Raw genomic sequence first — 105,551 nt, 5'->3', positions numbered from 1 at the left:
AAAGCTGACTTAAATCCAACATGTTCCTCCAGATATTTCGTTGTCCTCCTGCACAACTAGCATGTTGGTCATTGAGAAACTTTAATCTCAGAATTAAAGTCAGAATTTAATCTCAGAATTTTTCTCAGAATTCTGAGATTAAAGTCAGAACTATTTTATTTTTTTTGCAGTGGCCCTAATCCTCTTCCGTAGATAATCACATTTTAGCTAAAGCATGATTGTTTTTCTGAACATTCAAAACAGGAATAAACTGGTAAAAAATTAAAATAAAAAATGTTTTAAAAAAATTCATCCACCCCATAATAAAGAAATACAAACACAGCACAGAAAGGAGTTATGCGCTACTACTTTATGATAGAATAAAGTACTGGAGATAATTTTTATGAATTTCTTTATCAAAAAAAAAAATCCATCTATCATTTAAGACGGCTTATCTTTACAGGGTCACAAAGGGGTCATTGGGCATTGGGTGAGAGGCGGGGTAGATTCAGGACAGGTCGTCAGTCTTCACTGAAACTGTCAAATATAATGTACATTTCAAAACATTTTAAGGTGTTAAATATAAAGGATAGTGTTTTCATATCCTTAAGTCATCTCTTCCAATTTCTCATTTTTCATAGGATCTATGTCTTTTTATACGTGATGGGTTATATCAGAATGTGCCTTTCTGAGAGTACTGGAAATATGATTGATGCAAAACAAGAAGTTAACAAAAAAAAATTGTCAGGACGATATCCTGTTTGTGATTCATTGTGCAATAGATTTCACCCATATACAGAAAAACAACTAGCTGCTCTGTTATATTATTAATTTTAGGAACAAAAAAAGAGGAAAGGAATGTCAACTTTAGACATTCAGTTGCTAATATTGCGAAACCTGGGGCAACATTGACAAAAGCGAATTATGGGTTCAAAGTTTCAACATATACAATAATAACGCTACACAATCAGTTCATATATTGTTAACCAGTTGCAAAACAAACATTGATATTCTTCATCCAATAAACAAATATATAAAAACGTAATCAAATAGTCAGTTGCATTATTTACATAACCTAATTACAAGGGGTAATTGAATATGTGCTCTCCCTTAATTGAAAACCAGCGCGGTAAAAATGAGGCTGGCCCTTTAAGAGATGTTTTGCTGCCGCACGTGCTTGCCTTATAAGGGAGCGGCAACAAACTGTGACCGTTAGTTACCTTTTGCTGCGCTCCGCATCTGGCTGCGTATAAAAGCCTGCCTGGGGAGAAAAAACAGTTTTCCTAGACACTGACAAAGAGCAAGGAGGACCGCGGCGTCAGAGGGACGCAGTTGTTAACCTCGTTTTTCGCTTCTGTTTGAGAAAAGGACTTTCAGTTGATGAGAGGCAGAAGAGCGAGTAAACACATTAAGATCAAGGTTGGTGACTTCACGCGCACTTCTGTGAGTTTTACGCAAAGATTTGGAATTTCTTTGTGAAGACGAAAATGCCGCACCACATATTTCATCGCTTTTTGTCTTGTTGTTAGGCTAATTGTGTAAATCTGGAACTGAGAAGAAAAAAAACAGTTTTTTATGTCGTAAGGAAAATATGGTACTTTAATTGAACTAATGCAATTATCCGCAACTTTCCGTCATTTTTACGTCTGTAGCTTAAACCAAGGGTGCAGTTTACTTAAAATTAGGACGTTTTGCTACTATGATGATAAATGTCACGTTTTTCTTTTTCCTGTAGTCTCTAATTTTCTATTTCGACAGCGTCTGAGACGGACTCGACTCTAGACTGGAGTCTGTTAGAAAGTATAAGCAAGTAGCATCCGGTGAGGGATTACAAAAGTAAAAGAGTTTCTGTTGCAAAGTCTTAATTTAATGCTTAATAACAACCTCATAAATGACCATAACTTGAAAAACAATGGCTGTTGCTGCTTTTTCTATTTACACATTTAGAACAACACGGTCTAATAAGAGACAGACAGGAATAAATCGCTCATAGGACATAGTTTATGTCTGGTTTAGCTTTATTTTGTAGGTTCATTCGTCTTTTTTGCCGCTTTATTTTGTCTGACTTGAAGCTGTTGGTCAGCGCCGCTAAACTGGATGACCGACAGTAACCCCAGTTCAACGGAACAATGAGATGAAGCACAAAAGTCAGTCTGGAAGACGATTATTTTTTTATAATCTCATATCCTATTAAATACACCTACCGAAAACATTTCGTCAAATTCGTTTGGCTCATGTCTGCTTTTATTGATCTTACATTTAAGTAATTTACACTCGATAAACAAAACTCATACAGAGAATGTCTCTTTGTAGTTTTTTTTAAAGATACTTGTTTAAATTTTTTTCTTTTACCCCCCGCCTTGATATTTTTGTTTGACATGCATGCCTTATGCGATGCTGCCACGTCGTTGAAATATTGTGTTTTCAGATGTGCTACTTTGAGCCAAGAAAGTCGTTTTACATACAACATCGATGACTATACCCTCTCTTTTTTTATACAAGAAAACGAAAAAAACTATGTCGATCAGTTATCATTTTGAGACGCTTTCCGAGAACTAAAAAGACAATGGCGTTGAAGAACGGGGAAAAAACATTCTGTCTTATGTGATGTAACACGTGAACGAGGAGCGATGGTAAACAAGCATAAATGTGATTTTTTTTGTTGCCATGTTTTATACCACTAGAGGCGCCCTCGCTCTGCACCAGTCACTGAGCTAAATCACCTCCATCTTTATTCTCTGCATACGACGTGTAGATTTCGACCCAGTGTTTGTCTCGTTCAGATGCGTAATTTTGTCGCTGCGTCAAATAAAAATGAGTCTTATGCTACAGTGGAAATTAGTAGAATGATGGCAATACATTCATCTTTGTTCTAAGGGTTTTAGTTTAAAACGGCTCGGCTCATACATTGAGAAGAAAAAAAAACAAATTCCGCATTTTATCAAGACACGACGAGGGATTGTTAAATAAAAAAAGACACGGTGCCTGATATGACTTGCTTTGTTATTCATGCCACATGACGCAGTAGCCTAAAATATGGCCAGATTACTCATTTACAGAGATTTATGGAGCAGCTTTGCTGTGATTAATTAAATATAATTTTGCTTGACTTGCTTGCTTAGTAGTTGTTGAGACCAAATCAAGTGACTCACTGAGGGGTGAAACAGATGTACCCGAGCAACAGATAATGTGGCTGGATCGCTGTGTTTGTTCATGGATCCCAAAGTTCCTGTTAGTTTTTATTATGAAATGTTAAGCATTTCAGTGGATTTTGTTATACTTTGCACATTTTGTGCAACGTCCATCTATATATATATCTATATATGTCCTAAAATCAATTCCTACTTTGCACATTTTGTGCAAAGTAGGAATTGATTTTAGGACATATATAGATGGACATTGTTGATCTATTAGTCTTTTTTGTTGGTTGGGGGAATTTTCACATCTGTTTCCCTTCAGCATATTTGTATCCAAAGTAATAAGTTGAAAATGATTTAGTGCTAAAAGCAATCCTTGCATATTTTCTTTCCCTCAGTGAGTATTTATCCCACCCTGATAGTGGTAAAAAAAAAATAAAAATGACCAAAGTTATTTGATTTGGTCAAACAGCTTTGACCAAAAGTCATTTGGTCAAAGTTATTTGCTTTAAGACTATTTGTAAAATATTTTTTAAAGTAATAGAATGTTAGATTTTATAGCAGATCAACTAATCAGTATGACACGTTATGTTTGAACATCACTGTCCTTGACTTCGCTGTGCTATGGGCCCACTGTCCACTGCAGCCAATCAGCTTTAATCTGTATAAAGGACATTATGCATGGAAAATAGGACGGCCTTGATTTTTCCGCCAATGAAACGTGAAGTTTCACCACCTAACTCCAAAAAATTTGGAACGTACTGAATGAAATACAGTCTGAATTTGTACAGAGAGAGCGTTCGGGTTTGCTTTCTAATTTTAAATAAATTTGATCTGTGAGACGCATTATTTCTCTGGTCTAAGTGAAAGGTCAACATAATGTCAGTGCCACGTACAAAGAGTTCTTATTAGAAGAGTTTACGTTTCTAGATTGATGAACAACAAAATACAAATCGTTTTCAAAGAAATGAGACCAAATTTCACTTTGTAAATATGAAAACTATAACAAAGGAAAAAATAGTAAAGCTGTTTAATTATTCATTGTGTAAAGAATAAACAAGGAGAAAATAATGAGCTGAAGTCATTCCTAAATTTTGAATTCACATCAAATGGAACATCGTGTTTGATTCTGAGGTGTTATCTGGCTGGAGCCAGTGAAGATAACAGAATCTACTGAAAACTTTTCATGGGCTCAATCCTCCCCCCCCTGCATGCTCCCCCATCGTCTCCCCACCCACTCATCCTCCCAGATCAAGTGCTTGAACTTTGGACAGAAGAGTTTACATTAAGTGGAGCTGAATTTGCAGGAGTCGGCAGCCGTCTTCCAGTCGGTTGGCTGAATTTTGCTGAGCCTTGCTGTTATTTTGGCAGCTCTGTGTTTCAGGTCAGAGGAGTTTTGTTCCAACAGGTGAATGTTCTGGCATTTTACTGTAGTTTGCCTCTAATGGTTTAATTTTAGGATTATTTACTCTTTCAAGAAATGCTTGTCATCCAATTTCAGCCTTCCTCTTGCTGTTTTTTTCCCCCCCTCTTATCGTTGCGTGTCTTTGGTCGTCTTCTATTGATGTTATCACTTTCTGTTCTGTTTTCAAATCCATTTTTCTGCGTGAGAGCGTCCTCTTTAATTGACCACTGTTTTATTTCGCAAGAACACAGCTAAATTAAAGAGGCTTAACATGCGTCTGTTATGGCTGCATAACCATTTCTCCACAACAAGAATAGTGTAAATTAATGGTTTTGATATTTGTTTTTGAGTCATCTCTGTGTTTTATGCTTGTTGTGTTTGACCCTGTGTTTTTCTTTTTTGCGTGTGTGTGTGTGGTTTTTTGGTGTTTTCTCAGTGAGGAGCTGGCGTTGGCTTGTTGAGGTTAGGAAGACGGCAACATGGCAGTCTCCACTCAGCTGGGTCTACTGCTATGGAAGAACTTCACCTACAGACGAAGACAAACCGTAAGTAGTCTGTTAATCACTGATTTGAAAGAATCATAAACTCAGCTGTAAGTTATGACTGATTATTACATCTGTTAATTTTCTAAATACTTCTCTTTCTGTGAAATTGTAAATTTTTTAGCACACATTTCTAAGTATATCTAATTATGTAACCAAGCTCATATTTAGAGATGCAATGGGGGCAATAAATGTGGAGACAAATTTTGCTCTGATTTACCTGTGGACAGCTCAGTCAATATGAAAAATTTAAATATATTCATTTGAACACATTAAACTAAAAACTCTCCGTTGACAGTTTCTAAACTGATCATTTTTAACAGTTTCTTACAAATCTAATTGAAGTTAGGGACATGCTTGATGTTTCTTTCTTGCATTTTAAATAAATCTTTGATAAACAAGATGTAAAACCTGGATTGGGCAAATCAGACTTTAAGAAATTACAAAATATGCATGGGGAAAGAAAAGTTGATTAATCTCTACTAATATTATTGTTATTTAAATATTTATACAAAATGTTGGAATAATTTCCCAACACTGTTTGAACTCATTCACGTTTCCAACTGGTTGACTTTAAACCCCAAATTTTTTTCTTGTGTGCTTACTCACATGTATTGTTCCCGTAAGTGGGTAGAGAGGGAGTGACGTTATTGTCTTCTGAGACGTTTGGATTGACAAGTGTTACAATGTGGAGACTGACTGAGATGGATGTGAGGATGACACAATCATCGGTTAGATCTATTTATCTGGCTCCTATCATGTGCCGGTTGATGCCCACACGCTCAAAGTTATGCAAATTAAATTCAGTCTGACAAGTTGACATAAGTGCTCCTTTATACAGAGGGGGGTGAGTTAGTCTGCATACAATTAGGTCACTTCTCAGCTCCTCGAAGTGGCAGCTGTGGCCGCGTGACTTCCTGAACAGTCTGCTCTGACAAAAGGGATACAGTGCATATTGTTGAGACAGCGGCTCTGTTCTTCAACCGTCACACTGCATGTCTGACCCGCTGCTTCAAGCGGGCAGCTGAAGCTCAAAGGCCATATGGTGTAGATGGAAAATCCCATACAGATCTCCCTGTCTCTGTCTCGCTCTCTAGCAGCTTATTAACCAATTTACTTTACACAGATTCATGGTGAGATTCAGTGTTTGTAAAGTAAAACAGTCAAATGTACTCGAAATGTAGCTTTGCTTGAATCAAATACTGGAAATGAAGCAAAGGAATCTGCAACGACTGAAGAACAAATGAAAAGAATCAGTCAGGAGCTGATTAACTCATCAGTTGTAAGTGATTTGTGTCTAGGAATGTTTAACGCCTTCCCATCATCCTTTGTCCCTTAGATCCAGTTGCTGATTGAAATCATTTGGCCCTTATTTATCTTCTTCATCCTGATATCAGTCCGGATGTATTATCCTCCCTATGAACAACATGAATGTAAGTAAAAAGGAAAGTTTATATGGAAACTTTACTCAGAAGCTGTAAACCTTTTCAGGGAAATGCAATGTTTTGCTATCCATACAAAAGTAAAATTTTAAGCCTTTGATTCTTTGAAAATTTGAGGACCTACTGTAGAACCTTGTAGTACACCGCAGGTAACCTTCAGTGAATTAGATTAAACTTTATTCACTACCAATATTGTACTAACAAAACACATATTGAAGAATGTTATTTTTAAATGATAAAGATGATGCTGTATCACTAAATTGTTCCATTATGTTATTTTTAGGCAAAACATTTGATTCTCAGAAAGATCAACATGGTAGTCAACTGAGGTCCTTGTTTTTGACGCACAAGAAGCTCTCCGCTTTGTCAATATTTGTTTGCACTATGTGAATCTGTGACTAAACCATCAGCTGCAGGAAAAGTGCAGCTGCTTTCTCAACCTTCTGCCACGTAACAGTTCGGCGAAAGAAAGCATCTAAAAGTTATTAAAATGTTTATTACATAGTACCTCAAAAAGGCTCCAACCTGTAAAATTAAACCGAGCCAACAAAGTGAAGAAGTGTCCTTTCTACTATTTTAGAAAGTAGTCATATTTTAGAAAGTGTCATATTTTATTTGTACATTTGAAACAACTGCTACTAAGAAATCAAAGAAACTAAACATTGAGGTTATTTGCGAGGAATACCATGTATCTCATTATTATTTACAGTTTGCTTATGTTTTACCTATTCTGGAATTTAACTTATCATGAAAAATCTTTGCTTTTTTCCCCCAGGTCACTTTCCTAACAAGGCCATGCCCTCAGCAGGTACCCTGCCCTGGGTACAAGGCATTATCTGTAATGCCAACAATCCCTGCTTTCGTAATCCGACCCCTGGAGAAACTCCAGGCATAGTTGGAAATTTTAATGACTCCATGTAAGTAAAGTGGCTAAGAATTTTTTTTCTTTATACTGTTTTGTATTAACACTATTAACATTTGATCAGAACTGTAGAATTTGTTTGTTTTTACTATTTAGAAGACATCTTTGTGTCTTTTTGAAGCTTATAAGAGCGTTGTGTAATTGTATTTTTCCTCTTGCTGTCGTCACCAGAATTTCCCGTCTGTTTAACGATGCCAAGAAGATTCTTATGTACACCCAGAACGATAAGAGCTACGAAGGCTACCGGGGAATGCTGGGAGCCCTCAGAAAGCTTCAGAAGAACCCTGCTCGTAAGGACATGCCTTTAATTATCCTCTTGTTGCGCCTTCCAGTTGAAAAGTGTCCTACTTTCAGTCCTACTGGGGACTTTTTATCGTTTTCTCACCATTCGTCAGCTGCAGCACCTGTGTACTCAAACTTATTGGAGCCCAAGGTTATGAGTCTAATCTAGCATTCACTGTAGGTACAAATTAATTGCAATGAATAGTGTCATATAAAAGATAGACTAAGTTTGTGGTTTGGCAGCCAGTGTTGCAAGTAATCATGGCCACACTCCATCAACATTGGTGTGCTGGTAGGGAGGGACAGTCTGCTCGTACAGAACAGGCACAGAACAGGAAATATATTAAATTTTAGACTCCACCCTGGCAGACAAAATGTAATCAAAGCATAGATTGGGTAGTTTGTTTTCTCTACAATGTCCCTGCTTCCTGTCCCAGTTTAGTTACAGACAGTCTGCTGTAGATACTGTAAACACTTTCTTCTAAGCCATTCAGGATTTTACTGGAATAATTAGGATTTATGATGAAAGTAAAATTAAACACATTCAATCTTTTTTTTTGTCTATGATTTAAACTGTTTTAGTTATTTTAAATTAATTTAATCAACAACAATGAAAAGAAGAAAAAAAGAACTGAGGATTTGGGTTTTTGTGTGTATTTTGGTGTTAATTGAGTCTCTGTGTTGTCCTGTCTACCCCTTGATTTCCAGCCGTCCCTTGTTTCCCCCGATTATCTTCTGTATATTTAACCCCACTTAGTGTCGCCTGCTCCCTGTCGTGTGTCTAAGGTTCTGTATTCCCAGTGCTACCAGTGTCTGTGTTTCCTTGCCTCATCATTCACCTGTGTTGCCTGGATTTCTGTTCTCCTTCGTGTTTGGCTTTAAAATCATCATTTCTCCCAACTACCGGGCTCCACTGCATCCTATCCTCACCATCTACAACTCCAATTCATGACAAGAACAATATGTAAAATGGTCTTGTAGAAATAACATGACATAATAAAAGAAGATAAGATAATTTAAAGTGTAAGACTATTAAACAACAAGGATGGAAAAGCTAATTGTTGCTTAAAACTATATTTATACCACATTCTTATGCCCATCAGTATACTTCCTCTATATAAATGAGAGGACATTAACATTATGTCTCATAAGACCCCAATTTAATTTTATACTGAGCAGATTAAATCTTCCTCTAGAAATTATGCAACAAAATTTTTTTGGTAGTTGTTTTGGCTGCATCTTAGTTAGCCTGGAGGTAAAGCTAATTGTATAATCACGTCTTGGAAGCTTTTCTAAGTTTTAATCAAGAGAGATATCTCTTCAAAGCAAAAGGCCAAAATGGAATTTTTCAGTCATATAGTTAATGCATAAAAAAAGTTTCGCAAAAGAAGATGTTAGTTTCCTGTTTCAAACATCGTCAGATCCTAGTTATTGATTATCTCCCACGTTTGAAATGTGTTTCGTTGTAAGATGTGAAACAAATTGAGCAGAATGCATCTGAAATATTTTCATTGGCTCAGAAAGCTTCTGTGCACTTGATCACAAATGATTTCTAAAGTTAAACCATATTTCTTTCTGCGTTTGTCTTGAATCCGTGAGGGAGATTGCACTTATGTAGAGACATCTCTAACACGATGCATCGCTAGGCAGCTAAAATGGGAAGTTATCTCGGAAATAGCAGCCTAGATCAAAGGGATTTCTGCATAATCTCACTCACTTCTGTTGCTGATAACAGCATTGGGTCACTTTCAAGATGCAAAAAAAGAAACAAAAAAAACACATCACTTGTCAACATATACAGCACATTTCACACTTAGTAGCAGCCCTTAAAGAGCTGCTCTTACAGAGATTAATGAATCTTTCATTACAGAAGCATAATCTCACACAATTTATATGTAAAATAAAGACGTTAAACTGAAAACATTAGTCTGCAAAAAAAAATTCCCTATGACTCCCCTAGTGATTTTTATGAAATACAAGTAGGTGAAATGTTTTTATATATGTTTTTATATTTTTACCAGGGTTTAACTATAACATTCTACTATTCAAAATGGGAAAGACAAGAGAACATGCAATTTAATTAATGTTATTAGCTTCAAGAAAGAAGCTACTCACCAAGACTTGTTCACTTTTACCTTGGAAGCAAAAACTGAACATTTTTAAAATAGCCAAATCTGAGGCAAGACTTAGAAGACTCGGGTTAATTTAGTGACTGAGCATTATGTGAAGGACGGTACAACTTGTCCACAGCTAACAGCACTGTCTTCAGTGTTAGATTGTGCTTCAGCAGTGAACTTCAGTGTTTTAAAAAAAATTATTTCACACATATTTACAGAGTCACCAGTAGTATGGAAATAAAGTAAAAAATATATATATATTTCATCAGAATTATGCTGACATGATCTCCTGAGTAATCGTGTAGTTCACTGGGAGTTGCAGCTTCCCAGTGGGACGCTGATTAGGCTCCATTAAAGCTCCCTGACCGTTAACCACTGAGGGTTTAAGTCATTAATACTCACACAGAGCTGGCAGAGGCACACAGGGACACATGAACAGCTATATTTGGAGAAGAAATCTGATGCCAAAGTATTGACGATGCTTAATCTTAAATCAGAAATTTCAAAGGACCCACACATCTCAGGACCATCTCAGGACAATATTTTTTTCAGTCACATGTCTCTTGAAAAACACTCTGTTCTCTTTCATTTCCTCCCTTGGGTGTTTTAGTTAAAGCCAAGTGTTTCCTGTGGCTGTTGGTTTAGATGTCATTTGATCTGTATACACAAAGGAACGACATGGAAAACCATAAGCAGTGGGATTGGGAGACACATATGATTTAAAGAAAAAGCATGCTTTAAAGCTAAAATATAAAATTTTATTTCGTACAGTACTACAGAACATCAGAAAAGGAAGTGTAAGAGTAGCAACATCTTCTCCTTTTGCGAAACTGTTGTTTATGAAAAATGGCTGTTAAAAAATCTGTTCCTCTTTTTTGTGTATAATTCTCCAAACTGTCCTCATAAGTCCACAAAAAGAAAAGAAAAATCACTGGAGGGAAAGGAAATTAAAATGGCTTCCTCAAGAAACGCTGCATGTAAGAAAAGTTAGTGAAGAAGCCAGTTTGAGACAGAAGGAATAAAGTATTTGGAGGAAAGTTGGACGCCCCGCAGTAACCTCTGCAGACTATTAAATTCATCGCTCCGTGGAAGCGGGAACAGTCTGTATTTTTGTGTGCATCTGTGTGAGTTTCTGGTACCGCTCAGCTGACTCGGGCCGGTTTCAGGAAGGGTTCGGCTTCTTCGGAATGCAGCAAAGCACAAAGAGCTTTCAGACTGCGAGGAAGATGAATTGTGTGTGCATTTGGAGACTCATCAGTATTCAAATGCTCGAAGTGGATCGTAATCATAAGATAAAGTCTGGGATTCATTTCACATGTTGGCTCATTGTTGATGTTACTCCCCATTTCATTTTGCAACTTTGAATCCCCTCCCCCAAACATTTGGACAAACATTCTGTCTAGTTGAATCTGGCAACTCCCTTTTATGAAATACCAATAATATCAAAATAAAAACATTTGCAACTTCCTCATGTTCTCTCTTCTATTGTTTCCAAGACGATTTGAACTCAATCACCTTTGCAATTTTGTTTGCCCTCCTCCCCAGGATTCAAGCTGAAAGACTTCTTGAGAGACGACGAAACGCTTTCTCACTTCCTGCACCACAACGCATCGCTCTCTCATCACACGTTGAAGCAAATTTTGGAGGCTGACGTCAATTTGGAGAAGGTAAAATATTAGGATTGTTGCAGATATTCACAGCGGTTGTGCATAAATCTAATGACCTTGGCTTTGCGGTATCTGTTGGACCAAAGGATTCAGCCAGAGCACAGCTAAGCCCTTAATACCCTGGGGGGTGGACGTACATTGAGTCGGGGGATGGATGTACAAGCTACTGAGCAGTAGTCCCTCTCCCATTTGTTTTTCTTCCTGTATGTTTATCATGGTTTTTGATATGATTTCTCCCCCCCCCCCCTCCTCCCCCCCACACATCTAATTTTCTGTTGTTCCCTTAGCTGAAAGGATAAATTGTTTTTTCTTCAGTGTCCATTTTTTCTTGTTGTGTGTTAAAAGGAGATTCTCTAAACCTATCCTCTTCCATCCATATGAGCTATATCTGAATAACTCGAACCGCATTCACTGACCGATTCTCCGGCCCTTTCTTCGCCTCTGCTCTGCGGCTGCAGTCACATGATTGCTTTCATCCCTCCCCCCTCCCAGTTCCTCTCACGTGCAGAGACAGAGGCTTTAAATCAAAAACACGTTACACCATCTGATTCTACACAAACCACCCCCTCCTCCCCTTCTGCCCCGTCTACCAGGCGCTCATTGATCACAGAAGGGAACGTCTCATAGATCACGTAGCTCGCCAGGATCATCGCTCCGTCGTAGGAATGACAATTATGAGACTGTTCACATTGCTGCACCAGTTTCTGTTGACATATAATGTAATATAATAATATAATACTTTATTCTGCAGCGAAAGACAAGAGAACATGCAATTTAATTAATGTTAATTAATGTTTTTAATGTTTTTTTTTTCTCCAGAGCAGGGGGGAAATAAACAGTAACAAAGGTGAATACACACACAGACCGATGTTACGTTTCTCAAAGGAAAACATGTTTTGAATTCTGTCAGTCAATTTGTATGATTCCCAAACCTCCCAACTGGCTTTAAGCCCTGATGTTTTCTCCAGTGAACAGATTAACAGCTGTGTTATGCGTGTGTTTGTGCAGGGGTGCGTGTGCGTGTGTGTGTTATGTTGTCTAATAGATGGGATAGCACAGAGCGGTCAAGGACATTTGGAGGCAGGCAAAGAACACACACATCTTGACTCTGTCGCCAAAGAAAAAAAAGAGAGCCTCTGTTCCCTGTAGGCTCTTACGTTCCAGAAAAGGACATTTTGTTACTTCACCTCTCTGCAATTTCTCCTACTAAAACATAACACTTTTTTTTTCTCCAGAGCAGGGGGGAAATAAACAGTAACAAAACATATTATGATGAAATTGGTTTCTTGGAAGTCTGAGTACAATGTTTGTCCCATTATTTATATTACCAATTCTTACTTTTTGCTGTTTTCTGCTAGTTTTCTTCAGTCTGTCCAGTCTAAGGACGTTTTTTTCCTATTAGCTAAAGACAATTTCCAAGTAAGCTACCTATTGACGCAAACATTTTGATACAATATTGCTTTCTAAAACATGTGACAAAATGTTATATTAACTGCTTAATATTTGTGTCTCTGAAATGTAATTGAAATAGTAGCTGACTGTAGGCCTAGTTTAAAGCTACAAGTAAAATTTTCTGTAAAATCAACCTGACTCACATTAGACAGTCTGTCATGTTTTGTAGTCAGTTTTTCTTTCTGTTTTGCTATTTAGTTGTAAAACCTTAACTTTGGTTTTAAAATAAAAAATTACACTCTTTAAAACAAGCTTCCAGGCCCAAGTGTCCCTGGTGACATCACCTAAGGCATTAGTCAGCTGATCAGTTTGTTGAGTGCCTCCATTTGTATTTTTTATCATGTGTTTCATATTTTTTAATGTTTTAATAACAATTCTTAATAAAATGTGTTTATTTGCATAAATATAAATATTTGGAACATTGTCCAAGTCATTTTTGATAAATTGTCTTGAATATTTGGGAAATTTCTCAACAAAAAAACGTACAGAGAGGATTTGAAGATTATTTTGGCAGACTGGAATGGAATTTAAAACTTCCATCTGTATCTTAAAATGTCCAAAATGCACTGCATGTTGTGGAATCCAGCAGTTTTATTATTACTAGGTGAAAAAACACAAGTTTGTATTACATAAAATGCATAAATAAAGGCTATTATTTATGCATTTTAAGAGGAATACATTGGACTATTTTTGACCTTTTGAATTTAAATAGTTTTGTTTCTTTCATTTCAGGTGCTCACAAAAGGTTTTGGATTCCATCTCAGAGATCTTTGCAACGTAACACCGCTGGAGGAGTTTGTCCACATTGCAGACCGTAACGTGTCCCACTTGACTCAAGAGATCATCTGCAAATCATCCAGTAACTGGCTGAACAAGGCTCAGAACCACTTCCTCTCCAATTTGGACTTTCTGAAACCGATTCGAGTGAGTTCGATGAATTTTTTGAGTTAATTTCAATTTGATTTTTGACATCCTGATTAAAAACTGTTTTTTTTCCTGTTGATAATTACGAGTATTTATTCTAACAGCCAATGGGTTAATAATTTTGTGTGGTGCAGTAAAATGCTGTTTTTTGGGTGGGGGGATGTACTTTAGAGTCTTATCATTAAAAAGGATTGGCCCAGATATATATATAAAAAAACTCCTGACATCTAGATGTTTTTCTTGTGTAAGCAAGGTTTTCTTTAAAAGAATTTCCTCCCTTTCCTGTTTGGTGTCGACTTTCCTCTGTTCACAAACAGTCTCCCCCTTCCCATAAACTTTTGAACTGTATACAAATCCTTATGAGGAAGGGTGGCAAAGGGTGAACAAAACAGTTTGCTGTTCAGAACTTAAAAGCAACAGCGAAAAGTCAAGAATTTCTTCAAAAGCCAACATAAAACATAGTGATGCTCATTATGCTTTGTTCTTTCAGGTTTCTTATTATTTCAGCATAAAGAAATAAATATGCCTTGTTGATGACATGCGAACAAGCACTGACTAATATAGGATATTATTCCCAGAAAACAAACTTTGTCCTCAAAACTGAGTCCAAACTTTGCGAAACCCTTTTTTATGCAATCGTGGGCAATCTTTTCAACATTGGCAAAAAAATGTTGCATGAGACCAAGAACTCTTGCAACACTCCCAAATTTTCTCCCATCACTTTCCTGATTGTGAGAATTTGTAACGGGGAGGAGAAGAGAAATAATAGGTTAGAAGTAAGACAAAAGTGAGCAAGGTGGGGGAAAGAAAGTTGAGAGTTCACTGGAGTATTGTTGGTTTTTCCCTAGAAGGCTGTTCTCTTTTCATTGACACCTGTGCTTTATCAAATGTCTGACATTCCAGCACCCTGCTGCCTATAGTGATACATGAGAGCTCTCAATCACATGTTCAAACACCGGCGTTCCCAGATAGCACAGAAAAAAAGAAGAGCTCAAATCCCCTTAAACTTTTTTTTTCCTTGCCTTCCTGTCTTTATGATTTTCATTATCACAACCTTCATTTTACCTCACTTCTTACAATTTCATGACAGTTATCTCGTCTAATCGAAAAAACCATGAAAACTCTTCCTCCAGAGAACTTTGTAGTAAAAGAAAGAAAGAAGTCATTATTTAAGAAAGATGAACTGAGAATTATCCATTTTCTTTGGCAGAAGGATGTGAGTTCAGACCCCAAAGCTGTCCAAGACGTCTCAGCTGCAACCAACAATCTCCTGGAGAGCCTCGGCACACTTGGCGTTGAGGTAAATGAACCGCTGACATGTACAGAGAGCACCACCCACACAGTACCACATGCAAACACGATATCCAAATTATTTGTATCCAAAGTTCAGTTGTCATGTTTGTGACTGAAATCAATTCCTAACCACACAGATAAACTGTCAGAATTCAACCAAAGGTTATGGTGTAGCAATTTGTATGCACTGTATTTGGGTAGATTTAGCCAATATTTCTGAGTAGAAACGATGTAAAGGCCAAAAGGCACGTAAGTTCATTAATCCAACCAACTGCCGCGCCCCAGCCCAAACCATTTTTATGATCATTTTGATATTCTGGTTTGTAATTTATATAACTGAAATAGTGAAAAACTCGTTAAATATATTCCAACAAAGTCAAATGTTAACCTTTTGCCTCACAACCACAGCTAAGATGTCCCCTTCATATGCAACGGCTGCCTCAAATATTGGCTTTACAATTAGCCTTTTCGCTAAGCTACCCGACCTCCAACACAGAAACTCAACCACATGACTTCCAGAAGATACTAGCTATACCATGTTGACATATTTATTGTCAAAACAACCAGCAAAACCTTATACCTCACCGCATAATAGAAGAAATGAGACATCCAGAAGCAATATCTTACATTTTTCACACTGCTCGAGTAAAAATTAAACCCGTTTAATGGCTAATATTTAATACCCTCTTAAATCAAGAGTTAACCTGACAGAGAACCATCTACAACTGGAAATGCCGCAATATGTTTTTTGTTTTTCAAAAGTAACCGGAGTACATGACAGACTTGACTCAGTGAAACATCAAGTGTACCTTCATTGATGTTACACGTAGCAGAAAACCACAAAGAGCCGCATGTCTGTCCCTGGCTAGCGTAACTGAGTCTGCAGTGTTGGAGTGCAATGAGAAATCAGAGATGCAGGAATTGGTTGAGCATGCTCACCAAACGCAACACAACCCCCTTTTCTCTCAGGCTCAGGCTCTGCTGATCTGGCAAAACATAAAGACCCAGCTGTCTGTCTGCGTGTGTGTGTATGTGGGGGGGTGCATGCGTGTGTGTATGTTGAGGCTTCCTGTCTAAGCAGCTGACGGATCCCTAAAGAACCACTCTTTTTTTCTTTTAACTGTGAAAATGTTGCAACTTTGAGTCATAATTTCCTTTTCCCTCGTTGCACAATATTTAATTCCTCTTTTTGATTGGAACAGTGTTAAAGTTGAAGCTTTTGGCATAATTGTTAGAATAATTTGAAAATTAAAAGGTCTATGTTTTCCACAAATAAATAGCTGTTCTGTGGACATGGTGCGGCATCTTTGGTTAAAATGAATGAGCAGCCATGATCAGCTGGCATACAAGCAATGGCATGTTGTTGCTAAGAAAATGCAGGAGACCAATCTAATTTGTGGTGTGTGCTTTGGTCCAAGGTTTTTTAATTAGTTGTAAAGCAAACTACAGCCTTAGTGTTGTTTTTTTGTTGTTGTTGTTTTTTTCAGAACTTTGGACATGAGCGAAAGAGAATGTTGTCTAGAAATATAAAACTATGGCATTATTTTATTTTCATATTTTATTAAAGCTGTCAGAATAAACAGGAATATCTTCCTTATAGGAATAACAAAGATGTCATGCCACACATTCAGTTCAGTATTTCTTTAAGGTACATAACACGATTAAAATCATAGGAAGCATCCTTCATAATTCTGGCACATTTAAATTTGCAGTCATAATATCAAAAATAATGTTCTTAGCTGATTTATATGTGACTTTTCACAATTCTAAAAAAACAATGTTATTGAAAACAATTAAAAAATGTTTGATTAAATACTTTTTGAGTCCTTTTTTAAGATTGTCATTCTTGAAATTTACGACTTGCATAAATTACCAAAAAAAATAATAGTGAGAGAATCACTTATGAATTGTATTTTTATTTATGTAACTGTGTCAACTTAGATTGGAGGGTTTAATCCATGTGAATCTTGTACTTTTACATCTTAATTATCTAACTGCAAACAGTTCCTCATAGTTTGCAGTAATGCTGCGTAGTGGTCACTAACTTTAGCTATTTTTTTTATTTTCAAATTGCACCATTTCAAGAAAAACTTTGTTAAAAAATATGAAGCAATAAATAAACAAGCCTACAAGTTTAAGATGCAACTAAAGTCATATTCAACATATTCGAATATGCATTCATTTGAAGATTATTTATGAAACTAAAAGTAACATTTAAAAATAATAATAATGTATTGAACAGTTCATTAAGCCCATTCTGCATAATTAAATTGTTTATTGGTCTGATAAAATATGCTAATCGTAAATATTTTTATTAGCTATAATCAAAAATCATCCTTATTCATAGAAAAAAGCTTGAAAATAGAAGTCTTTGCATAATTAATCAACAATGTGTTTCAATGTGAATTGAGTTACTGAAAAATTTACTTTTTCAATCATTTAAAAAACGTTTGGACAGAATGCTAGACATTTCAGGGCTAACCAAAGAGATTATTATAAATCTTTTTAACACCTTGATGAAGCCCTGATGTATAAAAAAAATACTCAACACAACATAGATCAATTCCAGGGTCAAACTGGTTGTTTTCTTGCGATCACGCATGTGTTGGAACTTCATTCAAGTCATCAGGTGGACATTTTCCAGCCAGCCACCCCCTTATACAGCAGTAGAAAGGGAATCAGTGTTCAGTTTTTCTGCTGACCATTATTTTGCTTTCCTCACTGCTCTTCTTATCAAAACAACCTCAGATAGCCTCATTTGACATTCCCGGTGGGAAAAAAAAAAAAAAAAATCCCCCACATCGCATCCTTTGCAGTTTTATTGCATTTCTAGCAAAAATCAAGCCAAAAAAGTCTTGCATTCTCCAAAACACATCAAAAGTTAACTTAATATACTCTGATTTCTTGGAAAAATGTGTTCAGTATCTGATATACTTGTTAAATTTTTATTGTGTGATCAGCCTTTGAGCTGCTCTTGTCTACATAGCTGTGTGCTGGAGTGGAAACTGGAACTTTAATAACCTCAGAGAGGCTGTGTGCTGAAGTTACTCTGGGACAATTCTGTTCTTCTGCCTGCCTGCCTATCTGCATCCCAGTTTTATTTTCCATGTGCGTGCGAGTGCAGCACATCTACATTCTTGTATATAGCAGATATTACTCATCGTGCCACCTCGCCAAGTTAGCGTGGGTGTTCGTCATGAAGGGAATGACACAAAATCGTTTTCATCCCAAAAAAAATGCTCATTCACACAGACCTACAGACCTACAAACACAGGTTTGGTATCCAAAGTCACCTACATGCACATGGTGATACAGAGATGCGTCACTCAGAAGGTTGCACTTTGTTTGTTTGAGAGAGGTTGTGGCGAAGAGGATGTTGGCACCCTTAAGTGGAACGACAAATGTAAGCATCTGTCACAACAAACAGAAAACCTCATGAGCAGCGAGTGTAAAATAGCATGCGGCATTTGTACACACACACGCACACTCATGCCATGCACTATTTCAGATGAAACTGCAGGAAACAATGTTACCCTGATGTAGCTGCAGACTCAGCTGCAAGGTGAACCAGGTTTAAACAGTGAAAGTGAGACTTGCTCTCACTTTCTCAAGTTTTGAATATCTGTTTTACGAGCTATGGGCAAAAATAGACCCATAAATATATGAATACATAAACAACACTGTTTTCTGTTATGCAACAACCAGGATACGGTGGATGTTTGCATATCATCTTGCCCATATGTGCCTGTTCTTGCATGTGTTTCTTTGTCTGCAGTGAGGAGTTGTGAATAAATGTCAGGATAATAGCGCTCTACTTGCGGAGCCAGCAGAGGTTTGCCTGTTAGAAGAAATGACCGAGAGTAACCTCTCTTTGTTCTCAAACCTCCCTCTGTTTTCACCTCCTGTTTCTAACACAGCCACTTTCTTTCTCTCTTTCCTCTCTCTGCCTCTCTTTCCATTTTCTTTTTTGTCTTCACTTTTTCTCCTTCCTCTGTCTTTCTTTTCTTTCTCTCTTTCCTCTTTCACTCTCTATTTCTTTCATATCGGGTATAGTTTTTACCCCTCCATTCCTCCATCAATACTTGCTAAATGGGTGAGGTCTCCCTGTTATTCATCCTTCTTTCATTCCTTTCTTGTCACGAGTTGAATCCCTGATTGCATGTCTAGTTGAACCGCTAGGAAACACAGTTAAACCTGTGCTGACTTGTCACTTGACCTATGGTAACCTTGCCGTGCGGCGAACCCGGTGATGTCAGAACGCATATGACTGCTGAGTGCTGACGGTATAAAACACCGCTTCCCATTTTTCACACTGAAGAAAACCAAAATGTGACAAAAACTCAAATTGCTTTCTGTTGGAAACAAACACAGCTACAGAGTTTATGCCAATTCCAGACAAAGGTTGCAATTCAAACAGAAGTTCTTTTCACGCATTATCAAGAAATCCCTGAACAAAGAGGAGGGCTGTGTGCTGTTTTGTTCCAAACATCAGGATTCTTTCCAGTTTTTAACAGGCATACTTCTGCCACTGCGTTGGCCTGCATGTATCAGTTTGTGAGTTGTTGATTTGCTGCAGAGCAACAATGTTGCTGCTCTGGCATAAACACTCGGCATGATGGCTGTTTCTGATGAAAGACACTGTGCTGACTCGCATTACGCGTTATCTAAGCTCTTCCCTTAAAAGCAGCGCAGACCCTCTCTCACACACGCATGCTTGGAGGACTGGGAACAGCAGTTAAATTTATCTTAGTCGGGCAGACGGTCAAGTGTTAAGTGTCTCCACCCCTCAGAGCAGCACTTCTCTACATGTATCGAATGTACACTCACTGTGCACATGACGACTGTTTTAAATCGAGCTGTGGCAAACGATAACCTGCCAGATGTGGGTTTTTTATGTCTCGCATCTTGTCTACCAACTCAGTACAGGAGAAACTGAGACTTTTGAGGTTTCCTGAAGGTGTGAAAAAAGGTGTGAAAAATTTAGCACAGAAAAAAACAGCAACAGTCTATTTTTATGCCCAAGAGGGACTAATTTTGGGCATAAATTTAGACTAAAATCATCTATTTTTCCCCAAATATCTGTAAAAAAGCAAAGTGCAACTGAACAACAAAACCAACTGCCTGTGGCCATGTATCTTTCTTTTTGTAAAAAAGTAGGAATCTGAATTTTGTGTTAGATTTTAGCCAATCTGCCACAAAAATGTTATTTTTAAAAACATGGGGAAAAAAGCTCTTAAAATACTTTTTTAACCGTCCTGCTTTAAGGGATAATTAATTATTTTTATGTGGTGCAGAGTCCACTTCACACTGTAAATGTAAGACCACACTTGCTGTTAAATAGCACTTTTCTAATAATTTACACTAAGAATAATTACAAAGTTGATGTTTTAGATGATCTTTAGCGTCTTTAGCAGGGGCATCATGCAGTGCTAACTTTACTAAAACAGCAGTCGGTGGATATTGGATTTAGACAGTTACCTTTATTCAGATCTCTAAACTGCTGCCAACATTTGAAATGTTCCAATTTTCCTAAATAGATTTAAAGCTCCAAAGGATTAAACAGCATCCCAATTCAGCCTTCTGATTATCTGCTGACATCCTGCTCTAATTTTAAATAACTTGGACTATTTAATTAAAAATAATTCACAGATATTGAAAAAAGCAAACTTTGGGTTTTCTATCAGTTGTCCATATAACTCTATGGGGTGCAAAAACTGATCAGAAAAATATCTGATCTTTGAATTTCCAATCGGTCGGTCAAAAATAAGTTCCAATTGTGCTGAAAATGACCAACTTATAATCACAAGTGAAAAATAGCTACTAAGTGAATCCATCTGGTTTAATATTTGGAATTAGCTTTACTCTCTCCCTGAGCTTAATGTTTGTGTCTCTCTCTCGACAGCTTGCCAGCATGAAGAGCTGGAAAGACATGAGAAAGGAGATCCTGTATCTGACTGCAAACTCAACAGGATCTCCGAAGCAGATGTACCAGGCAGTGTCGCGTATTGTTTGCGGACATCCAGAGGGAGGCGGCCTGAAGATCAAATCCCTCAACTGGTATGAAGACAACAATTACAAGGCTCTGTTTGGACACCACGGCAACGACAGTGACAGTGAGCCCATGTCCACCTATGACAACTCTTCAAGTAAGCATCCTTATATTTTTTTTTAAATATAAAAGAGTTGTTTGCTCCCAATTTTTATCTGTTCAATACTCAAACTGCAGTTTGTGTTTTTCTTTTAGCTCCTTACTGTAACAACCTAATGAAGAACCTGGAGTCCAGCCCCATTTCCAGGATGATTTGGAGAGCCCTCAAACCTCTTCTAATGGGGAAGATCCTGTATACCCCAGACACTCCAGCAACACAGAGGATCATTCACGAGGTACAACAGATTCCTCACAGAAAAGCCCATTATCAGAATGCCTCTAGTGAGTTAACCTAAAAGCTTGAATTTTGCAGGTTAACAAGACCTTCCAGGAGCTGGGGGTGCTGAGAGATCTGGGCGGCATGTGGGAAGAAATGAAACCTAAATTTTGGAGCTTCATGGAGAACAGCGAAGAGATGGACTTAGTCAGGGTGAGTATGTACACTGACATCATTTCTGTAGACAAAATATGGCTGTGTTCCCAGTGTTCCTTCATGTTTGTAATTATTTATTCTGAGTGACCCGCACAGAGAGTTTGTTTTCTTTTTGGGTCACTTTCAAGTTCTAGGGCAGCAAAGAAAGATAGACAGTAATAAAAAATAAAACCAATCCTAAAAAAAGACATGTTCCAAGTACAAAATCAAACCCTAAATTCTCTGAACACATTAATATCAGAGAGTCAACCACACAAAGCTATTGCACTACTTCCTCAGTTTAGATGAGCAGCTTTTAGTGGGCATAGAGCTCATAATGTGGTTGTTTTATTGATGGGAACTTTAACCCAATTTTCACCACCTTCTTTCCTTAATAAACTGCTTAAACACCACCTCCACCTAGTGGTGTATGCTTGTAAATTACCTTGTACATTTTTCTAGGAATTAATGATAACAAACTTCTATTATTTTGTTTTTGTCCATAATGTATTTACTGTAGAAGCCCATACCCCTGGGGCACTTTATTTAACAGTCAAACAAAGATGTTTTCTCAATTAAAAAAAAAAAAAGAACTTGTGAAAAATACTTTTTATTATATTTATGAGAACAACATGGCATTCACTTGCAATTGGTAGAAAATGCAGGTCAAAAACAGCACAAAACAAATGCACTCTGAAACCAAAAGGCTAAAGGATACAGTAGCTATTCATAAGTTTTCCTTTTTTACACTGCTGCTTGACATAAATCATCTTTCAATCATTCTGTTTTTCTTCCAGTCCTTGCTCCAAAGCAACACCAGCGCTGTTTTCCTGGACGCTCAGCTCAGTGAGACCGAGTGGAGTGTGTCCGACGTGGCGGACTTCCTCACAAAAGCCTCAGAGGACCGCAGACCTTCGGGATCAGCTTACACATGGAGGGACGCGTTCAATGAAACCGATCGTGCCATAAAGACTATTTCACAGTTTATGGAGGTTAGTGAGTTACAAATGCTGTGGCTGTTTTAATTTTTATTTTATTTTTCCATTGCAAGGCAACAAAACAAAAGAAATCTAGAACATTACATTACATTTTTACGTAATCTTTTTTTTTACCTCTAGGGTTTAAATGGCAAAAAAAATATTACTGTTAGTTTAAGATCCTGTCAGTTAATCTGAGATTCATGGCTCTTGATTTGTTTTATAAAATCGTTTTCTGTCTTTGGATAAAACCAATAAGAAAAACAACGACTGGGAGAAAGGGCGTTAAATGCTGATTATTTTTTTAGGTCATCTCCCTGTAAAATTGTTATTAATATTTCCAATGAGTTTGTGTGCTTGACCTCAAATACCAGCACAGCTATTAATAAAAACCTTGAAATTAAATGTTCTTTTGCTTCACATGCTTCATCAAACTAACTCAAAGCCATGTGATCTGTATCACTTAAATAAAACAAGGTCAGCCATAAATCCTCCCTCTGTTAGTCAGCGCTGATTCTCTGTACTTGTTTTGTTCTCAGTAAAGTTCTTTAAATATCCGCTTCCACCTTCATAATGATCTGATTTCTATTATGCCGTCTGTTCTTAAAGTGATAGGCTTCTCATGTCATATTTGATCACGTATATTATAAGTTATTGTAAGTCTTCCATTTCCTTCTAACACTATAGATTAAAAACAAATATAATCAGTTACGTATCCATTTCACAACTTTTACAACCTCTCTGACTAATGTTTCACTCCAAACAACCCAGTGACCGACTGACTTTCTTTAAGGAGATCCTATAATCTATATGCACAGTTGTTTGTTGCAGTAAAATCAATGTTACAGCTCCAAATAACCATAAAAGTTCACCCTTCAGTGGTTTCTACGCTGTATTTGATTGGAATTTGCTTTTCTGAATCTTTAATGTTTATCAAAGTTGGGATGAAGGAATGAGGTAAAATTCAGCTCATGTTAGATAAACAAGTGAAAGGTTGATCTGTGGGAGGGCTGAACACATCGGGTAAAAAATTCTGTGGTTATTCAGTTTGAACTTAGTGAACTGTAAAAAGTTCATAAACTGTTTTTCATTAACAAGATAACAAGGATAACTCAATAAAATAGGTTAAATGGTAATAAAAGTCAATCACCTAACAGTTAATTGAACCTCTTATAGTTTTATTGGTACAACAATATAACAATAAAAATTCTGAATCACTGTGGCAACATTTTCTCATTAAATCCTTTCCCTACTTGCCTGATTTCTCTGGCTCTTTTTCTAACTTCCTCTTCTTTTAGTGTGTGAACTTGGACAAACTGGAGTCAGTCCCCAATGAGGAACGCTTGGTCAACAAGTCCATGGGTCTTCTGGATAACCAGAAGTTCTGGGCGGGAATCGTGTTTCCCAACATCGCTCCCAATAGCACCGACCTGCCTCCCAACATCAACTACAAAATCCGCATGGACATCGATAATGTGGAGAGGACGAACAAGATCAAAGACGGGTGAGTGGCGACGGGAAAGACGATTTTATCTTGGGTTGTTTGCTTGACAGTTTTTACATTTTCTTTTTTGTTACTTTGCAGATACTGGGATCCTGGTCCCAGAGCGGACCCCTTTGAGGACCTGCGGTACGTCTGGGGCGGATTTTCTTACCTGCAGGATGTCATTGAGCAAGGAATCATCCGAGCCATCACTGGTACTGAGGAGAAGACGGGCATTTACATCCAGCAGATGCCCTACCCTTGCTATGTTGATGATATGTAAGTGATTGCATTATAAAAACAAAACTTTTCCTGTACAAAGATCTGGTAGGATTGTACGTTAACCATTTCGCTCCTTTTTTATTTCAGATTCCTGCGAGTTATGAGCCGGTCGATGCCTCTCTTCATGACTTTGGCTTGGATGTACTCTGTGGCCATCATCATCAAAGGCGTGGTGTATGAGAAGGAGGCGCGACTGAAGGAGACCATGAGGATCATGGGACTAAACAACGGCACCCTGTGGCTGAGCTGGTTCATCAGCAGTTTAATCCCACTGCTGATCAGCGCCGGCTTACTGGTGATGTTGCTGAAGGTGTGTGTTGTTGAAGACTAGCACATGCATCATTTCTATCATTTAAAATAGTAGAAAACGTGAGATTATCATTATTATAATCTTTTTTCCACTCTTCTCTCAGATGGGAAACCTATTGCCGTACAGCGACTCAGGCGTTGTGTTTCTTTTCCTGGGATCCTTCGGTGTTGTAACCATCATGCAGTGTTTTCTGATCAGCACTCTGTTTTCACGTGCCAACCTGGCGGCGGCCTGCGGAGGAATAATATACTTCACCCTCTACCTGCCCTACGTTCTGTGTGTTGCTTGGCAAGATTACGTGGGATTTGGAGCAAAACTTGTAGTGGTGAGTGAGATAGATTTTATTACACCTGAATAAATGCAGTGCCCTGCATTTTCATTGATACCACTGGTAAGGATATGTAAAAAGCCTCAAGGTAAATTCATATTTTACAGATGTAGCACAGTGTCTCTCAGTAATTTTTAACAAAATCACGGCTCATGATGATAAAGGGAAATTTTAGAGAGAAACACACAGCATCTCAGACCATATTTAACACTGGGCATGAGGTGTTTTTCCACATATTCATTCCTTGTTTTATCTTCAAACAAACAATGAATAAAGAGAAATTTATTTGGTGTGTTTAGTGCCAAAAACTTCAACCTCAGATTCACATCCATATCTTACACCTAGCGTGATACACAGGGATCCCAAGAATTCCTGCTATGTAAACTGTGGATATTGTGTTTCTCTCTCAGAGTCTTCTGTCCCCTGTGGCTTTTGGCTTCGGCTGTGAGTACTTTGCCCTGTTTGAGGAACAAGGTGTGGGAATCCAGTGGTCTAACCTTCTAGCAAGCCCCCTGGAGGAGGACAGCTACAACCTGACCACCTCTATATGCCTCATGCTGTTCGATGCAGTGCTGTACGGAATAATGACTTGGTACATTGAAGCCGTTTTTCCTGGTAAGACACAAAAAAATTAGCTTTTTCTTAAAAATCTGATGTAATCTGTGCAATATAAGTCATTTTAAAAACACATAATTATGTTACAGGTCAGTACGGGATCCCCAGGCCTTGGTATTTCCCTTTCACAAGAACATATTGGTGCGGAGAGAAGGAGAATCAAAACATTAATACTCCTCTGTCAAAGAAGAGCAACGCTGACGGTACAGCAAATACAATCCTAAGTAATACCAAACTGCAAGAGAAGCCCTTGCTTATTGCTAATATGATGTTCTTGATTTCATCACATCTACAGCTGTGTGCTTCGAGGAGGACCCAAGCCACATCGACCCGGGTGTTTACATTGAAAACCTGGTGAAGATCTACAGCCATGGAAACAAGCTGGCTGTGGACGGATTGACCCTTAAATTCTATGAAGGCCAGATCACCTCCTTCCTCGGCCACAACGGAGCTGGCAAGACTACAACCATGTAAGTTCATATGGTCAGTGAACTTACTCTAGTTACCAACTAGAGAAAATGTAAACAACTCATTTCAAAACCTTAAGTGGTGACCACGTTCTGTTTGTGATAGGTCAATCCTGACTGGACTGTTCCCACCCACCTCTGGCACCGCCTACATCCTCGGCAAGGACATCCGCTCCGAGCTCAGCACCATCCGACAGAACCTGGGGGTCTGCCCCCAGCACAATGTGCTTTTCAGCATGTATGTATGCACTTTAACTGGAAAACACTTTAGCACACTTGGGCCCCCTTTCTCGTATTTCAAGCATTTGTGCTATTTGTTGGTTTGCCGTGAATCAGGTTGACCGTCGAGGAGCACATCTGGTTCTACGCTCGCCTGAAGGGCCTGCCTGAAGAGAAAGTGAAGGCTGAAATGGAACAGATCGTCAACGATGTCGGACTGCCACACAAGCGAAAGTCTCGCACCAGCACGCTGTCAGGTCGGTTTCTAGTTTCAGGTTTCTCTTAATTATTTTCAGCACTTAAATTGTTTGTTTTACATACTTGATTAAATTTGGAGTGCATGTTTCTGACTTTATCTTTTTGTGCAGGTGGAATGCAGAGGAAGTTGTCTGTAGCGCTGGCGTTTGTCGGAGGTTCTAAGGTTGTCATTCTGGACGAGCCTACTGCTGGTGTTGATCCGTACGCACGCAGGGGAATCTGGGATCTGCTCCTTAAATACAGACAAGGTAAATGAAACAAATGTTATTTTTGTGTCATATATGTAAAAGTTGGCCAAAGGGCTTTAGTATGGCAGCGTTGTAGTGAATGACCTTACGTTTTTATTCACTTTCTAGCCCGCACCATCATCCTTTCCACCCACCACATGGATGAGGCTGACATCCTGGGCGACCGTATTGCTATCATTTCCCATGGCAAGCTGTGCTGCGTGGGCTCCTCTCTCTTCCTGAAGACTCACCTCGGAACCGGCTACTACCTGACGCTGGTCAAGAGAGACTACGACCTGTCTCTACAGTCCTGCAGGAATTCTGCCAGCACCGTCTCCTACATGAAAAAGACAGAGAAGGTAACCGAAAAGACATTTTTATGCTTAATAGTCTGCATTAAAAAAAAAACATAAAGATGAATTTATTAAGGTTTTTTTACCCCCACTTTTTTCAGGAGGACAGCGTATCAGAGAGCAGTTCAGATGCTGGTCTTGGCAGCGAACCTGAAAGTGAGACTACCACTATTGGTAAGAACTGGAAGCTTAATGTTTCTAGATAAAGAGTTCAAAAATGATATTCACCCACCTTTCTGTCTTTTTTTTCTGCTCATCTTTCCCATTAGACATCTCCCTCATCTCCAGTGTGATTTTCAAACACGTCTCAGAGGCTCGTCTGGTGGAAGATCTCGGGCATGAGATCACCTACGTCTTGCCATACCAGTCGGCTAAAGACGGCGCCTTTGTTGAGCTTTTCCATGAGCTTGATGATCGACTTACTGACTTAGGAATTTCAAGTTACGGAATTTCTGACACCACCTTGGAAGAGGTAGGGGCTGCTTATTTAACATAGCCTTTTAATCCATTTTTAGCTAAGATTCTTTGAATCTCAAGGGAACCCTTAAATTGACCTTGTTTCTTTTGATGCGGCAGATTTTCCTGAAAGTGGCAGAAGATAGCGGTGTTGATTCTGTTGAGCTTTCAGGTGAGATTTACAATGTTTTAAATACGGCAAATGCAAATGAAAACAAAAATAAAAATCAAATACAAGCACTGAGAAAATTGTTGAGTAAAGATAAACAAGTGTACTTTGGTGTTTTTGTAGATGGAGTCGTACCAACCAGAACCCGACGGCGACATGCTTTTGGAGACCACCAGAGCTGCCTGAAGCCTTTCACCGAGGATGATTTTGACTTCAATGACTCTGAAGGTGACCCAGGTAGAATTTAATTGCCCGCCACGCAGCGCAATGACGAATCTTTTAGTTTTAATACTGAGGGGCATTGTGCATTTGAAAAATATGCAAAAATCAGAAACATTGCACAGAAACTTAGCCAACCTGAGGCTCATGTGCTGCTGTTACAAAACTGGAACAGTTGCATGCTTTTAGCAAAAACTACAAGTTTCATTGCTGTTGCAAAACCAGAGAACACATTTATCTTGTTTGTACGTTTGCTGACAATGTGTCTTTTCTGTGCAGAATCTCGTGAGACTGACTGGCTCGGTGGAACAGATGGCAAAGGTTCATATCAGGTCAAAGGCTGGAGTCTGAAGAGACAGCAGTTTGTTGCGCTCCTGTGGAAACGGTTCCTCTACGCTCGCCGCTCTAGGAAAGGCTTTTTCGCTCAGGTGTGCTGTGGTTAATGTTACATCCAAGAACTCGATGTAAAGTTGTGATGCTCTTATCATTAACACAACTTAGTAAATTCATTATTTTACACCATAATAGAACCACGCCCATTTTATTGCACTGAAGTTTAAATGCATTCTTCTGGTTCGTGTTTTTCAGATTGTTCTGCCAGCAGTGTTTGTGTGCATTGCACTGGTCTTCAGCCTCATTGTTCCTCCGTTCGGGAAATACCCGAGTCTGGCTCTGCATCCCAGCATGTATGGAGAGCAGTTTAGCTTCATCAGGTGGGGCGTCATTCCCATGTTATTAACCTCTGTCCTAATATCTGGCAATCTTTAGGAAAAATGTAAACCTTCTTTGCGTAATTCTAGATAGCATTTTGTCACAGCGGTGTTTACGCTTTCGTTTCTGAGAACAAAAAAGAAACAGTATAAATGAGTGAATAGTGTTTTTTCATTAAGAGGTGTACATACTGTAGATGTAAAAGATTGCATAAGGGCAGTAAGGATTATTATTTAAACAAGTGCTGCTAAAAGACCTAGGTGATGAAGGAAATAACTGCTTTTTTTTAAAGATTTTATTGTGAGTTAATACACAACTCACAAAAAAGTTTATATAATTTCTTGTATATTAAGTGTAAGAAATGCCATTATTTAAAGCAGTGGTTCCCAAAGTGTGGGGCGTGCCCCCTAAGGGGGTCACAGTGCCATTGCAGGGAGGGTGCCGGAAGCGGTATGAATGAATAAAAAATCATTTAAAAAAACAGTTACACAAAGTGTTTCACTGTAAACATGGTTTGTAGTTTTGCTGCAACCTAAAGTGTGAAATAAACTTCAGTGGAGTTTGAAAACAAAATATGTGTATAGGTTTATGTCTGGTTGAACGATGTGTGTGCTCAGTTGATTTTTCTTTTCTTTTTTGGGGGGGATTTTATTGTAATCCATAGGTGGGGGCAGAAGAAAATCTTTGGGAACCACTGATTTAAAGTGTTTTGTCTGTGCCTTTGCAGTAACGACATACCCGAAGAACCCCACAACAACAAACTGCTGGGAGCTTTGATGGACAAACCAGGATTTGGAACTCGATGCATGGAAGGAGAGCCCATACCGTAAGTAGAAAATAGTAACTTTATTCATGGAGATTATTTATCCAGAAAACGTTAACTTCAGTAAAACAAAAATCAAAATGATGTAGTAATTAGAAATAGAAAAGTTGAGCTGAAAACTAAAATGTTCTCTCTGCGTCCTCCAGGGACACTCCCTGTGTGGAGGTGAAGGATGATTGGATGCTCCCTCAGGTTCCTCAAAGTGTCAGTGATATATTTGACAAAGGCAACTGGACTATGGAAAACCCGTCTCCACTGTGTGAGTGCAGCTGTGAAGGCCGTAAGAGGATGCTGCCCGAGTGTCCCGCTGGGGCCGGTGGACTTCCACCGCCACAGGTCAGTAGGACCAACAAAAATCTGAAACAGACTCAGTTATGGCAATAAAGTGGTACACACATAAACTCAACTTGGCACACAGTAATGAAGTATCATGGTTTGTCTTTGTATCCAGATGATGATCAGTGACAAAGACACACTGCAGAATTTGACTGGTAGAAACGTGTCGGACTACCTGGTCAAAACCTACGCTCAGATCATCGGCAAGAGGTAAAGACTCTTACCATCCTTTCCTCTGAAGCCATATTTCTTACTTATAAGTTCTAGCCTTTCATTATATGGTTTCTCCTTTTACAGCTTGAATAACAAGATCTGGGTCAATGAGTTCAGGTACATTCTAAGACATTATGCATCTTAAAAAAAGAGCCTGAGTGCTTCTCTGCTGTGAGCTGCAGTGATGTAAAAATGTGTGCTCTCCATAACAGATACGGTGGATTCTCTCTGGGCGCCCGAGGTTCCCATGTTTTGTCCCACACAGGTGATATTGATGAAGCTATTGTGCAACTCAGGCAACTCTTCCAACTTGAACAGGTAAGAATTAGATTAGAATAATGATATAATTCTTATTATACAGAACCAGTTTGGTTTTACTAAAGGAAATTTCTATTTTGGTCTTTGTTACTGAGGGTAACACAAAATCTGCATGGACCCTAGATAACTTTGGTTTATGATTATAGAGTTATAGTAAATATTAAAATTTAAGCAAACATATTACATATTTGCTAAAGACGACTCTCTGTCTCTCTCCTTTCCTTTCTGCCTCATCCATCCTTTAGGGAACGACAGCCCATCGTTTTTTCAGCAGTCTCTCTGGTTTTATCCAAGGATTGGACACAAAGAATAACGTTAAGGTTAGCAACTCTATATGTTTTTGAATTTCACACTTCAATATATTTTGATCGGTGCTCTGTTTAAATAATTACTGGTTATAAACAGTTAATATCTTACCTGCAGTGCACAATTCTTTTGTGTTTTTATTTAGTATAAATCCATGTTAGTTGGTTTCAGAGGCTAAGCTAATGGCTAGTCTGAGAGGGACCAAAGACATTTATTCTCTTATAATATTGTCATAGAAGTTTATTTATTTAAACTTTTTTCATGTTTGCATTAAGTGAATGTTTACAACAAATCTGATGAATTTTACACAAGAAATGGCGGTTGAAGATGGTCATCCATCAATGATCTTCCTCTGTGAAATACTCATGTAAAGCATTTTCAGTCCCAGCAATAAATAAAAAGTAAAGAAATGTAAAGAGCAAAAACATTTTACTAATTCAGGTCAATACTGCTATTGATTCTTGCATCATGTTACAACATGATAAATGAAATAATTTGCCATTACAGGATTTCTTCCTGAAGTAGCTCTTCAGAGAAACTGTAATTTTTTTGTCACAGCGCCATATAGAGTCCTGGCATGACAACTACAGCTGACTCAAGGTGTCTTGGCAGTGCTGTCGAAACGTGGAACTTTTGCTCAATCATCATATGAAAATACTGGCAACTTCCGGATGATGTTCTCATGTAAACGTAGACTGAGAAACTTAAGATATCTTGGAATGTAATTTTAGAGCTACTTAAAAAATTCACCCAGTTCATCTCTAAGGCAATGGTTTAAATCCAAGTTTAAAAACTCCCCCCCACCCTTCCTTTAGATTTGGTTTAACAACAAGGGCTGGCACAGCATTGGCTCCTTCCTCAACGTGATGAACAACGCCATTCTGCGGTCGAGTCTCAAACCTGGTCAAGACCCGACGAAGTTTGGCATCACCGCTTACAACCATCCACTAAACCTCACCAAGGAGCAGCTCTCACAAGTTGCATTGTGAGCATCACAATCAATCTGACATATGAACGCAAGCGGAAAGTTTCCCAATTTACAATTCTTACTTTTTGGGTTTTAGGATGACGACATCTGTGGACGTGTTGGTGTCCATTTGTGTCATCTTCGCCATGTCCTTTGTCCCTGCCAGTTTTGTGGTCTTCCTCATCCAGGAGAGAGTAACAAAGGCCAAACATATGCAGTTCATCAGTGGTGTGCAGCCCTTGCTTTACTGGCTGGCCAACTTTATTTGGGATATGGTGAGACATTACCAAGTCAACACCACTCGAGTAGCAAAGTATTCTAAGTGGAAATATTAAAAGACCCTCCTCTTCCTTTTCCTTCTCACAGTGCAACTACATCGTTCCAGCTGCGCTAGTGATCATCATATTTGTCTGTTTCCAACAAGAAGCCTACGTTTCTTCCACCAATCTACCAGTACTGGCTCTGCTGCTTCTCCTCTATGGGTAATTTGGACAAACTCTCAATACTGAGGCTTTGCACTTCAACCACATTCAACGATTTCGTGTAAATTTATGTTTTGCTTATTTTACCAGGTGGTCAATCACCCCTCTGATGTACCCAGCCTCTTTCTTCTTTAAGATCCCCAGCACTGCCTATGTAGTTCTAACCAGTGTCAACATACTGATTGGAATCAATGGCAGTGTGTCCACGTTTGTCCTGGAGTTGTTTGGAAGTAATGTGAGTAAATGTTACGAGTTTCAACATTTTTTTAAAAAAGCATTAGGAAGTTAAATTGGCATTAATTGCATTCCTCTCTCAGGAGATTGGTGGTATTAATGACATCTTGAAGAATGTATTCCTCATCTTCCCTCACTTCTGCCTGGGTAGAGGACTGATTGACATGGTGAAGAATCAAGCCATGGCTGATGCTTTGGAGAGATTTGGTGAGCCTTTACCTTGACCTGTTATAAATGTTATAGTCATATCATTAACTAGGACAAGAAAAGTCTCATGAAAGGCCATGTTAAAGAGACGAAATGTCTGTTATAGGTGAAAACCGGTTTCGCTCTCCTCTGGCATGGGACATGGTGGGAAAGAACCTGTTCGCCATGGCTATAGAGGGAGTTATTTTCTTCTGCATCACCGTCCTCATTCAGTACCGCTTCTGCTTTAAAGCCAGGTGGGTAAATCATGTCATCAGTCGAGTTACCCTACCACTTACCCAAACATCACAAATGAAAACATTAGTTGTGGGTTGATATTTCAAGCTATGACGCTCAAGTCCACTGAAATTTGAACTCTCCTATTTTAAAACCCCACAGATCCTCCACCGGCCATCTGAAACCAATTGGAGAAGAGGACGAAGATGTTGCCAGAGAGCGACAGAGGATCCTGAGCGGCGGTGGACAGTTGGACATTCTTGAGCTGAGGCAGCTCACCAAGATTTACAAGCGGAAACAGAAGCCGGCCGTGGACCGGCTGTGTGTTGGCATCCCTCCCGGAGAGGTAAGCCCCAGTTTACAGAAAATAATACAGAGGAACATGCAAGATTTTTTGTATTCTTCTATGAAACTAAGCAAGTGTGTTGAAATAGTCATAGCAGATATGCTCAATGATACACATTTTCCCTTGTAGTGTTTTGGTTTGCTTGGGGTCAACGGAGCAGGAAAGACCAGCACCTTCAAAATGTTGACTGGAGACTCAGATGTGACCAGCGGTGAGGCCTACTTAGCTGGCAAGAGGTATGAAACAAGACAAGCATTCTTATTTCATTTAAAACTAAAATAACATGCGAAAACTTTGGAGACTAATGTTCTTGTGTGTTTTCTCTCCTTTCAGCGTAAACACAGAAATAAACGAGGTGCATCAGAACATGGGCTACTGTCCTCAGTTTGATGCCATCAACGACCTTCTGACTGGAAGAGAGCACCTCGAGTTCTACGCCATCTTGAGAGGAGTACCTGAGAAGGAAGTCTGCGAGGTCAGCAGCAACACACATCATTGGTCTTTCATGTCCAACCCACTCCAATAACATGTATATCAAACAAAGAAAAGTTAAGCTTGTCCAAACATTTAGCAAAACACTTTTTTTCCCCACTAGGTGGCAGAGTGGGGGATACGGAAACTGGGATTGATCAAGTATGTGGACAAAGCAGCAGGGAGCTATAGTGGAGGAAACATGAGGAAACTCTCCACTGCCATTGCACTCATAGGAGGACCCCCTGTTGTGTTTTTGGTCAGTGAGACTACATATTAATCATAAAACATAAAGATGGCAATGTTCATGTTGGTGCTAGCTGATGTGTTACACAGTATATTTCGGCTAAAAATATGTTATTACCTTTGTAACAGGATGAACCAACAACAGGAATGGACCCTAAGGCACGTCGGGCCCTCTGGAACGCCATCCTGAGCATCATCAAAGAGGGACGTTCCGTGGTCCTCACCTCCCACAGGTCAGTCGAAGCATGTCTTTGAACTATTGAAATTAATAAATTCAGTGAACAATGTCTGTGTATTGAATACATGTTTTCTCTCATGGTTTGTCACAGTATGGAGGAGTGTGAAGCACTCTGTACCAGAATGGCTATCATGGTGAACGGCAGGTTCCGCTGTCTGGGCAGTGTGCAGCACCTTAAAAATCGGTAGGCCTGCACAAATGAAACATTTCATTACAAAACATTTTGTTTTGGTAACAAAACAAGGGGTGAAACCTGTAAACCCAAAGCATTTTTTTTTTCATACTCAAATTTCTTTTTCCACCATTATTCACACTTAAAAAAATAAATGTCTTCCACCAGGTTCGGAGACGGCTACACCATCATCTTGCGCGTGGCGGGACCGGACCCGGACCTACGGCTGGTGATGGAGTTCATAGAGCGGGAATTACCGGGGAGCACGTTGAAGGAGAAACACCGCAACATGCTGCAGTACCAGCTCCCGTCTTCGCTCACCTCCCTCGCCCGAATCTTCTCCCTTCTCTCCAAAAACAAGGAGGCACTCAGCATAGAGGACTACTCTGTCTCTCAGACTACTTTAGATCAAGTAAGCAAGCAAACACAAAGTCAGTGGCGGTTCTTTCATTAACCTTTGTCTACAACCGCTCAAACATGTTCAAAATTCTGATATTGGATAAAATATAGTGCTGCTCTGCAAAAGAATCAATGAAAAGCAATAGAAAACTCGTTCAAGTTACATTTTTATCTTGTGCCTGTGCTGCTAACCCACACTTTTTTACTGACACCCTGAGTAGCTCACTATAGAAACTGCCACTGCAAAAGATTCAAATTAGTCTAGCAATATCTAATTGTATATATTTTTTTTCTTTTCGCCTCCCTCAGGTGTTTGTTAATTTCGCCAAGGACCAAAGTGACGAGGACCACTTGAAAGACATCCACCTGAGCAAGCGGGATGCAGTCGTGGTGGACCTTTCTCAATTGAACTCTTTCCTCACGGACAGCAAAACAAGAGAGAGCTGCGTCTGATTTCTGAATCATGCTTCATCCTCTCTCCCTGCTAAAAAAAAACAACGTGGACCACTCACTTGTGGGGGAGACGACCTATGGTCATTTTTTTTTATTTCTATTTTTTAGTCTTTTTTAATTGTCATCGTGTTTCAGTGAACCTGCGTCTCATCGCACAGCCTCCGATGGAGGCAACGACGGCAGGTTTCGTGACAGACGCTGAAACGATGAAAACTCAATGCAAATCAATGCAAGTCAAATAAACATATATTTAAGATTAGAAGATAGCTGTGTAGAGGTTGGAGACTGGTGCTTCTCCTCTTCACGATGTGGACAGGAAGAAAAAAGACACTTGAAGCGACGGCAGGATCTGAATTTCTCAGTTCGACTGGAAAGTCCAGGTTACTGACTTCATGGATAAGACACTTTGGTAGGGGATAACTCGAAACGAAATCTGGAAGGTTTTCGTCCCCATTCCTCGGAGCAGACGGCAGCAGTCTGCGGGACTGTCTGTAAGCAAGCGACAGCAGAGTTTATGACGTTGTAAAAACAAAGTCATTCGAATCATTCACTGCCAGCTGTTGAAAGATGGACTGACTATTTTTTTTTTTATTCAGGGTCAAACCTTTTCTCGATTTCTATTTGTTACCAAGCCAGTTGTTTTATAATCCAAGAGATGGTTGAAGATAAGCATCTAAAAATCCCGTTTTAGTCTCAAATGTGCAATCATCTGTGTTTTAACCTTTGCTAATCTGAAAAAAGAAAAATCCTTTTAGGCAGGCATGGTTAAGTTGTTTCTCATGGTTGTCTAATAGTTCAAACTGCTAACCAATGTGGGGTTTTTTTAATGTATTTGGTGTCCTTAACATTGTCCAGCACAGTGCCTAATCTGGTGGAGCGTCAAGCTTGAGCACTCCATTAAAAACAACAATGTATGTAGGCTGCCAAGGAATGTATAAGACCAATACCAACATGCAACAAAGCATATAGAAAATAGTTTTATTATAGGTTATTGTGAAATGATGTGTGTGGGGGGAGGGGGGGGTTCAACTGTTGTCCTTCATTGTCAGAATCAAAAAAAAAATAAAAATAGTGGTTCCCTTATGTCTGGTTAAGACGTGCATTCTGCTCGTCTGGCTTTACTCATCCTGCCCTCTCTTTTTTTTTTGCACGGCCACAAGGTGGAGTCATCAGCAGCTCTATTTGTGTGAACCTTAGATCTGAAATATGTAAATGTTTTTGGTTGTGGCCTTCCAGAGGGTATGATGGGAGCACTTCAGATCTGAGCCTGTGCTGCATGGATAATATGTACAGTTGCAATTTTTTGATGTTAACACTGGAGTGAACTAACTAACTGTCTGTGTGCCAAACAAAGCTGAACTTTAAACACTGACCGATCAGCAAAAGGAAACGAGTGTTTTATAACGTTTATCCATCAGGTCAGTTTGAAATATATTCCTCTTTCTCTTATCAGCCAGGGTTGTTGTATAAAAAAAAGTGTGCACTCTCCTTCTTTTCTTAACTAGACTGCAAGTTACATTCATCCTGTGGAAAAATTGCCAAAGTCTGCCCACATCTATTAACTGCAACTGAGGATGAGACCGTTGTTTTTAGCAGCTAATCAACCAGCCAGACTAAAAACGAGGACCATGTAAATTAAAATTGTGCTTTTAATACTTTATAGTTAAAAAGAATCATCCAGGATTTTAACTGATTACAGGTGCTCTGTCTTGTATAAAATCTTGGAAGGGGTTTCAATTATCTCTGGGATCTGCTAACTAAAACTGAGGATTTTATTCTCTTCCTTGAAACCTCAGATTTTTAAAGAATTTGAGCACTTTACAGGCTTAGCAGGCCTTTGTTTTCATTTTTTTTAGACGTAGAGATGTAAAAAGAAAAATCTCTCCACTGGAAAACAGATGCGACAAACAACAAAGCTACGCCACCGCAGTGAAAAGTTTGCTAGAAACTTGAACTAGAGAACAAAGGCTTGTGTATTTAAGAGAAATGTGATGAAAATAAGTGAAGAAGTTGAGAAAGAGAAATAGTTGTGAGAAATTCAGGACAGAATGAGGGTGGTGATTCTTCTCTTTTCATTCTCAATATTATTCTTTGTTTACATTTTTAAGTATTACAGCTGTTTGAGTCTGTTACTCATTGTGAATAGTTATTCTTTACATTAATAAAAAAAAAAAATCATATGTTTTGACAACAAATGTCTCCCGACTGTATTTTTTGTTTATTTTATTCACTTTGTTTTTGTGTACAGCTGAGAAACTTAGCATTACACATCAACATTTTCCTCAGAAGTTATATTTTCAGTCGGATTACTGATATAAAATCGACAGCTTCTATGTAACAACGCATGTAATCCACACACTCAAAAAGTGTAAATAAATCAGTCCATGAATTAAGTGAAAGTGGAAAAGCACAAGGAATAACAACTGTATTCAATACTTAGGACACTTCTTGTTGCCTATGACAGCTTCTAGACGTTTTCTGTATGGAGAATATTGCATTTTTTTAATTGCCAGGCAATTGAAAAAGCTGTTTGAGGTAACCTTTAAATTAATTTCAAACAATGCTGCACATGTGGCCTAACAGGCATTCAGGGGTTGCTGCCGTTTAAGCATTTTTAAAAGATGTAAAAGAGATTGCGAACAGTAGTGTGAACAATATTCACATCATGTTTTATTTGTGCTTAAGCATATTCCCCCTCAGTACCTACTGTTATGCAAATTGGATTTGTACATCAATATATTGCTAGATGAGGAAGTGTCATCGATAACCCATAAAATGCTGCAATTTTTAAGTAATTTCAGAGTATAGTTTTACAATTGTTGAAAGTAAACCTATTATTATTAATGTTTTAGTAATTTTTAAAAAGTTTTTATTGAACAGATGCTATCTTAGAAATAAGACTTTTAATTTGAGCACACACGTATACTGGTATATGTGGCATTGACTGTTTCCCCAAACAGGCCTGGAGGTGGTTTAAATGGACTAACCTTTCCCAAGTACCTACAGTAGAGCAGGGGTCACCAACATGGTGACCCCCGCAGGCACCCGGTCGCCTGAGGGGACATTGTCAGTCGCCCACGGAGCAAGTTCTAAAAATAGCCATTGTCATTAGGGAGCCCTGCCAAAGAAATTATTTAATTTAATGTTTTTACATTGAAGTAATAACATTTGTTTATATTTAGATTTTTTTTTAAAGTAAATTATAAAAAATGTTTGAAATAAATTGCTTTATGCATAAAACTCTTTTCTATGGTTAAAGTTCAGAACTATGCGCTGATGCCTGCAGGATATCTTTTTCTTCTCTCCACAATTTTGTTAATAGTAAAGAGGGTTGGATAATAAAAAATACCATAACTTTTTTCATTTAAAGGAAAATCTCACAGTGCATACAGCTGTAAAGCTGCAGCTGCGACAATCCATACTCTGTCACTTGTGAAGGTGCCATACATATAAAGTTTATTTACTTATTAACATCTCTACAGCTTCTTCCTTGCTAAACTAGCATACAGCATAAATTGTATAATACCGAGAAAAGCAAGAGCAAGAAAAGCAGAAGGCCACAAGATTGATGACATTTAGACTTTATTACAATGTGACAAGAGTAGATATAATTTTTCCAGTTTGCTTCATAGTATTGATTTTATCAACTGCACAGATCAGCAGTTTCCCTCCCTGACGAACATGATGTTCTTTCTGGTTTTCATGAGGAGAGAACTGAGACATGGCATAGCTGTGATTCACTCATTCAGATGCAATATTATTTATAATACCAAACAAAACATAGTAACTAATTTTTCTGAACAGTTGAAAGTAATTTTTTAAGCTTAAAATGTATCTAAGGTAAACTCTTGTGTGAAGGCAGGATAAGAATTGCTATTTTTTCCTTCATTGTAGAAAAACATTGTAGAAAAACCTTCCTGTTCTTCTCAATGGTTGATTCACACTTATTCTGTTGTATTTCCAAAGATAAAACAAGAAATTTCTTTACACTTAAAAATATAAACGCAACAATTGTTTTTTCTCCCTTTTTGTCATGAGTTAAACCCAAACATCCAAACTTTTTTCTTTATACACAATATGCATTGTTCTCTCAAATATTTTTCACAAATCTGTCTAAATCTGTGCTATTGAGCACTTCCTCTCTGCCAAGATAATTCATCTCATCTTGAAGTTGTGGCATATCAAGATGCTGATTAGACAGCATGAGTGCACACTGTGGGCTTCAGACTGGCCACAATAAGAGGACATTCTGAAATGTGCAGATTTGTTTCACTGCACAGTGCACTGAAAGGTCAGACATCCACTCATTAGCTGCCTTTCCATTGCAAATGTGCGCAAAACCTTGTTTGATGTTCTGCAAATGTAAAAAAAACCACACACACAATTTAGCAAATAAGAAATGCAAATAAAATCACGTGAGTAAGTTTGTTCAGGTGATAAACATAAAAAAAAACATACCACACTTCTCCTCCTGCTAGTTCCTGTTTGGTTTTTTTTTTAATGGCATGTTTATATTAAGCAAATTTATTTTCTAAATGTCAAATTACATAGCCAATGGTGTTCATAAACACAAATTTATGAACTATATTTAAGAGGAATAGTTCTATTGTATACATGGAAAACTGCATCTGAGGATGAGACTTTCCAGCAGAATCTATAGAAAATAATAAAGTAAGTTTCTTTTTCTTGAATAATCTAACTGATATATAACAGTGCTGGCATCACAGTTCATATATGATGTCAAGGCTTTAGATAACAACCAGCTCTGAGGGTCAGTGTGAATTAACCTGTAAAGTGTATTATGCATCATAAAATATAATCTATATAATTTTGTATGTTTTTGTTTGTACTGTAGAGTTTGACCTTAACATAGTGATCAGCTTAAAACAACTTATCAAAGCAGGTTTTATTGTAAATAGAAATTAAATAGTTACAGCTGTCCTTTGTAAAGAAACTACTTTCAAAACTATACCTTCAAAACAAATGAAACAAGAAAAACTTTCATTTCTCACCTGCTGCGACACAGGTGAGCAGAAACACGAAAAGTGTTCGAGTCATGATGTTGGTGAATGTCCGTTCTGATGTTGAACTCAGAACGGACAAATACTTCTCTGTTTAAAGGTTATTTATCTGTTTCATATGGGTGTGTGTGCATGCATTTATTTGTAATACCTTATGGGGACCATTTTCCTGACATATACTACATTGTGGGAACCCACACATGTTTGCGTGGCTATCTTTGTGGGGACTCTCCATTGACCATGGAAAGTCCCCACTTCTACATCCTAAGCCTTACTGTTATCCTATCCCTAAACCTATCCATTACATACCTAACCCTAACCCTAAACACCTTAGTCCTAAATCTAACCCCTGACCCAAAAACAGCGTTTCCCCTTGTGGGGTCCAGGTTTTGTTCCCCACAAGGAGCAGTGTATGTGTGTATAGGAGCTTGGCAGCTGATAGCACAACCTCATAAAATAGTCATTATCACATATTGCACAGACATAAAGATACTATTTGTTAATCACTGGGTGTCAACCAACATAAAGAATAAAAAATTAATTAATTAAATATATGGATATACACTAAGAACATTTACATACTTTATTGAGAACTTTTATTTGATTGGAGAAACACACCAAAGCAAAATAGGAAAAAAAGAAAAACTATAATAAGATCTTCTTAATGAAAGACTAGACAAAGGCTGATCAGAAAGATTATGGAAGGGTTTTTAAATCCTCAAATTGTTTGGATTTGTTTTTTCATGGTAACATGGAAATATTACGCTGCATGATTTCTTTTCTTTTTTTGCATGGGCACAACGTGGAGTCATCAGCAGCTGTTTGTGAGAACCTTAGACCTGAAAAATGTAAATGTTTTTATTGTGGCCTTTGAGAGGGCATGATGGGAGCACTTCAGATCTGAGCTGGTGCTGCATGGATAATAAGTACAGTTGAAATTTTGTTATGTTAACACTGGAGTGAAAACCTGAACTTTTATCACTCCTCTTCCTATTAGCTTGTTGTAAAAAAGTTTTCTTGAGAAAAGGAGAGTGCAAAGTCTGCCCACATCTCTTAACTGCATCTGAGGATGAGACAATTGCTTTTAGCAGATAAAGAACCATCCACCCATCTTCTTCCACTTATCTGGAGTTGGGTCGCAGGTGTAGCAGTTAAGTTAGAAGGCCCAGACTTCCCTCTCCCTAACCACTTGGGCCAGCTCCTACATTTCTACACTTAAACAGTTTTCTAAAGTGGATTTTTTTGTACATTTCCAAATTTCATTGAGTTAAGGGAATTATTCTACGCAGCTATGGATGGCATGTAAAAGAATAGTCTTTTTGCCCTCCAGCATTGTGCACAAACCAATAACATGCAGAGAGTTTATACTTGTAAACCTGATTATGATTAAGTCAGTGCCTCACCAGCTATGAACCTCACTGCACGTCACTGACCCATGGAGTAAAAGGCATTTGCCAACGTTTGCCAACCAGGCGTTTGCCAACATACCCCACCTCCAGGCCTGGTTCAAGAGTGGGACCCGCGTCCGGGTGAAGGAATACTGTTTCCAATTGTTTTGCTCGTCATAAGGGGGCTATGCAACCAGCAAGACTAAAAACGAGGACCATGTAAATTAAAATTGTGCTTTTAATACTTATTTTCCCCCAAAAATTAATCATTCAGGTTTAAAATTGATGGCTAATTTTGATTTTGTCTTCTTTTTGTTCTTTTTCCTGCTTCTTTACAGTGATAAGACTCATTTAATGGTAAGCAGACCTCACAAACCTCACTGGTTGTTCCAAAATTTCACCCGAAAAATCAAAAATTCTGTATTAAAAAGCAAGAACAATGTAAAGAACATGGGTGTCTTGTACTTTGGAGCCTCATTTAAAGGCGGTAACTAGGACTGCCTCTTACCATCTTGGACATATTGCCAGAATTAGACAAGTTTTATCATCTGAAAATACAGAGCTGCTTATTCATTTGTGTCCTCACGTATGAACTATGTTAAGATCTTTAAATGGTCAGGTCCCTCACTACATTACCAACATTTTGATCCCATCATCTTCAGCCAGAACCTCTCCAGTTAAATGTTTTACATTTGTTCTTATCAGCTGTTCTTACCATATTTGTTTTTTTGGGGTTTTTTTGTCTAAGTCTGTATTTCGGTAAAGCACTCTCTAGTTTTAGCTGTAAAAAGTGCAACATAAGGTTTACTCACTCACTTGCTAATATCTCTTTAGTCTTTTCCGTCAATTATAAAGCAAAGCCTTCACAAAGTATTTTTGGTCAATTTTCTAGTGCAGACATCTTAGTACTATTGAAATAAGACGAAACAAACTTACAAAAAACTTTTCAGCAAGATATAGGAGTTTGTTTCAACTCAATAATACCTTAAAGGGGCAGTATTATGTGTTTTTCAGACATATAGAGCCATTTTATACCTCAATCAAATAACTATATCACCTTCAGTTGTTATAAAAATGCCATATATGTCAATTATGACAGACAAGAAAATTGACTTCTTAATGTAAGGTCTTGAAATTGGGCTTCTGTCTCTTTAAAAACTCCTCTTCTTTCTTAAACTCCACCTTCAGGAAGTCATCACAACATTGCTCCCCTATTAACCCTTTCATAACATTTTTCCCAGTGTTTCACTAGCAGGTAGCTCTTATAATGAGCTCAGTAGATGCCCACTTCCACCAGGTGTTTTCTGATTGAATCTTCTGAAGGAGCTGAGTGGAGGAGTGGTGGTGGAGGTCTGCTCTATGAGGCTGAAGCTCAGCTTGTAGTTTATGATTATATTTGAACATGAATGTTAGAATGTTTCAGAAATGGCGCTCGGTTCACCCAGGCGTTCTGCACAGCTGAGTGGTTGCCAAGGAAGATTAAAGGATTTCTCTAACTTGCATGAAAGAATCAAAGCAAAACTCCAGGTATGTTTTTGATGAGGGAAAAGCATTGTAGCATGATGTAAAGCTCAAAAAGGCTCATTTTAGATATTAATACTGTCCCTTTAATATTCATTTTAAAAAGAACTAGTTCTACTGGCAGGTTTTTTTTACAAAAAAATGTCTTATGATTTAGAAAAACAATCTGCCAGTGGAACTTGGATAAAGTACAATTATTGACTTAAAACAAGCTCCTACATCTTGGAGAGAAGTTGCTTTTGTCAAGTGTATTAAGATATTTGTACTATAACTACACAAAAATACTTGGTAAGATTTTGTGTTTTTGCAGTGTTGTGAAGATAATATGCATCACAAATTGTTGCATAATATTGAGAGAAACAACCAGAAGGTCACATGTTGATCAAACTTAGACTTTATTACAATGAGACAACAGTGGATTTTTCTGGGTTGCCTCATAGTGTTGATTTTATCAACCATACTGGTCAGCAGTGTCCCAGTTTGGCGACCAAGATTTTCTCCTTGGTTTCACTGAGGAGAGAATTGTGACATGATAAAGCAGCGATTCATTCATTCAAGTCAGATGGTATTTATAGCAATAAATAAAACGAAGTAAGTATTTTTCTGGAGACATCCTTTTGTATAAACAGCTTTCAGTGTCACATTGGGTGACTACCAGGTTGGGACTAAAGCATTTTAATTTAAAAAGAATCAGGTTAGGTGACTTAAAATGAACATGTGAATCATGTTTGTGCAGCAGCTGAGTGTACTCACTGCATCTGCTTGCAGAGGAGACATTCGTTGCCATAAGTCTGTCCGTCGCTTCCACACACAGGGCGCACATTCATTGTGCATGTCCAGATCCTTGGATCAGCACAAACAGCCTGTCGGACATGTGAACAACCCAACATCACATAAGATTCTGCCTAATAATAGTAAGTTTTATTCATACACTTAATTCTAAGATTTATATTACCTTTCTGTTGTCCTCACACTTGTGCGCAGCAACTTTAGAAAAAAAAGAAAGTTTACTTTTATAATCCAACTTGCATTTACCATGTTGACATCACATTTGATATATCCAGCTTTAGATGACTACTTTCAGCATTGCGTATCAGTATGAATCAAGCTGTAAGGCGTCTATTATGCATTCAAAAGAGAATTTAGATAATATAATATGTGTGTTATTATCATAGGACTTCACCTTATTGCTGTGATTAGCATAAACAGTTAAAAATCTCCTTCGTAGAAAAAATAAAATTCTTTGAATAAATACTTTCAAAATAAATTAAACAAGAAAATAATTAATTTTTTACTTGCTGCAACACGGATGATCAGGAGCCCCAGCACAAGTCTTCCAGTCATGATGTTTGTTGATGAATAACTGAATGCACAGATCAGTGGGTGTATATATACAGGTGTACTGTCAGTCACCGCCTCTGATTATATGTAGCTGTTTGCTGGGAGTGAGCGACACAGTTGATGACAAAGAGAGGGGAGGTAAAACATGGAGAAGTAATAGCAGAAGGGAGCATAGCAGTCGTTGAAGAGAAGTCAACCAAGAAACTCACAGGGCGATGAGATTCTTGGAGGTCACCCCGTAATTGGTGGGTTGTCTGTTCTAGCCCTTGGGCAAGACATTTTACCAACTTTGTCTGCTGTTGGTGGTCAGAGGGACCGATGGTACCAGTCAAACTACCTTAGCTACAATCCAGTAGATTGCTACCATCAGTGTGTGAATGGGTGAATGTAGTGTGAAGTGCTTTGTGGTCCTCTTGACTTGATAAAGCACCAATCAACCACATGCCATTTACCAATTACCAAAACTATAAGTACCTTGGAATACCATAAACAAATGGCAACCAGAAAGACACCACAAGGAAGGCAGCAAGAGACAAATACCAAGTATTATTTGACAAGTATTGTGAGGTAACGCAAAAGTTTTGTTAGACAATGCAATACTTTTTGGAGGTTACGCAAAAGAATAAAATCCTCCATGTCTCCAAGGTGGCTCTGTAATATATATCAAATATGACTTAAGATAAATTTGACTTCTTTGTCTTGAAATTGGGCTTCTGTCTCTTTAAAAACTCCTCTTCTTTCTTAAACTCCACCTTCAGGAAGTCATCACAACATTGCTCCCCTATTAACCCTTTCATAACATTTTTCCCAGTGTTTCACTAGCAGGTAGCTCTTATAATGAGCTCAGTAGATGCCCACTTCCACCAGGTGTTTTCTGATTGAATCTTCTGAAGGAGCTGAGTGGAGGAGTGGTGGTGGAGGTCTGCTCTATGAGGCTGAAGCTCAGCTTGTAGTTTATGATTATATTTGAACATGAATGTTAGAATGTTTCAGAAATGGCGCTCGGTTCACCCAGGCGTTCTGCACAGCTGAGTGGTTGCCAAGGAAGATTAAAGGATTTCTCTAACTTGCATGAAAGAATCAAAGCAAAACTCCAGGTATGTTTTTGATGAGGGAAAAGCATTGTAGCATGATGTAAAGCTCAAAAAGGCTCATTTTAGATATTAATACTGTCCCTTTAATATTCATTTTAAAAAGAACTAGTTCTACTGGCAGGTTTTTTTTACAAAAAAATGTCTTATGATTTAGAAAAACAATCTGCCAGTGGAACTTGGATAAAGTACAATTATTGACTTAAAACAAGCTCCTACATCTTGGAGAGAAGTTGCTTTTGTCAAGTGTATTAAGATATTTGTACTATAACTACACAAAAATACTTGGTAAGATTTTGTGTTTTTGCAGTGTTGTGAAGATAATATGCATCACAAATTGTTGCATAATATTGAGAGAAAAACCAGAAGGTCACATGTTGATCAAACTTAGACTTTATTAATGAGACAACAGTGGATTTTTCTGGGTTGCTTCATAGTGTTGATTTTATCAACCATACTGGTCAGCAGTGTCCTGGTTTGGCGACCAAGATGTCCTTGTAGGATTCACTGAGGAGAGAATTGTGACATGATAAAGCAGCGATTCAGTCATTCAACTCAGATGGTATTTATAGCAATAAATAAAATAAAATAAGTAATTTTTCTGGAGACATCCTTTTATATAAACAGCTTTTAATGTCACATTGGGTGACTCCCAGGTTGGGACTAAAGCATTTTAATATCCAAAGTATCAGGTTAGGTGACTTAAAATTAACATGTGAATTAAGAATCATGAGTTGAGTGTACTCACTGCATCTCCTTGCAAAGGAGACACTCATTGTCATAACTCTGTCCGTCGCTTCCACACACAGGGTGCAAATTTGTTGTGCATGTCCAGATCATTCGATCAGCACAAACAGCCTGTCGGACATGTGAACAACGCAACATTACCTAAAATTCTGCAGAATAATAGTACGTTTTATTTATACATTTAATTCAAAGATTCATATTACCTTTCTCCTGTTCTCAGACTTGCGTGCAGCAACTTTAGAAAAAAAAAAAAGCATGCTTATTTTTACAATCCAACTTGCATTTACCATGTTGACATCACATTTGATATATCCAGCTTTAGATGACTACTTTCAGCCTTGCGTATCAGTATGAATCAAGCTGTAAGGCGTCTATTATGCATTCAAAAGAGAATCTAGATCAGGGGTGGGCAATCCTGGTCCTCGAGGGCCGGTCTCCTGCAACTTTTAGATGTATCTCTACTTCAACACACCTGAGTCAAATAATGAGGTCATTAGCAGGACTCTGGAGAACTTGACTGCACTTAGGAGGTGATTCAACTATTGGATTCAAGTGTGTTGGACCAGGGAGACAGTCAAGAGTTGCAGGACACCGGCCCTCGAGGACCAGGATTGCCCACCCCTGATCTAGATAATATGTGTAATTTTATCATAGGACTTCACCTTAATGCAGTGATTAACATAAACCGTTAAAAAACTCCTACATAAAAAATTTTTTATAAAATAGACTTCTTTGAAAAAATAAATTCAAACAAATTAGACAAGAAAATAATTATTTTTTTACTTGCTGCAACACAGATGATCAGGAGCCCCAGCACAAGTCTTCCAGTCATGATGTTTGTTGATGAATAACTGAATGCACAGATCAGTGGGTGTATATATACAGGTGTACTGTCAGTCACCGCCTCTGATTATATGTAGCTGTTTGCTGGGAGTGAGCGACACAGTTGATGACAAAGAGAGGGGAGGTAAAACATGGAGAAGTAATAGCAGAAGGGAGCATAGCAGTTGTTGCACATTTCTCTTCCTTGCAGAGAAGTCAACCAAGAAACTCTTTGTTTCTTGGCTTCTTGAAGTTCAACCTTCAAGATTGGTGGGTTGTCTGTTCTAGCCCTTGGGCAAGACGTTTTACCTACCTTGTTTGCTGTTGGTGGTCAGAGGGACCGATGGTACCAGTCAAACTACCTTAGCTACAATCCAGTAGATTGCTACCATCAGTGTGTGAATGGGTGAATGTAGTGTGAAGTGCTTTGGGGCCTTCTGGATTTCATAAAGCACAAATCAACCACAGGCCATTTACCAATTACCAAAACTATAAGTACCTTGGAATACCATAAACAAATGGCAACCAGAAAGACACCACAAGGAAGGCAGCAAGAGACAAATACCTGCAACGAGTTTCTGAGAAGCAAATTCTGTGAAGCCAGCTGAATCACAAGAGCAAGGTCTGGGTAACAGTTATGCTGTGCCGGAAATAAATTGCCCAAAGAATGAAATTTATACCTGTGATATAAAACATGAATGGTACTCAGCACTGCACACCAAATAAAGTATCCACAGATTATCCACTAACAGCACAGGAGGCAGATGTCTGGTGAGCATCAGAGCCACCATCCAAGATGAAATGTCCAAGCTCCAAGAATACATCAGGAAGATGAAGCACTCGGTGAATGCCTCACACAGTGAAAACTGGAAGAGAAGGAGCTGAAGGAACCATCATAGGAGGAAAACCCCCCGTATGGGACGTACCATCAACACATAGGAGAAATACATAGTTTTGTCCCTGAGTCGTCTTCCTTCCCTGATTGATTCCTGCTGTCTCTTGTTTCCCTTGATTATCTCCCTGTGTATTTAACCCTACCTGTGTATTTAACCCTGCTCCCTGCCAGGTCCTAGTCGTTAGTCGTGTCTCATTGTCACCAGTGTGTCTTAGTTTCCTAGCCTCTTCGTTCACCTGTGCTGCCTGGATTTCTGTTCTCTTGTTCATTAAAATCATCACTTTCCACTTCAACCTGGGTCCAGCCATATCAATCCTCACCACCATCAACCTCAACTCATGACACACAGAAGCACTGACCATGGCAGCACAGGAGCAGGCCTTGAGCACCATATCTACCAAGAGCAAACAAGATCCCTGTTGCAGGCTTTGCAAAGAAACAATCCTGCCACTCACAGCAGGGTTTAAGATATTAGGCAGTATAATGAGTTTTCCAGGCCTGCATTTTATAGCATAATCAAGTAACAATGCTACTCTCAGTGGTTATAAAAATGCCATATATTATCGAAGCCTCCTGGGGGACATGGGGTGAAATTTTACTTCGTATTCCTTCACAATACATTTGAGCTCCCTCGCAATAAATTAGCAAATGCACCTCAGTCTATTTTTTATACAGTCACAAATGTCAATTTAAAATTGCAAATATATACACATTTAAAGAGCCTCAGTGAAAACATGCTTACTCATTGATGCAAAAAACTGGTTGAAAACTAATTTTTTCCTCCATATTTAAGTCGGTTTGTGTAAGGCTGAGAAGGGACTGTACATGAAATTAGCCTTTTATTAACTATTCAGACTACCAACACAAAAAAGATACAATTAAAACTGTCAGATGACTTTATTCCCCCTTGAGAATAACTCACTGGATAATAAACAGGCACTTTTTTATGGAAGGTTTCTGTTTATATCTTAGAAAAGATGGAAAGCCAATGTTTGACCTGCTATGCTTTTGCATTCTGCACATAGGTGTGTGGTGCATTTGTATCCTATAGAAGAAGACATAAAGCTTCAAATATTTCACAAATGAGATATTAACATAAATGGAGAAGCCTTACGAAAACCTTATATCATAGCAAAACGTACGGTAGCCGCCATGACAAAGATTTTTAGTATTCAATTATGCCACATAAACTGATCAGTACATTATTGTGCGAGAACACAAAAGTATTGTGAGGTAACGCAAAAGTTTTGCTAGACAATGCAATACTTTTTGGAGGTTACGCAAAAGAATAAAATCCTCCATGTCTCCAAGGTGGCTCTGTAATATATATAAAATGTGACTTAAGATAAATTTGACTTCTTTGTCTTGAAATTGGGCTTCTGTCTCTTCAAAATCTCCTGTTCTCTCTGAAAAAGATTAAAGGATTTCTCTAACTTGCATGAAAGAATCAAAGCAAAACTCCAGGTATGTTTTTGATGAGGGAAAAACATTGTAGCATGATGTAAAGCTCAAAAAGGCTGATTTTAGATAATAATAATAATAATATTGCCCCTTCAATATTCATTTAAAAAAAAAAAAAAGAAAAGTCTACTTAACAGAAGATCTGCCAGTGGAACTTGTACTTTATCAATATTAAGACATTATTGACTTAAAACAAGCTCCTACATCTTGGAGAGAAGTGGCTTGTAACATTTTTTGTCAAGTATATTAAGATATTTGTACTATAACTACACAACAATACTTGGCAAGATTTTGTGTTTTTGCAGTGTTGTGAATATAACATGCATCACAAATTGATGCATAATATTGAGAGAAACAACCAGAAGGTCACATGTTGATCAAACTTAGACTTTATTACAATGAGACAACAGTGGATTTCATTTTTCTGGGTTGCCTCAAAGTGTTGATTTTATCAACCATACTGGTCAGCAGTGTCCCTCTTGGGTGACCGAGATTTTCTTGTTGGTTTCTCTGAGGAGAGAATTGTGACATGACATAGCAGCGATTCAGTCATTCAGCTCAGATGGTATTTATAGCAACAAATAAAACAAAGTAAGTCATTTTTTCTGGACAATTAGAAGTCAAAGTATGTCTAAGGTAAAAACTTATGTCAAAGAAAGACAGGATTTCATACTTCCTACTATATTCCCTAACGAATAAAAACACTCAGTGGTTGATTTGCACTTTTCTACTGTATTTTTAAAGACAAAAACTAGAGAGATCCCTTTGTGTAAACAGCTTTCAATGTTGCCACATTGGGTGACTAACAGGTTGGGACTAAAGCATTTTACTTTCCAAAGAATCAGGTTAGGTGACTTAAAATGAACATGTGAATCATGTTTGTGGAGCAGCTGAGTGTACTCACTGCATCTCCTTGCAGAGGAGACATTCATTGCCATAAGTCTGTCCGTTGCTCCCACACACAGGGCGCACATTCAATTTGCATGCAAAGATCTCTGGATCAGGACATTTAGCCTGTTGGACATATAAAAACCCAGCATTACATACAATTCTTCACAAACATAGTAAGTTTTATTCATAGAGGAAATAAATATTTGATTCTAAAATTCATATCACCTTTCTTGGTCCAGCCTTGACTGCAGCAAGTTTAGAAAAAAAGAAAGCAAGTTTATTCTTATAATCCAACTAACATTTAACTATGTTGACTTCAAAGTTGACATAACCAGCTTTAGATGAATACTTTTAGCCGCTAGTATCAGTCCGAATCAAGCTGTAAGGTGTCTATTATGCATTCAAAAAAGAATATAGATCATTTAATATGTGTGTTATTATCATAGGACTTCACCATAATGCAGTGAACAGCAGGAAAAAAAAACATTCTTTGCAAAATGAAAAATACATTTTAAAAACTACTTAGAAAAAATACCTACAAAACAAATTAAACAAGAATTTTTTTTTTTTTTTACCTGCTGCAACACAGATGATCAGGAGCCCCAGCACAACAAGTCTTCCAGTCATGATGTTCGTTGGTGAATAACTGAGTGGACAGATCAGTGGGTGTATATATACACATCTACTGTCAGCCACCGCCTCTGATTATATGTAGCTGTTTGCTGGGAGTGAGCGACACAGGGACTCTCTGATCCACACCTCCAGGGACGTCAGAACGTAATTTGGTCTGGATGATGACAAGAAAGTTGAAGTAATACATGTAGAAGTGATAGCAGAAGGAAAACAGCAGATGGTAAAGAGAACTCCACCAATAAACTCATGAAGAAGGAGTTTGCCTTGTAATTGGTGTCTTGGTGGTTTGAGCACCCGTTCTGCCCGCCTTCATCGCTGTGTCCTTGGGCACCAACCTTGTCTGCTGTTGGTGGTCAGAGGGACCGATGGTACCAGTCAAACTACCTTAGCTACAAGCCAGTAGATTGCTACCATCAGTGTGTGAATGTAGTGTGAAGTGCTTTGGGGCCCTCTGGACTTGATAAAGCACCAATCAACCATAGTGTTGTGATCTGTGTTTATTCTGAGTTTTCCTGTGTCCCTGAGTCTCCTTGTTGTCCTGTCTCCCCTTGATCACTCCCAGGTGTGTCTTGTTCCCTGATGACATCCTGTGTATTAAGTGTCACCTGTGTCTTTGTCGGGTCCTCGTCTCAGTTGGCGTCTTGTCTGCGTTACTCGTTGTCCATTCGTATGCCTTGTGCTACCTGTGATGAGCCCTGGATTTAGCTCAGCAGTGCTGCCTCGGGTTTTGGACTGTTCTATGTGATTTTGATCATTAAATCATCGCTTATCTAATTCACCTGGGTCTACAGCATCTGCCTCACCACCTTACACCACCAATTCATGACACACAGGCCATTTACCAATTTCCATAAATACCTTGGAATACCATGAACAAATGGCAACCACAAAGACACTACAAGGAAGGCAGCAAGAGACAAATACCTGCAACGACATTCTGAGAAGTAAATTCTGAGAAGCCAGCTGAATCACAAGAGCAAGGTCCAGGTAACTTCTTCTTCTTCTTCTTTTCCTTTTTTATGGCAGTTGGCAAACAACTTTTAGATGTGCATTACCGCCATCTACTGGAATGGAGTGTGGATCGGGACGCTAACTATATACACCCCCCTCAAAACAAAACAAAACAAAACAATAAAATAAAAATAAAAATAATAATAATAATAAAATAACAACACTTAAATCTTTTCTATCAATTTTGTTTTCTGTCCAGGTAACTGATATGCCATGCTGGTAATAAGTTGCACCTGTGATTTTAAACATAAATGGTACTAAACACTGCACCCCAAATCCAGTATCCAATCAATCAATCAATCAAATTTTATTTGTATAGCACATTTCAGCAGCAAGGCATTTCAAAGTGCTTTACATCCACTGGCTATCCACTAACAGCACAGGAGGCGAAAGAACACAAAACCAATTGTGATGTAACATAATAGTATTTCTAGAGAATGCAAATCTTTTGCAAGGTTGCAGAAAATAACAAAAAATCCCTTATGTCCCCAGGGGGGCTCTGTAATATATATCAAATATGACTTAAGAGAAATTTGATTTCTTTGTCTTGAAATTGGGCTTCTGTCTCTTCAAAAACTCCTCTTCTTTCTTAAACTCCACCTTCAGGAAGTCATCACAACATTGCTCCCCTATTAACCCTTTCATAACATTTTTCCCAGTGTTTCACTAGCAGGTAGCTCTTATAATGAGCTCAGTAGATGCCCACTTCCACCAGGTGTTTTCTGATTGAATCTTCTGAAGGAGCTGAGTGGAGGAGTGGTGGTGGAGGTCTGCTCTATGAGGCTGAAGCTCAGCTTGTAGTTTATGATTATATTTGAACATGAATGTTAGAATGTTTCAGAAATGGCGCTCGGTTCACCCAGGCGTTCTGCACAGCTGAGTGGTTGCCAAGGAAGATTAAAGGATTTCTCTAACTTGCATGAAAGAATCAAAGCAAAACTCCAGGTATGTTTTTGATGAGGGAAAAGCATTGTAGCATGATGTAAAGCTCAAAAAGGCTCATTTTAGATAATGATAATAATAATAATACTGCCCCTTCAATATTGGTTTTTTTTTATGTCTCATAATTTAAAAAAAATCTGATAGTGGAACTTGCACTTTATCAATATTGAGACATTATTGACTTAAAACAAGCTCCTACATCTTGGAGAGAAGGTCCTTGTAACATTTTTTGTCAAGTGTATTAAGATATTTGTACTATAACTACACAAAAAAACTTGGCAAGATTTTGTGTTTTTGCAGTGTTGTGAATATAACAACAAATTGTTGCATAATATTGAGAGAAAAACCAGAAGGTCACATGTTGATCAAACTTAGACTTTATTAATGAGACAACAGTGGATTTTTCTGGGTTGCTTCATAGTGTTGATTTTATCAACCATACTGGTCAGCAGGGTCCCAGTTTGGCGACCAAGATTTTCTGCTTGGTTTCTCTGAGGAGAGAATTGTGACATGATAAAGCAGCGATTCAGTCATTCAAGTCAGATGGTATTTATAGCAACAAATAAAACGAAGTAAGTAATTTTTTCTGGACAATTAGAAGTCAAAATGTGTCTAAGGTGAAAACTAGTGTAAAGGGAAGACAGGAATTCATACTTTCTACTATATTCTCTAAAGAATAAAAACACTCAATGGTTGATTTGCACTTTTTTGTTGTATATTTAAAGAGAAAAACTGGAGAGATCCTTATGTATAAACAGATTTCAATGTTGTCACATTGGGTGACTACCAGGTTGGGACTGAAGCATTTTATTTTCCAAAGAATCAGCATAGGTGACTTAAAATTAATATGTGAATCGTTGAGCGTCTAGAAGCTGAGTGTACTCACCTAATCTCATTGCAGAGGAGACACTCATTGTTATAAGTGATCCCATCACTGCCGCACACAGGGCGCATAACCTTTGTGCATCCTAAGGTCCTTCCAATAGGACAGTTAGGCTTTGTGGCCTGTGAAAAACACATTACATAAAACTTTGCTGAATCATTGTTAGTTTTATTCCCACATTTAATCCACTTTTAATTCCACCTTTTTCTTTTTTCGATTCTTCTCGCCTGCATCACCTTCAAGAAAAAAAGAAAGCAAGTTTATTTTTATAATCCAACTTACATTTAACAATGTTGACTTCAAAGTTGATACAACCAGCTTTAGATAAATACTTTTAGCCGTTAGCATCAGCATAGATCAAGCTGTACGGTGTCTGTTATGCATTCAAAAAAGAATGTTGATAATTCTGGATGTATTTTCTTTTTTTTTGTACTGCAAGATTTAACTATAATGTATTGATCAGCATAAACAGTTAAAAATATCCTTTATAAAACATAAAATAAAATAAAAAATACTTTGAAAAAATGCCTTCAAAACAAATTAAACAAGAAAATACTTAATTTTTTTACCTGCTGCAATACAGATGATCAGAAGCCACAGCACAATAAGTCGTCCATTCATGGTGGATAACTCCGAATGAGCAAACGTGCGGGCGTATATATACTATCAGTCACCGCCTCTGATTATATGTAGCTGTTTGCTAGGAGTGAGCGACACAGTGACTCACTGACCCACACCGAAAGGATTTTTTTTAGCAGGACGTCAGACTGTTATTCGGTCTGGGTGATGACAGAAAGAGGGAAGGTAATACATGTGCACACTAAAAAGTGTATTTGGGCTTTTGTTCATCTTATGGACTTTTTTACATTAATCTCACTTTATTTGTTTGGTTAGTGATGACAACTTGGTTTTTGGTGTTGAATTTACTTAAAAGTTGCACATTTTAACTTAAAGGAACTTTTTACTTTGGCTTTAGTTGAAACAATTATGTTCAATGCAGCTTTCCTATCCAAAATGTGACGTCATGACGCAAGCTTCATGACGATCTTGTGTCAATTGGGGTGTTGTGGTGTAGGACACAACCCATTTATGAAGGCCTTTGTCCTTCATGTGGCTGCAGGTTCAATTCCTCTTTTGTTACCCACTTTCCTGCCTAACTACTCTCAAATAAAGGCCACCACAGCCAATAAAACGTTAAAAAAAAAAGATCCTTTCTTAGTTTACTTCTTTATTTGAAGTAAACTATATGACTTGAGTAAGACTGACTTAAATTTCTCAAGTTAAACCAAATTAATAAATTAAATTGGATAAATGTAATTGAATTACTGTTACTAATTGAAGCAATTCAATTAAGTTGTTTCAACTATTTGCTGTTTTCAGCGTAGAAGTAATAGCAGAAGGGAGAACAGCAGATGCTAGAGAACTGAACCAAGAAACTCATGGAGCGATGACGCCAACAGAAGTAGGAGTTTGCTAGAAAGGCTCTGAGTTGAAACTGATATACGATCGAACTGCTTTGAATTTGTGTTGTTTCATCATTAGTGACCAGCAGCCTGATGTTTCTGTTGTTCTCTTGGTTTGTTGTACTTCATGTCTGTTTGATGGATTTCAGAATGACAAGAGTCTCTCTCTGTGGTGGTGAAACTCCGCATGTCTGTGTTGTAAAGTTATATTATCATGAGCTTCATTATTTGGGTACAAAGGGCCTGGTCATTAGCCCATAAATGTTTTTAATGAGGGAATAACATCATTTTTTGAGCTTTTGATGTAAAGCTCAAAAAAGTAGATTTTACATAATAATGCTGCCCCTTTCCTATGAATTTTAAAAAGTACTAGTTCCACTGGCAGTTCATTTCACTTAAAACGTGGAAAAAATGTTTCATGTGTTAAAAAAAAAATCTGCCCATAGAATATTAAGAAATTATTGACAAGCTCCTATGTCTTGGAGAGAAGTTGCTTGTAACTTAGTTTTGTTTTATTTCAAATGTACTATGATATTTGCACTATAATACAAAAATACTTGGTAAAGGTTTGTGGTTTGCAGTGTGGTGAACAGTAATGAAACCACAATTTATACACAAATTGTTGTATAATATTGAGATAAGCAACCAGAAGGTCACAGGTTGATGAAACATAACTTTATTACAATGCGACAACAGTGGATATCATTTTTTCTGGGCTGCCTCATCGTGTTGATTTTATCAACCACACAGGTCAGCAGGGTCCCTGTTTAGTGATCCAGATGTCCCTTTTGGTTTCACTGAGGAGAGAATTGTGACATGACATAGCAGCAATTCAGTCATTCAGCTCAGATGGCATTTATAACGACAAATAAAGCAAATTAAGTCATTTTTTTTCTGGACAATTAGGAGTTAAAATGTGTCTAAGGTGAAAACTTGTGTCAAGGAAGGACATGAACTTCTTTAAAAAAAAACAACTCCATGTTTGATTTGCATCTACATATACTACCAGGTTGGGACTAAAGCATTTACCAGAGAATCATGTTAGGTGACTTAAAATTAACGTGTGAGTCGTGAGTGTGGAGCAGCTGTGTGTACTCACAATATCTCCTTGCAGAGGAGACACTCATTGCTATAAGTGGCTCCATTGCTGCCGCACACAGGGTCCAAAATCTTTGTGCATTTCCCGATCTTTCCATCAGGACAAGAAGGCTGTCGGACATATGAACAACCAACATTATGTAAAATTCTGCTCAAACATAGTAAGTTTTATCCTTACAAGAATGAATGTTTAATTCTAAAGTTCAAATCACCTTTCTTGCGGATCCAGACTTGTTTGTAGCATCTTTAGAAAAAAAAAAAAGCGTCTTTTTTCATAATCCAACTTACATTTAACCATGTTGACTTCCGAGTATACTTTCAGCCCTGATTATCAGTATGAATCAAGCTGTAAGGTGTCTATTATGCATTCAAAAGAGAATTTAGATAAATTAATATGTGTGTTATTATTACAGGACTTCACCTTAATGCAGTGATTAGCATAAACAGTTAAGAATCTCCTTTGTAAAAATAAATAAATAAAAACTACTTTGAAAAAATGCCTTCAAAACAAATTAATTAGAAAATACTTAATGTTTTTACCTGCTGCAACACAGATGATCAGAAGCCCCAGCACAAGTCTTCCAGTCATGATGTTCGTTGATGAATAACTCAGAATAAGCAGATACGCCGGCGTGTATATACAGTCACCGCCTCTGATTATATTTAGCTGTTTGTTAGGCGACACAGTGACTCACACCTCCAGGATGTTACAGCAGGGACATCAGAACGTAATTCATAACTATACGTTTGGAGAAGCACAGACAAATGGCAGCCACGAAGAGCCCACCAGGAAAGCAGTAACAGGCAAATACCTGCAATGAGTCAGGCAAATTTAGCCAAGTATGCTGAATTGCAAGAGCAAGGTCCGGGTAACTAATACGCTGTGCCGGTATTAAGTTGCCCAAAGAATGAAATTTAGACCTGTGATGTTGAAAAATATATGGTACTCATCACTACACACCAAATTCAGTATCCACAGATTATCCACTAACAGCACAGGAGGCAGATGTCTGGTGAGCATCACAATCACCATCCAAGATGAAATGTCCAAGCTCCAAGAATACATGAAGCACTCAGTGAATGCCTCACACAGTGAAAACTGGAAGAGAAGGAGCAGAAGGAACCATCATAGGAAGAAAGCCCCCCGTATGGGACGTACCATCAACACATAGGAGAAATAGTTGATATGATCAAATCCTACAAATGGCTGGCGAGGGCCAGACTGAAGAACAGCACAGGCCTTGAGCACCAGAGGAATAGAGGCCCCAGATCTACCATACCAGTTAAGAACATTTGTGCAGATTATGAGCTGGAAACCATTGGGTCAAAGTGAGCATCATCCCCTCAGGTAGTGTAGAAAGACTGAGCTAAAATCCCGTGGGACAGTGGCGGTACTAGGAGTCAGTGGGTTGCCAGTTTGGTCACCGCTTCACCGTCAATGTGTCCTTGTTCAAGACACCCCATCTACCTCGCCATGGCAACACTGCCTCATACGATGTGGCCATCCCTTTTGATGGCAACGCATGGCACATTAAACTGGAGATATACCAGTGAGTTAGAGAAGAGCATGTGGTACTTGAAGGGTCTTTGGGGAAGTGGTTACATCCAGATACCTGGAGAAATCCCAGTTCAGAAGTCCGAGGAACAGCTAAGATGCTGCAGAGAACCCTCAAAGTCTTCCATAAGGACCCTTTAGTAGAGGACCAGAGCTAGAGATACATATGGAAAGTATTCCCTGCACTTCACTTTTCCCACATTTTGTCATGTTACAACCCAGTTTTAATTTAAGTATCAAATAAATCTCTTTTTTTTTTATTTACGTTGAACTTTTTCTTTGGTTTTGTCACATGTTTTGCAGTATCTTTATGTCAGTGCAAGATATGGTGGCTATTTTACGAGGGAGCCCAAACAGCTGTCAATGTCCCACACACACACACACACACACACACGCCCATGTAAACACAGTTAAGGAACTTGTAAAGAGAGAAGTATTTGTCCAGTCTGAGTTATTCATCCACCAACATCATGGCTGGGAGACTTGTACTGGGGCTTTTGCTCATCTGTGTCGCAGCAGGTAAAAAAGAAAAATTAAGCATTTTCTTGGTTAATATGCTTTGAAAGTATTCTTCTGAGTCGTTTCGTAGCAAAGAACAGTTGTAACAAGTTTGATCTCTGTTCACAATGAGTCCTGCTGCGATAAAGGTTGCTTTATGCTGTTCACTATGTTCAGGTCAAACGCTGCAGTACAAACAAAAAAAGATACAAAATTATCTAGATTTCCCTTTAGAATGCATAATAGGCACTTTACTGACACTCAGGGCTGAAAGTAGTTAGTCATCTAAAGCCTTAAAGTTATATGAACTCTGACATCAACACTTAAATTTATGTTGGATTATACAAAAAGCCACTTGCTTTCTTTTTTTTATCTAAAGATGCTGCAGACAAATCTGGACTTATGAGAAAGGTGATATGATTTTCAGAATTAAACATTTATGTCAGTTAAGTAGAAAACTCCCTATAATTGAGCCGAATTTAATGTTGTGGTGTTTTTATGTCTGTCAGCCTTCTTGTCCTGCTCTGGAGAAAATCATGGCATGCCCCATGAACTTTGCCCCTGTGTGCGGCAGCGATGGAAACACTTATGCCAATGAGTGTCTCCTCTGCGTCCAGAGACAGTGAGTACACACATCTGCTTCACACTCGTGGGATTCACAGATTCATTTTGAGTCCCCATAGCAGGTTTTTTTTTTGGAAAATAAAATGCTTTAGTCGCCACCTGGTGGTCAACAAATGTGAAGTTGAAAGCTTTCTCTGCAGAAGCATCTCTCCAGTTTTCTTTGCAGGACAGTTTTAGCTATTTTATGTCTATTTTTAAATACAGCAAATTTAAGTGTGACTCAACCATTGAATAGCAATGGGAAGGTTTTTCTATGGTGGTTTTGAAAAATAAGGGTGGGGGATCCTTCCTTGACACAGGTTTTCACCTTACACACGTTTTTAGTTTAGGAAAAATAACTCCAAATCTCAGATGAAAGAGTGAATCACTGCTGTGTCATGTGTTACAAATCTTTCCTCAGAGAAAGCAAGATGGACATCTTGATCGTGAAGGAACAAGGCTGCTGACCTGTACGGCTGATGAAGTCAACGCCATAACGCAAGCAGGAAAATGGCACCCGCTGCTGTCGCTTTGCAATAAAGTATCAGAATTTGTGAGCTTCTTGTTGTTTTTCCTCAAAACTGTGCAACATTGTGACTGTATATAAGGTTCACAAGGAAGGCTAAAGAGATACTAGAGATAAATTAAACAGAAACCGGATGGAAAAATACATCTTCATTACAAATTTATAGTTGTTTAAACATTTTGTCATCGTTCGTTGGATTTTATGAAATACTAACACAAAGTAGCACATTATCGTGAAGCGGACGGAAAATGATATAACGCTTTCAAAATGTTACTGCAAATAAAAATCTAAGGTATGTGGCATGTATTTGTGCATTCAGCCCAGATTTGTTGATTATTTGATTGACTGAACCAGGCTCCCACCGGTTTCACTCTAGGACTGACCCGAATTTAACTCCGTCGTCCCATCAATTCTGACCAGCTCCTATTTAGCTCCTGAAGAAAAGCATCCCACGGCATGATGCTGCCGCCACCATGTTTTAAGAAGACTTGCTGTTTTCAGGGCACCATGAAGTGACAAATAACTTTTTTTCACACAGCCCTTATGTTGCATTTTAGTTTCATTTGTTCAGACGATCTATTTCCTCATGTTTGTTGTTAAAAACTGGAAACAGGAATTACCATGAGATGCAATCCCTGCACACTAATTGAACAGGAACTGCCCTTTTTTTGAGGACGCTATCATGTCTGTCAGTTTAGGTGGATGTCTTTCCATTAGTAGTAGTGCTATGCTCTTTCAATTTTCAGAAGATGCACTGAACAGATCACACACAGATGTTCAAAGCTTTGGTTGTTGTGTGATTTAACTCTTACTACTTCATAACTTTAACCCAGTTTGTGCCCCTTAATCTCTGTCATGTGTGTTCACTCATGTGTTTGGACAAACCTCTAGGATTTTCTAACCTCATATTTCTGACTCTGGAGGGAGTTGGTTGCACTTGATTTTATTTAGAGGCGTTTAAATGAAGGAATAGATTTTTACTTGTAAGAAACATTTTGAAATCATTCGTTCTTGTCCTTTCACCTCGCAACTGCGCACTGCTTTGTGTTAGTCCGTCACCTAAAATACTAAGGACACACTGTGGAATTTGTAATGGTAAATGGGATGTGAAAGTAGGATATGGCCACATGAGACCCGGTTCCATAAATTAGCCTAAGTCATGAAACCAGCTTCCGCTTCAGAACTTCATTACAAAAATCTTTAGTGTAATGAAGTGTGGCGTATTGATCTGTTAAGGCAAAGCAGCTGGTGAATGATTTGCTGGTTATCTCAGTGGCTGAGCTCACTGTTTACATTCCTCATACTGAGTAACACCGCGGTCAATATCTGCTGTGTGTGTCAGAGGAGACGCATATGTGGACAGAATGGGAAAGTGTCACCAAATACTTTGGCATGTAAAAAGCACAAACGGGACATCAAAAGAAAAATGGGAAAAATAAAAAAATCTAACTGCTGAATCCTAAGGTCAAAGGTCAGATCTGTCACGTGGTTGACACCAGGAAGCTGAGATGCAGTTTCTATCCGCGGTCACTTCCCTTCTCTGTACAGTCGAGCAGAAACAAGGATCTCTCGACTTCAATGAGCTGCGCTATCAAGGATGATAAGAATCACAGAGGAGCAACAGTAAGTACAGAGATCCAGTTCAGAGACTAGAAAGAGTTTGATGATGATGTTTTTCACTTTGCCACGATCAGCTCCCATTTGATTTAGCTTACGGTCCACAAAAGCAGAGCTTTATTGGCTGATTCTGAGCTTTAAACAATAATTTTCTACTTTGCTCAAGAAATGAGGTCGCCCGATGCGTCTTCAACCTTCGATCTACGACGTTCAGCTCCACTTATTAAAATAAGGCGTACCAGTACGCCTGGGTTCTGTTTATTTTTGCAATGTCCGTTATAATGCATTACATGTTTATATTTTTACAGACTTCCCAGTGACTCTACAATTGTGGACTGTCAAAATAAAATCTCACTGAGCCTTTTCTTGCACCTTTCTCTCATTCCAGCAGTAAGTTATTGGTTTATTTTTCCTACAGTACATAAAACAAGAAACGGCAAAACAACAAGCCCTTTTTTTAATTACTAGAAAGTTGCGCAAAGGTAATTTTTTTTAAGCCAATTTGTCACAAACAGCTTTGACTTTTTGTCAGCACAAAAACGGTCCATATTTTTCTTCTTTTTGCGGTAAAAATCAAATTAACTAAAGGTTTTCATAGATTAATTTCATAGATTTCTAACCTACATTTTTCATTGCATGTCCAACCAAGAGACCCAGTTATTTATGACATGTGGGAGGAGCCTGTTATCAAAGCAATAAACAGTTTAAGAAAATATTAATCCAGCTCAACCTGTCACAAATGATTCTTAGCCTGAGCACTTGAAACCATGGCAGCATCAAAAATCATAAAGTAAATAAAATTTGAATATAATGAGGTCTCTGCTGCACGGCGGCATTGTTGGTACTCTGGTACTCGAGCTTGAAAAACGTCACTGTTAGGTCAGCTGGTCCTGCAAGGACAGACAGTGGATGGTTCACTAATCAAAACCTAACTGAATTTTAGTGCTTTTTCTTATCTATGCATGTCCCAATTGGGGGGTTTTGTCTGTGATGTCAATCACACCACTTAAAGACAAGGTGTTTGATGGTAAAAAGTTCCAACTGTGACATTAAAATTTCTAATATCAATCGCATAGGCTTGAAAACACTTAATAACCTTTGCAATGATTCTACATTTCTTTGGTATCCCACGGATTACTTATAATTCTGAATGTTGAAGGTTTTTCTTTTCCTGCCTGCAACAGATATTTTGTCCCATCTGAGTTTCTACAGGACAGCCTTAACATGCAGCTTAAACACGAGGGAAACAAGAAAACCGCTAGAATGTTCTGAAAACACATCACTTAAAAAGTGAAAAACGTAACCATTTGTTAAAGATAAATCACGTTCAACTTCAAAAAATGTGCTTCAAAAATCCAGCGCTTTGCTTTGAATGGTAGAACGTGTTTGTCGCTCTCTGTGCAGGTCTAAATTACATCGATTGCTTTCAGTAGCCAATACAGTCTCTCACTGCGTTCTGTTTTTACACTTACGTTGTTATGGGAAACATAAATTTATTAGATCAATGTGTGTATGCTAAGGTACAGTTTTACAAGCCGTTTGCACAAAATTAGTTGATCATCGTTGAAAACTGGTCGGTCAAAACCTGTATGCTCAGCTGAACTAGCAGACACACCTCACAGACAATAGTCAGATGTTCCAATATTGATCGTCTAAAGATGCTTTTATCAGAATCTGACCTGGAATTAAGGAGCGGATACAGGATGTTCTTTTTTAAAACATCTATTTCACGTTTTTAGCTTTATCCCCATACATAACATTCACTTTCAAAGCAACAACAAATGAGAATATGTGCATTCTGTGGAAATGTAAAGCAAACACTTTTTTTACAAGCTACTTTTGAAATTTGTTTTTATAATAAAAGTCATATTAATTAGTTGCATTAATTAAGTGTTATCTTGTCATCCAGGTCCTGATTACAGGAGTGTTGTCATGTCTTCAGAGACGAGCACAGAGACGGGCCATTGACCACAGACTGCCATTTCTAAAGGGGCGTTTTGGTATTGTGGTGTAAGTCAAAGAAAATGAGACGCCGATAATTTTTTGTTCTGTCACACAATTCTGTTAGCTGTCAGTGTGCTACTTTGTTAGTAACACACTTCTTTTATATTAATAATATCTTTTTCACAGACCTTTGGATACAATAGGCAGCCTCAGTAACCGCTGGTCCTATGGCTTTGCGTTTGGCGCAGTGTCCAGCAGCGTTCTGTTGCTTTTTTCTGAGCGTTACATCCCCTTTACAGTCCCACCGTGGGCCAGAGGTACGTCCTGTTGCCGTTCTAAGTCATCACCATGTTCTGCATGCAACATTCGATTAAAATCCCTGACCCATTGCTCTCTGCGTACCCTCAGCGATAGTGTACCTTGTCGGAGCTTTAGAAGTGGGTCTGGTGTATTTCCCATTTTTCGCCTGTCTGTCCACACCATTCAGAACGGTCGGCGCAGTGCTGGGGATACTCTACTCCATACCCTGGTAAACATTCAGTACTGTGTAGTTTTAAGTGTAGTAGTAAAATAGATTATGGCAGTAATTTGTATTTAATGTCCCGGCTGCTGTTTCTAGGATTGTGATCACCGTCTGGGATACAGCCGTCTGTCCTCGTGGAGAGGTTGGTAGCTAATGAAACTTAAGACGCTGCGATGGAACAAACATCCAGCTTCCACTGGGCTTTACACAAACATACACTACATGCTCTATGCTTGTTCAAATATATCTGAAAAATAGTTCAGCTGTTTATTCTGTGTGATTTCGAAGGTTTTGGGTAAATACCAGAAGATAATTTCCCAGTGGCCCTGCATCCTCTCGCTTGTCTTCCTCTTGGGACGATTTATTTACATGCTGGTTAAAGATGTGCGCATACGTCTGCAACTGGAAACAGCGGTGAGCATGACGAGCTTGTAAGCTTAAATCACCGTGTGTTTGCTGTGGAGATAAGAAAACCCAATATAAGACTTCACATGAGTCAGGATATGATGTGAATTCAGGGCATTGCTTTTATTTTTGCATAATTTCGTTTTAAAAGTTCTTTTTTTAATTATTTCTTGTTACAATAAATAATTTTTTTTTTTTTTAAACATTGACAAACAGTTTTGTGCGTAACTCTGCCAAATCTGTTGCTAGGATCCCGAAGAGCTGATTGATCAACACCAGGTAAACCACGTTAAGCGGCTACTGAGAACACCACAACAAAGGTAATAAATTGCACATATGGACACCATCTTTACCTTCAACGTTCATCCTCATACGCACAGAAGCACATTATGAGTAACAGACGTGGCAGAACTTTAATGTTTTACAAAATTTGTCTAAGCTGTCTACATTAAGAGCAACTTGAAACAAGTTTCAATGTTTGAGGCAAGTTAAGAAACAGCACAACAGGTCTTAGTTATCTCTTAGTTGTCTCCCAGATATGAATTCATAGAAGAAATCACTCAGACTGCAAACAAATCAATCAGAAAACAAAATTGTGAACGTTTCACATTTTCTAACCTACTTTCTGTTTTTCAGTAAACCCCTCAGCTGGTTCCAAACACGAGTGTATGACTGGGACCCGTACTTCAAGTTTCCAAACAGGATCATTGGCACATCCATTATATCCCTCATAGGCCTATATACGGTGCAGAAAAATACAATTTGTACAAGATGCTCATTTGATCTTGCGATTACCCTCACCAACAAGTTATTTACGCTTTTTTGTGTCTTCTTGGCCATTTTCTAGATGACACTAGCAGACTACAGTCTCAGTGACGTTGCCTTTGACCGGGTAGAGGAATGGAAGAATACACTACAAGACATTACTGGCTCTTGCAACCAGACACAAGCATTGGCATACATGATACCGCAGATAGAAGAGTTCATCGACGTGGCCAGGAGTGAGTTCCTCTATCATCATGTCAGAAGAGTGAATTTAATTAAGGACTCTTAAAATGTGTTGTTTTACCACCAAAATTGTTCTGTTGGTGCTCAACTCTACCAGTGTAAATACTGGAAATAAATCGGGAACGACAGTTTGATAAAATTACATTCATGCCAACTAATAGAGCACAGATACTAATTTATATTTGAAGCCTAAATTAGTTGTAAGTGATGATCATTTTGGTTTGTTTTAGAGTCTTGGCTTGCCACCACCATCTTTGCCAGTCTCAACTCTGTTGCGTACACCTTCCATATCTTAGTATGCTACAGGTAAGATGGAAAAATTTCAATAAAACATTTCAAATTAGAAATAATTAACAAAGCTGTCAAGTTAAGTAAATTAATTTGACCAATTTTAGCCTTGGGAGGTAAATTCATCTATTTGCTGGACCTCTGGTTATTCTCAGCATAATCTTCTGCCTTAGGAAACACTTAAAGAGACTTTGGAGGGGTCAGAAAGGTTTTCTTCCAGAGAAGTTCCACAATCCTAAGTCTGCAGTCAGCGTTGTGAGTAAAACACACATAAACATGAACAGCAAATATTCAATGCCAGTTTGGTTTGGTTGAGGAACAATTTTTCATATTGCGCAACGCAAACAGACTAGAAAGTAAATGATTTGTTGATTTGAGCAGCTCAACTTTGTTTAGGTATCTTTTGAGTCTTTTTAAAAATGGTTGCCAGTGTTAGATGTGAACTAATTCCAGTCTGGTGCAAATTGACTTTGGTTTCAGTTCTCATGTGTTAGGACAGTAAGACTGCTTGAAGACTACACATAAGGTCACTTAGCCCAAACGGCTTCGGATAAACTGAATTTTTAAGTGTGAACAAGCCATTTTGAGTGAGAGTTAGAGAGTTTTAATGTTTGAGTTAGAGAGCTCATTCTTCTCAAAACGCCAAATGTTTCAATTCACAGGCGTCCATTGCGAGATACTCTGGATGGCAAATAGCTTTCACTTTATGGGGTAAGCCTTTATTTTTATAAAAATGGAGACAACTCATGGGTTTTAGATCAAAATCAAAAATATTTCCGTGATTCCTCAGAGCCAATGTCTGTGTTGTGTAATAAGCAAAGGATGAGAAAGTTTGACAATAAAACTATTCTTAAAAGTTTATATCCCTCGTATTTCCCTTTAGGCTACCTGATTGTCCATTTTGTCCACTTCCTGTTTGCCCTTCTGTTTGCCTACTTGCTGGTTCTTCCCATACAGCATGGGAAAGTCCTGACCATGCTGTCAAACCTGGGACTCATTCTGTAAGGCCACTTCCCCTGTGGTTAGTTGTGCATACTGATGGATCCTCTGACTGACTCTTTTCTCATGTGTCTCTCAGCCTGACCATTGGAATGGTGGTCGGCTTGGTGATTCTCCAGGTAGTTCTGGTTCAGATCTTCTTTCTTCAGGACAAAATGTCCCCCAGGGATAAGCAGAAACCTCTGGCTCTCAACAACAGGTATGTATATTTTGAGAACGTAAAAGGGGGAAAATGGTAGCTAAACCAGGATACTTTATTCAACAGTGAATAATAACTCAGAGGACTGGGAGTGGTTGTTAACAAAGGGCAAACACTGATTAGATAAACTCCAATGAAGTGAACATGTCAGAAGCCATAAAACAAAGTCTTCCCCATTATTGGTTCCCTAGAAAAACTAGATAACTAAAAAGAAAATGCCAGAGTGCCATTACTTTATCGATTACATTATGTAATCGTATTGTACAGTCAAACATTTCTTGTTCCTCCTAACCAGATTTATAAAACTTTGTATCTAAATGTGATGGCTAGTTATTTCCTATAGCAATAGTAATCTCATAGAAACTTACTTTAGGGTGGTGCATTAAGTAAAATCAACTTTTTTTGAGCTTTTTCATCTAAAACCTACCTGGAGTATAAACGTATAATCTCACAAAGTGCTGCCTATTTCAACAAAGCTCCATCTTGGAGCTGCAATCTCCAGCTGAGTTTCCACTTCACAGAGCACCTTTGTCCTGCGATTTGTCCACTCAGCTCCTCCAGACTAGCGGCAGCAGCAATTAGCAAACACCTGGTGGAACTGCAGATCTGTTGAGCTAATGTTACAAAGTACTTCTCAGTCCAGCACTCTTAAGAACTGATATAAAGAGCATAACGATAACGCATTGTTGTGATGGTGTCCTGAAGGCAGAGTCGGAAATAGTAGGAAATTCTTAGAGAATTTGCAAAATCAAATTTCTTTTAAGTCTTGTTTAATATACACAGGACTTTTATGAAAACTGAAGGTAACATAGTTACTTGGTTGTGCTATAAAATGGCATCAAGTGTTTGGAAAATACATAGTACCACCCCTTTAATACAGACAACCAAAAATGTGGGAGAACAAAAAAAAGGCAAAACAATCAAAAATCTGATATTTTTCTCACTGTGCTTTCCAGGAAGGCGTTCCACTGCTTCAACTACTTCTTCTTTTTCTACAACGTGGTGATGGGGATCAGCACCTGCATACTCCGCCTGCTGTTTAGCATAGTGGTTGGAACATGGTTGGTGTCCCGCATTGACCGAACCATAATGCAGAGAGGATATGAAAACCTGGATGCCGGTGAGCTTAACTTTTTACTAGAAACAAGAGGAAAAAGACATGTATGGAAACGCTGACTTCAGGTTTTTAAGTGTATTTAGCTGTCAAATCTAGGTCTAGACGCATTTCATGTTTCAGTTCCTAGACACAATGAAAGATGCACTTATTTTGTTTAGCTGTTGACGAAAATAACTATTTCTGATCAAATTCACCTTTTGTATTTGAAATCGATAACTATTTTTGCATGTTTAAATTTGCTCAGAATCAAACACTCCAATGAAATTTCCCAGGAAATGAATGCTGGTTGACCCACTTACGGAAACTTGGGGTAGTAATGCAAAAATGTTAATTTTGTAAAAATTTATTAGATGTAAGATCAATTTTGAACTGGCGTGATATCAGTAAAACATGTTTTGAGATAGCGGCTGTAACATGAACTAACAACTTTAAAAAATAAAATTAAAAAATAGCAAGAAAGCAACCTCACTGGGTTGCTTTCTGCTAATACATGGTTAACCCTCTCTAAATTATATGAAGAACATATATTTCTCTGTATTTAATCCTCACGCTTGCTCATTTTCTGTGGATGTAACTTTTTGCTTCAGGCTACAGTACATGGATAGGGATGATCTTTGCCGATCATTATCACAACAACCCAGTCATGGTGTGTTTCTGCCAGCTTCTGGTCTCAAGCACAATAGAGAAACACAATGCGACTGTATACTCCTCATTTGAGAATGCTCAATCAGGTTGGAAAAGTACCATTTTGCATCATGGCAGTCCATCATATTTTTACCTAACCTTCATCATCATTTTTTGCGTATTTGCTTTTCAGCATCCCCACTCAACAGCCGAGCCAGGAGGCGTTGGGCGTTGCTTTACACCCTGCTGAAGAACCCTCCTCTGATCCTGCGCAGGAAACACAATCTCTCCACGGCAACGTCATCATCACCCACCCAGACGGAGACAGAAGTTCGGGCTTGGGTCATGGCATCACAAATACAGAACCAGCAATCGGCACCACAGGGAATACCAGAAATAATAGTCACAGCAGAAGAAGACTGTTAAAAAAACAAACTGTATGGCTCAGCAGAATTTTAAGCTGTTGAACAAATTGGATCAAATTACTCAAAACTGTGGTAGATTCTGTTTTATAACGGGAAGTAAGTGTTTTCAAAGGCATTTGAATTGTTAATTTATTGCATCTTCTTTTGAGGCAGCGATAACAAAAGTTAGCACGGCTGCAGAAGTGAGCCGACTCTTTTTAATTATTAACTGTGGGAGATTTCAGAGATGTTATGTTGTTGTCTAGAATGCGTATGTCTGTTCATGGTTGTTGAAACTATGTCACTTAATTGTCAATGCAAAAATACTTGTGAGGTACAAAAACAGTTTTCAATGGTTTTAAACAGTTTTAACATTTTTTTTCTTGTTTGCTACATTAAAAACTTGTCAGATGTGTGGAATTGTGGTCAGAAACAATGCTGGTTGTAGTGCTGCTTCCTTTGTTTGTCTCACCCTAGTTCAGTACTTATAGAAATGGTCCCACAGTTCTTCCTTCGTGGATGTCTTGTAACATCCACGAAGGAATATTCTTGCAAACCACAGAAGCAAAACAAAAGAATGAAATAGTTATTAACCTCCAAAGAAACCTTGTAATTAACCCACAAAAAATATAAAGTAAAAATTTTAACAGATTTCAAAGTTAAAAAAATAAAGAATAAATAGTTTTACAGGCAAATGCTGTTCACATTGGTATCCCATTCTTTCTTTTCTTTTCTCACCTTATTAACTTGAAAACGTTAGTAAGGGAAGAAACGTGACAAACTAGCACATTTATTGCTTTTTTTTTTTTTTTTTGTCTGCTCTCTCTGCTCTTTAACCACCTTTTCTTAAAAAGACCCTGCCTTTTGCTAGGTGTAAATAAGAAATTGTTCTTAATCTCTCCTAACTGCAGTCTTATTAAAAAAAGTGTTTAATAAAAAAAATACAGGATGACAGGTACTTACTAACTGACAGAGCAGGCAAGGTGAGTAACCCTCAGGGAGAGAACCAGGCCTTCAGGGAATAAAATGGAAATAAGAATCCAATGTAAGAAGTGCTCAGATTAAATAAGACCAAAATGATCATTTTTGGCATCTATGAGCTATGAAAGTGTGACAGAACCAACATTTCTGTGCCTCTGTGAACACCGAGGCTCACAGATGCTCTGCATTTAGTCTGACTGAGTGCAAGTTATTTTGGCCAAAAATGTCAGTATCTAAAGGAGCAAAGGATGGCAGAGAAATACCTCAAAAGAGACTTCCAGCTGTAATACAATAGATGGTGCTGAATAAAAAATGCACACCGGATGTTCCAGATGTTTACTTGTAATTTTTTTGTTTTTTATGTTTCTCTTTTCTCTTGACTATTAGCCACTGCTTTGTTCTGGTCTGTCACATGAAATCCCAAAATAATAGAAGCTCGTGTTCCATGTGACACATGAAAAAATTTCATTTAGCTAAACCTTGTATCTAAATGCTCCCAGAAAGTCACACACTGTGAAAGTGAAGCAAACTTTCAGAGAACATTTCTGGAAAATGGGAAAATATGTAATTTTCAGACAATGTTTATTCCAATGAAAGTTGCAGAAGCTATGACAAAGCCTTTACATACAGATATAGTCAATGTTTTTACTTTCAAAATAAGCACAGTAAATGCATTGAAACACAATAGTTAAACTAAAAGTGGGCTTTGACAAATGTAAAAAAGAAAAAAAGCATATTTTTACATATTAAGAAAATAATAGTGTGGTGATGGTGTGTTTTTAACGAGACATAGAAAGCTAAAGCAAGTGTTTGTTTTTTATGTAAAAATAAATAAATAAATAAATAAAATAATTTATTTTAAAATTAAAGTTTTCAAATAGCACATGTAGGGTTGGTTAGAAAAGCTGACCAATCAGGCGCCGCGTCTTTGAACTTTGGGACGTCAATCTTTCCTTCCGAGAGACAACCGTTCGGCTAGCTAACCTAAAATAAAACAGGTAATTTTCATATTTATTATAGGAAATTGCCACTTTACTGTACTGTTTTGAGTTTCATATTGTAAAACAGTCTGGTACGTTTGTTTAAAATGATCTGTAGTTCGAGATGGGGAAGTTAGTTGCATCATAAGATTAAAACTAAAAATGAGAGTTAGCCGCTCGCTAAGGAGCTAATACAGCTAGCTAACATTAGCAAACTGCGACGTTATTCACGTGGCAAGTTTTTCCTCAGTAAACCAAGTTTAGTCCGGTTTTGGAGCCGTGATAATGCCAACATAATATATCTTATACACAAATAAGGAAACCTAAGCGCTTTTAAAGTAAAATATAAAAATCTATAGTTCCCTAAAAAATAGATTTTGATGATGCTAATTAACTACCGCGTTTCTTCCAGGTAGGAAATCTACATAATTGTGAATGTCGGGGTATTTTTGTGTAATTTGTTATTTCCTAAGACTTTCCCCAAAACTTGCAGTGTTTGAAAAGTGTTAAAGGTTCTAAATGAATAATTTAAAGCTTTTGGCAGAAATGGCTTAAACCAGTAATGTTAATCAATTTATGCAAATACAACTCTCGTCTCATTGAATTGTCACTGCATGCATTGACAATTCAATGAGACTGATTGAATTGCATGGTGCACCTACATGATGAAAACAAAAAATCAGTAGGGTCCAGAGTTTTTTTTTTTTTGTTTATTTTTTTTACTATTGTGTTCCTATACTTTACAATATTTCAGCCTTGTCTTGTTTTTATGTTTCAGGCTTTGCCAAATAAGATGTCAGACAGTGAATCCATAAAGAAAATGTTAATGGCTGTCCTCCAGTCCAGTAAGACTGGTGTGTCCGTCAGTAACCTCCAGTCAGAGTATAGTGCACTATGTGGAGAGTTCATCCCACTGAAAAAACTTGGCTTCTCAAAGCTAGAGGACTACCTCCGAAGCATTCCCTCGGTGGTGAGGCTGGAGAACCGCATGGGAGAGGTACTGGCTGGTTTTGCTTTGTTCATAGACGAAACAAACTTGAACCACTGCAATTGGCAGAAAAGTCATAGCCTTATTTTAGTGTCCTAATTTTTTACAGTCCAAATAAAAATTAGGACTGTGTTCAAAACATTTTGCAAAGTTACTTGGTAACCTTTGGGTAAACCTGTCATTGCATCTGTTCTGTAGTTGAGATGCTTTGCTACTGTGTTGGAGGAAACGGCTCACATTGCTAAGCTGGTTGCCAGGCAGAAGAACTCAAAGAAATCCGGGCGCTCCCAGTTCGTCAACTGCAAGATGAGATACAAACCCTTCAATCCCTATATGCTTAATGGTACGAGACATTTGTTTTCATTACCCAAGTTACAAGAAGTAAAAGCTTGCAATATTTTTTCTCTGTGTGATGAAATATTTGTTTCACTTTTTACCATGATACCATTTTTATTTATCTTGTATTTAAGCCATAGTTTTACTATTTTGCCTGCATTATGGTATAGAGTCCACACTTTACAAAAATGTGAACTATTATTGAATTTTGTATTAATTTTATTTTTTGAGGCCTTTTGAACACAACTTGTATTTTTTATCAATTTTACAAGGTTTCTGCCAGAAAACTCGCTAAGCCCTGGGGCTGGGCGCTCAGCAGCCATTCATCTAGCCGCCCATTGTGTTTTTGAGTTTAACATTTTTTTAAGTTGACGGAAAATTTGAAAATATAACTAGATAATTATGTCTTATTGAAAGACTGGAAGATTAATACCTGAACACCAACTATAAAATCTTTTAAAATGCCAGCATTTTAAAAAGACTTTAATAAATAAGCATTGCTTAGCCTGGTGGGGGCACAAGTAAAGCCTGGTGGCCCGCCAGGCTTATAATACTCTGAGGGAAACGCTGTTTTATTTCAAGATGAGTTGATCAGGCTCAGTGCGGCTGATAAAGATTTTTGTCAAAGGACTACAAAACACACAAACTAATTTTGTTTGAGTGAATCAGTGCAGAGTTGCCCAGTTTTAATCACTGTCCTTTTTCTCAGTAACTCTTTCCTCCTTTAATTGTTTTAGTGACTCCACGGTCCTCTCTTCGCCAGCCGTCTGCTGGAAGATATCCTAATTGGACGGGAAACCGCTTTGGAGCGCATGGTGGACATACAATGGAACGTAGAATGACGTCTCCGTCACCAGCTTCAAGGGAGAATGTCGTCCAGAGCAGGTGAACTTGTTGTTGTTTTGTTGTTGTTTTTTTTAGCAATTGTGCATCCAGATATATAAATGGTTATTATCTTAAATGAAAAATATGTAGTATATATGCATACCGGTCTGAATTTATACTAAAGGCTATTTATGCAAAGACTGTTACTGGTTTTCAAACTATAAAATAATGGGATGAATATGAATATTCATGTATTTGTAAGCTTGTGCTTAACGACTGTTTCAACAGGAGAGAAAATTCTTCTATGAGCCCTACAAACAAGAATACCAGAGGTAGAATTAGTTTATTTCCCTCCCTCCTAATTTAATTCTTTTAATTTTTCTCCATTTTAATATTCATACTGTTTGTGGACCAGCTGTGTGACTGCCTCTTTCATATAGGTTTCCAGTTTTACACTCTTGCCCAGCAGGTGGCGATGCTATGCTGATTTGACACCTGAATATTTGAGGAAAGTTTGTTCTCTCCCCTAGAATTTCACATCTTTTGTGTTAAAGTGAACAACGGCAAATTCCTTTACTCTGTTCTCCTTTTCTTTCATCTTCTTGTGGTTGATCTCACGATCTTTGACTTCTGCTTTGTTGCTGAGCACTGCTGACCTTTACAGACCTTAACACAGTGTATAGGATAGTACAGGACTAGTTAGAAAATTGCAAAATACTACTACAGAACTTGTTGGTTTATTCAAATAAGTATTTTTTTTGTAGCTTTTTGTCTAAAGACAAACCTGTTTAGAGTTTCTTTTGGTTAATAACTGGAACATTGATATATTTGATGTTTATTCTCGATTTGATAAAATGTAAGTTTATCGCTTGTTTCATAATTGGTTGTGGTTAGGCCTGTTGCGATAAATGATAAATCAATTAATCGATAAATTAAAACTATCTAAGTCAGTTTAATTATCGGCATTATCGTCTCTTCCGGCCCTTTTCTCTTTCTGTTAATGACACTGAATGAAAAAAGGCTCAACTCCGGTGCTCTCCACTGATCCTCCCTTCCTCGTTTCCTTACTGTAAAGCCCAGCTCACACGACACGATCTTAGAGCTGTCAGCCGATTGTCGGCCCAATTTCAAAACCTGAGACCACAAATTAGCCGACAGAAATCCTATATAGGTATAACGGTTGGATCGGTTCGGTCCTGCTGTGTGGTGTCCAACAATGGGCACAAAATAATGGCTACAAGTTCAGTGAACTAATTTTAAAACCAGGCATTAATCAATGCTTTACTACAATCTACCTGCAATGCATGTGGCTAGTGTCAGCCTAAAGTCCTGACTGAATGAAAATCATTACAACCTGTTTACGTCACGTTAACGAAGAACAGCTGAAAAGTTACCGGGTTTATCAACTGCGGTAGCAATTTCGCTCCAACTCCTCTCCTTGTCATTTCTATATTCTTTGCATGTTGAATAAACATTATTGTTGTTTCCACATATCATCTCCAATGTCTGCTGGACTTCGGGTTGCACCGTGTCAGCTGTTTGGGATTCCCCTCTGTAATTTCCCCTCAGAAAGCACTGAGGAGAATCTGTGCTTTCTGATTGGCTACCTGTCACATTCAACAGGTGTAGTTAAAGCTCATAGTCGGGGAAAACCTCTGATTTAGATCGGAGCTGCAATGACGATCTACCATAACACACCACACAATCTTAGACCAACGTTTTAAGATTGTTGTAAGGGGAAAATTAGGAGCATAAAATCTGTAGTGTGAACTATTGCATCAGGTAGTCGATGTGCCCATCTTCTCTATTTAAATCTAATTATTACTGAAGGGCAACATAATATACAGACTTCATAATCTGCACTCTTTTGGTTGAATGCAGTATTTATTTCCACTTTGGCTTTATGTTGTTTAGTTTTTTTTTCCAAGTGAGTTTTTTGTTAATGGAGACTGAGAATCCATTTTATTTTTGTTTTTGGTTGTTTTGTTTATTTTGTTTATCAGCTCTAGTGTTAAGTGTTCTTTTGAAAATAAAGTGTATCTATCTTTGGCAGGAAATTGCATGCATTATTACGTCATTTCCATTAAATCAGTGTAAAAAGATCTTCAAACAATATTATCGTTTATTGCAATAATTTTTGAAACAATTAATCGTTCAGCAAAATTTGCTATCGTGACAGGCCTAGTTGTGGTACTATGTTTATATCATGAAAAGAATTTTGAGGTACCTTATTGCTGAAATGTGCTATGCAAATAAACGTAATAGTCTACGCAGGGGTGCCCAAAGTCGGTCCTCCAGGGCCGGCATCCTGCATGTTTTCGTTCTCTTCCTGGTGGTACAAACAATCTTTTCAGCTTGTCAATGTTCTTCTTAGGCAAGCTGAAACGAGCTATCATTGGATCCTGGTGCGTTTAAACCAGGGAGAGAACTAAAACATACAGTATGCCGACCCTTCAGGACCGACTTTGGGCACCCCTGGTCTACAGTAATGATATATATGTGGTTGAAAAAGCAGTGTGGAGTTCATTCAGTGAGGGCATTCATTTTGTGAAGAGAAAATAGAGGTGGGACTTAAAGGACGATGGTAAAGCTCACAAGACTAGTCCTGATGAGTTCATGAGAATGAGATTGAACTAAACATTAAGACTTTTAAGGAAAATTCAAAGATGAAATTTATGCTGCAAAAGGACTTTATTGCCTTTATTAACTTTGTTCTTGCCACAAACTTTTCTGATTTCTTTTAAGCTCTACAGACCTTAGAACAGTCCCTGAACTACACTCGATCTGCAGTAAACTTACCCGTTCCCAGTTGCTGCTAATGGAGAGCTCTGTGATTGTATATGCAGGCTGATTGCAGAAGTTGCAAATCTTTTGACTCGTTTTGTCCCATTTTCAGCAGGTCCTCCGAAAGACGTCTTGGTCCCCAGTAAATCCCAGGTACTTTGTTTACTTGTTCAGGAGTTTCTTCTTTATATTTAAGCAATTTTGCACATTGTGTTGAATTTTCTGGTAGTTAACTAACAGGGCCAGTGAGATTAGATGTACCAGAAAATTTCCACCTATATGTAGGAGCACATATATTATTAAGCTACATTCTGTCAGTCATATTGACATTGACTTTCTTCATGCAGACTGATCTGGATCAGTATGACGCGGAACTATTTCAGAGTCGAGTAAAGCAGCTTCTGGAGAAATGCCCTAGTGGAGTGTGGATGTCCAAGCTGTCGGTTAAGTACAGTGAAATGTTCATGCAGAAGCTCCATCCTCAGGCACTCATCGATCTGGAGAAGTGGTCGCATATCTGTTCGGTGAGTCACTTGGGATGAATTTATGTAATACTATAACTACAATGGTCCTTTTTGTAGTCCTTAAATTGAGGTCCATAGGCTTATACCGTCTTTTTAACAGAGGCTGATAATATCCCCACTCAGCTCCTGGATCACTGTTGAAATTTTGAGTTTTATATCAAATCCACATGAATTAAATGACACAAACAAATTTTCTCACTGCATCTTTGATTAATTTTGTCCAGCTGTAGACTGTTAGACTCTGTCCAGTCAGTCAGGTATTGTGTAGTTGGTGCTTTTAATCAGTTTTCAGTTAATTAAATCCAAGTATATGGAACACAAAATGTCACTAAAATCACTCTGTCCTGCTAAAGTCTTTCAGAAAATCGTAAAGTGCATCGAAACGTGTCGAATTGTATTGTTTGCCAAATATTGTGATATATATCGTATTGTGATCAGAATATTGTATATTGTGTTGTATCGTGAGATTATCGTATTACTACACCCCTACTGCATGCACCACTAATTTCACTATTGGGAGTTTTGATTTGTCGTGGTGTGTCACCCTGGCAGCCTTTGAGCCAGATCATAACAGCACTGAAAAATTCTTGGGATTTTTTATTTTTATTTTTTACTTCTATGTTGCGTCAATTCACCACCGATTTCACTGAGCTACGTGTGTAGGGTTTGATAATTTCCCTCCTGCTAGTTTTGTACATTTTTATTTTTTAAGGTTTTGTCTGATTTCAGTCCTTGGGTTTTCTCTCCTTTCAGGTGGAGAAACCTTTCACAAGTAACCGTAGCGACCGACTCATCTACCCTCTTCTCTCTTTGGACCCCCCAATCAACCCTGTCATCAACATCAACCGCTCCTCTCCAGGGTCACATCTGGATTCAACACGTGTTTCTTCTCATCCGTCTACATCTCATCAGCTGTCTCCTTCCTCTAAAACCGGAGATTCCCCCAGAAGTCCCTTGGCTGAGCCCACCTTTATTTTTCCTCCGCAATCTTCCACCACTGCTTCAAGCAAAGCACTGCCTTCAGTGACGTTACGCAGCCCTGGCCCAAACCCGATTTTGACTCCCCGACTTCCCCGGCGTGGTAGTCACACAATGTCTTTTGACGGCGACTCTAAAATTCGTGTTTCTCCCAACCAAAGCACTCCTCCTTTAGCTCCCACCTGGACTGCCCTCGCATCAACCCACACTTCCCCCGACCGTGATGTCTTACCTCTCTTGAAAGCCACGTTCTCTTCACCTTCCAGTTCGGCTTCTACCCCTCCATCGACACCCTGTCCTGCTGTAGTGTCGGATGACATGCGTGAAAAAATAAAGGAGCTCCTTTCCAAGTCTAGTCAAGGTCTGTGGGCCGATGCACTGCCTAAATGTTTCAAGGATGTGTACAAGATGCCCTTCCCTGAAGAGATCCTGGAGAACTTGTCGTCGTTGTGTGATATATGCACTGTGGAGTACCCTTTCCCACACAACAAGAAGAGGGTAAGAAAATGAGACAGACTTAGCTGCATCTTTTGTGGCAACCTCCCATTGGTTTCCTGCCTACCTTGTTGCTTTATTAATGTTGCTTTATTGTTTTTCTGGGATTTCCATTTCTTTTAAGGCCATTTTGTACTACTCGTGTCAAGTTAACGTGGACCTGACAAACAACCAACGGACTCTAATCAGCCCCCTCCCTTCTGGGTTGGAGGCACTTGGTCCTGTGGTTCCACCACCTCTGACCCAGCCCCCCGAAGACTGTCCCTCTGTGTTGGTTACTGAGGCCAAGAGCACCAACGCTCTCACTATCCGGTATAGTGCATTATTGCTTTTTCAGACTTTAGTGCAGTTGGAATTGTTGCTGTGCCTCACTTTTTATTTCATCTTAATAGAGTAACGTTTACTTTTAAGAAAAGTCATTTGGCCCGACAAGCTGTTACGCCCCCAGGTCTAGAGGTTCAGGGGTGGTAACATAAAAATGTGTCCAGAGAAAACAAATGGAATGTAAAGGTTTTTTTTTATTACAAAAGATGGTTTCACAAAACACAATGCAACTTAACCCAATTAAAACAAAAGGAAAGGACTAACAAATTCAAGAATTGTTAAGTGCAAATTAAATTACAAAATGTTCAAACAAGTCTGTCTAAAGTAAACTCAAAACAACCCAAAAGAAAAGACAAAGGGAGGACCAAACCTCCCAAGCACGAGCTTCTAGCTTGTATAAAGTCGGTCTAGAGCAGAGTCAAACCGCTTAGCAGAACAAGCGAGAACAAAATAGTTCAAAACTGCCCAAAGCAGTTACAAGCACCAAAGGTTGGGGACAGCTAAACAGGGAGCAGGTGAGGCTAATTAGCTGCTAATGTATCCTTGCTAGCTTGTTTGCGTTTATCATGGGTAAGTGCAAATTTGTTGTCAGTTGGCTACATGATGTTCTTTGTCATTGGCTCGCTTCTGTTGCCGTTGCCAACCCAGAGTATGCTACATCCATTCTGTGCAAAAAAGCTAGACACTGCAGGGTTTAATGACAAAGCTGGTTCCAAGAGCCACAATACAGACCCCAGGAATGTTGCACTTTTCCTCTTATGACATGGCTAAAGCTCCCCTGAAAACAGTCAGCGCTGCTACTATTAGCACTGATCTAAGAGCAGCATTTAGTTGGACACAGACTTCTCTTACCTGATGAAGAATTTTAGTTCTACAAATTTGTTACGATGGAGGGAAATAAACATGAGAAAAGGAGTAGCGTATGAAACCAAACGTGAGTAGAGGCTTTTATCTCTCTTCAGGTATGTTGGTAACAACTACTCAGATGCTCAGGAAGCCATGGAGGACATCATGCAGATCTTCTACAGCCGAAACTCGACGAAACGTCCCGTGTCTAACCCAGCCGTTGGTCAGCTGGTAGCAGTTAGAGGGGAGGATGGAGATGAGGTGGCCAGAGCGCAGGTGACGGAGATCTTGGACTCCAACAAGGTCAAGGTAACTGGCTTAGTTTTCAAGATGTCTCTCAAGTCACCTCGGCAAAAATAGCCTTGCATATTGAACTTTTTCTATTTGTTATATAAAAGCCACAAACTTCAAATTCCTTGCATTTCTTGCAAAAACAGAAAAAGGTATATTTTCAAGAATGGTTTCCAGATGGTTAATACATTCTGCTCTCTAAGGCAGTGACTAGTTCTCATTCTGCAACTTAAAAGAAAAACCCACTAGTACTTCAACTCCTAAAAATGCTGCTTTAGCCTATTGGTTCTTGTCTAATCTTAGAAAAGTGAAATGATTTAACATCGTTTCCACAAATATGCTGTTATCTATAGAAATCTGATTCACTGCTCTGTTTGCCAAATAGAAATGTTGTTTTCTCCCTGTTTGTCTGACAGGTGTTCTACCTGGACTATGGCTTTTCTTTAGAGACCAGTCAGAACAGTCTGCTGGAGCTCCATCAGGACTTTCTCTCGCTGCCTTTCCAAGCTATCAACGTCAGGCTAGCAGGTGCAAACATGGTGGAAATGAACTAAAAACTCCAACACCTTCATATCTTTAGTCACTTGTAAATATTAGTCGTTCGTTCTGCATCATGTCCTTGTTGTCTTCTTCCTGCTAGAGTTGGAAGTGTTCAGCTCCCACCCACAGGTGCTGTCCACCTTGGATAAACTGGCGGTTGGAAAGATCCTGCGGATGGAAACCTTGCAGCCATGTCAGCACAGCGACGTGCCCACGGCGCTGCTTTTTGATACCTCACTAGAGGATGATGTGAACATCAACTCCATGTGCCTGAAGGCTCTGCAGGACAGTACAATGAATAACCCTCTGTCTGTATGTTCACAAACCAAAATCATTCTCGTACAAGCTTCTTTTTTTTTTCTTTTTTTTTAGAACTCAGTCACACAAAATGTCTAATATAAAGTCTTTTGGTTCCTCCAGGTAAACGTCGTCCTTAAAGATGTGTTTGTGACAAGCGTGCGCGAAGATGGGACCATTTTCTGCCAACTTCCCTGCAGAGGAAAAGTCAGATTGAGAAGGTTTCTGGAGAACGTGCAAGCATTTTTCACCTCCCAGGTTGACATTGTTTTCATCAAATGTCAAATTTCCATGAGATAAAAATGTTTTGGAATGAATTGGAGTGAGCTGGACTGCATCTTGACTTGATTTAATGAAAAAAAAGCTGTGATAGCAAGTTTGAATTGTGGCTAGATTCTCTGCATTGTTGTCAGCCGGTGAATAATTACATTATTAAATGTTCCTAAAAGGTCACATCAGAGTCGCTGGTTTCCAGACCCTTCGGCGGAAAGTTCTGTTTAGCCCGTTGCGAAGATAAATGGGCCAGAGCGGAAGTAAGAGCTGGACTGTTATTTAAAATGCTTACAGAGAAAAGGCTGTCTTTTTTTTTTTTGTTATGATTTTTATTCAAATTGCAGATTACATACATGCATGACAACCGCGTGATGGAGATTCTCTTCACTGACTTGGGCATCCCAGCAACTGTCACATTCACCGATGTTCGAGAGATTCCTCGACATTTTCTGAAGGATTTCATCATCATCCCGCCACAGGTTTGATATTTTAAAAAAAAATGGACTCATAAAACTGCCTTAAAATCATATTTTTAGTCCATCTGCTTCTGGTTGGGTAGATTTTCGTATTTGTCCTTTTCTTGTAGGCTGTTAAATGTCGACTGGCTGACCTCGCCGTTCCAGAAGAAGGCTGGAGCCAGGAGCCCTTTTTGCTGCTAAATGAGACTCTTCTTTCAGCAAAAGAGCTCAAAATGAAGGTAGTGTGTGTTACAGTTGCAGAAAATGGCATCAAAGAGCTTAGGGTTTCAGGTTTAAACATTTGAATTGCATCCAAATTAAGTCAACAATTAATATATGTGACGGGTGAGATCTGAATCATCTTCTGGTATCTTTTGGTTTTGATGAAATGCATAAAATAAATAAAAATGCACATTTGGCTTTAACTTTTAATTACTATTTTCTCCTTGCTTTTATTTCAGATATCAACAGTAAAAGAGTACAAAGGAGACAGAGTGGTCTTTATGTACCTCTTCGATGGTGGTGATGGTCAGAAGTTAGACGAAAGCATCAACCATCACTTGGCTCATTCTGAGGTGTGGCAGAAAGTTGTATCACGGAACACCAACACGGTCACCAGCACTGGCAGCAACATTGTGGATACAGGTAACATTAGACATTAACGGTGTTGTCACACCTGATAGTCTGGTTGACTCTGTTTGATTAGGAAACAAAATTGCAGCATTTGTTAAATTTTCAGCTGGTGGGGTTTGCTTTCACACTGCAGTGTCAAACAAACCGAACATTTTCGCAAACCTGTCCCCCCAAATCCCCCCATCCCTTTGGCTGTGGTGGCTATGCACCAAGAACCACTGAAGGAAATGACATGGAAACCTCCAAAGATGACACCGAGCATAACTTCCTTCTTCACAAATTGTAAACAAAAATGGAGTGGCATTAGATTTTAGCAGTTTGTCTGTTGTCTTTGGTAAACGCCAAGAGCCGTTTCTCCTGCTACCCGCAAGACCCGCATGTTTGATTTGGTTGTACTTACCCAGAATACCCTGCCCTGTACTTCACGTCATGCTTTTTGAGCAGTCTCGAGCCCACTAGGCATCTACATATCCATTCAAACCGCACCAGGGTTCACTTTAACCGAACCAAAGTTTGAGAGCGCTTTTTAGGTCCGCATCAGAGTTCGATCTCGCATTCACACCTCCCTAAACAAACCAGAGTTTGATTATAGCGGAACAAACGGAGCAAATGTGGATGCATCCTAAGAAGAAATCCTTCTGATGCAGATTTTTTGTTGTCGTCTTTCAGATCTCACTTCTCTTGTGGAGAAGTGGACGCTGGGAAACCCGGTCCCAAGTCCCCGCATCAAGACCTCATCTGTGCCACGTGCCAAAGACGATGCAGCCGTAAAAACAGGAACGCAGCCGCTCCCATTACCCCCTCCACTAGACCTTCCACAGGTGTGTAGCTTTGTTTGTTTTCAGCATATGAGCAAGTTAAATATGCAAAAGTATAATGTCTTTTAATAAAATAACACACTTAAATTGTTTGCTTTGATTGCACTTGATACAGTGCTCAAAGTGTTTTGACTGGCCAACTCCATCTTCTGCAAAGTTTAGTACTGTCCTCTGGTTCAGCAGCTTTTTCAGACTGAAAAAGTGGTCAATACATCTTTTGATATTTAAAGATTCTCCACTTTAGAAAGTTACGCGCATAACTGTGATTGTATGAAATCCATGTCTTATTGTCTCCTTCCTTCCTTTTCAGTCTGGTCAGAACATGGACGTCTTTGTGCCGATGGCTTGCCACCCGGGTTACTTTGTGGTACAGCCTTGGCAGGACCTCCATAAACTCGAGGTGTTGAGGGGAGAAATGGTCCTTTACTACAACCAGTGTGGAAATACGAGCACGACAATGGACATCCAGAAAGGACGCGTCTACGCTGCCAAATTTGACAAGAAGTAAGTAAATCTAAACCCCAGGTAGAGAAAAGAAAAAACGCAATTTTATGAATCAACAACCAGATCTGAAATACAGGATGTTCTTCTGCTGTTGTGAGATTAGTTGATTTATTGATGTCAATCTCTGCTCAGTTGGCACCGCGTTCAGGTGAAAGGGGTTCTGTCCAACGGGTTGGTTTCCGTCTATGATTTGGACTACGGTAAGCACGAACTGGTCCCTCGCAATCTAATCCAGCCTCTAATAGAGGAGTTCAGACAGCTACCCTTCCAGGCTATTGCTGCACAACTAGCAGGTGAGTTATCAACTTTTTTTTTCAGTCTCTGGGTAAATTATTTACAATATGACCATCAATCATCAGAATAATCTATTGAAAAATGGATTAACAAAATAATTGTTAGTTGCAGACCTAAATGAGTCATGTAGTAATACTGTTCATATTTTAAAATCCTGTCCGTTTTAGCTATTTTCAGGACAATCATTGATTTTATTTTTTTCCCATGAATAATGGCGCCCCAATAAACACAGGGAAATCGTTGAATCTTTGATAAAGTCCCAAGGAGTTTTAGTTCTACTTGGAGTTGGAAAGATAAAAAAAAAACCTCACTATATCTGTATAATCGTCCAGGTGTGGCACAGCGTCAGTGGTCAGAGGAGACGTCGTCGTTGTTCAGGAATCACGTGGAGCGGCGAGCGCTGGTAGCGCAGGTGGAGAGCGTTCGGGAAGCATCAGAACTCAAAGGTGAGCTGTCGGCTCGCAGGTTGACGGTTTACCTGGTGGACACCTCATCGGAGGAGAAGGACGTTTGGATTCACAGCATCATGGCTGACATCGAGAACGAGCTGTCTTCTGCTGCAAGCTAGGTTGTCCACACAGACAGTGGTGAAGTAAGCAGACTTTTGGGCTCTTAGACAGTTGTGTGCACACAAACTACTCTTGTTTTGATTCTTTCTAAAGTAAAATGCGTGGAATGACTTTTACTTTGGAAGGAAAAATTGTACTTCCTCTGCGTTTGCTTGTTCATGTTGTTTTGTAGGTGGCTTATAATCAGGCTTGATTTACGTATGTGTGAGTAATTTTCTAATGTTTGTGATGTGTTATGGGCTGTAAAATTTGTTCAGGGAAGGATTTACATTTCCATTATTTCAGAACTTGGATATGGAATTGTCAAATATGTCAGATTAATGTGCGTTTTTGTTTGCTGTGGTTTATGCATACAATACTCTACCTTTTTGGCAATATCTGTCTTCAGTTTACTGCATGTGTGTACATAGTTGTTGAATTGTCATTATGGTTCATATTTCCAATGTTTTACTTTGTTGTTGAAAGAGATGTATCCACCTTGATTTTTGTTAAGTGTGAGTTAGTGATTGCAACGAGATGACAGAATACAATTTCTGCAAAAACATTTTCAATAAACTTTGGTGATGCATCAGCGAAGGACTGCTGCTCTAACTTACACACTCCACTTCACAACTATTCACCAGCTCTGCTCTGGAACGGCTTTCCATGCCTGCTCAGAGAGGCAAAAGTAGTTATTCCAGTTTGAGTCAATTAAAGAAGCATTGTGTTCTCCAGGTCATTTTGTGTTCTCATGGACAAAATGCCATTGGAAAAAATACAAAATTGTGTGTGGTAAAGTGAAATTATTTAATCTTTTAAAATACAAAGAATATACATGTGGCCAAAGCGGGTACGAAACGCCTCTTGACGTTTCAAGACATCGAAAAGTTACGTACGACTTTCGAGAAAACCGCCAAAACAAATGTGTCCGATAATGAACGCAGCGCCTCTTCGTGACATCACTGGAGTGGCAGGGCAGCCGCGTGTTGGGGGGAGGAAGAAAGAGGAGGAGGAGGAGGATCACCTCTCCCTAAGTTGACTTTGCCGTTTTAGGGAGATTAGATTCAGCTTTCCGCAAACCCACCAAGAGCTGAGCGAAGACGGGAGAGGAGAGGGGACGCCTCGACGTCTGCTGAATTCAGTAACCAATCTGTCCACGGGTCATGGCCGGTTCCGTGTAGCGGAGCGGGTTTTTATTTCGGGCGGATTCCCCCCGGTTAGTGCGCCTGCAGCCGAGCGCAGCTCTCACTGCGGCTCCAAAGGGAAACCATATCTGGTCAAAGTATTCGTTGCTGTCACCCAGTAGAGCCGGACCGGCTATTAATAGCGCCGGAGGAGGTACGTAAATTAATGCAAAAGTTACTGTCTGCGAGCAATAAAGTAGACAAATAGGTGAAGATGCTTTTCTAGTTGACGGTGTTGATTTTGCATGGAGAAAGTTTTATTCAAAGCAGCAGCGCTTTAAGAGAGCGTCTTCTTAAAAACGTGTGGGAAAACTTTCACTTTGTATGGCGGAAGTATATATTTTTTGCTTATGAAACAGGTTTGCAGTGTTTATAGAAATTAAATATTTCTCTCCACAGCAAACTAGTTCCAGAGCAGCCATGATTTTTCCTTTGAGTTTGGATAAGCATATTGTTTTTTTGTATGTGGAGGAATATTCTTATCATTCTCAATGTTTCATATTGGTTTACTATCGATATTCACCATATTTATTCCTAAATGATGTACGTTTCAAAATGCAAACCTAACCACATGCATACACCCAGTGAAGTGAGGTAACCTTGATGAAACATGACATTTTGACCCCTATAGAATGCAGTCAAGTCCAAGAAAGCTCAGAGTACTTTTACATTTCACTCATCACACAGGTTATTGTGACACACGAGCCCTCACCGGTCTCCAGAATGAACAAAACGCTGCCATAAAGGAGTTTCCTGTTTCCAGAAACCAAAACTGACAACTTTTGTTTGGCAGGAGTTTGTGACATGTACAGATCTCAGTTAATCTGTCCACGCTGACATGCTGTCGCGTATTGTTTAATACCCACTGTTTATCTGCGAAGTAGACACTTTAATGCAGAAGATAAGCACTCTTACGCATGTTATGACATGCGGCTAACATAGGCGGACCAGTTGTCTCTCAGCTGTTTTCTACTGACCCATTCGAGAAATCTGTGCAATTCAACAGCTGAAGTAATGCAGCATACTGACATAACATTGCTCCTAAATATGTTCAGCTACAATTTAGGTGAATAAATTCCAGTTTTCCTGAGCATTTAATAATCTGCTTAAGATATTTTAGTGATTGATCTCGATCGCAGACAACGGTGGACATCTATTCACTGTGGTATTGAAAGTCGCATTAGGATTTTAATTATATTCCAATATTCAAAATATGATGCAACAAATGTCCAAAAACATATCCTTGAGTTTTATGTGGATTATCTTGAATTCACATATTGTCAAAATTACACATCCTCTAATAAGTTCACCAACATTTGCTTAAACGGACTTTGGGGAAGTTGCAGAACAACTGCACAGTTTCTGCAGCCACTTATCAAGCTACTGTTATATTCTGGCTGAAGGCTTATTTTAACAATAATAGTTAATTTATATGTCCTGGCTGGGATTCACCTTTTTCAAAAGCAGAATTCACAAATGGCTTCTTTCCCCTCAACAGTACGACATGAGTCGGTGTGGTTCGGTTCACTATTTTGTAAGTTTTCCGTCGGAAAAGCGACCCAAGCAACTGACCTGTACCGCACCATAGGTGGGACCTCTTCTGTTGTAGGTCAGTAGCACAACAGTACGGTTATGGTAGATCTGCTGGGGTCACACAACACAGTTCATTGCTTGGGTTACCGGAAAACCTCACCGGTTGCGACAAGCATGAGAAATACTATTGCGTCGTGTTCGCCGTCGCACTAATTTGACGCCATGTTAGGCATTTGGTTTCGACTCCACCTGCCCAGAGAAAATCCAGCTGATGGTGGAAACGCTCAGTTGATGTGTTTGGGGTGATCGTGCTGTTGACGCAACTCAACTGTCTCCAAGGTTCAACCTTCTGCCCCTCTCACTCTCAGACCAAAGGACGTTGCTGTTCAGGAACAGCTCAGAAGCAACAGCGGCTCTTGCCTGATGTAAACTAAAATCGGATCCAACACTTCGGTCATAACTCACCGAGTAGCTGAGGGGTCCCTGGAGAAGAAGGAAGCTTCTGCTCTAAAATGAACACATTCAAACATCGACACTCTGAAGGCTTCGCCAAGGTTTTATTGTCAGACAACAGCGCTGTTTGTCCACCAGGACAAAAAGTGCTTGTCAACGAGGCTTTCAGTGTTGAGCATGATGGTGGCTATATCATGCTCAGGGTTAGTTCAGCTGCCAGTAGTAGTGGTACGTTCCACAAAGTGGGTTGATCATTAAGATGGAGGACTGCTTCCGTATGTTTTACTTCACCTCAAGTAACAACTTCATGAGCAGACATGGTTGGGGGTTTCTTACAGCACCACAATTGAAAATTTGCTCATTGTGCATAAAAGACAAGTCCTTGCTAAAAAAAAAATAAATAAATAAATTCTTCTATTTCTGATAAAACATGTGGGCAAAATATCCAACCAAAATTATACCAAAAGGCTTGCCGATGGTTACAAAATTCACGTTTTCTTTGCAACTTGCTAAAGGACACCTAACTAAAATGTAATGTGGGTGTATGTATTCATTTGAGCTTGAATATGTAATTCCAATTTATTTTTAGTTGAATCTGTCAACTAACAGAATTCCTTTGCTTAATTTTCCAGTTTATATCTCTTATTTGGATTGATTTAGAGACTTCTAGCAGAGATTGTTTTTAAACTAACGAGTCAGTTTCTCTTGTAGGCAGTCTTATGACGTTTAAACTCTCTTCCCATCCAGTTTTCCTGCTAAGTAAAGGTTTGCCAAAGCTTTTAACCCCTCTGATTACTGAAACGTATCAGTGTTTCATACAAGAAGAAAAATGCTTCTGCTGTTAAAACCGTTTCAGACGGATCAGCCTATTCCAGTTTGGGTTTTGAGTTTGTGGGTCCTGTTTTGAAGCAGAGGCTTGTAGAAACTCAGATACAGGAAAGTGGTCTGTTTGATGTCACCAGCGTCTTCCAGTAGACTTGCAGACAGTGTTATTTGGACTCCAGCCCAGTTCTTGATCTTGTGTTTTGGTAACGTGTCCTCTCGCTGATCCTGGAGAAAGCAGAACAAAATAAAGGTGGGTTTGACCTGGCTTCTCCTGACCATGGAAAAACACCTGCTGGCAGACAGAGGGAAAAAAGAACAGCTTGCATCATATCTATATTCATTCAATGCAAAACATTTTGTGATTAATAATTTACTGCGGACTCCAAAATGATCATGCAGGGACATATTTGCCAAGTGCATCTAAACACATCTCCCTTGCTTTTGAAGGAACTTTTGAAGACGGAAACAAATTAGTGGGTCCCCTAAGTCATCTTGGCATGAAACACACTTTCACTTAGTGTGTTGACACTCTGTTTGGTTCAGCAAAGGAGTAATTAGTAAACTTTCATTTATTATAAATCCAGATTAGCTGGGCCAGGATGTTGGAGCTGCATTGGTCATTTGCCATACTTAGAGCTACAGTTTGTGATTCTTATTAGAAAAAAAAAGAAAGAAGTTTTTTTTACATATTTATTAAAGCAGCCAACATGGCGTGACTGTATGTTATAAGACTCAGATAATCAAGTTACTCCTCCTCCTCCCTGAGCTACTATATGGCGACCTACCAATCACAGCTAGGAGGAAGGTCTTAGCACTTTCAATTATGCTTGTGTATGTGCTGCTCCATGTGCTAATGGCAGAGAAACAACTTACCATTCCAGGAAAGCTGTTTATCCACAGCCATGCTAACTAGCCTTAGCATCCATGACACTGCTAGCTGTCCAGAAGACACTGTAGCACAGCAGAGAGAAAGGGGGAGTGTGTGAGCAGTGTGTGCGCAAGTGTGATTGACAGCGCTAAGGCCCTCCTCCTGCATCTGATTGGTTGTTTCAGACTGAGCTGTGTATTTCTGCAGTTAGAACTGGGAGGAGGCAGGGCACGGGATTTACTTCACAGATTACCTGCTTTATGACAAAGTCATTGTTTTAAATATATGTAAAAAACAAAAAAAAAATCCATATTCTTCAGAAAAGTTACAGTGTAGCTTTAATAAGTAATGCAGTTGTTTACTTGAACGTGTTGCGACCCTCTAAGCGTAATCATGTTGCATTTCCAGAGAAGTTAAATGCGAGTGCTTTACACTGGATTCACACTCACAGACACAAGATCAGAAGAAAACCTGCGGCTCAGTGCCGTTCCCAGGTTGGCCATCACCACTCGACTGGGGAAAACTGGAATTGAACCCACAACCTTTGAATTGCAAGATGGCTAGGCTTCCCATTGTGTCACAGTTCCCTCAATTCTTTATAGTGTCTGTTTTACGGCGTGTTTCAGGACAGCACACCATCTCAGTTTCCCGTTTGCTGTGTAGATATTTGTCAGTGACTCAGTAAATAACGAGCTACTGCACATGTGATGATGATTGTCACATCATCATCATGATGTGATGTGGGACAACATCCTTCACGCAGAAAACCTTTATGCCTCTGCTGCTTACAGCTGCTGCTCCATCCCTCTGACAGTTTGGACACCTGGCTGCCTTTTGGTCTCAGCCTACTGTTGACGTGAGTGAGCATCGCTGACGTGAATGTAAATTGTGATTGTTCTTTTTTCTGTTCTTGATCTGTATTTATTTATTTTTTTGCCCTCTGTTCAGTCCACTGCCTCCATCATCCTAGATATTTTCAAACTAAGTCCACATTCTCCTGCTCGATTGTCTTTTTCGTCTCGTCTTTCCGGTTCGGGGAGGTCGTGGAGGTGAGGATGCAGTTCGACGATGTTTTACCAAATCTATATTAATAAAACTACGTCAAGATGGACTCCTATATAATTTCCAATTGCTTTGCCACATTGAAAACCGACGTCGTTTGTTTCCAGGTGTGCGGCTCATCATGTCGCTGTTGAAGAAGGAGATGGACAAGTACAGGGACGTGGACGAGGACGAGCTGCTGAAGAAGCTGTCAGAGGAGGAGCTGCAGCGGTTAGAGGACGAGCTGGAGGAGCTCGATCCTGACGTGAGTTTATCACACTTTGGTCCAAAAACAAAGAGTCGAGATGATTTTCTCTTCACTGCAAAGTTATGGGGTCAGGCTGCCTCAGAGGAACCGTTAACATGACGCACGGCAACCTTTTTTTCTTCTTCTTTCCTTTTAATTAGAATACTGTGAGCTAGTTGTTTTGATTTCTTCCAGAAGAACTTACACACACAGAGCAAAAATATGAAAAAAGTACAAACTTTATTCGTCTCCTCTTATTCTTAGGTTTGTGGTTGAAATGTAAAAAAATAAATAAATAATAATAATAAAAATGTGAAAGAGATGTATAGATAGTTTTGCCAGACTTGTTGTTGTTCTTATTGTCGTGTGTACGGCCGCAGAGAATACAATGCATCAGGGGTAACTGTGTTGTCTTTGTGCTAACAGCATTTCTGCAATGCACTGACAGCACACTGTTACTTATCGTGAGCTATGGTTGTGAGGGGAGCTATATTAGCTTTCAGATGGATGTCTCGCTGCTTCTGCAGAGACAGGAGCCCCCGCTCCATGCCAAGGGAATGACTGGTGGGGCTCAGCGTGGAGGACTGCGCATGTGTGTTAGCGAGGCGGATGCCAGCGGTGAGCAACTGCAGGGGCTTCCTTGACGTAAGCAGGACGACGCGCGCCTGGATTTGTTTGTGCCCGCTTGTGCAGACGGGCAGGGGCGCACACGACGCCGAAGTGTCCGTTTGATGTGACGTGGAGAGACACGTCCTGCATCACTTCTGGTAAAGCCTCTGAAAAAGACCCACGTAGGACAAAAAAAAACAAAAAACAACTCTGCCAGCTGTTTTGACGGAACATGCGCGCAATAATACTGTCATCAGGAGAACATTGAGTACACGTGTTGTCTTACTGTTGGACTTCTGGACTTGGCTCGGCTCTTTGTGTTTATATCTATTGAAACATGCTGGTTTATTTACTGCCGCATTGGTGTTCTTGGGTTAGTGCTCAAGGCAAAAGCACTTTTTATGTGCCGGCTGACGGGGGTGATTTTGTTGACATAAAAATTTAAAACAGTCTTTGGATTCATAAAGTTGCACAGTCAAAAATTACCATCAACGATTTCAGTTATTTAGCCTGTGATAAGGGGTTTGTTTTTTAAAGTCGTATTATTAATTAATTTATAAATGTCACAGTTTCAAACTAAATATTTAATGAGCCAGATAAATATTCAGTCTGAAAATTAAATATCTAAATATTTAGCTAAAATCCTAAATATTTAGCTCCAAACTAAATATTTAATTAGCATCTTCAATATTTATCTTCAAACTAAATATTTAATTAGCATGTTCAATATTTATGTTTAAACTAAATATTTACTTAGCATGTTCAATATTTATGTTTAAACTAAATATTTACTTAGCATGTTCAATATTTATGTTTAAACTAAATATTTACTTAGCATGTTCAATATTTATGTTTAAACTAAATATTTAGTTAGCATGTTCAATATTTAGCTTCAAACTAAATATTTAGTTAGCATGTTCAATATTTAGCTTCAAACTGAATATTTAGTTAGCATGTTCAATATTTAGCTTCAAACTGAATATTTAGTTAGCATGTTCAATATTTAGCTTCAAACTGAATATTTAGTTAGCATGTTCAATATTTAGCTTCAAACTGAATATTTAGTTAGGTTCAATATTTAGCTTCAAACTGAATATTTAGTTAGCATGTTCAATATTTAGCTTCAAACTGAATATTTAGTTAGCATGTTCAATATTTAGCTTCAAACTGAATATTTAGTTAGCATGTTCAATATTTAGCTTCAAACTGAATATTTAGTTAGGTTCAATATTTAGCTTCAAACTGAATATTTAGTTAGCATGTTCAATATTTAGCTTCAAACTGAATATTTAGTTAGGTTCAATATTTAGCTTCAAACTGAATATTTACTTAGCATGTTCAATATTTATGTTTAAACTAAATATTTAGTTAGCATGTTCAATATTTAGCTTCAAACTAAATATTTAGTTAGCATGTTCAATATTTAGCTTCAAACTGAATATTTAGTTAGCATGTTCAATATTTAGCTTCAAACTGAATATTTAGTTAGCATGTTCAATATTTAGCTTCAAACTGAATATTTAGTTAGCATGTTCAATATTTAGCTTCAAACTGAATATTTAGTTAGGTTCAATATTTAGCTTCAAACTGAATATTTAGTTAGCATGTTCAATATTTAGCTTCAAACTGAATATTTAGTTAGGTTCAATATTTAGCTTCAAACTGAATATTTAGTTAGCATGTTCAATATTTAGCTTCAAACTGAATATTTAGTTAGGTTCAATATTTAGCTTCAAACTGAATATTTAGTTAGCATGTTAAATATTTAGCTTCAAACTGAATATTTAGTTAGCATGTTAAATATTTAGCTTCAAACTGAATATTTAGTTAGCATGTTCAATATTTAGCCTCAAACTGAATATTTAGTTAGCATGTTAAATATTTAGCTTCAAACTGAATATTTAGTTAGCATGTTAAATATTTAGCTTCAAACTGAATATTTAGTTAGGTTCAATATTTAGCTTCAAACTGAATATTTAGTTAGCATGTTCAATATTTAGCTTCAAACTGAATATTTAGTTAGGTTCAATATTTAGCTTCAAACTGAATATTTAGTTAGCATGTTAAATATTTAGCTTCAAACTGAATATTTAGTTAGCATGTTAAATATTTAGCTTCAAACTGAATATTTAGTTAGCATGTTCAATATTTAGCCTCAAACTGAATATTTAGTTAGCATGTTAAATATTTAGCTTCAAACTGAATATTTAGTTAGGTTCAATATTTAGCTTCAAACTGAATATTTAGTTAGCATGTTAAATATTTAGCTTCAAACTGAATATTTAGTTAGCATGTTAAATATTTAGCTTCAAACTGAATATTTAGTTAGCATGTTCAATATTTAGCCTCAAACTGAATATTTAGTTAGCATGTTAAATATTTAGCTTCAAACTGAATATTTCGCCAAGATGAAAATTCACTTGCTGAAAACTGTAGGTGGAAGTTGCTGAGGAGGGACGCGCCTACCTGCCCCTAACTGTTTTCCATGCGGTTTAGAAAAACTCTGTTCACTCCAGCATTTTCTCTGGAATCTTATTAAAGAGATCGTTATTGCTTTTGAAACCATTCCATTTATTTTTTTAAACCTTGTTAAACCTTGATACCGGGAACTGGCCCATGCCTGTTGCTGGCAGGCTCGGTGAAGGATTTAGCTGTGTAAGATGAGAGAAACAGATTCTACTGTTGTTAAAAATAAGTTGGTACCGAGGCTAGTCATCCAGAGCCGAGATGAGAAAGAAAGCAAGAACAGTGCACCTCTCACTGACTGCAAATTCCTCGGGAAGTTCTTGAAAATGGTATTGTTGCTCCACGCCGGCTTTTATTTACTGGAATAGCCCTGAGGGTAGACTGACAACAGGCAGAGAGAGAGAGAGGGGCAGACTGGAGTGCATGGAGGCTTGGGAGTGCTGAGAACCCTGATAAGATATGGAGCTATAAGTAGTGCTTCCAAGAGATCTGGTTTTCACTCTTGGTCCATCATGAAAAAACAAATGTGCCGTAATGGTGTGGGAAACTCCTTGATCCCTCCGCTGGGCAGAGGAAAGATAAGAGGAAGATTGATGAGGGAGTTATATTTACTAGCAGTATCTGTTTTGTATCCTACTTTTCTGGCAGTTTGATTTTCTTTTGATTTGTGGATGGATGTGACTGTGGCTGTTCTTTTTTTTTCTAGCCTTTCTGGTGTGAGTGGTCATTATCATTTATATCTGCTATCATGCCAAGAGTGTGAGAGTGGTTGCCGTAAATCCAACTTTCCCTGATATTTCAAAGCAAAGACACAGATTAAGAGCTGTTTCCATAGAAACTTGTGGAGAAGGTGGATCCTTACCTTCCAAATCCAGCATCCTCCATTACGGTTCAAAGGGATTAAACAGGATATGTTTGCTTTACTTTATTCAGCCTTCCTGTTACCTGCTGAAAGTGTTGCTCTCCCCCTCTCTCTCTCTCTCTCTTTCTCTCTCTCTCTCTCGACATTGCTAGTAAAACTGTAAATTCAGAATTTCTGATAGTTTGCATCTCATTTTGTGTTACAGAAAATAGAGAGAAAACTGTTAGCTTGTATTGCTAATTGTAATAGAAATACACACCTTTTGCCAACTTGCAATACGCTCAACTCAGGTGCGACGTCTTTAAAAGCCCTGAACTCCGACCAACAAGACGGCATAATGTCTCAGAGGTTTTTCTGACGGAAAAACTGTCACCGTGTATACAGTATATAATATGAGACCAATAATCTGAGAAAATATCAAGCTAGTCTTCCTTCTGTTTGTGAGGAAAAAAACAATAACAGGTAGGAAGAAAGACAATCAGTTTTGGGTAAGCGTTGCTAAATGTGCTAATGGCGGAGAAACTACTTACCGTTACAGGAAAACTGTTTTTCTGCCGTCATGCTAACTAGTCTGCATCTTCACACCAGAATCCGCTCTGAGGAACTAGCTGTAGCCTAGCAGAGAGCAAGGGTCAGGGTGTACACAAGTATGATTGACAGCGTTACGACCCTCCTCCTGTCTCTGATTGGTTGTTTCTCACTAGGAGTGATGTATTTCTGCAGATGTCAATAGGACCACTGAGAAGATGAGGAGCTGGATTATTTAACAGATTGTTAAATAGCGGCAGCTTTAACAAATATGTAAAAAAAAAAAAAAAACATTGTCTATAAAGGTTACATACTGCTACTTTTAACACCTCAGCAATACTAAGAAAAATACAAGAAAATTAAGACGGATCAGGATTTCCCTGATTCGAAAAAGCCACATTTAAAACAATCTAAATTTCCCTTTCTGCCTAGAATGCGTTGCTGCCTGCTGGTCTTCGACAGAAGGACCAGACCAAGAAAGCACCAACAGGAACGTTTCAGAGAGACAACCTGCTGGCCCACCTGGAGAAGCAGGCCAAGGAGCATCCTGACAAAGAAGACCTGGTGCCGTTTACCGGCGAGAAGAGAGGTAGGAACCAGCGTTTTCTCTAAAGAAACCAATAACCATTTTACAACAGCAAAGCAGATTTCTTTGAACTTTGGATTTTCATCAGAAGAAACAAAACTTCTTAGGATCGCAACCTGTTTTTTGTTTGTTTGTTTGTTTGTTTTTTGGGGGGGGATTAGGGCTTTTTTGTACCGCTACTTTTGAAAAACCTGTAAGAGTATCAAGTTTTGTTTTGAAGGTAAATAAAAATTCATTCTTACCACTACACAGTTGGAATATTTCATGTCTTCTCTTACAACTAAAATCTGCTTAAGTATCAGTAAAACACTTAATGGACTGCGCAGCTACAGCTTTACACGGGTTCAGGTAAACATGCAACCTTCTTTCAGACGGTATGATACGGTTGTTTTGTTCTGGTGCCACAGTGCAACAAATGGCTTTGTATGAAACTCTTTCCCACCGACCACAGGAAAGGCGTATGTGCCAAAACAGAGGGTGGACCCCATCATAGAGAACGTGACCCTGGAGCCGGAGCTGGAGGAAGCCCTGGCCAGTGCCTCTGATGCAGAACTCTGCGACATTGCAGGTAGTTCATCCAGACTTGGATCCCCTCTAATGTAACACCTCAGAAATGTCTTCCACATACTTACTCTGTAATGAGTAATGAATATGTCTTCGGCCTTCCCAGCCCTTGTTTCCCCTCATATTAACTCTTCATTTCTCCATTTCCTTTAGCATTCCTTCCATCTTCCCTCCTCTTCCCACCCCTTCATTTCTCCATCGGTTTCACCATTTTCTCCTATCCTACTTCTGCTGGATCTGTATCCATTAACTGAGCCGCATCCTGGGTATCTAATGACACTGCACTGTGTTTGCATGGAATATTTGAGGATCCCTCTCCTGTTAATGAGGTTTTTATTGTTAACAAAAATGCTGCGTTCTCGTTCATTTCTCCTTGTAAACCTTGGTGCTATGGTTTTCTAGATGTGACACATTTGCTGATGCCTGAGCAAACAATGTTTGGCATGAAAAAATCTCAATAATTTTTATACCCCTGCAGTAACATTTCAACTCAATCTGCATTTCATACCGATAGTTAAGCCCAAACCTACTCAAACCTCTGATAGATTTAGGTTTAAGCTAATGTTTTGATTTTTTGGAAGATGTTTCTTCTGGTTGGAAGTGATGTTGATGTTGAAATTAAATCGGATCTGTGGAAGTGGCTAAAGATTAGGGTGATGGCAAAGACGCCTTCCAACCTGAAGGACCTGCAGGTTCACCATCGAGGATAAAATCATCAAAATTAACGAGGAAACGTGCACAAAGCTAAGAGCAGTTAAAAAACGGGTTTGATTGTTTAGACATAACATAAAAAAAGCATCTATGTATGATTTAGGACGGCATAAATTATTTGCGGCCAGCATTTCCGAATTGAAAATATTGTTGTGATTTGTCAATATATAGTTTTGGATTAAATTCTGATTAGTTGATAACAATAAATTGCAATTAACTGCATTTTTTACACTCAAAAAATGTAGTAACTGAATTTTTAGTGACTTCAAATTTTGACTTTAGCTGCTGACAGCTTTTTGCATAAAAATGTAGTCACGCATTTCTTTAATTGACTGAAAAAAAAACATTAGTCAATACGGCTAAATTTGTCTTAGTGAGTCCTACGTTTCAGTTTTTTCTCCAAGTTTTTTTCACACAAAAAAATGATTTGACTCATTATTATTATTATTATTATTGTTATTATTATTGTTCGTGCATGCACTTATCCATCTCTTCTGTCTGCCATTCACATTTTTGTCTCTTGTCTTCAGACAAACAAAAACCAAAAGCTCCAAAAAACTTTTCACATTCGAATCTGGGAAAGCATGGAAATGTGAATAAGTTTTGGAGTTTGCTCACTCTTGTCATAAATACCACTAAGTGCTTTTGGCCTTTATATCTATCAGATTTAAGACTGTATTGATTTTCATTTTGGTGTCTTCTGCTTTGTCAGCTATCCTGGGCATGCACACCCTGATGAGCAACCAGCAGTACTACGAAGCGCTGGCCAGCAGCACCATAGTCAACAAGCAAGGCCTCAACAGTACATGAAACACACACGCACACACACATCTGCTCACGCTGTACGTATGAACTCACTCGAAGTTTATTGGATTGTATGGAAACATTCGCAACAGGACCAGCATTCATCTGACAGAAACACGTTTATGTGGCGCCAGGCAGAGAAACGCTGACGAGAGCAGGCTTGGATTTAAAAGAAACAATCATTCAGTCAGTCAGAACGAGAACACTAACTTTAAAATAGACAATTATCTTCAGCTCTTTGGGGTTTTTTTTGTTTTTTTGCTTTTGTTTCAGGCTCAAATTAAACATGTTTTCGCCTGGAAGAAAAAAAGACTCTACTGAGTCATCTGTTTACATTGAATTTTATAAACTATTGTACAGCTTTTCTTCGTCATTTGGACACGCGCACGCTTTGAAACCCGTTGTGTATCTTCTGAGGAGACGCTTTGTGTTGGTCTTTCTCAGCTTTAAACTGTGTGAGAGCTTAACACTTCCAAATTTATTCAGCAGATGAATCCGTATCCGAACCGCCAGCTGAACGTGTTGGTCACGAAGGTTTTCAAATGAACAGTGATAAATGGGAGGGAACAGGAGAATTGTTGACTTATTTTAGCATGGTAATCCTAATGTGTTTGTTATGAACTTAACTGTATTAAAGAAATAAAAAAAAATGTAAATGTAGCTTTGTTATTTGGATGGGACCCTCTTTCCAAAGCATGACGAATGACTTGAGTAAAGAATATCTTATTCTGTGTCCAACAAAGAACAGTTTTGTTCCCCTCAGATTAATTTCTTTACAGCGACAGCAGCTAATCTCATGTTGCCTCCCAGGTGTGATCCAGTGTACCCAGTACAAACCAGTCCCAGACGAGGAGCCCAACTCCACTGACGTCGAGGAAACGTTGACGAGGATAAAGAGGAACGATCCTGACCTGGTGGAGGTCAACCTCAACAACATAAAGGTGGGAATGTTTTATCACGCTTCATAACGACTGTTATAAACCTATCAACGACAACGGACCGTATGATCAAAAAACCCGCTGTGCAAGATTTACAGATAGTTTGAAAAAAAGAAGAAAAAGACAACATATATTCTGCACATTGTTCTCCAAATGAGAGAATTTTTCATTTGAAAAACACACCGTGTCCTACAATTATACTATCAAAATGAAATATTTAATTTTATATCCATCTGCACAAAAATAGGATACAAATTATTTTCCAAAATAACGGAATTAAACTATTTGAATAAACATTTTTGCTGTTTTGTATTGTCTCATCAATGCATTCTTAGAGTTAAGTCATCTAAAACAGACAGAGCCCTGGTCAAATGTAAACATATTCCACTGTGTAGAAGAAATAATTTCAATTTTAATGGACATGTGTCATAATTTTAATATTTTCTTTTTGAATTATGTTGCAGACTTATAACTGAATCATTGTAAATGTCCACATCTGACAAAACCTGTATTTTGGAAAACTTAAATTCTGCTACAATTCAGGTAGACGCTGCAATTTCTGTAAGCCTCACTTTCCTCCACATGGTCTGTGTTTTTAAATTGGTTTTAACTGCACAGCCGTAACGTGACTGTCAAAGCGTAAATCCAGTTTTTATGTCAGAAAAGTGTTTGAAACTAAAACCACTGGATAGGCTGGTTTTAAATCTATTTATGTTTGAAGCGTTTAAGATTTTTGAGTCGTCTTGCTCAGAAATGCAACGTGTTGCTCTTTCACCGTGTTCTCCTTGTTACCCAGAATATCCCCATCCCAATACTGAAGGCTTACGCCGAAGCACTAATGAAGAACACCGTGGTGGAAAGGTTCAGCATTGTTGGAACAAGGAGCAACGACCCTGTAGCGTTTGTAAGCCTCCCGGGATTTCACCTACATAGACACAAAATAACATCCCTTCATAGCAAACGGTTAGCTAAATTCCTGCACCGTTTCTCCTCAGGCACTGGCAGAGATGCTGAAGGTGAACTCAACTCTGAAGAGTCTGAATGTCGAGTCAAACTTCATCACGGGGGCTGGAATCCTGTCCCTGATTGAATCACTGCAGAATAACGCGACACTACTGGAGATTAAAATCGACAATCAGGTGCCAGCCGACTCCTGCATGCCGCTCGCTGCGGGCGGATTCACTTTACACAAGCCATTTGTACCACTTCAGTCTAATGCCTTTTAGATTACATAGTGATGTCACACTGCACAGTTATGCATCAGTGACTCACTCGTTTTTCATAACACGCCTCGGCATTTGTTCTTTTTCCATATTTATCACTTAGAACGAAGGAGACGAAGAGAAACGCTACCTTTTTCTGCCATCTCTGCGTTTGTAGTAGATTTGGAGGTTTTTTTTTTCAAAGTACGGGCCTCAGAAAATTGGAGGGAAGACGAAAGAAAAAATCCAAAAATTAAAAAGAAAAATTGGTTAACGCTTTATTTGAAGGGGTGTGCATAAGATTGACGTGACACTGTCATAAATGATATAACATGGCTGTCATGAACATGAAGGAGTCTTTATGAATGTCTATGACTGTTGTTATGAAGTGTCATTCGGTAAATAATGACACTTTAATGCAAAGTTGCTTTAAAAGTTGCACTAAAACTAAATTAAAAGTGCCAACTTTGCATTAAAGTGTCATTATTTACCAAATAAAGCACCCTTGGCTTTTTAAATGGACTTTTAGTGCAACATTTAGCACAACTCTGCATTAAAAGTGTCATTATTACCGAATGACATTTCATGACGACAGTAATAGATATTCATAAAGACCCCTTCATGTTCATGACAGATGTTGTCATATTTATGTCAGTGTCATGTCAGTCTTATGAACACCCCTTCAAATAAAGTGTTACTAAAAATGTATTATTTTTTAAAACAAATATTTTATTAAATGTTTTTATTCAAACTTAATCTGTTTTTCAATAATTATTATAAAATATAAGCTGTTCAGATGTATAAAACAATGTTTAGAAATGTTATTTGCCACGCTCTTCTTTCTGATCAATTTGACAAAGCCAGTTAAATTCATCAAACTATTTTGTTCCTCAAGCTAGCATAGTTAGCTAAGCTAGCAAGTGTGAAATGGACAAGTTTCTGACGAGCTATAAAAACTCTTATGATGCGTTCACACCAAACGCGTTACGCGGTCAAAACGTGTCTGACGCTTCAGGTTTGATGCGTGTGCACTTTTGGTGCGTTCACACCAAACGTCAGGCGCGTCTGGTTTACGCTCAAAGTCTATGTAGAATTTTGGATGCGCTCGACGCATCAAACGCTCCAAACTGTTGAAATCGCGCCGCACGAGGCGCTTTAAACGCACCTCAAAGGGCCGTCGACGTGCCTCCGCTTAGACTGTGAACGTAAAGCAGACGCGCCTGACACGCAAAACGCGTCTGTGAACACACCATAAGAACTGTGCAGGAACTGTGGGCGGTGTGTTTAATATAACATATTACATATTTTCTTATAATTAAAAGAGAGGATTGTGATGAACAATATTTTCTTCAAAATATGTGATTATCTGAAGATAATAAAAATCTTTCACCATGCAACTCATTGCTAACTAAAACCAGGAGTTATGAGGCAATATTTATGCTAAATGAAAGTAATAATTATTGAATAGTGAATACAAGTAAAAACAAAAGTTCTAAAAGTTGATGATTACACAATTTGAAGCATTGAGTTTGTAAAGGGAATCCCCAATCAGAAGCCAAAGCTTGCTTGGGATGCCAGTGGTTTCTTAACTCCTCTTCTTCCTCTTTCTCTCCTTCTTCTTCTTCTCTCTTTGCGTTGCTCCCTCCTTCCAGAGCCAACCGCTGGGAAACAAAGTGGAGATGGAGATAGCCAGCATTCTGGAGAAAAACACCACCTTGTTAAAGTTTGGCTATCATTTCACTCAACAGGGCCCGCGCCTGCGAGGCTCCAACGCCATGATGAACAACAACGACTTGGGTGGGTTTTACACAAACATCCACACCTGCACACGTAGGATCCATCGCTGCATTATGCGAACACGGGTGTTTCAGGGAAAATAAAAGTTGTGACGCAAATGCTGGACTCGGCAGATCCTGGAAACCCGAGCTGCTTATGTAACTCCTTACAACCTGTCAGCAGTATGTTGCATTTGGCAGCGATGGCTGATGAGTGTTTCAGTGCCGCTGACACCTTATCTCCACTCTATCTGCTGGAGTCCTACTTCAGAGCCCAATAGGAGAGCTGCAGTGATATCATCAGTTGGTAACTAACTCGGTTGGGACGGCCAATGAAAACAGAGCCTTCCCAAGTCGTGACATAAGAACTAAGAAAAGACAGAAGAGAACAAAATGTAACAAGGAAAGGAAGTGTTTTCTGCCCTCTTGCATGTACAAGTCATTTTATAGATTACTTTATATAAACACATGGATTTAAACTTTATGGTGTCAGTTAGCAAACACCCTTTTTAGGATTGTAATGTGAATCTCTAAGTGGAGTTTGAGTGTTTCCGTCTGCCATAATTAACGTTGTTTTTCCTCCGCCACCTCACCGTCGTCATCATCTTAAAGCCCGGGTCGTCAGGTCAGAATCGGACGGCTCCTTCACCTTCACTCTGTCCGTTCCTGAGCTGGAGAGAGCCTTTGGAAAAAAGTTCAAGTGCAAGACTAAGTAAAACCAGTAACACCCATATGAGACGCAGTCGCCACGGTGTGCAGTCACTCAGGTTTCCCTTTCTTCTGCCAGCAATTCCTCTCACTTCTTTTTTACGCTGCCAGTTCCTCTGCCACTTTCTGAGCTTTTCTGCTTCGCCTTCCCGCAGCGCCTCCTATTGATTCTTTTCTTTTTAATGATCCTGTTGTTCCCGGCTTTTCAAGAGCGTCAGAACAATTCCACTTAATGATGCAGCTTCTGGATGTCTTGTCTTCTTGGGCTTAATTGCTAATCTGCATTACCCCATCACTTTTTTACTTAGCTTTTCTATGGAAATTTTGCTTTTCAAAGAAATCTAAAGACGTCTCTTCTGTTCTGCTGTGGGTTTTTCCACCTTTCTGTTTTCTTGATGTACTCGGTTCACTCTGTTCATTTGCATTCCTGGTGCGCTCAGTAGCCCAAAACCGGATCATCCTTTGGATAGTAGTTCTTCTTCTTCTTTGATGTTTTTTGGCAGTTGGCAAACAACAAAATTGACCTTTTTATAGTTATTTCTGGATGTTGGTCATCTGTTTTTGTCATAAAAATCACATAAATAAGTCGTTGATCTTGTGTTTAGCTTCAAGCATATAAAGTCTTACCCACTCTCACTGGGATCTGTCTATAATCCACGATTGGGTCGCAGTCAGTCTGCCACACTACTCAGATCATTGTGGTGGATCCGCCCCAAACCCATTGAATTCTGGGTATTTTCCTGGTGGGATCTGTCTGTAAAGCTTCAAACAGAGGAAACCTGGAAGCAATCTGATCAAATGCCTTTCATCTATGGCAATTGCTAACTTCTCTGTTACCGAGGTGACCGTACCTGGAGCCAAATCCCCAGAAATTACATTTTAATAATAATAATATAATCCAATTTTTATATATATAGAAATGTTGCAATAGTAATTTTGCAACATTTCGTCGTGCACAATGACGATAAAAGAAGTTCTGATTCATTAGCGCTGCGTCGGACATTCATGCGCTCGTATATATCATCATGGCATCAGTTGTTCAAAGGGTGTTCAACTTTCAGCTCGTTTAAACCTCAAAATAAAACCTTTTGTTCGTGTTTTTTTCTCTATATTTTCTTGTCAGTATCTCACATTTCTCTTCTTTCTTTTTCAAACATTTCTATTCCTCTGTTTCGTTGTTTTCCCACTCCCCAGTTTCAGAGTTTTAAAATATTTCCATTGAATGCTCTCTGTTTTTCAGCTGTTTCTTTTCCATAAATGACCAGAAACAATTAGAAATTTCTCTGCCTTGATATAAGACCTATCTTGATGCTTTTTCACTTTACTCTTCCATGTGTTTTACAGTAGGCATTGTTTATTCAGAATGAGGTGCATTCATCACTTTGTACATTTTCTCATTCGTTTGATTCCATCTAACCAGAGCACCTTCTCCTCTACGTAACTTGTGGCAAACTGCAAATAAGGCTTCTTATATTTTTTCTTCTAAACAAAATATCTTTCTTCTTCCCTCCTTTCCATACAGGCCAGATTTGTGAAATTCACATCTGATCAAAGTCTTATTAGTTCTGTGCTTGGCTTATCTTTGTAACTCTGAGTTGCTCTTTCCGTCTGCAGTAAGAAAGAGAAGGCTTGAGGGAGGACCCATCTTCCCAAAGTGTCGGACAAACGTGTAAAAAAACAAACAAACAATGGCTACCTTCATCCTCCTCCAATCGTCCATGACCTCCATCATCAGCCACTTTATCATTTGGTAAATCTTGTGAAAATAATTATTTTGTGCATCTGGATTGGCTAAGACCTTAAAAGCAGCAGCTCTTTGTGCTCACCAACCAGGAGATGCATGCTTTGTGTCAGTAATAAGAGTCTAGTTTTGAAAATAAATGGTCATTTTTTTTCCTGTTCGTGACATCGATTCAGTGTTATGAGTACTGTTTCGTAAAGGGGATGTGTTGCCATTATCATTACTTCCCTCCAGTTTTCTTGTCAACTTAATGGTATATTCTATAAAGACGACAATGAAGCTCAGGCTCAAAAGATAATAAATATACAGAAGAATTGTTCTAAACATCTGAGGTGACGCATCATTTTTGTGTCAGATGCTCCGTTATGCACATATTCCCGCGGTTTTAAAGCTTTCTATTGTGAGACATGTCACTTTATATGTACCATATTTATTTGAGAAAAACCTGGTAAAAGATTTAAAGTTTTAAAAGCAACTTGTCGGTTTTTTTAACGAAAAGAATCGCTTTCTTAAACTTGTCTGTAAGGCGACGCAACTTTCTGTCCTTAATGATAAAAAACAGGCTTCAGGAGGAAAAAATGCACATCTGAATGGATTCAGGTTACTCTTTTGGTGTGGTGAATAACTTTTTTAGTACTTCCTGTTGCAAAAGATATTTACTGTATTTATATGCATCTATAACTGGTTAGTTATAATTTTCAGGATCCCCCAAAGAAAATACCATTTTTTTACTGTTCCCTCAAAGAAATTTCAATTTCAAAAAATTTTCAATTCTTTGTTTCAATTTTAAAAAGTACAGATCAACTCTAAATCGGTGGGAATGTCTCGTTGTGACATAAATTGAAAACTAGGGGGTTATCGACCCAACTAATAATTTGTAAAGCTCTAGTAAAGCCCACAGATGTATGTAATCATAAATAACAAGCTGTGTTCATAAGGCATGTTTTGTATTCAAGCAGTTTTACCCAACACAGATCCTAAAGACTGATCATCCATGTATTCTCAAATTCACATTAGTGCTGGATGTAAACATTTGTAACCGAGTGCTAAATGTCTGAAAGCACTCGACTTTGAACACTTTACTACTCTGTCCCTCTGTCTTTTTTTTTCTGGTTTAGTGCTTGACTGTTTTTTTCTTTTTTTAATGTAGAACGCACAGTTGTTAGTTGAAAGTGTTTGTTTATGAGTTTAATAAAGTTTGAGATTTAGTTTTGTTGCAGGTTCATTATTTAATTTAGAACAGTCTTTGTCCTCCCCATGTAAGCTGCTGCAATCTGACGTTAAGACCAGAGTAACACCTGGTGGCAAAATGGAGCAATTGCACTGTTATGTTTTTTCTCTCTGGTCTTTATTAGTTTACCATGACTTCATCAGACACATCTGCTCTACACTGCTATAAACTAATAAAACTTCAACAGATTTCTACACAAGTTCTCAAATCCACTGTGCTTAAAAATGAGACTCTTATCCTAAAATTACATTCAGTAAGCTTAGCGCTATGAAAAATGTCTAAACTTTTCCATTCGGACTGTATTGTAGGAAACTGGTTCAGTCTTTTTTCAGTGTTGCAAAACCAAAGGCGATCTCTTTGCAGACTTTTCAAGCAAGTCGTACACGGTCAGTGTTCTTTTTTTTCCCTTTTTTTTAATGTATTTCTTTATTTTTCTATTGCTTCCCCCTTTAAATTTAAAATCTGTTGCAAACAAGACAGCCTAACTCTAAAATTATATCAATCCAATAAACCTCAGTAAATCTTCACATCTTCACAACATGCAAAGCATGCTTTTGAAAGTAAATGCTGAACTTAATTATAGTCTGACATGATCATTTGAAATTATTACATTTTTGGTAAGTTGGGCTGTATATTGTATGGCATAGAGTGATTCACAGAAACTAAGTTAGACCTACATATATTTAGCTTTAACTGCTTTTAATTGTTCTGGTTTTGTTTTGTTTTTTTATCCATTTCTCTTTCTCCCAGAATTATATATTTTAACACGCTCCAAATAACATGGTATTTTAATTGAAATATTGCTTTAAATCACTGGAAAAGACAGGAGACCTAGAGTCACAAAACCTAAATGATCCTTAACGAAAAGATAGAAGCGAGAACAGTTGCCAAAAATGTTACTGAAGAGTAGCACTATTCAACATGTTTTTACTCAAGTAAAAGTAAAAGGTAGCCATCCAAGAACTCAAGAGTAAAAAAGTGTTTGGTAAGAATGCTACTCAGTTACTGAGAATGTAACATTTGATTAAAGGGGCACATCATAAGGGCAAAGGGGAGCAACTGCTACCCTGCAGTAGAACCTTGACCCCCAACTGCCCCACCAAATTTTATGTCCTTAAAATCAAACTTATGAAAAGTAATTGTTTGTTTCACGTGGTGCCTCTTTTGCCTTGAAATTCAATACTAATTTGGCAACAAAAAAAAATTACACAAAGGGC

At 38.5% G+C, this 105,551-nt stretch overlaps 9 protein-coding genes across 17 annotated transcripts; 5 read left to right on the top strand and 4 right to left on the bottom strand.

Moving 5' to 3' along the window:
* The first annotated feature begins 1,214 nt into the window (after nucleotides 1-1,214).
* On the top strand, nucleotides 1,215-37,418 carry LOC114143839 (ATP-binding cassette sub-family A member 1-like). 3 transcript variants are annotated; one of them, XM_028016175.1, is made up of 49 exons: nucleotides 1,215-1,398; nucleotides 4,958-5,066; nucleotides 6,403-6,496; nucleotides 7,281-7,422; nucleotides 7,599-7,717; nucleotides 11,372-11,493; nucleotides 13,678-13,869; nucleotides 15,080-15,169; nucleotides 21,065-21,308; nucleotides 21,407-21,546; nucleotides 21,624-21,740; nucleotides 22,520-22,714; nucleotides 23,998-24,203; nucleotides 24,285-24,461; nucleotides 24,552-24,774; nucleotides 24,878-25,099; nucleotides 25,513-25,717; nucleotides 25,807-25,920; nucleotides 26,013-26,187; nucleotides 26,291-26,422; nucleotides 26,521-26,660; nucleotides 26,772-26,909; nucleotides 27,018-27,247; nucleotides 27,343-27,415; nucleotides 27,511-27,713; nucleotides 27,818-27,869; nucleotides 27,990-28,094; nucleotides 28,365-28,513; nucleotides 28,674-28,798; nucleotides 29,524-29,622; nucleotides 29,766-29,955; nucleotides 30,071-30,165; nucleotides 30,253-30,285; nucleotides 30,381-30,486; nucleotides 30,732-30,806; nucleotides 31,608-31,777; nucleotides 31,857-32,034; nucleotides 32,126-32,241; nucleotides 32,332-32,476; nucleotides 32,559-32,682; nucleotides 32,789-32,918; nucleotides 33,061-33,244; nucleotides 33,374-33,480; nucleotides 33,578-33,719; nucleotides 33,840-33,974; nucleotides 34,091-34,194; nucleotides 34,291-34,383; nucleotides 34,540-34,783; nucleotides 35,080-37,418. In XM_028016175.1, exons 2-49 carry the CDS (start codon nucleotides 5,001-5,003, stop codon nucleotides 35,221-35,223), a joined length of 6,804 nt encoding a protein of 2,267 aa, XP_027871976.1. In that variant the 5' UTR covers nucleotides 1,215-1,398; nucleotides 4,958-5,000; the 3' UTR covers nucleotides 35,224-37,418. The 3 variants fall into 3 exon arrangements, with proteins under 3 accessions (XP_027871976.1, XP_027871974.1, XP_027871975.1); XM_028016173.1 differs by having other exon boundaries at nucleotides 27,990-28,103; XM_028016174.1 differs by having other exon boundaries at nucleotides 1,215-1,422; nucleotides 27,990-28,103.
* A 6,111-nt stretch (nucleotides 37,419-43,529) lies between these two features.
* LOC114145582 (ovomucoid-like) lies at nucleotides 43,530-44,554 on the bottom strand. Its single transcript, XM_028019214.1, has 4 exons — nucleotides 44,449-44,554; nucleotides 44,109-44,140; nucleotides 43,907-44,016; nucleotides 43,530-43,663 (listed from the first exon to the last, which is right to left on the bottom strand). Exons 1-4 carry the CDS (start codon nucleotides 44,495-44,497, stop codon nucleotides 43,618-43,620), a joined length of 237 nt encoding a protein of 78 aa, XP_027875015.1. The 5' UTR covers nucleotides 44,498-44,554; the 3' UTR covers nucleotides 43,530-43,617.
* A 1,406-nt stretch (nucleotides 44,555-45,960) lies between these two features.
* On the bottom strand, nucleotides 45,961-47,221 carry LOC114145585 (serine protease inhibitor Kazal-type 1-like). The gene is made up of 4 exons (XM_028019218.1): nucleotides 47,116-47,221; nucleotides 46,536-46,567; nucleotides 46,334-46,443; nucleotides 45,961-46,092 (listed from the first exon to the last, which is right to left on the bottom strand). Exons 1-4 carry the CDS (start codon nucleotides 47,162-47,164, stop codon nucleotides 46,047-46,049), a joined length of 237 nt encoding a protein of 78 aa, XP_027875019.1. The 5' UTR covers nucleotides 47,165-47,221; the 3' UTR covers nucleotides 45,961-46,046.
* A 2,660-nt stretch (nucleotides 47,222-49,881) lies between these two features.
* On the bottom strand, nucleotides 49,882-57,075 carry LOC114145584 (serine protease inhibitor Kazal-type 1-like). 3 transcript variants are annotated; one of them, XM_028019217.1, is made up of 4 exons: nucleotides 56,972-57,065; nucleotides 50,627-50,646; nucleotides 50,415-50,524; nucleotides 49,882-50,020 (listed from the first exon to the last, which is right to left on the bottom strand). In XM_028019217.1, the coding sequence occupies exons 1-4, from the start codon at nucleotides 57,018-57,020 to the stop codon at nucleotides 49,975-49,977; spliced, it is 225 nt and encodes a 74-aa protein (XP_027875018.1). In that variant the 5' UTR covers nucleotides 57,021-57,065; the 3' UTR covers nucleotides 49,882-49,974. The 3 variants fall into 3 exon arrangements, with proteins under 3 accessions (XP_027875018.1, XP_027875017.1, XP_027875016.1); XM_028019216.1 differs by lacking the exon at nucleotides 56,972-57,065 and adding an exon at nucleotides 50,977-51,117; XM_028019215.1 differs by lacking the exons at nucleotides 49,882-50,020; nucleotides 50,415-50,524; nucleotides 50,627-50,646 and adding exons at nucleotides 55,994-56,130; nucleotides 56,433-56,542; nucleotides 56,644-56,675 and having other exon boundaries at nucleotides 56,972-57,075.
* Nucleotides 53,347-54,565, bottom strand: LOC114145580 (serine protease inhibitor Kazal-type 1-like). Its single transcript, XM_028019212.1, has 4 exons — nucleotides 54,440-54,565; nucleotides 54,072-54,106; nucleotides 53,874-53,992; nucleotides 53,347-53,478 (listed from the first exon to the last, which is right to left on the bottom strand). The coding sequence occupies exons 1-4, from the start codon at nucleotides 54,489-54,491 to the stop codon at nucleotides 53,433-53,435; spliced, it is 252 nt and encodes an 83-aa protein (XP_027875013.1). The 5' UTR covers nucleotides 54,492-54,565; the 3' UTR covers nucleotides 53,347-53,432.
* A 1,298-nt stretch (nucleotides 57,076-58,373) lies between the features above and the next one.
* LOC114145581 (probable pancreatic secretory proteinase inhibitor) lies at nucleotides 58,374-59,644 on the top strand. The gene is made up of 4 exons (XM_028019213.1): nucleotides 58,374-58,505; nucleotides 58,864-58,895; nucleotides 58,994-59,106; nucleotides 59,509-59,644. The coding sequence occupies exons 1-4, from the start codon at nucleotides 58,457-58,459 to the stop codon at nucleotides 59,552-59,554; spliced, it is 240 nt and encodes a 79-aa protein (XP_027875014.1). The 5' UTR covers nucleotides 58,374-58,456; the 3' UTR covers nucleotides 59,555-59,644.
* A 1,351-nt stretch (nucleotides 59,645-60,995) lies between these two features.
* Nucleotides 60,996-69,156, top strand: stra6l (STRA6-like). 3 transcript variants are annotated; one of them, XM_028019209.1, is made up of 19 exons: nucleotides 60,996-61,236; nucleotides 61,397-61,439; nucleotides 61,539-61,620; nucleotides 63,140-63,240; nucleotides 63,361-63,491; nucleotides 63,583-63,703; nucleotides 63,794-63,839; nucleotides 63,986-64,111; nucleotides 64,352-64,422; nucleotides 64,739-64,847; nucleotides 64,950-65,103; nucleotides 65,341-65,416; nucleotides 65,572-65,653; nucleotides 66,061-66,109; nucleotides 66,282-66,399; nucleotides 66,477-66,596; nucleotides 67,553-67,716; nucleotides 68,301-68,444; nucleotides 68,531-69,156. In XM_028019209.1, exons 2-19 carry the CDS (start codon nucleotides 61,399-61,401, stop codon nucleotides 68,761-68,763), a joined length of 1,968 nt encoding a protein of 655 aa, XP_027875010.1. In that variant the 5' UTR covers nucleotides 60,996-61,236; nucleotides 61,397-61,398; the 3' UTR covers nucleotides 68,764-69,156. The 3 variants fall into 3 exon arrangements, with proteins under 3 accessions (XP_027875010.1, XP_027875011.1, XP_027875012.1); XM_028019210.1 differs by having other exon boundaries at nucleotides 61,324-61,439; XM_028019211.1 differs by lacking the exon at nucleotides 61,397-61,439 and having other exon boundaries at nucleotides 60,997-61,236.
* Nucleotides 69,157-70,640: 1,484 nt separating this feature from the next.
* tdrd7a (tudor domain containing 7 a) lies at nucleotides 70,641-84,052 on the top strand. Its single transcript, XM_028019208.1, has 21 exons — nucleotides 70,641-70,720; nucleotides 71,481-71,699; nucleotides 71,889-72,033; nucleotides 72,764-72,911; nucleotides 73,140-73,183; nucleotides 75,748-75,788; nucleotides 75,983-76,159; nucleotides 76,913-77,635; nucleotides 77,757-77,944; nucleotides 78,919-79,111; nucleotides 79,510-79,621; nucleotides 79,734-79,945; nucleotides 80,054-80,188; nucleotides 80,380-80,463; nucleotides 80,548-80,682; nucleotides 80,790-80,900; nucleotides 81,123-81,306; nucleotides 81,964-82,115; nucleotides 82,423-82,616; nucleotides 82,749-82,909; nucleotides 83,243-84,052. The coding sequence occupies exons 2-21, from the start codon at nucleotides 71,496-71,498 to the stop codon at nucleotides 83,476-83,478; spliced, it is 3,579 nt and encodes a 1,192-aa protein (XP_027875009.1). The 5' UTR covers nucleotides 70,641-70,720; nucleotides 71,481-71,495; the 3' UTR covers nucleotides 83,479-84,052.
* Nucleotides 84,053-84,445: 393 nt separating this feature from the next.
* Nucleotides 84,446-103,676, top strand: tmod1 (tropomodulin 1). 3 transcript variants are annotated; one of them, XM_028018795.1, is made up of 13 exons: nucleotides 84,446-84,796; nucleotides 89,113-89,177; nucleotides 89,270-89,370; nucleotides 89,491-89,627; nucleotides 94,507-94,663; nucleotides 95,112-95,228; nucleotides 96,648-96,737; nucleotides 97,550-97,680; nucleotides 98,474-98,581; nucleotides 98,673-98,816; nucleotides 100,532-100,676; nucleotides 101,267-101,405; nucleotides 102,977-103,676. In XM_028018795.1, the coding sequence occupies exons 4-12, from the start codon at nucleotides 89,505-89,507 to the stop codon at nucleotides 101,368-101,370; spliced, it is 1,119 nt and encodes a 372-aa protein (XP_027874596.1). In that variant the 5' UTR covers nucleotides 84,446-84,796; nucleotides 89,113-89,177; nucleotides 89,270-89,370; nucleotides 89,491-89,504; the 3' UTR covers nucleotides 101,371-101,405; nucleotides 102,977-103,676. The 3 variants fall into 3 exon arrangements, with proteins under 3 accessions (XP_027874596.1, XP_027874597.1, XP_027874598.1); XM_028018796.1 differs by having other exon boundaries at nucleotides 89,113-89,196; XM_028018797.1 differs by lacking the exon at nucleotides 101,267-101,405 and having other exon boundaries at nucleotides 84,447-84,796.
* Nucleotides 103,677-105,551: the final 1,875 nt, after the last annotated feature.

Source organism: Xiphophorus couchianus, chromosome 5, assembly GCF_001444195.1.
Source record: "Xiphophorus couchianus chromosome 5, X_couchianus-1.0, whole genome shotgun sequence".
NCBI classification, from domain to species: Eukaryota; Metazoa; Chordata; class Actinopteri; order Cyprinodontiformes; family Poeciliidae; genus Xiphophorus; species Xiphophorus couchianus.
Note: the sequence above shows the minus strand (reverse complement) of the source record. Positions and strands in the feature narration are given on the sequence as shown.

Excerpts from the sequence above, each read along its gene's own strand:
- LOC114143839 (XM_028016173.1), top strand. The coding sequence starts at position 5,001 with ATGGCAGTCTCCACTCAGCTGGGTCTACTGCTATGGAAGAACTTCACC. Across the intron at positions 28,799-29,523 it reads GAGCAGTTTAGCTTCATCAG|TAACGACATACCCGAAGAAC; the intron begins GTGGGGCGTCAT and ends GTGCCTTTGCAG. Across the intron at positions 30,286-30,380 it reads ATCTGGGTCAATGAGTTCAG|ATACGGTGGATTCTCTCTGG; the intron begins GTACATTCTAAG and ends TCTCCATAACAG.
- LOC114145585 (XM_028019218.1), bottom strand. The coding sequence starts at position 47,164 with ATGACTGGAAGACTTGTGCTGGGGCTCCTGATCATCTGTGTTGCAGCA. Across the intron at positions 46,568-47,115 it reads GATCATCTGTGTTGCAGCAA|TTGCTGCACGCAAGTCTGAG; the intron begins GTAAAAAAATAA and ends TTTTTTCTAAAG. Across the intron at positions 46,093-46,333 it reads CTCCTTTGCAAGGAGATGCA|TGAATCCTACAAGGACATCT; the intron begins GTGAGTACACTC and ends TTCTCTCCTCAG.
- LOC114145581 (XM_028019213.1), top strand. The coding sequence starts at position 58,457 with ATGGCTGGGAGACTTGTACTGGGGCTTTTGCTCATCTGTGTCGCAGCA. Across the intron at positions 58,506-58,863 it reads GCTCATCTGTGTCGCAGCAG|ATGCTGCAGACAAATCTGGA; the intron begins GTAAAAAAGAAA and ends TTTTATCTAAAG. Across the intron at positions 59,107-59,508 it reads CTCCTCTGCGTCCAGAGACA|AGAAAGCAAGATGGACATCT; the intron begins GTGAGTACACAC and ends ATCTTTCCTCAG.
- stra6l (XM_028019209.1), top strand. The coding sequence starts at position 61,399 with ATGAGGTCGCCCGATGCGTCTTCAACCTTCGATCTACGACG. Across the intron at positions 63,241-63,360 it reads GGGCGTTTTGGTATTGTGGT|ACCTTTGGATACAATAGGCA; the intron begins GTAAGTCAAAGA and ends TCTTTTTCACAG. Across the intron at positions 65,104-65,340 it reads GTTCATCGACGTGGCCAGGA|AGTCTTGGCTTGCCACCACC; the intron begins GTGAGTTCCTCT and ends GGTTTGTTTTAG.
- LOC114145584 (XM_028019215.1), bottom strand. The coding sequence starts at position 57,020 with ATGACTGGAAGACTTGTGCTGGGGCTTCTGATCATCTGTGTTGCAGCA. Across the intron at positions 56,543-56,643 it reads AGTCTGGATCCGCAAGAAAG|CCTTCTTGTCCTGATGGAAA; the intron begins GTGATTTGAACT and ends TATGTCCGACAG. Across the intron at positions 56,131-56,432 it reads CTCCTCTGCAAGGAGATATT|TGAAACCAAAAGGGACATCT; the intron begins GTGAGTACACAC and ends TTCTCTCCTCAG.
- tmod1 (XM_028018795.1), top strand. The coding sequence starts at position 89,505 with ATGTCGCTGTTGAAGAAGGAGATGGACAAGTACAGGGACGTGGACGAG. Across the intron at positions 94,664-95,111 it reads GTTTACCGGCGAGAAGAGAG|GAAAGGCGTATGTGCCAAAA; the intron begins GTAGGAACCAGC and ends CACCGACCACAG. Across the intron at positions 98,582-98,672 it reads GCAACGACCCTGTAGCGTTT|GCACTGGCAGAGATGCTGAA; the intron begins GTAAGCCTCCCG and ends GTTTCTCCTCAG.
- LOC114145580 (XM_028019212.1), bottom strand. The coding sequence starts at position 54,491 with ATGAATGGACGACTTATTGTGCTGTGGCTTCTGATCATCTGTATTGCA. Across the intron at positions 53,993-54,071 it reads AGAATCGAAAAAAGAAAAAG|GCCACAAAGCCTAACTGTCC; the intron begins GTGGAATTAAAA and ends TGTTTTTCACAG. Across the intron at positions 53,479-53,873 it reads CTCCTCTGCAATGAGATTAG|AGAAACCAAGCAGAAAATCT; the intron begins GTGAGTACACTC and ends TTCTCTCCTCAG.
- tdrd7a (XM_028019208.1), top strand. The coding sequence starts at position 71,496 with ATGTCAGACAGTGAATCCATAAAGAAAATGTTAATGGCTGTCCTCCAG. Across the intron at positions 80,683-80,789 it reads TCATCATCATCCCGCCACAG|GCTGTTAAATGTCGACTGGC; the intron begins GTTTGATATTTT and ends CTTTTCTTGTAG. Across the intron at positions 80,901-81,122 it reads CAAAAGAGCTCAAAATGAAG|ATATCAACAGTAAAAGAGTA; the intron begins GTAGTGTGTGTT and ends CTTTTATTTCAG.
- LOC114145582 (XM_028019214.1), bottom strand. The coding sequence starts at position 44,497 with ATGACTGGAAGACTTGTGCTGGGGCTCCTGATCATCCGTGTTGCAGCA. Across the intron at positions 44,141-44,448 it reads GATCATCCGTGTTGCAGCAA|TTGCTGCGCACAAGTGTGAG; the intron begins GTAAAAAATTAA and ends TTTTTTCTAAAG. Across the intron at positions 44,017-44,108 it reads AGTGTGAGGACAACAGAAAG|GCTGTTTGTGCTGATCCAAG; the intron begins GTAATATAAATC and ends CATGTCCGACAG.